Source organism: Erithacus rubecula (genome assembly GCF_903797595.1).
Source record: "Erithacus rubecula genome assembly, chromosome: 28".
In the NCBI taxonomy this organism is placed as follows: domain Eukaryota; kingdom Metazoa; phylum Chordata; class Aves; order Passeriformes; family Muscicapidae; genus Erithacus; species Erithacus rubecula.
The window spans coordinates 4,204,121-4,309,978 of NC_136680.1; the positions used below are offsets into that span (position 1 = coordinate 4,204,121).

At 56.4% G+C, this 105,858-nt stretch overlaps 1 protein-coding gene across 16 annotated transcripts; it reads left to right on the plus strand.

Moving 5' to 3' along the window:
- The first annotated feature begins 21,711 nt into the window (after positions 1-21,711).
- TCF3 (transcription factor 3) lies at positions 21,712-99,434 on the plus strand. Of its 16 annotated transcripts, none has more exons than XM_079328548.1 (20): positions 21,713-22,020; positions 23,990-24,091; positions 31,643-31,715; positions 66,298-66,371; positions 67,294-67,390; positions 76,147-76,214; positions 79,019-79,148; positions 80,727-80,776; positions 86,361-86,463; positions 87,004-87,143; positions 87,245-87,371; positions 88,197-88,255; positions 88,945-89,023; positions 89,962-90,035; positions 90,625-90,828; positions 92,197-92,320; positions 93,012-93,174; positions 94,074-94,312; positions 97,905-98,049; positions 98,920-99,434. In XM_079328548.1, exons 2-19 carry the CDS (start codon positions 24,017-24,019, stop codon positions 98,045-98,047), a joined length of 2,022 nt encoding a protein of 673 aa, XP_079184674.1. In that variant the 5' UTR covers positions 21,713-22,020; positions 23,990-24,016; the 3' UTR covers positions 98,048-98,049; positions 98,920-99,434. The 16 variants fall into 16 exon arrangements, with proteins under 16 accessions (XP_079184678.1, XP_079184679.1, XP_079184674.1 ...); XM_079328558.1 differs by having other exon boundaries at positions 93,012-93,159; XM_079328556.1 differs by having other exon boundaries at positions 67,297-67,390.
- Positions 99,435-105,858: the final 6,424 nt, after the last annotated feature.

Genomic DNA, 105,858 nt, shown 5'->3' on the forward strand with positions numbered 1-105,858 from the left:
CGCCACACTTTCACCCCGGAGATACCTGGCTGTGGGCACAGTCCTGGCCGGGCTGGGATCCCACCCTTGGGCACAGCCTCACGAGCAGAACCTCGCGTCGGGGAGAAGCTCCAGAGCCGCAATGTCCCAGCGGCATCCCCGGGCAGGGCCGGGGTCTCCGGGGACCCTCTCGGCATGGCCAGCTGCCTCCAGCAGCCCCCGAAGGGCAGCGCGGCCCCGGCAGCGCTGTCAGCCAGGCTCTACGTCTTCCATTAATTCACTTCACACTGTCCATATTGATCGGCTCTGCTCTCTCCCCGTGCCCCCCCTCGCAGCCCTCCCCCCCGCCGGCTGCTGCACCGCTGGGCAGCCCAGCCTGCATGCTGCATGATCCATACAAACTCACTTACTCAGGGAAATCAATGGGCTCGAAAGAGCACACGCAGCAAGGCGAGGAGTCTGTCTGGGGATCGACCGCCCAGCAAGGAGACACAGAGAGCAGCAGCCCGTGCCCCGCCGCTGCCCGGCGCCCCCCGAGGCTGCCCGGGCCCGGGGGTCCCGCTGAGACCCCAGAGCCCCCGCGGGGAGCTGGGGACAGGGGGTTCCTGCCGGGGAGGGGAGCCTCACCTCGGGCAGCGCAGGGAGGGTCCCGCCGGGATCGCTGCCTCCTCCCCCCGGTCCGAGAGGAAGCTCAGAAGATCATCAGCCCCCTGTGATACTCCAGCCAGCGCAGGCTCCGACATCCTCGCTTTGGTCCTCCTCAGCTTCAGCCAAGTCGCGCTGCAGCCGTGCCTCAGTTTCCCCGTGTTTATCCAGCAGGGCGAATCCCAGAATACCAAAATTATTTGGGTGCCAAGGGCTGATGGATGGCTCATCTCGTAGCATCCCTTCCACTGCCCCAGGCTGCTCCAAACCCCGATATCGAACCTGGACTTGGACACTCCCAGAGGCAGCCACAGCTGTGCCAGGGCCTCCCCACCCTCCCAGGGAACAATTCCTCTCCAAAATCCCATCTAATTCTGCCTTCCCTCGCCTTAAATCCTCTCCACCTTGTCCTGTCACTGGATACCCAAGGAAGCTGGAAAGAGTTCTCCTCGCAGAGAGTTTAAGGGCTGGGGGAGATGCTCTGCTCTGCCAGGCCTGCCCACAGCAGCAATAACCGGTTCTGGTCCCAGGAGAAGCTAAAATTGAGGATTTTTTTGCCCCATCTCAGAGCACCTCTGGCCCAATTTGCCCTGGGAATCTGTTGCCACTGCACAAGCAGCCCTGGGGTGATTAATAAATCCTGCCAGAAGAGCTGCTGCTGTGCTGAGTTTGCCCATCAAGGAAGGAAATCTTTATTTATATATATTCTATAAACTAATTTTTGCATCATTGCAATAAATCCATCTTCCAGCCGTCAGCTGCAATCCGCCGTCAGGGCCGGCCACGTGCGGCTCCCGGCGGGATGCGGGGGCGGGGGGAGCAGGAACGGGAGCACCGGGATCCTGGGGGGTCCCCGGGTGCCCAAAACGGGAATCTGGGGAGCCGAGGAGCAGCTGGTGTCCCCTCTGCGTGGTTTTGTCGGGACCCCGGGGGCTGGAAACGGGACCCGAGCGGACTCGGAGCCGCTGTCTCCCCGGGGAGGAACTGGGCGAACTGGGAAAGCCCCGAGACGGTGCTGGCGGCCCAGTACCGGTAAATGCGGGCAGGGCCGTGCGGGGCGGGGGGAGCCTCTTCCCAGCAGCCCCCTCCCCTCCCCAGGCTGTGTGGTTGTGCTGGAGACGCCGTGTCTGTCCTCCGCAGGCTGCAGCCCCCGAGCACAGCTGGGGGGGCTCGGGGAGCAGCGGCAGAGTTATGGGGACAGCCACTGTCCCCTCCCCACAGCCATCCCCCGGCTCGGGGTGTCCCTCGGGGGGCTGGTTTGGGGGACAGGAGGTGGCAATGCAGGTCCCGAGCAGCCTCTGCTGGGACCTGGTGGCTTTTTGGGCTGGGACCTTGTCCGACGGTGGCTGCACCCAAGGGGGCTGCACCCCTGAGCCACGGAGTATCCTAGGGTGGGAATTGCACGAGAAGTCGGGGTTCCCACCCCGCCGGCCTCCCGGACAGCCCGAGGGGTGTCCCCCACCCTCTGCCCTGCCAGTCCGGGGTGTCCCCCAAGAGTTTCAGTGTCCCCTCCCATCCCATCCCATCCCATCCCATCCCATCCCATCCCATCCCATCCCATCCCATCCCATCCCATCCCATTCCCCCGCTGCCCGGGGCCGGATCGAACCCGGCCGGTGCCCGGCAGGGCGAGCAGAGCTGCGGGCACGGATCCACCGCAGGGAGATGAGTCTGCTGGGGCTCAGCCAGGCCAGGAGCGCCCCGAGCCGCGGCTCCACCCGGACACACCGCGGGATGGCGGCGGGGAGGAGGGCTCGGAGAAAAGGGGATGGAGGAAGACTCAGAGCTGGGGGGGATGGAGGAAGGTGAGGCAGGCTCAGAGCAGGAGGGTGAGGAAGGCTCAGAGCAATGGGGAGATGGAGTTGCCATCAGCTCCCCTGCTCAGCAATCAGAGCCCCCTGAGCCCTCCCTAGGGGGATTCCCCATTTTTGGGGGGCCACAGGGATGCCTGCCCCCTCCCCTCCATGGCAGGGGGAGCTGCTGGGGTCCAGCAAAGCCCCCTCTCCCCCCACCCCTTCCTGGCATTGTCTGGCAGGATGTGGGGGTTTGATGGGAGTGGTGGTCACCCACATGGGCAGAGGGATTTGGGAATTGGGAATCCCCTCACCCAGCTCTGGGCATCCAGACCCCCACCCTGCCCAAAGATCCCATCCCAGCACCTCCCTCTGTCCTGTGCTCCCTGCAGAGCCCTGGAGGGACCCATCCTGGGGAACACTGGCACAGGCTTTGGGAAAATAAAACCTCTGAGCTGCTTTTCTACCATTTTGCCCCTGTTTTGTCCCTTCCCCCCCCCCCCCCTTTCCTGGGGCTGCCAGGCCTGGCACTCGTTCTGGAGGTAAGGAAGGGCCCTGTGCATAGCAATGAGATTGATTGACCCCGCTGACCCCAGCCAGGCCCAGGGCTCCCTCCAGGGCACCCAGGTCACCGGCTGCTGACCAGCACTGGTTGCCACGGTGACACCAGTGGTCCCCAGGGATGGATGGGGGGCTCTGGGATGCAGGGGGCTGCTGGGGCAGGTCAGAATGTCAGGGCTGCTGCATTAGTGGGATGCTGCTGGTTTGGGGAGGGTGAGGGTTAAATTCCCAGCCAGGTGGAACCCAAGGGGCAGCTCCCTTCCAAGGGGTGCCAGGGGGTACCAGATCACCTGTGAGGGAAACTGAGGCACAGAGGAAGGCCTGGGTAGCACAGCAGGAACCCAGGAGTGATGGGAGCTGGTGAGGAGTGGGAAGAAAAGCTGGGGAGAGGGAAGGGCAGGCATGGGGTGTGGAGAGGGGGAGAAGCAGAGAGAGGTCAAGGGAGGAGATTTGGGTGGGGAATGCAGGATGAAAGGTAGAGGCATACAGGGCAGGATGGAGGGGTGCAGGGATGCAGGGGTGCACTGTGGGGGGCTGAGGGGTGCAGGATGAGTTGTGGGTGAAGGATGAAGGATGCAGGGGGAAATATAGGATGGAGGGGTGAAGTGTGAGAGTTTGTGAGTGGCAGGGCCGGGGACGGTGTGAGGGTTGCAGGGGTGCAGGGTGAGGGGTGCACGATGACTGGCACAAGGTGAGGGGTACAAGGTGAGGGGCGCAGGTTGCGGGTCCTGCCGGAACCCCAATTCCTGGGCTCCGCTGCCCTCTAGCGGGCAGGTCCTGCCCCTCCCGGCTGCGCTGTCCCCTCGCTGTCCCCTCGCTGTCCCCGCGCTGTCCCCTCTCCCGGGGGTCTCGCAGCCGCCTCCGCCCTGTCCCCAGGATCCCGCCTGGGACCACTGCCGTCCCCCGGGGGGGTCATGTTGGGCACAGGTCCCCGGGGAGATAAGGGGATGGGTGAAACTGAGAAAGGGTCTGGGATGAACCCAGACCCAACCCGGCCTCGGGGGATCCCCCGTGCAGGGCCCATGGGTCACATCCAGGGTTCCCCGTGTCCCCCCGACCCCTCCGCGCCCCCAGAGCCCCCCGGACCCGCGGCCCTGCAGTGCCCTCAGTGACCGCCAGGTGACGCCACGAGCCCTCCCGGCCGTGTCCTGTCCGTGTGTCTGTCCCTATGTTCTGTGTCAGTCCTTGTGTCTGTCCATATCCTGTCCCTGTGTCTGTCCCTATGTTCTGTCTGTCTGTCCCTGTGTCTCTCCCTGTCCAGTCCATGTGTCTGTCCCTGTGTCTGTCCCCATGTACTATCCGTGTCTGTCTCTGTGTCAGTCCCTGTGTCTGTCCGTGTCCTGTCCCTGTGTCTGTCCCTATGTTCTGTCTGTGTCTGTCCCTGTGTCTGTCCGTGTCTTAACTCTGTTTCTGTCCCTATGTCCTGTCTGTGTCTGTCCCTGTGTCTGTCCATGTCCTGTCCATGTGTCTGTCCCTATGTTCTGTCTGTGTCTGTCCATGTGTCTGTCCGTGTCCTAACTCTGTTTCTGTCCCTATGTTCTGTCTGTGTCTGTCCCTGTGTCTGTCCCTATGTCCTGTCCGTGTGTCTGTCCCTATGTTCTGTCTGTGTCTGTCCCTGTGTCTCTCCCTGTCCGGTCCATGTGTCTGTTCCCTCTGTCCCCATGTCCTATCTGTGTCTGTGTCTGTGTCTGTCCCTGTGTCTGTCCGTGTCCTATCCCTGTATCCTGGTTCCTGTGTCTGTGTGTCTGTCCCTGTGTCCTGGTCCCGGCCCCGTTCTGTAACCTTCCCTGTCGCAGTCATCGGTCCTGCTGTCACCAGCCCTGCTCTTGTGCACTGCCTTGTCCCCAACCCCTGACCCTGTCTCCGTCCCCAGACACGATTCTGTCCTGTCCTTGTCCCCAGCCCTGTCCCCGAGCCCGGCTCTGTCCCTGTCCCTGTCCCTGTCCCTGTCCCTGTCCCTGTCCCTGTCCCTGTCCCTGTCCCTGTCCCTGTCCCTGTCTTCAGCCCCGACTCGATCCTTGTACCGGTCCCCAGTCCCGTCTCTAGCCCAGTCCCGAGTCCTGCCCCCCTCCCCAGTCCCATTCCCGATCCCAGCTACATCTCCGAGCCTGTTCCAAGCCCTGTCCCTGTCCTGTCCCCGCCCCTGGCCCCAGCTCCGTCCCTTCCCCTGTGCCCGGTCCCGTCTCCATCCTTTGTCCCTGTCCCCAGCCCCGTCCCTGCCCACCCCACCTCCTGTCGCTGGGCTCAGCATTCCCAGGGGGGGTCACACCCCAGCCCCTCTCTGCACCGCCCTTGGTGTCCCCAGCCGGGCTGGGACCCGCTGGGCAGCCCTGCCTTGGTGGCACCGGGGTCACCTGGCGCTCGGGACACGCAGCCACGCCTCGAGCTGCGGCCGAGGACGGGAAACTCCTGGTTCTGCTTCTGCCCCTCTGTCGTGGGTGGGACATGGGAAGGGAGAGGAGACAGAGCCCGGCCAGGGGCTGGGGTCAGGGGCTGGGGCCAGGGCACACCCGGGACTTTGCTGGGGTTCAGCCGGACTCCGGCAGCCGGGATGGGCCCCCCAAACACCAGCCCGGGACAGAGGGAAAGCCGGAACAGGGGCACAGCACCCGGTGGAGAGGCAGGAGAGCGCTCAGCATCCCCTCATGCCCTGGAGCTTTCCTGTTCCCATCAGATATTTCGGGAAGCGACCCGAAATACCATCCCGCCCGGTGCCGGGGATGCTCGGGGCCGGCGAGCGAGAGAGGCCGAGCCCCCCCCGCCCCCCGCCCCCGCCCGGAGCGCTGCGGTTGGAGCCGTGGAGTGGAAGTAACAGGCGGTGACACCGCTGCCCAAAAACCGCCACCAGAACAATGGGCGGGAGCGCGGAGGACGCAGGCGGCCACGCCGCCCCCAACGCTCACCAAGGAGCCGGGGACATCCCGGGGACATCACGGGGACACCCTGCTCGGGCACCTGGCCTGGGCATCCCACACGAGGGACACCCCACCCACGGGGCTGGGTGGTCCAAAGGGGTGGCGGAGGTGCCGGGAGGAAAGGCTGGAAGTCCCGAGGGTGGCACTGGGACAGAGCGGGGCCACCGCAGCGGGCACACGCCCGGGGGCACCCGGCCAGCCCGGCCCCTAGCCCCTCCGGCCCTAGCGGGGACAAAGTGAGGGAACAGAAAATGGCAGGAGAGACAACGAAGGAGCGGGGCTGCTTTGCCTTTAAAATAATGCAGCAAAATTAGCAGCTCTGCAGTCATTAATATGCAAAAATGCAAATGAGGAGGTAATTAAGCTGCAGTCCTCCGGAGGATATTTCCATCATAATGAATTCTATTGTCAGGGAAAGAGCAGCCAGGCAGATTTATGGTGCTTACATGAATAAAAAATATGAGTATCCGAGTGGTGTCCTTGCTGCCGGCTGCTGTCCCCTGCCCCAGCCGAGGAGGGCAGGGGCACTGAGGAGGTCTCCATCCCTTGTGCCATCCCGTCCCCGAGCCACAGCAGCAGCCGGGGACTCGGCCACCTGCAACAGGGCAGGGAAAAACAACTCCTTTCTTCCCTTCCCTCCGTGCCACAGCCCCCAGCGAGACCTGTGCCAGGGCCATGCCCGTTCCCCGGGGCCCACAGAGGGACTGGGGACACCCAGGCGAGGAGGTGACTCTTCCCTGCGGGGTCCCAGTGGGGTGGGGCTCTCCCAGTGACACCCCGGGCTGGCCGGTGACATGGCTCTGCAAGGACCCGGGGTCTCAGCACATCGGGATCCTCCCGTCCTGCTCCGTGAGAGCTGGAGCATCACCTGGTGCGTTCCTCTCTTCCCGCCCCCGCGCTGGGGACAGCACCCCAGGTGAGCACAGGGACACGGGGACACCAGGAAGGTGGGGACTCAGGGTGGGGAGATGACCCACGGGTACCCGCAGGATTTGGGGAGCTGTCAGCCACGCAGGTGATGCCCTAGCCCAAGAGCCACCAGCTCTCGGCCATGGGGTCAGTGTCCGTCTGTGGGGTCACCGCCCTCCCCCGAGCCACCTGTGGGTGCCCCCAAACCTGGCGGCCGAGGGCTGGGGCTCAGCCTTCCCCTTTCCATTCCCGCCAGCGGCGTCCGCCACGGAAAACAAACCGAAACCCACCCAAAACGAAATAGTTGGCGGCGTGCCACCCTGCAGCTGCCGGCTCCGGCTCAGCCTGGCATTTTTCAAATGTCAAGGCAAAAGGCTGCGGGGCCGCCCGGCTCGGGGGGCTCGGCAGCGGCGGGGGGCTGGGGACAGGAGGGGCACGGGAAGGGGTGTGCGAGAGGGGGAAGGGACACCCGCCACCCTTGCAGCTGTCGTTGTCGCCCCTGAGGTGAGGTGTGGGCTGAGGGAGGCGCAGGGAGGGGAGCGGCTCCATCTTAGCGTCGATGCGGTCGAGGCGAGGGAAGACGATTAAAGAAAAAAGGGAATAAAAGCAGGAAAGGAGACAGGCAAACAGAAACAGCTGCTCGTGGGGGTGCAGGGTTCTTTTTTTTTTTTTTTTTTTTTTTTTTTTTGCTTTCAAAGCCATAGAAGTTGTTGCTAGTAGGCTCGGGACCCCCTGCCATGGTCCCCCTGCCCCACGCTGTGGCCCCGAGGGTGGCCAGGCAGCTGTGGCCGGAGCTGGAGCCTCGCTGGCTCTCTGAGGATGCAGGGAGCCAGCGCTGAGCTCATCCCCATCGCGGGCATCCCGCTGGCACTCACAGGGACCGGTCCCCGCTGCCCTGCCCGGCGCGGGGCCCGGGGCTGGCAGGCGACACGGGCCAGGTGGAGCTGTGGCCAACAGGACAGAGCCCCTGGCCAGGGTAGCAGAACCAGCAGACACAACCCCCTGGTCCCCGTGCCCCACCCGCCGTGCTCCCCCTCCCCCAGGCAGCCCCACAGCGCACCTGCGGAGCCGCAAAGCCTCAGCTCCCCGCGGGAGGGGGGCAGCCCCGGTTCCTCCGTCCCGTGCCCCCCTCTCCATGCTGAGCACTGAAATCGCTCCTTTTCCCGCAGGAAGCTCGAAGCCAGGCTCCATCCCTGGGAAGGGGAGCACCTCGTGTGTACTGTGGCTGCTCTGAGGGCACCTGCAGAGGTGGGGACACTTCCACCTGTGGGACCACAGCGGGCACTGCCACCCCCGGCTGTCCCCTCCTTAGCCCCATTAGGGTCAGCGGGTGCCAGCAGGGCTCTGGGGGTGCTTTAGGAATTTAGGGATGACTCCCCAGGGATGGTCCCGTCCTTGCTGATGTGGTCGCAGCTCCCGGGTCCAGCTTTCAGGGCTCCTGTGCCCCAAATGGGCTAGGGAGGGATTTGTGGATTATGGATGAGCTAAAGGGATTTGTGGTGCTGATGGGCAATAAATTGGTCTCAAACCAGCTCTTGAGCCCAGAGACATAGAGGGCTGAGGGCAGAGCTGCTCCATTTATCTCCCTCTCCCCCAGGAGCTTAGGGAGCTGTAGGGTCCCCACCCATTGTCCCAAAGCTGTCAAATCCATCTCCCGGCGGATTCCAGAGATCGCAGTGCTGTGCAGACCCGAGAGATGGGGATACCCTCATGCCACCACTCCAGAAGGACCCTGAGGGCATCAGAGCATTTTCTGCAGTCACACACACCCTGCTGCGGTCGTGTCCCCACCCCGCTGGCCATTCCCTGTCCCCCTGGGGATGTTCAGCACGTCGGGGGCTGTGCAAAGAGCCGGCTGGGAAAGGAGCACCCCTGTTTACATTGAGTGCCTCGAACCCCCCCAGCATCCCGGCCGCCCTCCCCCTCGGCAGCAGCTCCTCTTGAGGTTTGAGGTGACATCCTGCCTTCTGCATCTTGCTGTCACCCTGCCCCGGGGGGCCCTGGAACCGCAGCGGCAGTGGAGGCAGGGCTGGGGGTGCAGGTCCCCCTGCCCAGCTCTGCCTGAACACGGAAAAATGGCAATTATCCACAGCAGTGACCCTCCACCCTCCCTGCACTTATGGGGGGAAGGGCTCACACGTTCCTTTCCTCAGCACCCCGTCCCTGTCTCCTGCCACTGTTCTGGGGAAAACCATGGCAACATTTGGGTTTATGAGCTACCAGGCAAAGAGAACAGCCAGGTCTGAATCCCAGAGAAATCTTGCTGAAAACAGGCTGGAGCAGCTGAAGATTTTTGCATCAGAGCTTTATTCTGGAAGTGTGGGGGGGGCAGAATCAGGGATAAACACCAGGCTCTGCCCCTCAGCCCATCCTGTGGGGCACAGCACCCACAGAGCCCGGGCACCTGCAGAGCTACGGCACAGCCAAAAAAGCAGAGAAATGGGGGGAAAGGAGACAAGGATGGTGCCAGGCAGCTCAGCCTCTCCTCCCTGGGACACTGGGGATGGAGGGGGATATGGGGATGGATATGGGGACGGATATGGGGACGGATATGGGGATGGGTATGGGGATGGATATGGGGATGGATATGGGGATGGATATAGGGATGGGTATGGGGATGGATATGGGGATGGATATGGGGATGGATATAGGGATGGGTATGGGTATGGGTATGGGGATGGATATGGGGATGGATATAGGGATGGGTATGGGGATGGATATGGGGATGGATATGGGGATGGATATGGGGATGGGTATGGGGATCGATTTGGATATGGATATGGGGATGGAGATGGGGATGGGTGCTGCAGGAGGAGTTTGAGTATTGAGAGCAGTCACTGGTCCCCTGCACGGAGCAGATTCTCCCCCTGTGTGTCTCAATTCCTGTGATGAGATCACGGGGCTGTGCCTGAGTGAGGTGGGTGCCCCACAGGTGTAGTGTGGGTGCCCTGACTGGGGGGCTGTGTCTGTCCCCTGGGTGCTGTGGGTGTCCCCTGGGTTCTGTGTGTGTCCCATGGGTGCTGTGGGTGCCCCACGGGTGCTGTGGGTGTCCCACGGGTGCTGTGTCTGTCCCACGGGTGCTGTGTGTATCCCACGGGTGCTGTGTGTGTTCCACAGGTGCTGTGACTGTCCCATGGATGCTGTGTGTGTCCCATGTGTGCTGTGGGTGTCCCATGGGTGCTGTGTATGTCCCATGGGTGCTGTGGGTGTCGCACGGGTGCTGTGGGTGTCCCATGGGTGCTGTGTGTGTCCATGGGTGCTGTGTGTATCCCATGGGTGCTGTGTGTGTCCATGGGTGCTGTGTCTGTCCATGGGTGCTGTGTGTATCCCATGGGTGCTGTGGGTGTCCCACGGGTGCTGTGTCTGTCCCACGGGTGCTGTGGGTGTCCCATGGGTGCTGTGTCTGTCCATGGGTGCTGTGTCTTTCCCACGGTTGCTGTGTGTGTTCACGGGTGCTGTGTGTATCCCATGGGTGCTGTGTGTGTCCCACGGGTGCTGTGTGTGTCCCATGGGTGCTGTGTGTGTCCATGGGTGCTGTGTGTGTCCCACGGGTGCTGTGTGTGTCCCACGGGTGCTGTGTCTGTCCCACGGGTGCTGTGTCTTTCCCACGGGTGCTGTGTGTGTTCACGGGTTCTGTGTGTGTCCATGGGCGCTGTGTGTGTCCCATGGGTGCTGTGGGTGCCCCACGGGTGCTGTGTCTGTCCATGGGTGCTGTGTCTTTCCCACGGGTGCTGTGTGTGTTCACGGGTGCTGTGTGTATCCCATGGGTGCTGTGTGTGTCCCATGGGTGCTGTGTGTGTCCACGGGTGCTGTGTGTGTCCCACGGGTGCTGTGTCTTTCCCACGGGTGCTGTGTGTGTTCACGGGTGCTGTGTGTATCCCATGGGTGCTGTGTGTGTCCCACGGGTGCTGTGTGTGTCCATGGGCGCTGTGTGTGTCCCATGGGTGCTGTGGGTGCCCCACGGGTGCTGTGGGTGTCCCATGGGTGCTGTGGGTGTCCCATGGATGCTGTGTCTGTCCCACGGGTGCTGTGTCTTTCCCACGGGTGCTGTGGGTGTCCCATGGGTGCTGTGTCTGTCCCACGGGTGCTGTGTCTTTCCCACGAGTGCTGTGTGTGTCCATGGGTGCTGTGTGTGTCCCACGGGTGCTGTGTGTGTCCATGGGAGCTGTGAGTGTCCCACGGGTGCTGTGGGTGTTCACGGGTGCTGTATCTGTCCATGGGCGCTGTGTGTGTCCCACGGGTGCTGTGGGTGTCCCATGGGTGCTGTGGGTGTCCCATGGATGCAGTGTGTGTCCCACGGGTGCTGTGTCTGTCCCACGGGTGCTGTGGGTGTCCCATGGGTGCTGTGTCTGTCCCACGGGTGCTGTGTGTGTCCATGGGTGCTGTGTGTGTCCCACGGGTGCTGTGGGTGTCCCATGGGTGCTGTGTGTGTCCCACGGGTGCTGTGTGTGTCCATGGGTGCTGTGTATGTCCCACGGGTGCTGTGGGTGTCCCATGGGTGCTGTGTGTGTCCCATGGGTGCTGTGTCTGTCCCACGGGTGCTGTATCTTTCCCACGGGTGCTGTGGGTGTCCCATGGGTGCTGTGTGTGTCCCACGGGTGCTGTGTGTGTCCATGGGAGCTGTGACTGTCCCACGGGTGCTGTGGGTGTCCCATGGGTGCCCTGGCAGGCAGGGCAGGGGAAGCTGAGGCTCTTGGCACTCGTCTCTCTGCAGCACAGCTCGATGCCGAGATAAGATCAGGTGTCTGAGGCTGCCGAGGTAAAGTGAGGTCAGTGCAAACCCCAGCGGGTGAACACATCCTGCAGCCCCCGGTTCCACACACAGAACCCCAGGCTGGCTCGGGCTGGAAGGGACCTTAAAGCCCATCTTGTCCCACCCCCTGCCGTGGGCAGGGACATATTCCACTATCCCAGATTGCTTCAAGACCTGTCCAACCTCCCCAGTACTTCCAGGGCAGCCTCAGCTGCTCTGGGCACTCTGTGTACCTCTGGGCAACACCCACGTGTCCATTTTCATTTTAGGCAGATTTTTGTCCCTTCACTCATCTCCTGGTGTGAAAAAGTGGCACCTTCTCCTACAGTGCCAAATGTTGAGCAGAGCTGATGGCAGAGCAGGTTGTTCCAAGCTGCTTTTTGCCTGGTTTTGCTCAAAATCTGAGCAAGATGCTCTGTGGGAGAGGGGCAGGTTCTGGGGCAGGCAGGGTTTTTGTATCTCTAGTTTCATCAAGGGCTTGAGGGCTTTCCCTGGGGCTGGTGAGGGGCTGGGCTGCCAGGGCAGCTCCCAGCCTGTCCAGGCTCCTCCGTGCTCCAGCCAGCCCTGGCACCTCCTGGGGCTGGCAGATCTGTCCCCAGCAGCTCCTGGGTGCTCTCCAATCCTGCCAGCCATGGAAAGCCCTGGAAGCAGCTCCAAAGCCAGTCCAGCAATGGCACTGCCGGGTTTGGCCACAGGCGTGGCCAGCCAAAGTCACCTCCACCTCTCCCATCTCCAAATGTACTCCTTTCTTCCTTAAACACCTGATTTTAAATAACCCCCTGACTCCTTGAGCTGCAGCTTTTGCCCAGCTTTTGAGACCTCAGAAGAGGAGAAAACTCTTGTCTGTCAAAATTCTGGGTTGGAGGCGAGCGGGTGCCCTGGCCAGGGGCTCCCCGTGGGAACGAGAGGCACATCAGGGTTTAACAGAGGTAAAAGCCCCTTTGCCAGCCCAAGGCCCCCTCTCTCCCCCTCGGAGGAGCTCCCGCAGCCCCCCCGGATGTGGGTTTACAGGAGCAGGGTGGGGAGGGGCTGCAGGAGGTGGGGGAGGCATCGCAGCCGGATCCGAACGGGAGCGCCTGACAGATGGGGCTGCCCTACATTTCACGAGTGGCTGCCGTTAATCTGCTTCCTGCACCCTCCCCCAGCCCCTCCCGCAGCTCGGGGCTCCCCCTGCCCTGTGAGGCACGGGCTGAAGGGCAATGGGGGCCATGGGGTGTCCCCAGCCTTTGGCAGGGCTGCTGGCACCCCACCAGCCCGTGGCCAGGGTCACAGCCCCTCCTGTATCCTAAATGTCCCCTGTCCCCCAAAGCCCAGCCCCGGGGTGCTCAGTCCCCTCCTGACCCCGCCAGTGACAAACTCCTGGCCAGCTGGGGCAGAGGGGTTGTGCTGCTCTGTCCTTTCACATGCCCAGGGCTGAGCATCACTTCAGCCTCCTCCTCTTTCTCCTTCAGTGTCCCTTAACCCACTTTGGATCTCATCCCACGTCCTTTCTGTGCCCCCCCCCTCTTCCACAAAACCCTGAGTGCAAAATGCCAGGGGGGTACCAACAGCTCCAGCCATGGAACAGGCACCCGCAGCCAGTGCTGCCACTGCCCTGTGCCAGGGCACAGCCCCATTCCCTGCCCTGGGCACAGGGCACAGCTCAGGGAGGCTGCTCTGCTCCCCTGGCCACAGCTCAGCCCTGCAGCAGTTCCTGCTGCTCCTTTCCCTCTGCTCAGTGACCTGAGCTCTCAGGGATGCTGGTCTCTAATTTTACCAGGATTGCTGAGGTTGGTTCCCCCCACACAACATCTCAGCCTGGGGAAGTGAGAGAGAAGCGATGCTGTGGTGGGACGACACAGCAGAGACACATCTGCAGCTGTGGTGAGGATGGACAAGGGCTGGGACATGCACAGCACCCTGTGCCCAGCCCTGCCCAGGAGACAGGGCTGGATTGGGGCTGCTCTGCAGCTGCAGCCTCCAGCACCCTCTAGGATAAGGTGATGTGGGGTTGTATCCCCAGGAAAAGCACAGCCAGCCCTGGGCCCTTTGCTGAGGAGATCAGCCATGAATTTAGGTCCCTCAGGGGTCACACAAGGGGAATATTGATCAGCAAAAGTTCTTCCCCCGAGGGTGCTGGCACTGCCCAGGCTCCCCAGGGAATGGTCCCAAGGCTGCCAGAGCTGCAGGAATGTTTGGACACTCTCAGGGATGCTTAGGGGGGGATTGTTGGGGTTCCTGGACAGGGTTTGGATTTGGACACAATCATCCCTGTGGGCTCCTTCTAACTAAGCATGTTCCAGGATTCCATTCATGCCAGAGTCACACCCAGTGGGACACGGTGCATGTAGAACAGGACAGAGCCAGAGGGGATGTTCTCAATGCCAGCAGGGGGAAGGCAGAAGGGGCAGGCAGTGCCCACACCATCCTGGGCTGAGACCACAAGAAGGGAGGATGGGAAATGGGGCTGAGATGGAAAATTGGGTTCCTCTTTCCTGGCTGAGCCCTCTCCTGCTACAGCAGAGCTGCTACTGGGATCTGGCACCCTCTGCCATGGACTGGGGACAGAGCCTGGAGCACAGACTCACCTCACTCTGGTTTCTATTGCTCCTCAAATGAAGCTGAAACCTGACATCAGATCACAAAACCCACTAAGGGAAGAAATCTGGGGAGGGGAGGGAAATCCCCCACTGGGTCCCAAAGAGGCCCCACAGTGTCCTGTCCTTACCCCTGAGACAAAGGCACAAAGGCCACCATGCTCCTGGTGTCCCAAGCTTGGATCAGCTCCCCTTCAGGGCACATTTGCAGACTGAAACTCCCTCATCCTCTCCCATGGAAATGATGAATTCACTGAGCTGTTTAGCTGGAAGAACCAGGAAAAGTGCCCAAAGAATGGCACACTCACATCCAAATGACATCGAAAACTTTCCATCTCCTCCTGTCCCTTCCTCACTGTGGGGCACCCACCCCTGCTCTGGGATCTGTCCAGCTGGCAGGGAAACACTGGCAGCTCCTGGGTGCTGTCCCCTTCCTTGGGCAATATTTACCCTCAGGTTTGACAGCTGCCCTGCTGTTCTCACCTGTGAAGGTGCTGGATGCCCCATTTGGCATCTTGGGCAGCCTCTGGGCAAGGCTCCTGTCCCTGTCCCTGCTCCGTGTCCAACTCCTATGACATCTGTCTCCTTTGCTCCATCTTCCACCTTCCTTCTCCCTCCTTCCCCCTGTCCCCAACCCCTTTTCCAGAGTCTCCTGCTGTGCCTCTGCCCAGACCAGGCTCCCTCAGCAGGTTCTCCCAGCCCTTTCTAGGCTTCCCCCCACGCCCTGGCGGGGGAACACGGTCCCTCGGGGGCACCCCCGGAGATCCCCCGGCCCCGGGGATGGGGCTGAGATGGTTTCTGGGGGCGAGGGCGCCTTTTCTTTCCATTCAGAGGAGATTCCCCCGCCCTGTGAGCACGCACTGAGGGTTTCCTGCCCGTGGGCGGATTCTATCTTGGGCTGCAGCCGCGCCGGGGGACCCCACCTGGGGCCGGGGATGCCGGGTTTCCTCCTCCTCACCATTCCCAGGTTGCTCTCAGCACCCCAGCTCTTTTATTTTTGCCGATTTTAAAGCTGTTTTCCAAGTCCTCTGAACTCCCCAAGCAATTCCCCAAGGATCCCCAACTCTGCTGTGCCTGTGTGGGATGATGTCCCACTGCTCAGGGAAAACAGCACAAGGACCTGGTCCTCACCTGGGTCAGCCAGGGCGGGATTTCTGTACAACCAGAAATTTGGGGACGACTTTCTTAGAGCCCTGTGAGCACCCTCAGGGCTGGGGTGCATTCCCAGAGGAGCCATCAGCAGCCTGCAGAGCAAGGGACTGGGGGTGGTTCTGGTGGGTGTGAGGAGGGTGAGCAGCACCGAAGTGACCAGGGGAGGTGGCCAGGGAAGGTGACCAGAGGAGGTAACCAGAGGAGGTGGCCAGGGAGGTGACCAGAGGAGGTGACCAGAGGAGGTGGCCAGGGAGGTGACCAGAGGAGGTGACCGCGGGGGTTGTGTCACCGCCGATGGAGTGCTTTTGCATTTTTCAACACTTTGCACAAAACTCTGGGTTTGCACTCAGAATTGCCCCCTGTCCTGCCTGGAGCACTGGTGACAGGGACCCCCGAGGTGGTGGCAGTGCCACTGGTGTCCTGTTCTATGCTGTGCCCAAAGGAGGAGAGGAAGAAGAGGGTCCCTGGTGCCTCCAGGCAGGGAGGACAGTGAGGATGACAATGCTCTCAGCATCACTTCTGTCCCCACGGCTGGACGGAGTGAAATAGGCTGGAGAAAGGGATCCACCAGTGTCCCTCAGATGCCCTGTGGGGCAGCCCCAGCAGGCAGGGATGAACTGGGGTCTGTCCTGTGTCTCCAGAGTGCCCGTGGGGGACAGTGAGTGTCACAGCTCAGCTGGCAGGGTTGGACAATGGCAGGGGCTGCTGGTGACAAATGGCACCTGAAGGGAGGATGGCAAGGGAAGCCAAGGATGCTCCTGTGGCACAGGCTCACCCTTTGGTGCAGCAAGTGTCCCCTGGGTGCCAGGAGGCAGAGGGTGTCCCAGCTCTGCGGGGATGGCAGGAAGGAGGGGACACCCTAGGGGAAAAAAGGGGACAGTGTGGCCAAAGCAGCCAAGCCAAGGCCAAAATCACCCTGCTGGGAGCCCATCCCGGGGGCTGCTCCCCACCACAGGGGCTGGGACAGAGCTGGGACAAAGTCGCTGTAATGTGAGACATGGGCGGGCTTTAAAAAGAGGGAAAAAAAGTAGTTTTGAGGCCTTTCTTCTCTCTGGCTGTTGTTGTTGTTCTCCATAAATAATAATTAAACCACCATTTCCAGCCCAGGCCACTTGTTTTAAATTTCCTGGCTAAAGTGATGTAACAGCTGTGAGTGATGCAACGCCATGTGGAATGCATCATCCAGGAAACCAAAAACAAAATCGCCTTTCTGGCCAAGCACTCAGCCCAGCTCCTGCCCCCAGCCCCTGCTGTGGGGGTCCCACAGCCCCCACGTCTGGGCTGACACCTTGATGTCCCTGTGGGACCCAGCTCGGGTGCAGGGGGACAGAAAGGGGGGGACACATGGGGGAGGCAGCTCCACTCCGAGCCTGCTGAGCTCCAGGTCAGTTTTAATTAAAAACTTTACAAATCAAGAACTGGCTTTTTGCTGAGGACAAACAAACCTGCACAAGCCTGACACGTTCCCCGAAGCAGAGGGGAGGGTCTGCTGGGCTTGTTCTGGCAGTTTGTCCCATTTCCTCCCACTCCTCCCCCCCAGTTTTGCCCTGCCCTGGGACCTCTCTGCAATGGCCAGGAGAGCCAAAAGCTGCTGGTGGCTTCCCCTGTGCCCCCCCAGCACTGTGGAGGGATGTGGGGGCTCCCTGGCTCAACCCCCTCCACCTGGCAGGGTTTAATTCTCCCTTGGCTTCCCAGGGCTACAGGGAAGGATAAACTGCAGGATGCCCCTGCCCCATCCACCTGTGCCCAGTGCCAATGGGCTGCCCTTGAAATGGGGCTGGCCACAAAGGACAGGGAAAGGAAGAAAAAAAGAGAAAGGAAAAGGGAAAGAGAAAAGGGGAGGGAAAAAAAAAACCAAACAAAAAGAAAATAAAAAACCAACCCAAGGTTGCAGTGGGAAATCAGAAGTCAGAGCTGAGGCATTTCGGCAGCCGGGGCTGGAATGTCTGACTCACACTGTGACTAAATGCAAATATGAACTCAAACCTGCTCCTTAAAGTCCCCAGGACCCCGCGGGGAGCCCCGAGCTCCCGGCCAGTGGCCCTTGCAGTGTCCCAGCAGGGTGGGACACCCTCCCCACGGCCGGGGGAGCTCCTCGTGTTTGGGGCAGGGGCTCAGTGCAGCCCTCCCTGGGTGCTCCTGGCCCATCCACCAGACCCAGGCATCAGTCACTGACAGAGGGAAAAAGGGTCTGGGTCGCTGGAGGGGGCAGCATCCTGCCCAGGGAATCACAGGGTAGGAACCCAGCCCAGCTCGAAGGAAATTCCAGGGAAATGGGCACTTTTCTCCAGTATATATATTATTTTTTCTAAAGCTTATTTTGTTGCCCAGCACCGACTTGTACTTCATTAATTCCAGTTTTGTAAAAGGGGGTGGGAGGCTCTGAGGGCAGAGGCTGGTGTCACACAGCTCCCCCACCCATTTCCACTGTGCAGAGGCTGGACCAGCCCAGCATTCCCAAGCTCTCCTGGCCAAGGATTGCAGGGAGCCTTCTCCAGACCCCCATGAACCAGGAATGTGCCCTGGAGACACTGACAGGCCAAGGTAGGGGGCAGAGACAGAACAACCTTCCCCAAAGCTGCCTTTGAACAATCCATCCATCCATCCATCCATCCATCCATCCATCCATCCATCCATCCATCCATCCATCCATCCATCCATCCATCCTCCACCTTCAGCTCAGCCTTTCCTTCTGCACCAGCAGCTCTGAAGACACAAATGAGACCTGCAACTCCTTGGTGATCTCAGTGACCTGGACTGGTTTTTGGCTCTGGGAATGGGGCCAGGACACCTCATTCAGCCCCCCTGGGTCAGGCAGGTTCTGCCAGGGGCTCCTTCAGGGCTGCCCTGCCCAGGCATGGGGGGCTCACCCCCAACTGCACAGACAATGAACTTCAAGGATTCCACACGAGCAGAGCATGGCCCTGATGTCATCACACAGGGGGAAACTGAGGCACAGAGACCAGAGAGAAAAGCCCAGCCAGAGGAACTGCTCCTCTTCCAGGGGAGATCACAGAGTCACGGGATGGTTTGGGTTGGGAGGAACATTAAAACCCATCCAGTTGCACCCCTTGACGTGGGCAGGGACCCCTCCACTATCCCAAGGTGCTCCAAGCCCCACCCAGGCTGGTCAAAACACTTCCAGGGATCCAGGGGCAGCCACAGCTGCCCAGTGCAGCAGAGCTGAGGATGACATTGTGGAGGATGACCTGCCTGTGGGGAAAGCTCCTCCTTTGGACAATGCTGCCTTTGGAGCCTCCACCACACTTTTCTCCCCTGGCACCACCAGCTCTGAGCATTGCAGGAGTCACTGTGGAACTGCTTCATTTCAGCCACAGCTTCCAGCACATGGACACAACCTCAGCATTATTTTCTTATTTATCAGCTGTGTGTTATCAGAACAACCAATTGTGAAGATGGTGAAAACTCCATCCCAAAGGCCCAGGGGATGCAAACCACGAGAACTCGAGATGTTCTTGGGGTTCTTGGGAGAATCTTGATGATTCTTGGGGCTGCCCTGTGCAGGGCCAGGAGCTGGGCTCTGATGATCCCTGTGGGTCCTTTCCCACTCAGGAGGTCCCGGGATTCTGTGTTTCTGTGCTGTCCATGCTTGTTTTATGGCCCTACCCCACCTCAGGAGATGCCATGGGCATGCTGAGGTTGTCCCTGAGCCTTAGGCTCCAGCACATCTCCAGGTGGGGAATGTCACCAGAGCCCCTCTGGTGTCACCTCTGGGTGGACATGTCTGCACAGCATCCCCATGGTGCCCCTTTGTGCATCCCCTCATCCCCCCTGCTTCCTCCTGCCCTACCAAAATAGCCTGAAATGGGAAACTGAGGGGCCATGCTGTGAACTGAAGGGGGAACTTCTCAACTTCAAGAAAAAACCCCACAATGTCAGAGGAGTTTTAAGCCTTCTTAGTTCCCCAAGAGCAGGCCTGGGGACACACTTTTTGCCATGATGCTGCCACCCACCAGCCCAGGAAGGAGGCATTATTAATAACAGGCTAATTAATTACTGGCTGAAGAGGTGGGTGGACAGAAACCTAAGAAGGTTCAGCTGGGGCAAGGGCAGGGTCAGGTACCCAGGGAGGAGCAATCCCAGCACAGGCTGGGAGTGACCCTGAGAGCAGCTCTGCAGAGAAGGACAGGTGGATGACAAACTGTCCCTGAGCAGCAGAGTGTCCTGGGGCTGGGGGGACAATGGGACCCTGGGGGCATTGGGCAGTGTGGCCAGCAGGGCAGGGAGGATCCTGCCTCTCACTCAGCCACAGTGAGGCACAGCTGGGGTGCTGTGTCCAGGTCTGGGACAAGGACAAGGAGCCACTGGAGAGGGTCCAGCAGAGTCCAAAAGATGATTTGGGGTCTGGAGCATCTCCCGGATGAGGAGACCACGGGAGCTGGGCTTGGTTAATCCAGAGAAGACTGCAAGGGGATCTCACCAATCCATACAGGGATCTCCAAGAGAATGGTGCCAGATTCTGTTCAGGTGCCCAGCAACAGGACAAGGAGCAGTGGCCATAAATTAAACCACCAGAAGTCCCTCCTCACCATGAGGAATAACTCCATGAGGGTGGCAGAGCTCTGGAACAGGCTGCCCAAAGAGGCTGTGGAGTCTCTGTCCAAGAAAGGGAGACTCCAAAACCCACCTGGATGTGTTTGTGTGTCACCTGCTTTGGGTGACCCTGCAGGAAGTTGAACTGGATGATTTCCAGAGGTCTCCTCCAACCCCAACCATTCTGTGAAATGCAAATTTGATATTCAACATAGAAACAAGTGACCAAAACAGCTCAGAGCAGGAAAATCTCCTCACTGCTTTCATCCCACACTGTCCTGGCCACAGATGTCTGTGGAAAACCAGCGAGGCACATCCCATCCCATCCCATCCCATCCCATCCCATCCCATCCCATCCCATCCCATCCCATCCCATCCCATCCCATCCCATCCCATCCCATCCCATCCCATCCCATCAACACTTGGCTTTGCCCAGCCACTGGCAGCAGGAGAGTGAAGCTCAAAGGTTTAATTACAATTGTTGACAGGGAAATTATGGCCACACATGCAAAATTAGAATATAATTATATTAGGGAAATGTTTCATCTTCTCCCTGTCATCCCTGGGAGCACAAGGCAGGGGGGGAGCAGCAGGAGAGGGATGATGTGGCAGGAGGACTCACAGTGGGGGGAGTGGCTGGGCTCGGGGTGCTGGGGGATGGCACCAGTCCCAAGGGCCACTGGGCACAGAGAAAATGCAGCAGGAGGTGCTGAATGGCTCCTTTTAACAGAGCAGCAGTGATGAGACAATGTTCATCTTCCTTTTCCTGGACCTGGAGAGGGACTGGGGACAAGGGCTGGAGGGACAGGACACAGGGAATGGCTGCCAGTGGCAGAGGGCAGGGCTGGATGGGATATTGGGCAGGAATTGTTCCCTGGGAGGGTGGGGAGCCCTGGCACAGGGTGCCCAGAGCAGCTGTGGCTGCCCCTGGATCCCTGGCAGTGTCCCAGGCCAGGCTGGACATTGGGGCTGGAGCAGCCTGGGACAGTGGGGGTGTCCCTGCCCAGGGCAGGGGTGGAACGAGACGATATTTGAGGCCTCTCCCCATTCAACCCACCCCGAGACACCCCAGGGTGTCACACACGGACTCTCCATCCGAACCCCGCTGCACTGCAGGGCCCCTCCGGGACCGGGTGGCAGCCGCGCAACCCCGGCACCACGGAACGGGCCCCGGGGCTCCCCGAGGGGGCGGCGCGGCCGGGCCACGGCAGCCACGCAGGTCCCGCCGGGCCCCTCCCGCCCCTCGGCGATGGTCCCGGGGGGCGGCGCTGCGAGGCAGCAGCTGCCGGGCGGGGGCTCCGCAGCGGCACCCCCGAGACCCCGGCCCGGCCGGCCCCGCCGGGGGCCCCGCCGGCGGCGCGACAGGAGCTGCGGGCGGCGACGGCAACCAGCGGCCGCCCCCGGGCCCCGCCCCCGCGCTCGGTGGGCGGGGACCGCCACAATCCGCGCCCTGGGTGGCCGAATCACCTGCCAATCCCCACGACAGAGCCTTCTGATTGGCCGAGATCCCTCTGCCTTATCATTCCATCTCGCGGAGCTCCCGTTTCGTCACCGCCTCCGCTACTGCGAGCACCTGTCCCCATCCGCTAGGAAATATAGTCCCCGTCCCGGCGGTGCCCCAGCGGCGCCGCCGCCGCCCCGTTCCACCGCCCCCGGCGCGGCCACGCGTGTGCCGGTGCCGCGGGGCGCGCGCGGGGCTCTATCACTCCCCCGCCCCTCGCTGCTCGTACGGGCGGCGGAGGGATACGGCGGGGGCGGGGCGTGCGGCCGCGAGTCGTGAGGGCGTGCGGGGGGAGGCGGCAGAGGCGGGCGCCGGGGGGGCTGCGCGGGGAGACGCCGCCGCTGCCGCCGCGGCGGGGGGAACTATGCGGGGAGCGCGGGGCGGGCGGACAGCACAGCGGCGGGAGGCGGAGCGGCGGCGGCAGCAGCGGCCCCGGCGGCGGCAGCAGCGGCGTTAGGGCCCGGCGCGGCGCGGGGCGGGGCCGCGGGGCGGGCCGGGGCGCACGCGCCGCCCGGTGCGGGGCGATCGCGCCGCTTCGCTACATTGTATCCGCCGGCGGCGGAGAACAATAGGCGCCGCCGCCGCCCCCGGGCCTGGGCGCCGCGGCCGCCCCCGCCCCCGCCGCGACCCCCGACACCCTTCATGCGCTTCCCCTGCCCCGGGCGCGCCGGGCCTGGAACAGGTAAAAAATAAAAATAAAATGTTAGAAATAATAAAATAATAACCAAGGCAAGCCGGCCGCGCCGCCCTGGGGCTGCGCCGAGCGGGGGTCCCGGGGGTGCCGGTGTGGCGGGGCTCGGAGCGCTCGGAGTGCGGGCGCGGAGCGGGACGGGCTCGGCGCTATTGTCCCCTCGGCAAAGTTTGCCGCGGCCGGGGGAAGGGGGGCGTGCGGGCCAGCGGGAGGGGGTGCGCGGGTCCCGGCTGGGGAGGGGGGCCCGGTGCTCGGTCCTGCCGCGAACTTCAGCCGAGCGCAGCCCCCGGCGGTCCCTGAGCCCGTTCCCGTCCCGGGGGCTGCGGGAGCCAGCGCGGGGGCAGCTGCTGTGGCTGCCGCCCCCGGCAGGGAGGGGGCTCGTGGGGCCGCTTCGCCTTCCTGCGCTCCCCACTCTGGGCGGGGGCTGCTCGCCGGGACCCCCTCCCGAACAACTTCACCCGGGCCCGCGCCCGTCCCGGGGCAGCCGAGCCTTTGTGCGGGCCGGGAGAGACCCTGGGGGTGCGGGGACGGATGGGAGGGGGTCCCGGCCCAGCGCCCCGGCCCCGCGAACTGCTTCGGAGTCAGAAAGTGTGCATGGAATAAATAAAAATATTGGCTTTGGGGCGGCCAAGGGTTTTATTCGCGTTGTCCCCGTGGTTTCTCGGGGCTGTCGGGTTTGGGGGGCTGCGATGAGATGTGCCCTTCTACCTCCCTCCTTCCGCGGCTTCTCCGGGGTCTCGTGTCCCCCAGCCCCACTTCAGGCACCGGGGCAGAAGGTTGGGAAAGTGGCTTTAAAAACGCTGACCAGATGCACTGATGACACTTTGAAAAAAGGCTTTTCAAAGAAAATGAAAAAAAAAAAATGAAAAAAAATTCCCGGGCTGTTTTTTTTAGTCGTGAAGGTTTTTTACATGCTGGGCTGATTTCAGCCTTTTTTTATGAAACTTCATTGAATTGTAGAGGCTGAGTCTACAAACACTTTGGATCATGTGGACTTTTTTTTTTTTTTTTTTCTTTTTACTTCTTTTTTTTCTTGACCTTACGATTAATGAGTTAAATTTATTGGCCAGCTGCCCTTTGTAACCATGAATGAGTTCCTAAAAGAAAAAAAAAAAGGCCAAAAAAAAAAAAAAAAGGAATCTTTTATCTCATCCCAGGCCTCTCTTCCTCCCTCCCAAAGAAATATTTTTCTATCATAGCAAGCTGGCCAAAAAGATCAATCTCTCTTTTGAAAAAAAATAATCTGTAAAATTAGGAAGAATAATATTTACCTATCTTGTAAGGTTGCCTGGAGGGCTTTATTTTTGCAAAAACACTCCGAAAACAAGATTTTTTTTGTTACCAGTCCCTTTTGGGAGTGGAGAGGTTCAGTTCTCACTGAGCACGGCCTGGCTGGGCATCCCCAAACACAGCCCCTGAAAAAGCAGCTGCAGGTGCTCGGCGACCCGAAGGAAAGAGCTGTAACATCAGACTTTTTTTTTTTTTCTTTTTCACTTTTTTTTTTTTAAACAAAACTCAGCAAGGACAAGAGAGCCTCCTGCGGGGAGCAAGTGTGGGGGAAGGCGAGGGGGGCGAGCCGAGCCAGACAAGCGCCTGAGTGATAACTTGCCTGAACCCTTTGATAAATGAGTTGACTCTTTTTTTTTCTCTTTTTTTTTTTTTCCTTTTCCCCCCTTCATTCGCCACACGCCAGGAACAGAACTGGCCTGAACTAGTGGAATTGGCAGCAAAAAACTAACATACAAGTGTGTCTGGTCAATAGAAGGCTTGTTCCTGCCGCTGGGTGCTGTGTGAGGACTCCGACTGTGCTCTGGCCCCAGAGCTGGATGCTGCAGACACGCTCGGGGCTTTTCTTTTCTTGCCCCTCTGCTCTTGTCTTTTTAAAAATATTCATCAATGGGGTGGGTAGTTTGCTGTAGTCATTAAAATATCTCTCTCCCCTCCCCCTCGCTTTCTCCAGGACTGCCACTGTTGAGTCTGTGGGAATATGAATCAGCAGCAGCAGAGAATGGCTGCAGTTGGGACAGACAAAGAGCTCAGTGACCTGCTGGACTTCAGTATGGTGAGCGAGCGCGGCCGGGGGGCTGCAGAGCCCCGGGGCTGGGAGCTGCACAGGGGAGGAAATGTGAGCCTGTAAATTGGACATGATGGCTTTCAGATGTGCCGTGTTTGTGTGCGTGCACATGTGCTGCAACTTGTTTATTTTCAAGTTAAAGCAAAGCCTCTGCCCCTCCTCTCCCCTCTTCCCCTCAAATGTGTGTTGTTCCCTCGCAGGAAAGGCTTTCTCGAGGTTTCTTTTCTGGATGGGAAATTTTGGGGGAATTAATAGAATTGTGTGTTCTCTGTTTAAATGCTCACTGGGTGACTGTTTCTGCAGCCGTGCAGAGATGTAACTTCAGTAGCTGATTAATCAAGCTTTTTTCCTCTCCCTAGATCCAGACTATTAAACTTTTGCTCCCACAGATTATTTTGTCACAATTTGAAACGTGTCCAAGCTCTCCAGCGCATTATTTTTGCAGGAGTTGGACACTTGTGCTCCCCATGCTCTGCTCTTCTGTATCCTGGAAACCTCGAGCTGCATTTAGGAGCTGTTTATTTTCAAAGAAACAGGACCTAAGAGTTGCCCCTGAAGGGTGTGCACAGCTCTGAGGGAGTCACAGCAGAGCGGGGTTAGTCCCTGGCACATCCCACGGTGGCACTGCCAGCAGTGCTACCTCTCCTTGGCAGGTGACTGGTGGAGGGCAGAGCTGCTGTTCAAAGGCAAATAACTGTCTGTTGGGTTCCTCTGTTGTGTGCTGCACCCTCATGGCACTCAAAGAGTGTGTCTTGCTGTCGAGATAAGCAAACGTGCTGCAGAGATAGAAACAACAGCTCCAGGAGGGGGAATGGCCATGAGAGTCACCCCAGCCTGGGTCACCCAGCCCACTGCCCTGCTGGGCTGATGTTCCTGCCCCTTGGAGGAGAAGGGACAAAAGGTGGCAGAACTAGGGTCACCTGCTGTCCCAGTGGCTCTGACACCTGTGGATGTGCTGAGGCTCAGCCCTGGGAAATAAACCTTTTTCTACAGCTGGGGGTTGTACCTGTCCTGACAGGGCTCTGTGCTGGAGGGGGGGCAGTGGGAGGTGGGGTCTCTCAGCCCAGTTCCAGCCCCTCCTGCAGGAGAGGCCCAGTTCTCCCAGTTTCATACTTCTACTGAGAGGCTGTTGCTGTTAAATTGCTGGTGATGGGCTTTCCTGGTAGAATGTTTTAAAGTTGAAACAGGGACTGCAGTGATGTCCCTGTAAAACCAGGAATCTGTTCAGGGCTTGATGTGGTTATTTGTCCCTCTCAGAGATGCTGCAGGTTGGCAGGAGCCCTGGGGGTTTCCATCAACTGCCCTTTGGGTCAGTAACCCAGAATCTGCTCCCTGACAGGGGCTGCAGCAGCTCCCACTTCACTTTTTCTCCTCAGGAAAAAAAAAAAAAAAATAAAATCCCATTCACCATTTAGAGCTTTTTACAAAACCCAAGATCTTCTTTTCCAATTTAACCAACCATCCTCATTTACATACCTAGAGCTGTTTTCCCAGGAGGAGTCTTGACCTGGTCCCTCTGTACACAAATGTTTCTGTCCTTGGAGGTGAATCTACACCAAAAATTGGGGTTTGGGTTCAGCACTGTTCCACTGGTGTAATTCTGGGAAGGACCAGCACTCACCCTGTGCTCCTCCAAGGCTGGTGCTGGGGGTGGCTCTCACAGCACCAGGGCCTGCAAATGTCATTTGCCAGCAAATGACTCGAAGCTTTTCCCTGCAGGATCCATTGGCCGATGGGCTCCGGTGCAGCCTGGCCTGCAGCCAGCTCTGTTTCACAAACCCTCATCTCTGCACACCCTGCTCCTCACTTTGCATAAAGGGAATATTAACATCTCTCCTCAAGGATGAGGAGCTGAAATGGAAAAGCTTCCTAGACAGTGGATGGGTCTGTTGCAGAGGTGCTCCATGGTTTGCTCTCTCTGTGTCTTGGGATACAGGATTTTGACCACTAAACTTGCTCTTTCAAGTGTATTTATATTTTTCTTTGTATAAACAGGAGTGGAGCATTGGTTCAGTAATCCTCTCCAGGAGAGTAGAGGGGAGGGAAAAGTAGATACTCAGAGCAGCTGGAAGCATTTGCTTCAGATCAGTATTTTGATTCCTTTTTTTTCTAGGAAAAATGTGTTCAGCCCCAGCAGTCTGTGGTCCAGCCCTGCACTGTGTTTTGTTGTGCAGGGAGGGAATTTTAAGGCCCTAAGGAGGTGGCATGGCCTGCAATGAGTTCCCGGGATCAGTAAATGACAGGGTTGTGTGAGATGCTGCAAACTGGGCTTGCAGTCCTGAAAGAAGACACTCATCCCCTCTCTAATAAATAAATCCATTAGTTAGATAATGAACTCCAAAGCACTCACCAAAAGTTTTGTGCCACTACAATTTGCCAAAAAGGGCAAAAATCAAAGGAATCCGTAAGTGAACAGGAGTCAAAGGAAAGGCCCAGTGATGCTTTGGGGTGTGCATGGCAGCACACTTACCTCTACCCCCAGATAAATTGCCTTTCCTAATTGCCCCAAAGTGCAGGTAATTTGTAAGCCTGCCTTCACCACTGCTTCCTGGCATCAGGCCCAGATGGGCTGGCAAATCTGCAGAGGAGCTTTCGAGAAAGCATCCTGCCTATAGACCCGAGTGAGCAGCTCAGCTCATTGATTAGGCTGGGCTTTGGTGGCTGCAAGGCTTTGCAGCTCAGCTTGATGGGCACAGCCTGTGTATGGAAGGAGCTGTTCAACCACAAGGGCTTGGATATGAGGAAAAGGTTCTTCCCTCTGAGGGTTTGGGCACTGCCCAGGCTCCCCAGGGAATGGTCCCAAGGCTGCCAGAGCTGCAGGAGCCTTTGGACACTCTCAGGGATGCTCAGGGGGGGTTGGTGGGGGTCTGGGCAGGGACAAGGGCTGGACTGGATGATCCCTGTGCAGTGGGAAGGTGGCACACAGGTGTCCTGGCAGTGCTGGGCTGCTCTGAGGGACAGGGACACCCCGGGCAGGGGACAGGGGAGCAGAGCAGCCCTGGCTGTGCTGGTAGCACCGAGCTGGGAGCGGCCGCGTGCCAGTGCCAGCCGGGGGCTCTGGCAGGAGTGAGGTGCTGTTAACAGCCATGATTATTAGCAGAGTATTAACCATATGCTGCAGGAGCTGCCTGGCAGAGGGGGTTTCTGGCTCGGTGCAGGGTGGGCAGGGGCTTGAGCAGTCACACAGGACCTGCTGCTCGTTGCAGAGCTCCCGCTGCACCGCCGCTCGCACACTCCAGCCCCGGATCCGGGGGCAGGAGCCAAACCCTTGGCAGCAAGCAGGGCTGGAGCAACTCCTGCTGCTCCACTGGAGGATGCTGAACCCATGCCCTGCTCTAGCCAAGGCCCAGCACCTGCATTTCCATGATAAAACAGAGTTTTGTTCAGAGCAAAGCAGTTGTGGAGTTTAAAGTTTGAATTCACACACAATGGGCATTTGGGGCTGCAGTCAGGAAGGTGTGTCTTAACTGAACATATATAAAATGTCCTGCTGGCATTGTATTTGGAGTCAAATTCCCTCTTCTCCCCAAATTAACAGCTGGATACTTTCCATGCTGCAAAATAGATTTCAGGTTTGGAGTTCAGGCCTGAGGTTGGTTCAGCCTGGAGTTCATCAGGTGGGAGAGGAGAGAGAGTGAGCACTGATTTAATTTGAAAAGAGATACATTTCTAGATGTGCACAGTAAATGAAATGCTGCTTGATGCTCCTCGTTTCTGGCAAATTCCCTTTCTTCCTTAGGAGTTTGCTGTATGAAGTGTGGGGTCTCTTGGCTGTAACCTCTTCAGGGGAGGGTGCAGGCATTTGGATCTTCCCTTTGGATTTGCCACTTTTACCCAGGGTGAAAATGGAGGGAGAATAAATTCTTTGGGAGGGGTGGAATTTGAGCTAGGAGGGATGCAGAAGTTGTTGTCAGCTCTCAGGGAGGCTGGAGATAGGACTTGAAAACCCAAATACAATGACTTAAGACAGAGGATTTTACATAACCGTTTAAATCTACATTATTCAAATCTAACAAAGGCCAAGTAATGACCCAATTACAACTCTTGAGAGCTCATGCTTGGGTCGTCCTCAGTGCCTGGGTCCCCTGGTAGGTGCCAGCTCTGGTTCATCTCCTCCCTCCCCCGAGTTTATTTTTAAAGCAGCATTTAAAAGCAGAAAGGAAATTTGCAGTGGGTGGATGAACTTTGCCTCTGAGTGACACACGCCAGCGAAGGCACTTCATGTATGACTTGTGCTGGGCTCCTCGGGGCAGCTTCAGCCCACACCACAGTGGAAAAAGAGGCTGGGAGCAAGAAAAAAGCCCAAAACACCTCCTGAGATTGGCAAGTGGTATGTGTGGAGGGGTAACCCGGGGTTCCCTGCTCCCCATCACCCTTCTTTGACAGCATGAGGCTGTGCCAGGCCTTGGCATGGAGCTCAGGGAAAGGTTCTTCCCCCCAAGGGTTTGGACACTCTCAGGGATGCTCATGGGGGGTTGTTGGGGGGGTCTGGGCAGGGCCAGGGGCTGCACTGATGATCCCTGAGGGATCCAGCTCAGGATATTCCAGCATTCTGTGCTTTAGTATCTCCACTTGCCCTGCTGCAGGAAGGGGTCCATGACTCCTAAATCCCCTGGGGAGGGAGAGCAGGAAGGTGTTGCATCAGCCCCAAAATCTCTCTCCAAGCAGTTGGAGCAGGGGAGGGGTTCCCTGGGGTGTGGGGGTGTTTGGGGGGACCCCATATATCACTGACCTGAGGGGACCCTCCTGCTGTTCTGCAGAAGCAGAAGATACTGGGTGCACAATGGAACAAGGCTGTTCCTTTTCTCCACTCGTGTTTGCTGCTCTAACCTTGGGTTTTTCAGCCTCAGCAAGTGCTGAGCAGAAATGCTCATGAAAAGAGCCGACAGTGACGTTATTTTTAATTTATTTTTTTTTTGGTTGGGCGGGGGTTTTTTGTTGTTTTTTTTTTGCTTGGTTTGGGCTTTTTTGTTTTGTATTGTATATGTGAGTGTTCTTTTTGTTGGTCAGCTCATGGTGCATCCCTGCCCCCCTGCTCACATATGCAGACCTGCCCCTTGCACTTGGCAAAAACAAAGTTTGAGCTCAATCTTCTTCCCTACCTTGAGAAGAGAGGGTGAAAACAGCTGGGGTGGGATCAGCCACATAAGTTCCATTTTCAGCACTTTTAGAGATGTTTGCAGAACCCCTGCTGGGGGGAGGGGGGGCCAGGGAAGCCCTGCAGCAGTGCAGAGGAAGGTGAGCTGCAATCTTTGGGGTTTGTTTTTATTTTCTAGCCCAACTTCCTGAGGAAACAAAGCTTATCCGATGATGGGGCTGCTGGGCCACCCCAAACACCTTGGGAGCCCCTGGGGTGAGCAGCAGCCTCGGGGCACATCCCAGGGGGCCAGGGGGCCCTGGGCAGGCAGGTGAGGGCAGGTGTGTGCAGGCAGTCAGGGTGAACACTTAACACTGTTTACACCCTCATTTAAATTGTGTATAAAACACCTACACCCTGCACATGCATATATATGATCCCAAATTTGTGCTCTTTATGAATGGCAGTTGGTTCCTTAACTGCTCTCTTTGCATCTCTACCACATTAACTGTTATTTGTTGGGTTTTTTCTCCTCCCCAGCATTTGTGAAAACAAAGCTGGGCAGACGGTTCTGTACAAAGGAATGTTTCTGACCACAGCCAGACATCAGCTATGTCAGGGCATGAAATGCTGCCTTTCTGTAGGCTCTTGTGCCATGGCATTGTTTAATCTTCAAAGCATTAAACTTTTGAGTTACTCAGACATTACGAAGCTAAAAATAATAAAAATTCAAATGACTTGGTGGTGAAAGTATCTTGAGTAGAAAAAGGATATTAAAATGTTAATTCACTAAGCGTTTTCCCACCAGTTGTTTTATTGGCTGGAGCTCCATTTGTGTGGAGAAGAATTAGTTTTCTTTTCTGCTGCACGCAGGTGCATGTAAATTATTAAATAGCAGCCTCTGAAACTCTCCCAACTTTTATTAAAAATATTTATACAGGTTAGGTGACGAGGTTTGCAGTATTTTTGAGGAAGCTCCTGGCAGGAGTGGCTCAGTTGTGATAATGAAGCTGCAGCGATAGAGCAAACAAGTCCCCAGAGCAAGCAATTCCCTGAAATACATTCATTTTTTAAATCATGAGTAACTATATTTGCCCTTGGAGCAGCTTCCTCACCCCAGGTCCCAGGGCTGTGTCAGGTCCTGGTGCTGCTGGAGCCCCCAAAGCAGCGGGTGGGAGCTGTTCCATGAGGCTGAGAGCTCACCCACAGGCAGCCCTGCTCCTGCCCAGACACTGCACGTGGCTGGAGGTGTGGGATGGGACCAGGGCTCCTGGGAGAGCTGGGACACAGAGGGATAAAACAGCTTTGGTGTCATTATTCTGCTGACATTTTATTAATGGAGTTGGCTTTTCCTCAGGGCTCACCTGTAGCCAGGGTGAGCAATTTTGGGATGAAACTGATGGTTTGGCTCACACCAGGGATTCTCCTTGGCTGGTTTACTGCTGCCCCTGTGGATCCAGGTGCTGTGTGTGCACAGGGATGTGTGTGCACAGGGTTGTGTATGTGTGCACAGGGATGTGTGTGTGAGAGCAGGGCTGTGTGTGCACAGGGCTGTGTGTGTGCACACAGGGATGTGTGTGTGAGATCAGGGCTGTGTGTGCACAGGGCTGTGTGTGTGAGAGCAGGGCTGTGTGTGCACAGGGCTGTGTGTGTGCACACAGGGATGTGTGTGCACAGGGATGTGTGTGCACAGGGCTGTGTGTGTGAGAGCAGGGCTGTGTGTGCACAGGGATGTGTGTGTGAGAGCAGGGCTGTGTGTGCACAGGGATGTGTGTGTGAGAGCAGGGCTGTGTGTGCACAGGGCTGTGTGTGTGAGAGCAGGGCTGTGTGTGCACAGGGATGTGTGTGTGAGATCAGGGCTGTGTGTGCACAGGGCTGTGTGTGTGAGAGCAGGGCTGTGTGTGCACAGGGATGTGTGTGTGAGAGCAGGGCTGTGTGTGCACAGGGCTGTGTGTGCACAGGGCTGTGTGTGTGAGAGCAGGGCTGTGTGTGCACAGGGATGTGTGTGCACAGGGATGTGTGTGCACAGGGATGTGTGTGCACAGGGATGTGTGTGTGAGAGCAGGGCTGTGTGTGCACAGGGCTGTGTGTGTGAGAGCAGGGCTGTGTGTGCACAGGGCTGTGTGTGTGAGAGCAGGGCTGTGTGTGCACAGGGCTGTGTGTGTGTGAGCAGGGCTGTGTGTGCACAGGGATGTGTGTGTGAGAGCAGGGCTGTGTGTGCACAGGGCTGTGTGTGTGAGAGCAGGGCTGTGTGTGCACATGGAGTATGTGTGTAGGAGCAGAGCTGTGCTCCCTCCTGCCCCTCCTGAGCCATGGAGCAGGGACTCCAGGAAAGGTTTTTGCATCAATAACGTGCTGCCCTCCCTCCTCCTGTCCCCCAGTGTGACCCCTTTGCTGTGGCACAGTAAAACCAACATACTGAAATATCTTTTCCCTTCTCTCTCATCTCCTTGTTTTTCTAGATGTTTCCCTTGCCAGTGGCTAATGGAAAAAACAGACCCACGACCCTTGCAAGCACTCAGTTTGGAGGATCAGGTACTGTCATCTTACTTTTTTTTCCCCCTTACACCATAATGTTTCTTGCAATAAATTTGTATTTGCTTCCAGAGACTCCATAGGGGAGGAGGGTTTGTATTTTGGTGATGTGTTTTTCTGGTGGTGCTCTGCTGCTTTTTCTCTGGATGGTTTCCTTGTTGCTCTGTATGTCTCTGGGGGGGCAATGCTGCTCTTGCTGAGCTGTCTCCCACTAAGTCATTGCTGCCTGAGCTGGAGGTTGCTGTCCCACTGCTCCAGGAGCCTGGGAGCAGACAGGGCTGGTCTCTAAGCTGCTTAGATGTGTCTGCACTGTCCTGGAAGACTTTTGCTGTTCTCCCAAGGTGGGGTAGTGGTGGCTGATTCCTGGTGCACTTCGGGGGTCTGCTCCATGCAGCCCCTCCAGCAGCTCCCTGCTGTCAGGTGGGATCTCAGCATTCCCAAAGGGATCTTACAAAGCCCTCCAGGTTACCCAGAGGGGATGCCATGGGCTTGGGGAGCAGGGCAGTGGGGGGGCAGTGGCCTGGACAAGTGACTGAAAGTGGAGGCTGAAAATGTGCTGGTTGGTTTGAGGCTCATTTGGAGGATTCCTGAACTGTGCTGGGCCAGGGTTTTAATGCCCAGGGAAGGTGCTCTGTGCAGGGCTCACTCAGCCCCTGGCATGGGGGAAGTTCAGCTAATTTGCCCTTTTATGTAAACACTTTGAGGATGGATAAAACTCGATCTTCCCTGCCCTGGGCTGGCTCCAGCTGTGCAGGGGAACTCCTGGCTGTGCTGTGACTCTGGGAGGCATCCCAGAGACTGAGCTGGGATTTCTGGAGAGCAGCTTGGGTGCTCCAGTGGGGCTCTGGGGAACCTGCAGCAGTGGGATGGGAGCTCTGCCCTGCCCTCCTGGACCAGGCAAATGTGATGCTCTCAGAATGAGCTGTTTAGCTGCACGTCAGGATGGTTTGGAGCAAACACTTTTGCAGGGAGGGAAACTGTTGAGTGGGCGCTGGAGGAAATTGGAGGGGAGAAAACTCTCGGGTTAACCCAGATGGAAGCTGATCTCTCCAATGAGTGTTCTTGTGCTGTTAAAATAATCCACCAAAGACGTGCTACACACTGTGGGGAGAAGAGCAGTGCAGGAGCTGCCATTAATCAGTTTCCTGCTCGGAGCCTGCCTTGGCTGCCAGCTCCGTGGTGCTGGCCAGGAGCAGAACCCGACCCCCCTCCAGCCCAAACGACACCAAATCTTTGATTCTCCCCCCAGCCCTTCTTTTCTTTCGGGTGAGTGAAAGGTAATGTTGACACCACCCTTCCTCTGGGCTGCTGCTCTGAGCCTGACTGGGAGCAGTTCATGAAAACAGAGCACTGGTGTTATACAACTGCACTGAGGGACATTGCACAATTCCTGCTGTCCCAGCTTGGACACGACAGAGGCTCCCCCATCCCGCCCAGGCATCCTGCCTTGGGAATGCAGCTCAGGGTTGGCTGTGGGGCAAGAGCTTTGCTCCAGCAGCAGTTAGCCCTTGGTCAGCCATCCTTGGCTCACCTGGAGACCAGGGGACAAATTTCATCTAAGTGTCAGCTTTGGGACTTCTCCCTGCTCCTGCATCTTTGGCTTTTTGCTGGTGGGGTGAATAACTGCAGTAAGACATCAGCAAGTTGTGCCATGCTGAAGGCACAGGCTCTGTTAGAAGGATCCAAGGTGTGTAAACAAGGCCCTAGAAAATGGCAAGAGGTTGTTCTGACAGATTGTTGGTTTAGCTTTATTCACTGATGCAGTCAGGTACTAATTAGAATTGCAGAATTATGGAAGGCTTTGGGTTGGAAGGGACCTTAAAGCTCATCTTTTTCCACCCCTGCCATGGGCAGGGACACCTTCCACTAGACCAGGTTGCTCCAAGCCCCTTCCAACCTACCCTGAGGTTGTTCATCCTCCAAGATATAGGCAGTCATCCAGCTCAAAATTTGGTTTGAAGTGGCATCATGCTTAACTTTGATATAGTCAGAGGGTGGAGAGCAGGTGATCCTTGGATTTGGGGATCTGGACTTGTAGGAGGAGCAGAGCACCTCACAGCCACACCACAAACTGGACCTGGAGGTGGTCACCCGAAATCTTGCCATGCAGGAAGGCCTGGGCTTCTTCTTTAATGTGCCACGTGTGTTCTGAGCCCTTCTCAGTCAGGGGCCTGGACCAGCAGCAGCAAAGGCAGTGCAGCATTTCCCCTCTGCCTGCAAAGGAGAAGCAAACACTGATTTGTCTGAGTCTTAGCTCGGTGCTGTGCACCACAGTGCCAGGATCTCTTTATTTGGGCTTATTGTGGTAACCTCAAGATAACAAACTAATGTTGTCTCGTGCCAGAAATATTGGTGTTTTATCTTTCTGCCCACCCAGGATGGGAGCCCATCACTGGGTTGGTGTAATTGGGTTGGACATGGGAATGCATCATCCCCCTCTTCTCATCTCCTTGTGGAAGTGTTGGGGCAGTGTGCAGCTTTTCTGCTTTTCCCCCTCCAGAGGAGCTGTTATCTCCAGGCTCTTTTCTTCCCAGGGAAATAAGGAGAGAAAGGAGCAAAGCATTTACTGATCAGTCCTGGCCTAAGTGAGATTCTTGCTTCCAAAGTCTAACTGATAAATAAAGGAGCAGAAGCATTTGAAACAGGGAATCCCAGTGACAAAATTGTCCCAAATTCAGAATTGCTTTACCAGATGTGTTGCTAACCATTGGCAGTGCTGGAATCACCATCCCTGGAAGTGTTCAGGACAGGTGTTGATGTGGCACTTGAGGACATGCTTTAGTGGTGAACATGGTGCTGGGCTGACAGTTGGACTAGAACATCCTAAAAATCTTTTCCAATCTTAACAATTCCATATTTCTAATAACTTCCCTGGCCAAGCTGCTGGTAGCCCCTTTACCAAGGGAACCCCTTTTTCTCCTTCGGTCATAAAAATTCAAAGTGTTCATGCAAATCCTCCAGCTTTGAGCTCACTTTGCTTTCATATTTGCCTCCTGCTTTTATTTTAAGCCCTGCCACTGTTTCCCTCCTTTCTGTCCTCAAATGCTCCGGGGAGGAGCCGGTTTCACTCCCCCCCACATGGACAATTCAGCAGCTCCTCTTTGCCTTTTCTTGGCAAAGAGAGACCCAACAATTGCCACAAGGATGGGGCTGACGTCACCCAGCAACATTTATAGCACATATAGGTCACCACGGGAAGTTGGTCTTCCTGGGGCTGGAAGCTGCAGCCAGTGCTTTCCAGCATGGGCTGTTTGCTGCTGGGGTTTGTTTCAGCCAGGGTGCTCAGCTCGTGCCTGTTGTCTCACTCCTCAGAGGGGTTCACTGTCCCCTCTCCAAAATGTGTTTGTTACTTGCAGTAGCAAAACATCTCAAAGCGTGTTCCCCATGGTATCATAGTTCATAAATGACTAATCTGAGCAGCAGCAAGCTCCCTCCCAGCGCTTCATTGAGCCCTGCCTCAAGCAGGAAACCACTGGGGCTGAATTTCACATGGAAATGACCATTTTAATTGACATGGAGGCAGTAGGGTTGTGCTGTGGCCTCGTGGCTGCTGAGTTCTCTGCAGGTTTGGTGCGTGCTGGCTGCACCTTTGCTCCAGCAAAGGGGTTTGAGCTCTGCAGAGCAGGGAAATAAACCTAAGGCACGTGGTTGTGTGAGGCAAAACATCTCCTGGAGCAGCTCACAAGCAGCACTTCCACCTGTGGGTAATGTGGAGGGTGTGCAGCCATCTCCCTTCCCATCCCAAATGGTGTGAGGTGCCAGCATTGTGGGGTCCTGATGGAACAGGAGCCATGGGGTCTCCAGCTGACAAATTACTCTGCTCTCAACAAGAAAAACCTCTGCTACTTTTTTTTCTTTTCCTCCTCTTTTAAATAAGTGAATTCAGCATGAAGTGCCTTTTCCTTCATGCTTAGTGCCAGCAAAGTGGGTTGGGCCCTTTGCTTGGGCTCTGGGGTGGGTTTGGGAGGGAGAGTCCCCTCCTGGCCCCTGCTGTGATTCCCACCCCCAAAATTCGTTGGGTGCTTCCTTGCTCCTGAGCTGAGGCTCCTTGGGAGGGAATTGCTTTGATCGGGGGAAGTTCATCAAGTCCATTTGAAGCTGGTGAAGCAGGGAGTTTTTCAAAGGGTTACAAGCTGGTGCTTGTAACAAATTTTAAGTTATAGTGTGGTGAACAAAGCAAATGGATTCTCCCTGGAGGGAGGCGAGCCCGGATCCCCTTTGAAACTCGCTTTAAACAACGCACAAACTTGGATACCTGTGGCAACAGCACTGAGAGTCATAAATTCTCTGAAAGCTGGGGTTGTCTCTTTAATTGGTGCTATGGGGGAGCTGTTTGAAGGTTGAATTATTTGGAGTGTGCAGGCAGCCCTGTGTTGGGAAGCTCTGAGCAGGAGGGCAGGGTCTGGTGCAGCAGGATGCTGCTGGGCTCCCCTCTGCTCCTGGAGCTGGTGGTTTGCAGGGACAGGCTGGGCTGGGAAGAGCCAAGCACAGCATTTCTGTTGCCATGCTGTCAGCAGTTGAGTCCCAGGCTGCAAAAACCCATTTGCAACTGTTTTCCATAGTGAGGAAAGCAGGAGCTTTTATTAGCAAGGCTGTATCACGTTTTCCTACGAACTGCCTCGAGTTCCCACATGTTTTGCTTATGCTGAAGTGGGAGTGCTGGGCTCTGCTTGCTATTTTGATGGATGATGAAAGGCAGACATGAGGTGTGCAATATGGGACTCGATATTTAGAACTGGCACTTCCTGTTCAAGTTTGGGATCCGGGCTGTGTGTTTTAGTGGCGTGCCCGTGCAAACTGTCACCAAACACACCAAACACAAAACCACCACAACTGAAAAAGGCAAAGCAGAAAAATTCACTTGCCAGGCCCTTGGTGTGACCGTTTGTTTCAAAGTAAATGTTACTGTTTAGCCATTATCAAAGGAAATCAAAGAAGAGCTGGGGGTGTTCACCTGGAGAAAAGAATAATCCAGGGAGACCAGAGAGCCTCTTCCAGGGCCTAAAGGGGCTCCAGGAGAGCTGGAGAGGGACTGGGGACAAGGGATGGAGGGACAGGACGCAGGGAATGGCTGCCAGTGGCAGAGGGCAGGGCTGGATGGGATATTGGGCAGGAATTGTTCCCTGGGAGGGTGGGGAGCTCTGGCACAGGGTGCCCAGAGCAGCTGTGGCTGCCCCTGGATCCCTGGCAGTGTCCCAGGCCAGGCTGGACATTGGGGCTGGAGCAGCCTGGGACAGTGGGTGGTGAACCTGCCCCAGCAGGTGTTTTGAAAGAGATGAGCTTTAAGGTCTTTTCCAACCCAAAACCATTCTGGGAATCCATGGAAAAGGCTTGCATGGCCAGGTCCAGCCTGCCAATCTGTGCAGTCTCATTTCCTCCCAGCACAGTCCCTGCACCCCCCTGCTCTCCACAGTGCTGGAGCCTTTCCATTCCTGCTGCTGGCAGAGCCCAGGGGATGCAGGAGGGTGCTCCAGGTATGGCAGGGACACACCCCTGTGCTGCAGTCCCCACCCTGCTGGTAACAAACCTGGACACTCAGTGAGGTTCAGCTCCTCTCTGTGAGTGGGGCTTTCTGCTTTGGTTCTGTCCTAGCTCTTGGCAAGCTCCTGTTCTCCACCCTCCCCCCATTCTGCTCCCTGTTTGTCCCGTGGGGCACATCCCATTTACCAAGATATAGAAAGCAAGGACTGGAAGAAAAGAGTTGGAGAGCCCAAAAGCTGGGGGTAGGGAGTGCAGGAGTGCAGGAAGTGTTTGAGGCAACAAATGGCAAGGGAAGGTCTTCACACCTGTGTACCTTAATGCAGGGTCACAGCCCATCTCTGATCCTGTGCCCTGGGGTGCATGTTCCTCCTCCCAGGGCTTCCCCACCTGTACAGATGTTTCTTTTGTGCTTTTGCAGTGAGGATGAAACAGAATTCCAGAATGACTTGGGGCCCATCTCATTGCATCTTTTACCATGGGCAGGGACACCTTCCACTGTCCCAGATTGCTCCAAGCCCTGTCCAACCTGGCCTTGAAGTATGAAGGGCTCTCTCTTTCTTGCAATTAAATTTTTCCCCTTGAATTTTATTTCACTGCTGGGAGTGAGGTTGTCCTGTCCTGCCAGAGGCACAGCTGGTTTCTGATGGACACATGAGGAGTGAGTCTGGGAAGAGCAGGGACATGGTGACAGTGCTGTGGGGATGCTCTGGCAGCAGCTCAGGGCTCCTCCAGCAGCTGGGGAGAGGCAAATATAACCCAGTCTGTCTCAGTGTATCTTTAGCTTGAGGGGTAAAGGGTGCATGTTTTCAAGGGAAGGTTTTGGGGGGTTCTGTTGGGATTTCTTTGTTCATCTCCCACCTGGAGAAGAATCCTCCTGACAGGATTTAAGATCTTTGACTGGGAAAGGGTACAGAGAATGCTGGGGGGCCAGAGCCAAAGCTGTACTGAGATAAGTGACAGCTTTTGTTTAGAATCTGCCAGTTGTGCCACAGACCTTGTTTAAGCACAGTTTTAACTTTGCCAGAATTGCTGAAGCAGTGCAGAGCTCTCTTCCCAGCACAGCTTTTCCTCCCCTGGATGAAGCAGCTCCATACCAGTGAGGCTGTGCCTGTTCCAAGGTCTCTTGTGGGATCTGTTGTGTCTTGTGCAAAAAATCTGAGGGGCTGAGGGGAAGCTGGGCTTGGTGTGCACCTTCTGAAAGAACAGGTACAGCCTCCAGCACTGCCCTGTCCTTACCAAGAGGAGCTGGTGGGCAGCAATTAGTAAGTAAAGAGAGTAAATTCAGCTTGGATATTGGGAAGAAGTTCTGCCATGTGAGCCCTGGCACAGGGTGCCCAGAGCAGCTGTGGCTGCCCCTGGATCCCTGGCAGTGTCCCAGGCCAGGCTGGACATTGGGGCTGGAGCAGCCTGGGACAGTGGGGGGTGTCCCTGCCATGGCAGGGGTGGCACTGGGTGGGCTGCAAGATCTCTTCTAATCCAAACCATTCTGGGATTCTGTGAATTCCCTCTCACTGCCCTGTTCCTCAGGGCTCTCACCTCCATTCCAAGCTCCTTGATGGTCTCTGGAGGGCAGGACTCTGGGGTTTGGTGCAGCTCTGCCTGAGGTCACCTCTAATCCTGCCCCAACCCAGCACTGCCCAAGCAGCACATGCTGGCTCAGCCTTCCAGCTCCAGGCCTCCACGCTTGTTGTGCCCTTTCCAAAGGGAGAGATGGCTTTGGAAGGAGCCCAGCAGGTCTGGCAAGTGTTGCTGCTGGACCTGGCTGCTGCTAATTTGCAATTCCTCATGCCCTGTGGGGTGCCCTGCTGCAGCACGTGTCCCACGTGTGACCAGCTCCTCAGCCTGGTGCATCTCCATGTTAATGGTTGTGTGCAGTGACACTCAAACTGCAATCATTAGTAGTATTGTTTTTAATTAGAGGCAACAAATGAGTGTCTTAAGGGGGTGGATTTAATGTAAAGTTCTATTTTGTTACTCTGGAGGACCTCATCTCTCACCTGGCACTACATTCCCCAGTGCACACAACTGAAGGACACTATAAATGTGTCACTATACTATAAACACCTGGTTCCTGATTGTTGTCTCTCTTGTCTTGGTGGCCTGCACAGGATCCTCCTCACTTCTGCCCAGCTTGTGCTCCCTGCTGCAGGTTCAGGATGGAGAGATTCACCCAGGGCCATTTCCATCTTGGGAAGGGAGGGAGCCAAGGGTGAGCCAGTGGTGGCTGTAGGGACAATAGGGCTGTCCCAGAGATGTCAGAAAGTTTACTCACTTCAACAACAAGTCCAGAGGAACCAGGGAGGTGCTGCAAGGGCTGGAGCCCCTCTGCTCTGGGGACAGGCTGGCAGAGCTGGGGGTGCCCACCTGGAGAAGAGAAGGCTCCAGGAGAGCTCAGAGCCCCTGGCAGGGCCTAAAGGGGCTCCAGGAGAGCTGGAGAGGGACTGGGGACAAGGGATGGAGGGACAGGACACAGGGAATGGCTGCCAGTGGCAGAGGGCAGGGCTGGATGGGATATTGGGCAGGAATTGTTCCCTGGGAGGGTGGGGAGCCCTGGCACAGGGTGCCCAGAGCAGCTGTGGCTGCCCCTGGATCCCTGGCAGTGTCCCAGGCCAGGCTGGACATTGGGGCTGGAGCAGCCTGGGACAGTGGGGGGTGTCCCTGCCCATTGAAGGGAGTGGGAATGAGCTTTAAGGTCCTTTCCAACTCTGATCATTCTATGGTTCTGTCTGCCTGTTGGATTCCCTGTTGGATATCCTTCTCTCTCCCAGCACCTTCAACAGCTGAGAGTGGGGCACTGAATTGCCCACCAGTCCCTATGGGGCCAGGACAAGGGACCAGAGCAGTGCCAGGACTGGTTGCTGAATTTTCACTGGCACAATCCCACACCCAGCTGGATGTGGCAGCAGCCTCAACCTGAGCAGCTTGGGAAGCCAGGAGGGCAATGATCCCCTTGGTGCCCCTTCTCCCGAGGGGAGGCAGAGGGGCAGGGGCTGAGCTCTGCTCTGGGACAGGAACAGGAGCCCAGCAAGGGCTGGAGCTGTGTCAGGCCTTGGCATGGAGCTCAGGGAAAGGTTCTTCCCCCCGAGGGTGCTGGCACTGCCCAGGCTCCCCAGGGAATGGTCCCAAGGCTGCCAGAGCTGCAGGAGCGTTTGGGACACTCTCAGGGATGCTCAGGGGGGTTGTTGGGGGTCTGGGCAGGGCCAGGGGTTGCACTGATGATCCCTGAAGGATCCAGCTCAGGAAATTCCAGGATTCTGTGGGTGCCAGCTCCCACACCCACAAACCCCTGGCATGATGTGCTGGCCCAACTGCAGGTTCCTGGTGCAGATGGAGGAAGGATTGCATTTTAGGAAATGTGATCTTTTTCAGAGACTGGTGGCAGGGCTGTGCACACTTCAGAGCCCCCTCTGCCAGGAGGTCCCCAAATACCTGGCAAGCTTTGATTAGCACATCAGCTTAAACAAATTGAGTTTTACACCCACGGAGGGAAGAGGTGCTGCACTCCTTCGGTGGTGACTTAGAGTTTAATTAATTTTGTTGCCAAATGAGGCATGAAATACATTTGAATTACATTGTGGTGCTGAATGTGTAATTGTACAGGGGCCTGGGAGCACGGCTGAGGATCAGGGATCACCTGAGGCAAGCCAGGCATTGAGCTCCCATGGCCCCAAAACGGGGCAGTGGGACAACAGAGAGCCCATGTGGGGGGCCAGGCTGGGGACAGAACCCCCCAGGGAGTGGGGACCTGGCCAACCCCCATCACAGCAAAGCAGTGCCCAGAGATGTCATTGTGCCCACAGGTTTGTCACTGTTTGGGGGTTTTCTGCCAGAGGATCCAACTGCTGGGCAAGATTCAAGCTGGTGGCAGGGTCCCCAGGTGTGCCCTCCCCAGGAGCAGCCACTTTGGCCATTCTTTGCCATCCAAACAGGGATTTGCCTCGGGTTTGGGGGGAGGATGGAGAGTGGGAGTTTCTCCAGTTTCTCCAGTTGTTTTTCCACTTGGTTGCAGAGATTCTGGTCTGTGTGTCCCTGTCTTGCAGGGTGAAAGTACATCTGATCAAAAATCAGAAAGGGAAAATCTGAGCCATGACAGGAGATGGCTTGGTTGAGCTCTCAAAGAGTTTCTTCAGTGGCTGTTTGGATGCTCTTCTCCCTGCCCTGATGAATATTTCTGGAGGAAAGTTGCCTCCAGTGCCTCACTCCTGCAGTAAAGAAGGGAAAGAGGCAGTCCAGGGCTGCCCTCATTTTTTAATCCTGAATTTTTCAATTAACTCACCAGGTAACTCAGCTCCAAAGCCAGCAGGGAGAAAAATCTAAAAAACACTGTCCATCTGGCTATGAACCCTGGGAAGCACATCCCCACCTCCAGAGTGACCTCAGGCAACGTCTTCCTCTAAATTTAGCTGGGGATTGCGTCAGGAGTAAGAAGGAGGTGAAGTTAATGTGGCATAAGCTTTTTCTAGCAGGGGAGTTTGCCTGGTTAGGCAGGGACTGAAAATAAATAAATGAGCTTCCTATCAGAGCCTCTGGGGCCAAGGCTGGGAGGGAGGGCAGCCTCCAGCACACAGGGATAGGAGGAGGTGGCTTTTTTCAGAGCAAGCAGGGCAAGGGACAGTAATCTATAAACCTTGGCTTGTCCTAGCTGGGAATAACTTTCCAGGAAAGTGGGTGATGCTTCCTGTGTCCTGGCTGAGGGCACTGGATGTGAGAAGCTCTGGAGTCACCTCTGGTGGTGGCACCTGCCTCTCCTGGGGCAGGTTTTGTGGTGGCTGCTGGGCACTGCTCAAAGCAGGGCTGTTCCTCCCCTTCTCAGGGAGTTCTGAGGCATCTTCTGCCCATCCTTCCTTCATCCCTGGCCCCTGGGGTGAGGAACTGGTAACATTCTCCCCCTCCAAAAGGCTTTCCAAGTGTGTGTGTGGCATCCAGGGGTGCCCCAGGAGACAACCTGACCTGGAAGAAGCCAAAGTCCTTCAGGACACGCTTTGTTGCCAATCCCCCCTCTTTCTGTCTCATCCTTCCCAAGCTGGGGGGACAAATCTCACTTTTGACAAGTGACAAAACCCATCCTGATGGCAGTGAGTGCATGACCTTCCCTGAGAGCAGGGGTGGCCTGGGCCCCTTCTGCTTCCTGGGATGTTTTATTCTGAAGTGATGTGGTCTCCCTTGCAAAGGCTCCTCCTGCCCCGTTAACATTGTTATACAAAGCAGCAGTTTGCCATCTAATTAGGAAAAATAAGCACTAACCTCTACCATATGTTGCTCTTCTCCTTGGATTTGCATTTGAAAGTCCAGCTGAATTTCAATGTGAAACTGGATTTTATCCAAATGATGAATGGCCCCAAAAGCTGTGGGAAGGTGGATGTGCCTTCCCATCACATATGGTTGGTTGGTTGGTTGGGTTGGTTTTTTTTTTTGAAGAAAAAAAATTTAAAGCAGGGTTCCTTCATTTCTTGTCCCGTGGTTCAAAGTGTTCACGCCTTTCTTCCCAAACTGGATTTGTCTGGCTGGGTGGTCATTCCATGGCCTGTGAGGTGCTGGAGCTCCAGCCCCACGAGGGAGAGCGGTTAGATTTACTTTTTACAACTTGGTTTTGGTGGCAGTTCCACTCCTGGCTCTGTGCTGGGCTGAGACCCCAGCATGGGCAGCAGGGCAGGGGGGGATTCTGCCCCTCTGCCTGCTCAGGTGAGACCCCACCTGCAGAGCTGCCCCAGCCCTGGGCAGCAGCAGCAGGAGGACGTGGAGCTGCTGCAGCCAGTGCAGAGGAACCAGGGAGATGCTGCAAGGGCTGGAGCCCCTCTGCTCTGGGGACAGGCTGGCAGAGCTGGGGATGCTCACCTGGAGAAGAGAAGGCTCCAGGGAGAGCTGAGAGCCCCTGGCAGAGCCTAAAGGGGCTCCAGGAGAGCTGGAGAGGGACTGGGGACAAGGGATGGAGGGACAGGACACAGGGAATGGCTGCCAGTGCCAGAGGGCAGGGCTGGATGGGATATTGGGCAGGAATTGTTCCCTGGGAGGGTGGGGAGCCCTGGCACAGGGTGCCCAGAGCAGCTGTGGCTGCCCCTGGATCCCTGGCAGTGTCCCAGGCCAGGCTGGACATTGGGGCTGGAGCAGCCTGGGACAGTGGGAGGTGTCCCTGCCAGGGTACAGGGTGACACTGGATGGGCTTTGAGGTCCCTTTCAGCCCAAACCAGCTGGGATTCAGTACATTTTCTCAGCCCCTCAGGTGGGTTTGTGCAGGATCCCCTCACATTCTCCCAGTGTTCCCTGGCTGCAGCTCCCAGGCTGGGGATTGAGGCTTTTTGGAGTTTCACTCCAGTTGGAGCAGTGGCTGCTGGGCAGTGCTCCCCAGGTACCAGAGAACAGGAGCAGGGGCTTCACTCTGAAGGTTTTGGGAGCTCCAGGATTGCTCAGCTGACACTGCACATCCCCACAGTCCCTCAGAGCTGCCTGCACTTCCCACTTGGCTTGAGGGTGGATTTTTCCCTTTGACTGAGATCTGTTTAAGCTGAGTTAAGCTCTGTGACAAACTCAGTGTTACGTTGCTGAGCTGGGTGTGCTCACATGGCTCTTACTGACCTTTTACCTCACCCACCTGGCAAAAAAAGATCTTAAAAATCACTTCACATCCTGATTATTTCACATCCTCTGTGAATCTGTCATTGGAGAGCATCCTGGGTACTGGGCTGGCCATGGTGCTCACAGGGGGAGCTGCTTGCTCTGGGTTTCTGACTTTTGTTCTCCTTTCTCTTCACTCCTTGGAGATCAATTTAATCTGTAAGACAGTTTTTGTTGAGTTTTTTTGTTGTGTTAATGCAGCTGAACTAATATGATTACATTTCCAGATTTGGGTAATGGAATAACAAGTCAGGAAGCTTTTTTTTTTTTTTTTTTAAATAAAGGAGAACTTATGTCACTTCCAAGTCTCCAGTTGGGAAGCTCTTTCCCATTATCAGTTACTCAGAGAGGTTGGGGGCTCTCCTCCCTATAAGTGTCCAAGGCCAGGTGGATGGGGCTTGGGGCAGCCTGTGATAGTGGAAGGTGTCCCTGCCCATGGCAGGGGGTGGAATGAGGTGGGCTTTGAGACACCTTTCCACCCAAACCATTCCATGATTCCATGTTCTGCTCTTGACACAAGGGCTCCTGGGGGCAATGGCCCTGCAGGGACACCCTGACCCTGGGTGCTGCACTTTGTGCTCCATGTCCTAGTTGGCAACAAACACAGAGAAGTGACAAAGATATTGTGGGTACCCAAAAAGATGCATCTGCCCTTTGCCCTGAGAGCTGCCAGGCCAGAGGGGCCGTGTCCCTCCTGCAGAGCTGTGCTTGGGGCAGAGCTTTGCACACCCACCCTTCCTGGGGCACTTTCACCAGCATCTTGAGGCATGTTGGCTTTGCTCATCTCTGTGCTTGCTCTCAGGTTCAGAGCAGGGATCTGGAAAACAGCTCAGCCAAAGCATCTCACAATGGCAACTTCCTTTATAAAAAGAGAAGGATGTTGTGGAGTTGGTGGTTTCCCATTATTTTCCCCAATTTGAGCTTTCTTGCCACTATCCCGCAGTGCCTGCAGTATCAGAAGGAGCCAAAGCTGTTGGAGAGTGTCCAAAGGAGGGACAGGGAGCTGGGGAAGGGCTGAGGAGCAGCTGAGGGCACTGGGCTGGTTCAGCTGGAGCAGAGGAGACTGAGGGGAGACTCCTCGGGGGCTGCAGCTCCTGCCCAGGGGAGGCAGAGGGGCAGGGGCTGAGCTCTGCTCTGGGACAGGAACAGGAGCCCAGCAAGGGCTGGAGCTGTGTCAGGCCTTGGCATGGAGCTCAGGGAAAGGTTCTTCCCCCCGAGGGTGCTGGCACTGCCCAGGCTCCCCAGGGAATGGTCCCAGGGCTGCCAGAGCTGCAGGAGCGTTTGGACACTCTCAGGGATGCTCAGGGGGGGTTGTTGGGGGTCTGGGCAGGGACAGGGGCTGCACTGATGATCCTGAGGGTCACTTCTGACTCAGGGTATTTGAGGATTCTGTGATGCTGTGGGTGCCAGGCTGTGTGTCCTGCTCTGGGATCAGCCTCACTGCTGGGTGGGAGCTCGCTGTGGCTCAGGGTGTCCATGGTATCTCAGGGTCACATTGTGTCACCGAGCTGCTCCTGCCTCCAGGATGGGGTCCTGCCCAGTGGAGCAGAGCAGGAGTGGGGCCATGGTGTTTTCCCTTTTTGGGAATGCTGTAAGAAGGTAGTGACTCACTTTCCATGGAGCTGATAGTTACCCTACCCCTGTCTTGGATTTGTGTTGTGTAGCCAATGGGATTATTTATAACTTAGCCAGCATCCCGAGTCTATTGTTTTTGCAAAGAGCAGGAATGACTAGATGACTTCCTGAGATATTTTTTTTTTGCCACCCCCTCATTTTTTATTTTTTTTAAAATCTGCTTTTCCTTCCAAGTATTATATTTGCCAGTTGGATGCTTTCCCCCCACATCTTCCCCTCCTGATTGTGCATTTGTGCTGCTGACAATCCCACTACCGGTGTTGCTTTAACTCTAAAATCTCTCCCAGGAAAAGCTGGGGCTGTGCCTCAGGAGGGCTGGGACACCTTCCTGTGGCATGAGGGGCTCTCTGGCCTGGTACAGGCTGTGGACTGAGGCAGGAGGCTCTGGCTGTGCCATCAGTGGGAGGCTCTCACCTCTGCACCCTGTGGATGCTTTGGGATGGGAGCTGCATCCAGGAGAAGGATTAGTTTGGTCTGGGATTGCACTGAGCTCTGGGTCAACGTTGTTTCTGCCTCTGTGAATGGTCATTTGGGACAATCCAAAGGTATCACCAGAGCCCAGGGATGTGCAGAGCAAAAGCCATCTCCATGCTGGCACAGCCAGCCTTGGGGACGTGGCAGTGGTGGGCATGGAAGGAGTGGGTCCTGAGTTCCTGTGCTGCTCTCCCAGTGACTGCTCCCATCTGGGCAGTGTTTGCCCCAAACCCTGGAGCTCTCCTGGCTCTTGTCCCCCTTCTCTTTGCCCACCCACCTGCTGTTGATTCACAGTTGGTGTCATGAAGCCCAGCAGCCACTTTAATTAATTAATTAAACACTTCCATGGAAATCAGTGGGGAGTGGGTGCAGGATAAAGGGCAGGGTGGGTTTGTCCAGCTGAGCCATTGGAGCTGCCAGGGGGGACCTGCATGTTGAGCTTCCTTGGGGAGCATCCCCAGTGCCCTGAGGCTGCTGTCCACAGCTTCTCCTCACCCACACAGCTCCACTTTGCACCTTCTTGCTTAACCTTCATGCCTGAGACTCCTGATTTGGCTTTGGTTGGGTCCAGTTTTGGCCGAGTCTGGAGCCTCAGTGGTGCCTGTCCCAGCTGTGTTCCCTTCATGCTCTGCTGTAACGAGCAGCCCCTGAGGTTGGAACGGCTGCAGAAGCGCCCAGGGTGAAACAGCTGAAGGGGAAGGAGCCTGGGCTGCCTTGTGGGCAGCAGAGACCCTGCTCAGCTCCTCTCAGTTTCCATTAGTTCAGAACTCAAACCTGGTGCTTGTTGATGTTAAGCTGCTGTTTCTGGCCGGGGTGCCTGGAGCCTCTGCCTGGCCTCTCCCCATCAGCCACTGAGAGCTGCCTCATGTCCCTTCCCATGGCTCTGGCTCCTTGCTGAGCTGCAGGGAAGCCATGGGAGAAGCTGGAAGTTGTGGTGCTCCCCCTTCCCAGAGCTGGTGGCACTGAGGTGTTGCTGACTTTCCTGTGCTGACTTTCCAGGAACTGCCTGGCTCCACAGGGAAGCATGAGGCTGATCCAAGTGGAGTTCTGTCACGCTGGAAACACCACTTGGATATGAGCAGCTTGGAGTGGAAACGAGTCCTGAATTCTATCCTACAGGGCTTTTACATGCTTCTTACAGAATTCCAGACTTGTTTGGGCTGAAAGGGACCTCAAAGCTCATCCTCTTCCACCCCTGCCATGGCAGGGACACCCCCCACTGTCCCAGGCTGCTCCAGCCCCAGTGTCCAGCCTGGCCTGGGACACTGCCAGGGATCCAGGGGCAGCCACAGCTGCTCTGGGCACCCTGTGCCAGGGCTCCCCACCCTCCCAGGGAACAATTCCTGCCCAATATCCCATCCAGCCCTGCCCTCTGCCACTGGCAGCCATTCCCTGTGTCCTGTCCCTCCATGCCTTCATGGCCAGTTTTGCTTTTCCAGGTTTCCTGTAGTGCAGAGCACCAGGTGTGGGGCAGAAACTGGAGGAATGTCTGTCACCTGAGATCCTGGGCTTGGGGGAGAGATGATGCTCTGAGAAGGGTCTGGGAATTGAGGCATCTCAGGGAAGTGATGTCTGGAATCCTGAGTTCACAGCAAACTTCTGGGGCTCTGTTTGGCTGCTTGTTTTAGTCACCACTGGAGGTTCCTTAGGCCCAGCAATTCACTTGCTTCTGTGGGAGCTGCTGGTGACACCTTTACAGCCCAAGCAGAGCAGGTTTGTGCATCCCAGAGGATGCCTGTGCTGGGCTGCTCCTGCTGCTGCTTGTCTTCATTCCTGTGAGGTTTTCCAGCTGCCCAGGCACCCTTGTGCTGGCTCCTTCCCATCCCAGACACTCAGTTGTTTGGGGTTTCTCCCTTAGCTCATCAGTGTCATCACAGGCACTGAGTGATGTCTTGAGTGTAGTGCTGCTACAATTCCATCCCATCTGGCTCACTGCAGCATTTCCCTGGAGCATTGGGCAAAGCCATGCTGGGTGGCACTGAATTCCCAATTCCTGCTGGCCCTCGGGTTCCTTTAAATTGAAGAGCATAGGAAATAAAGCTGAGTGAAAAGATGGAGAGCTCCCCATGGCCAGCAGGACCTGAGGGGCTGGCAGGAGCATCTCCCCCAGCTCCCTGCCCTGCCCAGCCCTCCTGGGTCAGCTCAGAAATAGAGAAGAGCCCTTCTCCCCCAGCTTGCTTTGTATTTTTAAAATCATTGTGGTTTTTTTTGTTCTGTTTTCTTTAAATAATTTTCTAAAAAGTTGAAACTGTAGAACTGGGGGTTTTTTTTACCCAAAGAAGAAAACTGAAAGATGGGTGAGACATTGTGGTTTGGAGCACCAGTTGTAAATAAATTTTTGGGTGCTCCAGCATGTCAGTCTTTCCCACCTGGAGAGTGAGTACTTCTCCCAGGAGCTGTGTTTGTCCATGCAGGTCTTCCAGGGATAATCTGTGTCACTGTACTTTGTGCCAATAAAAAGCTGAGCTGGCTCAGCTCTGGGCTCTGCTGCCTCTCTAGCTTTGCCCTCATTTTTGGGCAAGTCTCTCCATCTGTACAATGGCAGAAAGAGTTTTGTTCCCTGGAGAGGCTTAGAGGTTTAACACTTACAAAGTGCTTTGAGATCTGCAGATAAAGGAAAGCCAAACAATAACCAGTGCCCAGGGTTGCCGAAGGAGTCCCCAGGATCACCATGGCAGAGCTGTGCAGGATTGGGTGGAGATGGCTTTTGTGAGAGGGAAAAACTGCTCCAGCTGCAGCACTGGTGCTGACCCGGCCTTCAATGGGCTACTGGCAAGGAGATAACAAGGAGATAATATCATGGAATCACGGAGTGCTTTGGGCTGAAGAGACCTTAGGGATCCTCCATTCCCACCCCAGCCATGGCAGGGACACCTTCACTGTCCCAGGCTGCTCCAGCCCCAATGACACTGCCAGGGATCCAGGGGCAGCCCCAGCTGCTCTGGGCACCCTGTGCCAGGGCTCTCCACCCTCATCTGTAGATCAGAGCATGACTGGAGCACTTGGGTGATTTTTTCCAGGGCTCCCTAGTAACAATCCTGATCTGGAAGAGATGCTGTCCATTTGCTCTTTGCTCTCCAGGCAGCGCTTCATAAACTCCCTGGTAAACCAGATCCACCCATAAACTTCATTGGGTTTCCTTTCACTGCGTGTCCGTGCAGCGAAGTGCCGGCAGTCCGCAGACAAAGGCGGGCAGGGTGGGCAGGACAGGACGGGCGCCGGGAGCAGGGAGCAGGGAACCGGGAGCAGGGACAAGGAGCAGGGAGCAGGGAGCCGGGGGCAGGGAGCCGGGAGCCGGGAGCCGGGACAAGGAACAGGAAGCCGGGGGCAGGGAGCCGGGAGCAGGGGCAGGGAGCCGGGAGGAGGGAGCAGGGAGGAGGGAGCCGGGAGCAGGGAGCCGGGGGCAGGGAGCAGGGAGCCGGGGGCAGGGAGCCGGGACGAGGGAGCAGGGAGCCGGGGGCAGGGAGCAGGGAGCCGGGGGCAGGGAGCGGGAGCAGGGAGGAGGGAGCAGGGAGCCGGGAGCAGGGAGCCGGGGGCAGGGAGCCGGGGGCAGGGAGCCGGGAGCAGGGAGGAGGGAGCAGGGAGCCGGGGGCAGGGAGCAGGGAGCTGGGAGCCGGGGGCAGGGAGCGGGAGCAGGGAGGAGGGAGCAGGGAGCCGGGAGCAGGGAGCCGGGGGCAGGGAGCCGGGAGGAGGGAGCTGGGAGGAGGGAGCCGGGAGCAGGGAGCCGGGGGCAGGGAGCCGGGAGCAGGGGGCAGGGAGGAGGGAGCCGGGGGCAGGGAGCCGGGGGCAGGGAGCAGGGAGCCGGGGGCAGGGAGGAGGGAGCCGGGAGCAGGGAGCCGGGGGCAGGGAGCCGGGAGCCGGGAGCAGGAAGAAGGGAGCCGGGAGCCGAGGCCGGGGGCCGGGGGCCGCTCCTCCCTCGGCGGGCCGGGCCGGAGCGCTGGGAGCGGAGCGGGGCCATGGCAGCGCAGAGCCAGCTGTGCGGGGGTACGTGCTGCTGCCACACATCTGGCACGGGCTGCAGGGGAGGGCAGAGGATGGCGTGTGCAGGGAGCGGGTTTGGAGCGGGTTTGCTCTCCAGGGATCCAGCCGGGATTGTGCCGGCATCTTCCTCCTCAGCTTTTCGGTGCTGTTGGGCAGGAACTGAGAGCTTTAAAGCTGCTTGAGAGCACTCAGCCCTCTTTGGGAGCAGGACAGCTCAGCTTCGTCTGCTGCCTCCCCTCTGTGCGTGCCCAGGTCCCCTGAGCCTGTCAGAGCTGTGAGCAGGGCAGGGCTGCAGGAGGAGAGGGGACACAGCACTAAGTCCAGCTGAGGGTCACCCCTGCTCCCCATGCTGTGAGCCTGGCACTGGCACAATTTATTGCTGTGTTGTTAATTGCTGTGGTGACATGGCCTGGGTGTGGGGTTTGCCTGTCCTACGAGGGGCTTGTAGGATGGTTTTTATTTCAGGTGGTTTTAGATATGAATCAAACAAAGCACAGTCCCTGGAGGTGGTCTGGCTTTGATTGGAGCAACTTGTGATGTGGAATTGTAACTTAAGAGGAACCATTTCATCTGAATCGCTGCACATGGTGCCTGCTTTGAACTGAGATGGGGTACAGGGACGCCTTGGGAAACCTGCACCTCTGAGTTTTAAATAAACATGGCTTGTGTGTAGATGAGGCAGCATCCTGGCTGCAGATGGGGCTCTCTCTGGGATGCCAGGAAGCAGCTGAGCTTTGGCATGCTGCAAGATCAGGGGAATTGCAGGTTGGACAGAGCTGTGCAAGCCCAGGAGCAGGTTCCCATGAGCTCCCTGGAATAGTGGAAGATGTCCCTGCCCTTGCAGGAGGTGGAACAAGATGAGCTTTAAGGTCCCTTCCTACCTGAACAATTGTGGGACTCTGTGAGAGAGATAAAGCTCTGTGCCCAAGGTGAGCAGAGGTCAGTGTGTGCTCCTCTCCCTGACCACAGCAGCGTGAGCAGGAGCTGGATGAACAGCCCCAGAGTGTGGTGGATCCTGGGCACCAGAGAGATTGATAACAGCTTGTTTCCCCTTGATTCTGTCAGGGAATGAGGGGTCTGATGGGAGCAGCCAGGGCAGTTCCTCCCTCCAGCCTGCCCCTGCTCCCTGTGCCATGGTGGGGCTCGGAGAGGCCAAGGTGTGGGGCTGTGGTTTTGCAAACCAGCTGCCAGCAAAGATCTTCCTCTTCCCATCCATCCTGGCCTGCCCCATCTTGGGGGCTTCTGGGGCACGCTGTGCTCCAAATGGGGAACTGATTTTCTTTGGGTTTCCTGCTGCCTTACATGTTCAGCAGCCCCTGAAAAGTCCAGCAAACCCAGAACTCCCTCAAGAGAAATGCAGGGTGAGAAGGGCCCTTTCCTCCCACAGCAGCCAGTGCTGCCATGCCCTGAGCCACTGCTGAACCTGCTGCAGTGAGGATCTGCAGGAAGTTTTGTCAGGGGCCAGCAGAGCTCACGTGCTGGAGGCAGTCCAGGGATTTGGGGATGACTTTGGTCCTTGTTTTCCTTGCAGCACTAGGCTGGGAATGGTGCTTTTTTGGTTGGTTGGTTGTTTTGGAGGGGGTTTTTTTGTTTGGTTTGGGTTTTTTTTTTCCATTCTCATTTTTATACATATAATTTAATTTTCATTTTATTTCAAACTTGCATTTGAAAATACAGCCACTTTCCTTTGAGACAGCAGCTTCTCATCCACAGTGGTGAGCTCAGCTCTCACCATCCCAGCAAACTGCAGCTCCAGGTTTTTAACTGCTGCAGCTCTTTTTGTTCATGTAGGAAAACATTTCTTTGAGCTTCTCATAGTTAAAAGAAAACAGTCTTTGAGTAAAATATCAGAGGAGCTTGTTAATGGTCAGTTTTCCTAGCCAGCTGTATTAAGATTCCTGATAAGGACTGTTAGTGCTTGGCTTGACAAAAGTACCAGAAATGGAAGCCTTGTGTAGAGGAGACCCAGAGAAGATAATGGAATGGGTCTCTCTTTGTCTCAGCTTGTTGTGAGCAGCAGAGAGCTCTGGAAGGGCTGCTCTGGGCTGTGAGGCCAGGCTGAGGCTGCTGTGGGTTTGCCACGCTGCCCATGGGGCAGGGAGGGGAAACTGCCTCCCACCTTCCCTCCACAGCCCAAACAATGGTCAGTGTGTGCCCAGGGCACCAGGAGAGATGGCAATAAAAATAACAAAATCTGCTTTCCTGAGTTCTCCGGGACTTCCAAGGAGTTGAGCAGTGGGGTTTTTTGAGGGCATTTTTTGTTGCCCAGCACAAGGGATGAGACCAAGGAGCACCAGCTCCTGCCAGGTGCTGTTGATGCCAAAGTTACAGCCAGGAAATGGTTTAAAATGTGCAGGCAGGAGAAAGGTGCTGGTTAGTGCTGGGAAAGAGGAGGATCCATGCTACTCATGGAGTGCCATCTGCTGGCACCTCACCCGTGCCACCCTTTGCCCAGGGACAGCGTGGGTGAGGGGGGGGGACACAGTGGGTGCCCAGCCTGGGGGGATGGTGAGGATGGGCTCCCTTTGCACTCCCTGCCCCTCACAGAGCAGGAGGAGCCCAGCAGCACCTGCCCAGGGTGGCACAGCCCAGCCAGAGCTGGTGCCACCACACCCATCACACACAGGCTGCATGCAGCCTGCCCTTGGCTCTGTCCTGTCCTCTTCCTGGAGCTGCCCCAGGCACTTCTCTACATCCCAAACCAGGTACACATTCAGGTTTATAAAACCTCCTCCCCACCAGCCCGGGGCTGAAATCCCTCCACCAGTGTTTAGGCACAGTTGGAGATGTGTGTTGGGAGCTGGATTTAGGGACAAGGGGACGAGGGCACCAGGGGCTGGAGCAACTTCTTGGTGTCTGCTGAGCTGTGTGTGGTGAGCAAAGTCTGGAGGGCTGATGAACAGCCTAAAGCCACAGTGCCATGCACCAGTGACTCCTGCTGAGGGCATGAGGGCTGCTGGCCCTGCCCCATACACTCCAGAAGCCTTGGTGGCCTTAAAGCTGATGGATTGGGATTTGTATTCAGGTAAACTCTTCCTGTGACTTCTACTTTTGGTTTTAGGGCTACCAGGGGAATTTAGGGCATGGGGTATGGTTATATAAAGATGTGGATCCTTTCAGGGCAGGGGACAAGTGACATCTTGAGGTGTTTATGTTTAAAGAGGGGGGAAAAGAGTTGTGGTTCATGGAAATGGTGCTTTGTAGGAGCAAGTGGATTGAATTCAGTCTTTTTTAATGCAATTTAAATAATCAATGGCCTATTCAATTACAGAACTATTTGGCAGAGCTCTAAATAGGTCACATCTGTCTTTAAATTGTTCTTCAGGTAAATACCTCACTGTGTGGTGTCACATGGACCAAAATTCTGTAAGAGATGCTGTCTGGGAGGGAGAACTCTTTGGCTGTACACACAGTTATCCCCAAAACTCTGCATCTGGTGTGCTCTGACCCATGGATTTGCTTTGGGGATTCCTTTTGAAGCCTGGCTTATATATTTTGGGTATATCCAGCTCCTGAAGTTTGCAGCCCTGAGGTTGCTGGCTGTGACTGGACATGGCTGGGGGCTTTGTTGGCAGCTTCTGTGTTGCTCTCGGGGGCCAGGATGGAATCCTGAGCCCGCTGGGCCCCAGGAATGCTCAGCCTGGGAAAGGGGAAAACAAAAACAGCGACTTTTGTTGTGGTGACCAGAGCCTGGAGGTTACTCTCGAGCAGAAGCCGGGGCTGAGGGAGAGAGGCAGGTGGTGCTGAGAACGCTTTGTTTGGGAAAGTTTTCCTCATTGTGTCCAGCAATTCTTCTGAGATGATCCTTCCTGTGGGCTGAATCATCGTCTGGGCCAGAGCTGGCTCCCTGCAGCATCCTGTGCCCCGGGGGCATCCCAGGGCCCAGCACCCCCAGCCCCTGGGCTGGCAGTGACCATCCCTGGCTGCCTGCTCACCCTCTGGGGTCTGCATTTCCCGAGGGAGCTCGCAGCAATTCATGGATTACAGCACAAGTCATTCCCCAGCAACCCTCTCCCTCCTGAGAGAAGGCTCACAAACAAACTGCCAAGGCCACCCTGGTGGGGTGTACGTGTGTTTGGCCATTTCCCCAAGTAATTTCCACATTATTTGGAAGCCACCCTTAATTTGTCTAATTTTTAACAGCCCCTGGCCTCCCTACCTGTAGGGCTGCAGCAGTGCAGGGCTGGGAGGGCTCACGTACACACAGCTGGCACTGCCTGCCTGTTTGATATCAAATGCCTCTCTGGCAAACTTCTGGGGGTTTTTTTTGGTCACTTGTAGGAAAACAAGCTTCTGTCCCCATTTGTCTTCTCAGTGAGTAATGGAAACCAAGTGGGAGATGATTTCTGTTCCCCAGTGTTCCGGTTGCATCTCTGTGGCTATAATTTGATTTTACATTGCAAATTAAACAATACTTGGAAAGATGCAAATCAGAGCGGAAATAGAGGTGGGTGCTGCTGAGTGGAGTGAGTGGGGTTGTTGCAGCTCCTCTGAGCATGTATGGGGGTGTGCAAAACACCCCATGGGCCGAGGAGCATGAGAGGTCACTGGGGGTGTCCCAGGGGACCCAGCGTGTTTCAGCCTTCAGGCTGCTGAGTTCCCTTTCCTGCTCTGCACGATGAGTTCTCTCCCTTTGGAGACTAATCCATGTGTGAGTGTGGAGTGTCTGTGCCTGTCAGGAATGTGCAACTCTGTGGTACAATAAATGACCTGGAAAAACTAGGATGTGGATTTAGACTCAGTCTTCTCCCTGATGCTTTCTGTTTAGTGAAATATAACCCCTGGTCTTGGGAATAGCCCTGCATCTACTGAATTTCTATGTTTGTTGTAGCAGATGTGTTGATGTTGATTGCATGTGAGTCAGAAACAGGGAAGGTTCTCCACAGGGCTATCTGTGCATTTATGGGAGAATGGATGGAGAGCAGCCCTGGGGAGAAGGATTTGGGGTGTTGGTGGGTGAGAGGCTCAAGCTGCCCCAGCCATGGGCACTGACCCAGAAACCCCCCTGTGCTGGGCTGAGCCCCCAGCGTGGGCAGCAGGGCAGGGGGGGATTCTGCCCCTCTGCCTGCTCAGGTGAGACCCCACCTGCAGAGCTGCCCCAGCCCTGGGCAGCAGCAGCAGGAGGACGTGGAGCTGCTGCAGCCAGTGCAGAGGAACCAGGGAGATGCTGCAAGGGCTGGAGCCCCTCTGCTCTGGGGACAGGCTGGCAGAGCTGGGGGTGCTCACCTGGAGAAGAGAAGGCTCCAGGGAGAGCTGAGAGCCCCTGGCAGGGCCTAAAGGGGCTCCAGGAGAGCTGGAGAGGGACTGGGGACAAGGGGTGGAGGGACAGGACACAGGGAATGGCTGCCAGTGGCAGAGGGCAGGGCTGGATGGGATATTGGGCAGGAATTGTTCCCTGGGAGGGTGGGGAGCCCTGGCACAGGGTGCCCAGAGCAGCTGTGGCTGCCCCTGGATCCCTGGCAGTGCCCCAGGCCAGGCTGGACATTGGGGCTGGAGCAGCCAGGGACAGTGGGGGTGTCCCTGCCATGGCAGGGGTGGCACTGAGGGGCTTTTATGTCCCTTCCAACCCAAATCTCTCCATGATTCTGTGATGACAGACACTGTGCTGTGTGACACTGCAAGGGGGGTACCACTGGGTCGGGTCTGGGCCACCTCTTGTTTTTCTGCAGGGTTGGGTTTATCTCAAGCTGCTTCCATAGTTTTGGGACATTCCCCTTGTGCTCTCCCAGCCACCACGGTCCCTGTCACCCACCCTGTCACACTGCATGGCACTGCAGGGCTGTGGTGTCCCCCACACCTCACACTGGGTGTGTTTCCAGATACACAGAGGGAGCAGAGCTGCCCCTCCAAAGCACGACTGACATGAGGGACAATGAAGAAAAGCAGCTCCTCTGACACCTGTTGTGGGTCTGACTCAGCCCAGTGTTATTCTTGGTCCATTTCCCTGCACTTTAGTCTCTTGGACCCTCTTTGACATCCTGCTTCTTGCAGGGCTGTCAGGCTGGGATGGAGGCTGCTGAGGGCCATGGGGAGGTTTGTCCTGGAGAGGCTGGGGACAGGGGACACGGTGGGTTCATCCCGCGGGCTCGTGACCTTTAGGAAGCCCTGGCTGTGTTATCCTCCATCCCCTTCTCCTGCTGCTCCTTTGTGCTCGTGTTTGGTCACTGCTGGCCTTTGTTTTTACAGCTGGGGGAAGTGTTTTGAGCTTTAAAGTTTATTTTCTTCCCTCTGGTTGTCGTCACAGGTTTGTTTTCTTTCTCCGTGTGGCATCTTGCTGGCTCTCCCAGGGGCTGGGAGAGGGACTGGCTGCTGCTCTTGGGGCTCATGCTGGAGGGAGCAGGATCTTCCCTGCATTTGGGAGGCCCAAAAGCCTCTCTGCCTTCACCTCTCTCACTGGATTTTTATCACAGAATCCCAGAATGGCTTGGGCTGAAAGGGACCTCAAAGCCCCTCAGTGCTACCCCTGCCACAGCAGGGACACCCCCCACTGTCCCAGGCTGCTCCAGCCCCAATGTCCAGCCTGGCCTGGGGCACTGCCAGGGATCCAGGGGCAGCCACAGCTGCTCTGGGCACCCTGTGCCAGGGCTCCCCACCCTCCCTGGGAGCAATTCCTGCCCAATATCCCATCCAGCCCTGCCCTCTGCCACTGGCAGCCATTCCCTGTGTCCTGTCCCTCCATCCCTTGTCCCCAGTCCCTCTCCAGCTCTCCTGGAGCCCATTTAGGCCCTGCCAGGGGCTCTGAGCTCTCCCTGGAGCCTTCTCTTCTCCAGGTGAGCACCCCCAGCTCTGCCAGCCTGTCCCCAGAGCAGAGGGGCTCCAGCCCTTGCAGCATCTCCCTGGTTCCTCTGCACTGGCTGCAGCAGCTCCACGTCCTCCTGCTGCTGCTGCCCAGGGCTGGGGCAGCTCTGCAGGTGGGGTCTCACCTGAGCAGGCAGAGGGGCAGAATCCCCCCCTGCCCTGCTGCCCACGCTGGGGGCTCAGCCCAGCACAGGGGGGTTTCTGGGTCAGTGCCCATGGCTGGGGCAGCTTGAGCCTCTCACCCACCAACACCCCAAATCCTTCTCCCCAGGGCTGCTCCCATCCATCCATCCATCCATCCATCCATCCATCCATCCATCCATCCATCCATCCATCCATTCATCCATCCATCCCCATTTTTTTAGTTTAATACATCCTGTCCAGTCTGACCTATCCTTCAGGAGGAGCACGACCCAACAGTTCAGTACTGGTGTGAATCTTGGCACCCTGGGTCAGATCCTTGGCCATGTTCTAGAACAGGGGATGGTGGCTGTGCCCCAGTGCCACCATGGGCACCCTGTGCAGTCTGTACAAGGCCATGATGATACCTGGGCTGGCCCAACTCATTATTTCCTTAATGATGACTTAAAGGCAAGCTTTTATTTTGATTACCATAAAATCACTCCCCAAAATCCAGTGGGGACCTTTCTTTAGACCTGCAAATATGACTTGTGTCTAAAGTGAATGATGACTGAATTTGCTGGTTGGGTTTTGTTGGTTCTTTCCAAAACTTCCTCACCCCTGTGCTGGTTTGTACATTTATTATAGCATATAATTGTTACTGTTTATGCACATAGTGGGGCTGTTAGTGTGTCATGAGCAGGGCCAGGAGTTGGACTCAGTGATCCTTGTGGATCCCTTCCAGCTCAGGACAGTCCAGGATTCTGTTTCTGGGATGTCACACCAGCACCCCCAAAACTGACCTGGCTGCTGCCTTGAGGCCTGTCTTGTCCTTTGGAGCAGTTTCAGTGATACCAGAGCATCTTCCAAAAGACCAGGAGGTGCTCAAGTTCTTTTTTGACTCTTCCCCCTCTTTGTGGTTTTGTTTGGTTTTGGTGTAGGTTCAGTTTCTCCCCATAGTTATCCTTCCTGGAAAGCCAATGGGAAATGGTTCATTTTTCCTCCTCTTCTCTGGTTTTCTCCTATTTTTCCCCAACTTCAAACATTTCCTAAGCCCCATCTGTGTGTGTGCAGAAACTGCTGAACTGGAATACAGTGCAGGAGATGGCAAGCAGATGCTGAGCAGAGGAATTAGCAATCACCAAAGTGGTTGCATCAGCTTTTTGAAGTCAAAAATTATCCCTGAGTGCACATTTGGGGATGGGGCAGCAGCAGCAGGTGTTTCTCTGAATCAGGGGGGTGTGTGGGGTGGATGGGTCTGTTGTGGCTGTGGGTTCTGGGTTCATTTATCATCACAGAGGTAAAGGGGCAGAATCTGCCTCAGAAATGGTGCAGGGATCTGTGAGTTTAATGTGGGTGCTGTTGTGTGTCTTCCCTTGGGGTGCCTGCTCTGGGGGATGGTGTCACTGGGCTCCCCTGGTCCAGAGCATCTGTTTATGGAGTCCTGGAATATCCTGAGCTGGAAAGGACCCACAGAGATCATCCCTGAGAGTGTCCAAATGCTCCTGCAGCTCTGGCAGCCTTGGGACCATTCCCTGGGGAGCCTGGGCAGTGCCAGCACCCTTGGGGGGAAGAACCTTTCCCTGAGCTCCCTGCCAAGGCCTGACACAGCTCCAGCCCTTGCTGGGCTCCTGGCCCAGAGGGAAATGCCACCTGGCCCATTCGATGTCCTTGGACAGGTCAGGACATCCCAGCCCCCTTCCATGGGCAGGGACACCCTCCACCATCCCAGGCTGCTCCAAGCCCCATGCAGCCTGGACTTGGACACTTGCAGGGCAGCAGAACAGCTGAGCTGCACTGTCCCAACCAGTCAGTTCTGGTCCTACCTCAAATTTCCAGGCAGGGAAAGGGGCAAAACATCCTCTGACCTACCCCATGAGCAGAGCCCTCCAGGGTGGCATTGCCAGGGACCTCGTGCTGCCCTCCAGGTGTTCAGGGTGGATTTTTTATTCCCCCCTCCCCCTTTATTTTGATTTTAATTGTTTTGTCGTGCAGCGGGAAAAGGAAGTGAACAAATTGTATGGTCCCCTCCACAATCGACGTCCTGTAAACAGCTCCCGGCTGCCTTCCACTCACAGCTGTTTTTTCCTATTTGGGGGTGGATGGGGCTGGTAAATAAACAGGAATTCTGGGAGCTGCTTCCAGCACCCCCTTTTCCTCACAGGGGCTGTGCCAGCCCCTCAGAGCCTTTCCTGGGGGGTGCCTGGGTGACTTGTTCCTCAGCAAGTAGAGCCACCTCTCATCAGGAAAAACAACTTTGCTGGTTTTCCTGGGACTAAAGCTAATTACTAGTCGACTAATTTTATTGATTTCCAATCCCTTTTAGCAGAGATTTTGCTGTGGGGCTGATTGCCAGAGCGATTAGCACACAAAGCCGCTTAATTTGGAAGTGTTTATCAAGCAGCCTTCTGTCACCTCTGCTTCAAATCAAACTGCAGTGGCACCAATGGCCCTGCCTGTGCTGGCCCTGCCTGTGCTGGCCCTGCCTGTCCCTCCCTGCCTGTGCTGGCCCTGCCTGTGCTGTCCCTGCCTGTCCCTCCCTGCCTGTGCTGTCCCTGCCTGTCCCTCCCTGCCTGTGCTGGCCCTGCCTGTGCTGGCCCTGCCTGTGCTGTCCCTGCCTGTCCCTCCCTGCCTGTGCTGTCCCTGCCTGTCCCTCCCTGCCTGTGCTGGCCCTGCCTGTGCTGTCCCTGCCTGTCCCTCCCTGCCTGTGCTGGCTTGTGTGTCCCACCCCGAGGGAGGCAGCTGGGGAGCCAGGGCTGCTCTGGGTTAAATAACCATGATCTTTAAGGCTTCTTCCCAGCCAAACCATTCCATGGATCTAAGTATTCCATGAGCTTGAAAAGCTGATGGCTGTGGGGTTTTACTCCCAGCTGCCATCACATCTTTGTCCTGCTCAAGCCCTTGGGCACTGCTGTGGCTGCAGAGCTGGAATTTCCCTCCTGGCCCTTAAATCCCCACCATGGGCACTGTGTGATCTCTCATGAGGATGGAAGATGCACCTTCATGGCAGCCACAGCTGCTTCCAAAACTCCTCCAGCCACAGGAGGGATTTGGCCTAAATATTTTTAATAGAATTAAAAAAAAAAAAAAAAAAAAAAAAAAAAAAAAAAAAAAAAAAGCCTGGCCCAGTCATTTTGCTGGAAGCAGATTAGGGAGGGCAGATTGTGGAGGCCAGGGGGAGGGAGAGGCTCAGCCTGGCTCAGTCACAGCTCCAGCAGAACAGGAGCCCCAGCAGTGTCACCCCTGGGGCTGCTGTGAGGGACCCTCACTGCCTCCTCCTCCAAGTGAAAACAAGGTGTGTTTGTGAGATTTTCAGTGATAGGAAGAAACCCCAGGAATTCCTCCCTGGGAGGGTGGGGAGCCCTGGCACAGGGTGCCCAGAGCAGCTGTGGCTGCCCCTGGATCCCTGACAGTGTCCCAGGCCAGGCTGGACATTGGGGCTGGAGCAGCCTGGGACAGTGGGGGTGTCCCTGCCAGGGCAGGGTGGCACTGGGTAGACTCTAATGTCCCTCCACCCCAGACTATTCCAGGATTCTATATAAAGGCATTAAAGGGAGCAGGTTTGTGATCCATCCCACATCTCTCCTGCTCAGTTCCCAGCCTGTGCCTTCCAGCTCCCATCCACAGGAGCCAAAAATATTGCACCAAGAGAGGCTGCCCTGATTTGAACAACCAGAGCCCCAAACCCACCTGGGCACAGAGCCCTGAGCTCTGAAGGCTCCAGTCTGAGCACAGCACTTGGGTGTGGTGGTGTGGGAGGGAATGTGGCTCTGGAGCCAGCTCTGACCACCTGGACACAGCCAAGGACCCCAGAACCCATGGCCTTTGTGTGAATGGGGCAGGGCCAGGAGTTGGGTCTTTGTGTGTCCTTTCCAGCTCAGGATATTCCAGGATTCTATGAAAGGACTTTTAAAGCTCAGTCCCTAACATTGCTTTGCTCAAAGCAAAGCTCAGGGGATGTGTAGCCATCTCTCCAGATGCAGAGGACATGCAGGGATGGAGAATGGGGTATTTTGCTCCTGAACCTTCTCAGATACCATTTGTAAAGCAAATACAGAGTTTTTGCTCTTAAATCCTGCACCTAGGGATAGGTACCCTGAGGAGAACATGCACTGCTGGAAAGCTGCAGCACTGCAGGCTCAAATCATGGAATGGTTTGGGTTTGAGGGACCTTAATGCTCATCCAGTGCCACCCCTGCCATGGCAGGGACACCCCCACTGCCCCAGGCTGCTCCAGCCCCAATGTCCAGCCTGGCCTGGGACACTGCCAGGGATCCAGGGGCAGCCACAGCTGCTCTGGGCACCCTGTGCCAGGGCTCCCCACCCTCCCAGGGGAGAATTTCGCCCCAATATCTGAAGTAAATCTGTCCTCCTTTAGGTAAAACTGTTCCCCTTTCCCATCACTCTCCTGTGTTTTCTTTGTTGTGTGTCCAAAGCTGTTCCTGGATGGGAGCAGCTCTCATTGCTCTGTCACTGGACACTTGTCCACAGCCTTTACTGGGGTTCATTGCTGCACTTAGGATGTTTTTTCTGAGCCTAAATGTGGTTAAATTATTTTTATCCCTGCTGAAGCTTAGGACAGCTCTTGTCTATCAGCTCTTCTTGGCTGTGGCAGGAAAACTGTGAGGAAAAAAAATGACTGTCTGACAGCTACATCTTATTCTATTAGTATGTTTTAATTAGAACATGAGCAAGAAATGTGTTATGAATATTCATGGTCAGGGTTATTAAAATGCACAATTAATCTGTACTCAGTTTAATAACTGCATTAATGGCGAGAGGAGGTAGCTCCTATTTTTGTCATTTCTCAATTGGAAAGTGTTCCTTAACTTGGGTAGTTGGGAAATGGGGTTATTTTAAAATCAAGCTGGCTCCTGCCAGCAGCATGGGCATGTGGGCATCTTCAAAACTTGCACACCTCACAGTGGGAGAGCACTGGAAGGGTGGCAAAGCCTGCCAGGATGGAGCTCAGACAGAATCCAGCTCTGTGCCACGGGAGCTTTCACTCACAGAATCACAAAATCCCAGAATGATTTGAAATTGGAGAAACCTTAAGGCTCATCCAGTGCCACCCCCACATCCAGTGCCACCCCTGCCCTGCAGGGACACCTTCACTGTCCCCAATGTCCAGCCTGGTCTGGGGCACTGCCAAGGGATCCAGGGGCAGCCACAGCTGCTCTGGGCACCCTGTGCCAGGGCTCCCCACCCTCCCAGGGAACAATTCCTGCCCAATATCCCATCCAGCCCTGCCCTCTGGCACTGGCAGCCATTCCCTGTGTCCTGTCCCTCCATCCCTTGTCCCCAGTCCCTCTCCAGCTCTCCTGGAGCCCCTTTAGGCCCTGCCAGGGGCTCTGAGCTCTCCCTGGAGCCTTCTCTTCTCCAGGTGAGCACCCCCAGCTCTGCCAGCCTGTCCCCAGAGCAGAGGGGCTCCAGCCTTTGCAGCATCTCTGTACCCCTTTGGACATGATCTCTCTTTGGTGACTTGGATTTAATATTTTTTTTTTGCCAGCACTGTGGGTGTTTTAATTATGGGGCAGTTGGGGTCCAGAACATTCTCCTGGCATCTCCATCTCACCTGTGGCAGCTCCTGGGCAATGCCCAGAGTCAGGAAACACCTTCCCAGGTGCCCCAAGGTGCCTCTGGCTCTTCCCTGTGCCCCTGGCTCCTCTCTGCAGCTGCTGGGGTACCCTTGGATGAGCCCTGGGGCTGCACAGCCATGTCCTTCCCACCCCAGCTTCCCTCTCTTCTTGTCCTTCCCCTTCCTGTCCCTGCCCTGGTGCCCAGCCTGGCTGTCCCTGCTCCCAGAGCCAGCATGTGTCACCCTGGTTGGTGACACCGTGTCTGGAGGCTTTTTGTGTGTGAGTGGAGCAAATCCTGCTGCTGGGAGCTTTTCCACACACACCTGCCCATGGCCAAACTCTGGGATTTTGCAGGGCTGACTGGGGACATTTGCTGCCAAACTGTAGATCCTTAGGAATATGAAGGGAGGGAAGAGTGGGCTGGCAGGGAATGTAGGACAGATGCCAGCCATTGAAAGAGGGCAGTCTGCTTTTTCCTGGCTTCAGCCCAGAAATCCCTGAATTCCTAAAACACCTGCAGGTGTTGAAAATAGGGAGATGTTTGCTAGCACCTTTCAAGCCATTGGCTGCTGCCTGGGGAAGGTGCAAGACTTTATTTTCCAGGAGACATCAGACAGAGCTGGCATGGGCCCTTCAGAGATGCTTCCAGAACCTTGGGATGCTTTTTGCTGCTTTGGTGGGAGAGTGGAACCTCACCTCACCTTGGCAACCACAGGAACTACCTGAGGGTACAAGAGACCTTTTGGGTTTCCCCCGGGGTTATAGAATCACAAAATCTCAGACTGGTTTGAGTTGGGAAGGACCTTGAAGCCCATCCAGTGCCACCCTGCCATGGCAGGGACACCTTCACTGTCCCAGCTGCTCCAAGCCCCAATGTCCAGCCTGGCCTGGGACACTGCCAGGGATCCAGGGCACCCTGTGCCAGGGCTCCCCACCCTCCCAGGGAGGAATTTCTTCCTGAAAAAAACAAGGGCTGGTTTGCTGTGGTCCCATTTGGGGTCACAAAGAGGCTGAGGAGAGGTTGGGGATCTGGCTGTGCTCTGGATGAGTGGCTCATCCCCTGCAGGCACTGAGAGCCCTCAGGGCTTTGGCCCCTCTCCAGGGTCTGTGCCATGGGGTGGTACCACAGGCTACAGCAACTTGTGCCAGGGGTTTGTCCTTCTCTAGGGCATGTGTGACCCTCAGCCTTTGCCCCCTGTGCCACTCACTGTCCCCTCTCCCTCCTTCCTTGGGGAGATTGGGCAAGGATTTGCTTTTATTTTGCAGATCTTTTGGCATAGAATGCCAGAATGGGTGAGGTTGGAAGGACCTCATGTGGTCCCATCTCCCTGCTCAGAGCACAGGGCACAGGATTGTGTCCAGACTGTTTTGGCACAACTCAAGAGTTCTTGAATATCTGAAGGGACACTCAAGGGAGGAAGACTCAACAACCTGGGGAAAATTTCCCTGGACTTCAGGCACCCTGTCTCCCTCCAGAGCTCCCTGAGCATCCTCTCCAGGCACACTGTGGCCTGGGGATGCTGCTGTGCTGTCAGTGGGTTGGTGGCAGGAGCAGGGGCTCTGTGGGAGGTCAGGGTGCCCCAGGACCGCCAGGACCCCCAGGACCCCCATCCTGTGTGGGGCAGGGCTGGGTGTGAGGGTCTGCACCCCCATGCTTTGGCTTCCCCTCTGCCTCTGAGGTTCGTCCTGGAGACTGTGGTGCTGCAGTCCTCATCTTTCCAGCCTGAAGGAACCACTTTTCCAAGGATGTCCAAGGCTGCTGATCCTGCACGTGTCTTCTCCCCAATCCTTGGGGAGCTGTAAAACCACCCGTGACAGCAAAATTACTCAAAGGAGCATTTCTGCCTCCTGCCTTGCCAGGGTTTGCAGGGATTGCAGATGAATTGCTTTGGAAAAACACATTAGCAAAGCAAAAGTTTATTCTAGGAAGTAGGAGGTGGGAGAATTGGCAGTAATTCTCCCTAGTATCCAAGGTATTATTAGAGGCTTATCCCTGCTCTGCACAGTAATCACATTGGAAATTTTTGATTAGAAAACAAAATCTAAATGAGAATTATGAATATTCATTAGGTGTGGAGATTAATATGCATAATTATGCAAATTAGACAGCAATTAAACACCAATTCTCTGGGGAAATGATTAACACAAAGGCACAGAAATAGAAGGATGTAATTTGAAAGAAGTTTCTGGTTAAATGAACAGTGAGGGGAGCGGAGGAGACAAATCTGAGGCATGTTTGCCATAATAATCAGCTTTGCCAAGCAAAATGGGAGTGAGCCCTGCCCCCCCTGCCCCCATGTCCTTGCTGCCATTCAGCTCCCTGCTCCCAAAAGGGTGTCCTGGGGCACCTGGAGGTGCCATCCCCCTTGGCAGAACCAGCACAGGAGGGGTCCCCAGAGAGGCACAGGGCAGTGCTGCTGGCACAGCCTGGAGCCATCCATGGTAGAGTGGCCAGGACCCCCGTGGGGGACAGGGGTGACCATGGGCTGGGAATTGCCCATGGCTGGTGCCATCCTCACTCTCAACCTTGTGCAGGTCTGGAGTTCTCCCTGCCCAGCCCAGCAAGGTTCAAGTGTTTGTGCAGCCCCCCCAAAGGTGAGGGATGCCCCCACCCTGCCCAGCCCCTCTCAAATCCCTGGATTTACCTGCTTTGAACACCAGCTGCTGTTCCCAGCCCCTGGTCACCCACTGGAGCAGGAGATGCAGCAGCACAGTTGGAGATCCTGCAGTCAGGTCAAGGCTGTTTTCCAGGGAAGGTTCCTTCCCTGTGGCTGGGTATCAGCTGGAACTGTGGGAGCTGTGCTGATGCAACATCCCAGAGTTTTTGTGTCATGATGGACATTCCCAGCTCACTGAAGGGGCTCCAGGAGAGCTGGAGAGGGACTGGGGACAAGGGATGGAGGGACTGGACACAGGGAATGGCTGCCAGTGCCAGAGGGCAGGGCTGGATGGGATATTGGGCAGGAATTGTTCCCTGGGAGGGTGGGGAGCCCTGGCACAGGGTGCCCAGAGCAGCTGTGGCTGCCCCTGGATCCCTGGCAGTGTCCCAGGCCAGGCTGGACATTGGGGACAGTGGGAGGTGTCCCTGCCATGGCAGGGGTGTGATGGGATGAGTGAGGTCCCTTCCAGCCCAAACCTCTCCATGATTCTCTGAGTCCCTGGTGCAGCCCAGGAGGTGCTGTCTGCACTTGGCAGGGGATGAAAGGAGCTGATTTCCCACCACAGCCTTTGCAGGAACATTGCAAAACCTTCTGCCTGCTCCTCTGCTGCTCTGGGCTGGATCCTGTTTTGCTGAGGAAATTCTTGGGAGGGCTAAAGCTGAGAGGGCTGGGGGTGTGCTCTGATGGCCCCATTCCTCAGGGGAGCCCTGGGGGGCTGAAGGAACACCCCTGGACAGGTGACTGTAATCTGCACCCCCAGCAATTCCCACCTGAGGATTTGCCTCTGGGAACTCTTCCACTCTGCTCAGGCTGAACAGAGTTTTGCCCATGATCTTGCAGCACCACTGGCAAAATTCAAGTCCTGCTGGAGCATCCTAATGGATACAATGTGGTTTTGGTTTAGACTTCAGTCCCTCTCACCTTGGCTCTCTGGGGGAAGGAGGTTCGTGGGTGCTCTCTGGAATAAAGGAGTTAAAATACTTGTTTCTCCTCTTCCCACTGTCCCATGTTTTGAACCATTTCCAAGCTGTGGTGGGATTTGCTTTGAAGTGTGTGGAATAACTCCCAGCAGCAGTGGGAAGGTGAGGAGGCAGAGGGGAGGCTCAGTCACGCCAAGTGGAAGTGGTTTATTAATGAAAATATTGTTTTGTTTGTAGAAGGAAGAGTTAATTTTACGAGAACACCTTTGAGGCTTTGCTGATAAAGCAAAGAGTAACCTTTGTTCTTCCTGTTTTTCGGCAGGCTTGGATGAAAGAGCAGGATCAGGTTCCTGGGGAACGGCAGATCAAAACAGCTCCACGTTTGACCAGGGAAGGGTAAGGACAAAGCACAGGCACCAAGCTCAGCCAGAATAAATGGCTCCTTTCTGACCTGCCTCTGACCACCCTGGACATGGGTTCCCCCATCCCCTTCTCCCCAGGCTTTGCTGCCTTGAGGTCCCTTGGAGGTTTCTCCTCCAAAAGCCTCTCCCAGACCTGCACTGTGTTGGCTCCTGTGCTGCTCAGGCATCTCCTCCCTGCACCCAGTGTTGGTGTGGGGTGGGACAGGTCCCCAAGGACACACAGATGGGTGGGTCAAGGGATCTGAGTGGGTTGAGGGATCTCATCTCAAGGCAAAGCTTCCTGAGCACCCACCCCACAAGACTTTGGGAGGGAATCCCTGCAATCCACCACATTCTCTGGCCATGGCAGCCTTGGGGGGGATGCAGAACTTGGGAAGGGTTTTGCAGGGAAGGAGTTGAGGCTGCAACACCTCATGGCTGGGGCCTGAGTAGGGAAGAGAGAAATGACACAAACTTCATGGAAATTATGTCCCTTTTGTTTTGATGGGTTTGTGTGATTTGTTTTTGCAATGACACCTTTCCCTCCCCTCTGGTCAGTGACAGAGCTGGGGCTGTGGTGTCAGCTCTCATTTGTAATTTAGAATTTATATAAATATATCTAAAAATATACATTTACATTTATCCAGCCTTTTTCTTACTCCTCCACTCCCTTGGTTCAGGGGGTGTCTGGCTCTTACCTGGTGGGTGCCAACTGCCCAAGAGCTGCCAGCATGGGTTCCATGTCCCCTCTTGCCATGTCCCCTCCCAACGCCCTCTGCACGCCCTTGGCACGAGGATAAAATCCTTCCCATGCCCTTTTCACAAGGAGCCTTTGGCTTTGCCCTTTCCTGGGGAGGCTGGGCAGGGCTGTGCTCAGCACCCCCACAGCCAGGTGTGACTGTCCCCTGTTGTCCCAGCAGAGCTATGGTGAAGGGCCCCACTACAGTGAGCACCGGGAGCTGCCATCCCACAACAGCATCTCCTCGGCTCCATTCCTGGCAGCTGGACTCGTGGGTGAGTGCCTGCCCCTGCTGGGGGAGTGTTGGGGCAGCACCTGCTCCAGGTGTTGTCCAAGCTGTGCTCCAGGAGCTGGTACCCAGAGGGTTCCAGCTGTGCCAGCTGTTTCATGTGTGTGGTATTTTTCCCTGCTTTATGGGAGCACCCTGAGGCAGTAGCAGGGGTCAATGCCCACCAGAATGGGCTCAGTGTGCTCCTGGAAGCTGGGAATGAGAGGTGGGAGAGATACTCATTGTGAAGGGTTTATTAAGGACTTGGGGGGACCCTGCTTGAGTGGGGAGGTGGCACCAGGTGATCCCTCCATGGTCACTGGGTGCTGAGACTTGCAAGGGGCTGGTGTCAATTCCCAGAGGGCTGGGGCTGCTCCCTTTGCTGCAGTGGGGTTTGGGGGGCCTCCTCCCATATCCTGCCAGGCTCTAGCAGCCTTGTCTGGGCCCTGCATCCCCAGCTCCAGGCAGGCAGTGTGGGGAGCTCCCAGGGATGGTGAGTGCTGGGAACAGTGATCCTGAGTGACTGGTGTGTGTGACCATCCACCCAGTCACCTCCCCCAGCCTGGGGGTGGGAGGAGAGATTAAGAGCAGAAAATATCCCTCCTGGAGGGCTTAGAGACCTCTAATGGCATTAGGTCAGGAATTGGGGTTAGTCCCTCCCATCTTTGCCAGGCAGGGGTGGTTAAAATGCTCCAGCACATGTGGAAGGAGCAGGGCTGGGGCAGGGCTTGCTCGTGGGTGGGAGGGAGGGGTGAGAATAGGGAATTGTGTTTGAAACACCAAATCCCCCAACACAAAATCCCCCTGTGGATGTGGTGGCCAAGGGCAAGAGCAGAGCAGGGTGGCTGTGGGGCAGGAGCAGCCACACATTGGCCCTTCCTGGCCTGGGTCAGGGCTGGGGCTCACTGTGAGCTCTGCCCCCCCCTTGTGCTGCTGGGGATGAGTTTTGGGTGTCCTGGGGATCCTGTGCAGGAGGGGAGCCTTTCTGAGCAGCTGTCCCTCTGCAAGGAGGATCTTCCTTCTCCCTGTGGCCCAGGACAGTGTGAGTGGGGCACAGAGAAGCTCCTGGGCAGGACAGGGAGCCTTGCTGCAGCTCTGGGGGGCGTGCGTGGGGAGACCCAGCCCATCCCACACCTGGGGCCAAGGCAGCTTTGGGAGCTTCCAGCTGAGAAGGAGCTGCCTGGGGAGGAGCACTGAGCTTTTCCCTTTGATGTGTGGGGGAGGACACCTTTGGCTCCCTCTCAAAGCCAGGGCTCCAGCCCTTGGCAGCCAGCACGGCTCTCCCTGCAGCCCAGCCACTCCTGCACGTGAGGTGACTCCAGGGCAGCTCTGGCCCTGTGGCCACTCTCTGGCACAGGGGCATCAGGAGCAGCACCACTGAAACAGGAAACAGGCAGGGGGAAAGAGTTCCTCATATTTCCAAGTCCCTTTTGTTTCTAAAAGTGAACGTGGTTAAAGTAAAAAGCATTGATTCTGGGAGCAGGTTCCAAAATACATAAATCAGTTTTCATTGTAGAATCAAAGAATCATGGAGGGCTTTGGGTGGGAAAGGACCTCAAAGCACACCCAGTGCCACCCCTGCCATGGCAGGAACACCCCCTACTGTCCCAGGCTGCTCCAGCCCCAATGTCCAGCCTGGCCTGGGACACTGCCAGGGATCCAGGGGCAGCCACAGCTGCTCTGGGCACCCTGTGCCAGGGCTCCCCACCCTCCCAGGGAACAATTCCTGCCCAATATCCAATCTAAACCTACCTCTTTATGTTCTGGGAAGGAAGGACATGGGGAAGAGCAGGAGTGGGATTTTCTTTTCCTCTTTTCCAAGCTGCTTCTGAAAACTTTTAGGGTGGCAAAATGCAAAGGGATAAGGAAGAAAAAAGGCAGGAAAATGAAATAATGCTTGTGTAAAAGCAGAGGAAAAGTGGGAGGGAAAGGGGAGTTTTGGAAATGTATGCCTTGTGTGCCCTGGTTTCCAGCAAGGTGCCCCTCAGGGGGGAAGTTCATGTTAATGGGGTGTTGAGTGGAGCCAGGGAATTTTAAAATCTGAGGAGGTGGAGGGAGCAGATGGGGATGAACATGTTGTGGTAGATTATGGATGAAAACTGTGTGAAACATCTAAGCCCTTCTTCAAGATCAGAATTTTTATCTCTTTCCCACTCGACCTCTATTTCTTCAGAGAGGATCAGGAACTGTGGGAAGAACCATTTTGGGAGCAGCCTGGATGCTCTGTGCTGGCAGTGCTGGGTCAGGCCAGTAGAGAGGGAGGCTGAGCTGAAAGTGCCCCCAGAGTCAATACTGGGGCACTGAGCAGGCAGGGTGGTGATGGCTCCTCCTGGGACCCCCATCCTTTGGATTTTGTGTCCCTGAAGTCCATGCATGCCCCAGGGCCAGGCTGCAGCCTCCCTTCCTCTGAGGATGGGCTTCAGGGACAAGGAGCACCTTTCCACAGAAAAGGACACTACAGCAGGTAGCACTCGTTGGAGAAATTTTTTTTTTGCCTCAATTTTCCATGTGGAAAAAGAGGCTGTGCTCTGACAGTGTTTGGTGGGCTAAGGAGCTCCTGCCTGCCTGAGCTTTGGGGCAGTGATCACATCCCTGTCCCTGCAGGCTGGTGGCATTTTGGGGCCCTGGTGCAGCCAGTGCTCCCCCTCCTGCATGTCAGCACTCAGACTGATCTGGCAGGGAGCAGGGCCAGGGGTGGGAAGCTGCAGGGTGGAGGGGCTCTTGGGGAGGGAGCAGTGCAATGTGTCCATGCAGATTTGTGCCCAGAGTGTCTCTGTGCTGGGAACTGGGGTCACAAGCCCTCCTCCCCTGCCCAGGGTCCCCCTCCCCAGCCTCAGTCCCCTCCCAGGGTGCTGAGGAAGGGGCTGCTCAGCCCCTGGGGTGGAGCTGGGGGAGTACAAAGCTCTGATTGAATCCCTGGTGTTCCCTGCAGTGGTCCCAGAGCAGGAGCAGCAGTGGGTGGCAGCCAGAGGAATGGTCCCTGCTCCTCACCCCAGTCCAGCTCAGTGTCAGAGTACTGACCTGGTGGGTCACAAGGGTGCACACCTGATCCAAAAGCAGTTTGAAAGGAAAAGCATTTGATTTTTGTTCAGCTGTTGAGTTTGAGCTCATGGATGTTCTTTGGATGAACATGGGACGTGATGGGAGCTTGACTTTGGGAGGCACCCGAGAGGAGCTGCCCTGGCACAGCACTGTGGGAGATGCTCCCCCCGTCCAGGGCTCCCACAGGGCTGTGGTTATGCCCCTCCTGCTCTCATTAAGGCACATGTGAGGGGAATCTTCAGTCACAGCTTCAGCTCCACAGGTGATGAGGAAAATCAGAGCTGTTTGTGGGAGGGATGGATGGGCAGGGAGCTCTGGGCTGTGTTACACTGGATTGAATAACAAAAATTTGTCAAAAGAGTAAGAAAATTAATTAGAAATCATTTAAATTAGGGACAGGGAGCTGGGGAAGGGCTGAGGAGCAGCTGAGGGCACTGGGCTGGTTCAGCTGGAGCAGAGGAGACTGAGGGGAGACTCCTCGGGGGCTGCAGCTCCTGCCCAGGGGAGGCAGAGGGGCAGGGGCTGAGCTCTGCTCTGGGACAGGAACAGGAGCCCAGCAAGGGCTGGAGCTGTGTCAGGCCTTGGCATGGAGCTCAGGGAAAGGTTCTTCCCCCCGAGGGTGCTGGCACTGCCCAGGCTCCCCAGGGAATGGTCCCAAGGCTGCCAGAGCTGCAGGAGCGTTTGGACACTCTCAGGGATGCTCAGGGGGGGTTGTTGGGGGTCTGGGCAGGGCCAGGGGCTGCACTGAAGATCCCTGAGGGTCCCCTCCAGCTCAGGATATTCCAGGGTTCTGTGATTCTAAATCCCAGAATGGAAACACCATCAGTGCTCTGAATGAGGAGCATCCCAGGCTGCTGGGTGGGGGCTTTGAACCAGGTGAGCAGAACCAGTGTCTGAGCCCCCCATTGTTCACTCCTCCAAGTTTTCCAACTTTGAGCCTTTGGTTCCCTGGAGGACAGGGAACCTCCTGGGCAGTTCTGAGCTTCCCAGCCTGGGGTGGGAGAGGTGGCAGGAGCATCTCTGGCTGTCCTGGGGTGGTTCCAGGACACAGCACAGTGACAAACCAGCTGCTCTCAGAGGATGAGGAGGGTGAGATGGGTTTTTTGTCTGTTTGAAGTCCCCAGTTTCACAATTTACCATTCATCTTCAGCAGGGACAGGCAGGGAGTGGGGTGGTTAAACACTGAGGAAACTGATAAGCCATAACAGATTTCTTTCTAGTAATTATTTCTAGTAATTAGCTGCCTTTCAGAGCAGTGTTCTAATCGGGTGGGTATTGTCAGTGCCTGTAGATTGGGGTCTTCCTGGACAATGGGTTTAATCAGGGTGTTGTTGCTGCTCCTGGTTTTTTAACTTCTTTTTTTCCTCCCCCTTTTTAATCCCTGGCTGTGTTTTTCCTCCCCTTTTCCCCCAGGCTGGAATTCTAATGGCATTAGCAGTGTGGGGCTGGGGGAGGTGTGTGGTGGGTGGTGGCTGTGCTGGGGCTGGGGTGATGTGGGGCACTGGTTCTGCCAGTGCTGGAAAAACTTGTAGGCAGCATTTAAATATTTTTTCTTTGGCTGTCAAGTGTAGGGCCAGGAGTTGGACTTTGGTGATCCTTGTGGATCCCTTCCAGCTCAGGCTGTTCCATGATTTTGTGGTCTGTGTGAAAAATGGCAAACCCATGATTTATGTAAAAGCAGTTAGCTCTGGTGGAGGTGAGATGCTGCCATGATCCAGGGTGCCAAAACCAATCCCTGACACTGCCAGAGCGAGTGGGAACCTCTGAGGAGAGCAGTTTTTATTTTTCCACTTCATCTCCAAGCTCAGGAGCAGATGTGCCTTTGGGAGGAGTGGCACAAACAGCATGGGGGGTTCCTCTGGAAAAGCCCTGGCTGAAGGCAGGGCTGGGGGAGGCTGCCCAGAGCCCCACACAGCCAGATCCTGCAAGAGGGAACATGCTGGGAGAGGAGAGAGGCTGGGAAATGGCTCCTGAGGCAGCACAGGTAGATGAGGGGCAGGAGAATGAGCTGGAAGGGGAAAAGGAAGGAGGGGGGTGCCAGAAAGATCTGGAAATGCTGAATGCTTATCCAGTCTCAGGGTGCACTGGCTCAAGGTGCCTCCTTTGTGCTTCACATCCCTTCCCAAGGAAACCCTTTCCTCTTCAAGGGATTTGCTCCCACTCTCTTCTCCTCCCACAAGATCCCACGTGCAGGATTTCAGTAATTCTGTTGGGAGCAAGATGGAGCTTCCTGGTGGGTTTTTCCCAAGTTACTGGGACTTGTCTCCATCCTGGTCCTTGTCTCCTTCCTGGGGTTTTGCCACCTTTCCTGTTTGGTGCCCTGGGCTGTGGCTGCCGAGGTGGGGTCTGGGTGGGTCTGGGTTTGCCACCTGTGCCATCTCCCTGCCCACAGAAACAGCTCCTTCTGCTGGCAAGTTCAGCCTTTCCTTGCTCAGCTTGTGCAGCTTTTGAATTTCAGCAGGCTTAGGTGCATTCCAATCCAGAAGAGTTTGCCATTCTTTCTTCTGCCTTGTTTTCATAGACACTTAAATGTAATATTTCTTCTACTGAGTTTATTACTGCTTTTTTCCCTTGTTATGTGGTGATGGAGGGTTCAGTAGCAGGGGCTGGCCTGGGCTGCCCTGTCTTTCCCAATGACCCCCATCCCATGGAGCACCCACAGACCCAAGGGTGCAGCAGGTGCTGAGTGAGGAGTGAGAGACGTCCAGAGAAGGCTGTGGGTTTGGGTTTGGAGCAGTGCAGAGCTGGGTTCATAGAATCCTGGAATATCCTGAGCTGGAGGGACCCTCAGGGATCTTCAGTGCAGCCCCTGGCCCTGCCCAGACCCCCAACAACCCCCCCTGAGCATCCCTGAGAGTGTCCAAACGCTCCTGCAGCTCTGGCAGCCTTGGGACCATTCCCTGGGGAGCCTGGGCAGTGCCAGCACCCTCGGGGGGGAAGAACCTTTCCCTGAGCTCCATGCCAAGGCCTGACACAGCTCCAGCCCTTGCTGGGCTCCTGTTCCTGTCCCAGAGCAGAGCTCAGCCCCTGCCCCTCTGCCTCCCCTGGGCAGGAGCTGCAGCCCCCGAGGAGTCTCCCCTCAGTCTCCTCTGCTCCAGCTGAACCAGCCCAGTGCCCTCAGCTGCTCCTCAGCCCTTCCCCAGCTCCCTGTCCCTCCTTTGGACACTCTCCAACAGCTTTGGCTCCTTGTGACCTTGTGGTGCCCAAGGTGCCCCAGCACTGGAGGTGGGGCTGCCCCAGTGCAGAGCAGGTGGGACAATCCCTCCCTGGCCTGGTGCCCCAGGACACGGTGGCCCTTTGGGGTGCCAGTGGTGACTCAGATCCAGCCTGGCACCCACCAGGACCCCCAGGTCCCTTCCCAGGGCGCTGCTCTCCAGCCTCTCATTGCCAGCCTGTCCCTGCATCCAGGGCTGCCCCACCCCAGGGCAGGGTCTGACACTTGCCCTTGTTAAACTGCACATGGCTGGGGATTGCCCAGTGTCCCTTCACCTTCTCACACACATCCAGCAGCTCCATGGTTCAGCCCAAGTTCTCTGGTGATGGCAGAGGCTGCTGGATGGGGATTGGAGCTGTCTGGGACAGTGGAAGGTGTCCCTGCCATGGCAGGGGGTGGGACTCGATGGGCTTTAGGGTCCCTTCCAACCCAAACCATTCCATGATTCCCCACTGCAGTCACACATGGAAGCAGCACTGTGTTATCAGATGGGAGACCTGGCTGCTGCTGTCCAGCCAACCCCCCCTGGCATTACCCTGCTTTTCCTCTGCTTTGGGAGTAATCAGGACCTGCCTGATGCCACAACCTGCTGAGTCCTTTGTGCCTGTGGCTGGTGCTGTGGCGGATCGAGCTCTTAAGCCCTTTTAGAAATTAGGTCATTTAGGAGATCCATCCTCTGACATTTTGACCTTTGTTTACTTAATGTTTAAGCCTCTGAAAGGAAATGGCAGCAGCACCCAGAGCCTCCTGCTATCACTGGACAGAGGGAGGGGGAGGCTGCACCCCAGGACCTTCCATCAGGAATGGGGGTCTGGGGCTTTGAGATTGTAGTGGAGGAATCCGCTCTAAAATTTTTGGGTTGAGTTCAAGAACCAAGTTCTCCATGGTAATGTTGCAAAATGAGCAGCCTCCTGTCTTTTCCCTGGTACTGTGGCTGCCCCTGGATCCCTGGCAGTGTCCAAGGCTGGGTTGGATAGAGCTTGGAGCAGCCTGGGACAGTGGGAGGTGTCCGTGACAGGGGCTGCAATGAGATGACCTTCCAAATCCCTTCCAACACAAACCACTCTGGCATTCTCTGGTCTCTGGGCCCTGTACTTCAGGGACTGATTTGAGGCATTTTGCTTCCCCTCCCCTCTTCATCTGCTCCCCAAAAACCTCTTAGTGGGGTGGGGAGAGTCCTGCCAGGCTCAGCGTCGCCCCAGTGCATTAACCTGCATCTTAGTGGCCTCAGGGCTGGCTTTAGGCTAAGCAGATTGGCAAAATCCTGCCCCTCCCAATTTTGCTGCCTAAGCCAGACTGGCTGCAGGATGTGATCTGTGATCCCCTTTTGGGGAAGGGTTTGGGGCTGGGGGCTGCTGAAGTGCCTGTTCCCCACTAGAAGAGTGTCTGGTTTTGCCTTAGGGGTGGAGGGGATCCCAAGGGACACTGTTGTGCCTCCAGCTGCTCCAGGCACAGCACAGTTCCTTCCTCCCTTCTTCGTGTCCTTTGCTGTCCTGGCACCCCTGGCTGGGGCCGTGCTGTGCCCAGGGCAGTGACCATGAGGCAGGACAGGTTCATAGAGGCCATGATGTTTCATTGAGAGAACATCCTACCAGGGGTCTGGGCTCCTTTTTAATTTTTTGGCCCTTCAAAACGTTCTTTTCAGCTGCATGTGTACAGGGTGAGATGGTTGTGAGAGAAGCCCTCATTGATGCTGAGTGCCAGGACAAGGGGCAATGGTTTCCCACTGCCAGAGGGCAGGGCTGGATGGGATATTGGGCAGGAATTGCTCCCTGGGAGGGTGGGGAGCCCTGGCACAGGGTGCCCAGAGCAGCTGTGGCTGCCCCTGGATCCCTGGCAGTGTCCCAGGCCAGGCTGGACATTGGGGCTGGAGCAGCCTGGGACAGTGGGGGGTGTCCCTGCCATGGCAGGGGTGGCACTGAGGGGCTTTGAGGTCCTTTCCAGCCCAAACCAGTCTGGGATTCTGTGAAGCTCCCAGGGGCACACAGTCCCTGCTGGCAGCAATGCTCTGGCTGTGAGAACTGCAGGTTTTGGGAAGTTGAGCCTCCCCCAGGAGAGGGTCAAAAGGTGCCCAGAGCCCTGTGTGGAGCAGGAGCTGAGCTCTCATGTGCTGGGACTGCATTTCCTGCTCTCTGGAAGCACACCAGGCTCTGGTCACTGCTCCTGGCCCTTGGGCTGCTCCAGCCTGGCCCTGCCAAGTCCAGCTGGCAGCTCTCTGGTGTCTGCAGGGAGTTTTGGCTCGGGGCTCACCCTGCCAGTTTCCATGGCCACAAGCACTTCCCTGTGCTCTGCAGCTCCAGGCTTTTGGTGTTTATGGCCCTGCTCTCTGTGAGCTTAAAGCAGCTCCTGCTTTAGCTTTTCAGGCTGTCCCTTCCTGGGAGGTTTCAGGGCCAGCTGCCTCATGGGAACAGGATTTGTCCCTTAGCAGGATCCAGATGCCAGGGGGGAAAATAAAGCAACCCTCCACTTCTCTCTTATCCCAAACCTTGTCTTTTCTCCTTCTGCAGGGAAGAGCAGTGAAAGAGCCTCATACTCCACATTTGGAAGAGACACAGGGATGCCAGGACTAAACCAGGTAATGATAAAATGAGCTGAGATTTTCTGCTTCATTTCCTGGCTCGCGAGAGTGAGAGTCTGGTAATGAAAACCAGCCTGGATTTGCATCTCATCTCTGTGCATGAGATCCTGGAAAGCCTCTGCTCTGCTCCAAAACCTCTGTAGAGTGTTGGTGGTTCATACTGGTGTGTGCTGCTGGCTTACAAGAGTTGTCAGAGCTTAGAAAATGTTGGTTATAGCATCCTCTCGATTCTTTGCCAATCTTCTTCAGCCTCACTGGTTTTGTTGTTGTTACTCCTGGTTTGTAGTTGATCAGCCCTGAGCCAGCCACGCTGCCTTGCTGGGGGCAGGGGAGCATTCCAGGAGGCTCCTTCCCCCTCCATTGCCTGCCCTGGCCTTCCCCTCTCCCTCTTCAGCAGCATCTCCCACTTCCCTGGCTGGTGTCCTGTGTCCCAGTTCTGGGGAGGGAGGATCTCTGGTGTTGTTTCTGTGCTGCTGCAGCATCTTTTGTGTGACTGTTGGGTGGAGCTGTGGTTTATGGTGGGGCTGTTGATGCAGGACCTGCAGCAGGAGTTCTCTGTCCAGCCTGGGGAGCAGCAGCAGGAGGACGTGGAGCTGCTGCAGCCAGTGCAGAGGAACCAGGGAGATGCTGCAAGGGCTGGAGCCCCTCTGCTCTGGGGACAGGCTGGCAGAGCTGGGGGTGCTCACCTGGAGAAGAGAAGGCTCCAGGGAGAGCTCAGAGCCCCTGGCAGGGCCTAAAGGGGCTCCAGGAGAGCTGGAGAGGGACTGGGGACAAGGGATGGAGGGACAGGACACAGGGAATGGCTGCCAGTGGCAGAGGGCAGGGCTGGATGGGATATTGGGCAGGAATTGTTCCTCTGAGGGTCCCAACCCAAATCCTTCTGGGACTCCATGATCTCCATGATCCTGGAAGGGACCCAGCACACCAGAGCCACCTCTTGCAGACACAGCCCAGCCCCATTGGGTCACCCCATGTGAACCCCAGGGCTCTGCTGGGGGAACAACTTTGGTTCCTGTGGGGAATACCACAGGTGTCAATCCAAGCCTGGAAAGCCCTGAGATAACCTCCCCTGCTGCCACCAGCATCCAGAAATAGTTTGTCAGGAAGGAGTGAACACCTCCCTTTGATGTGTGGCTCCAAGTGCCCCCTCAGTGCCCAGAGTGGCCCAGGGGAAAGAGTCCCAGCACTGCAGCCAAGGGAGGAGCTTTTGGCTGGACAGCTTTTATTTTATCCATGTACACACACACATATTACATGTTTTAATTTTACACAAATTTGTCATAATTTCCTCCTCTCTGAAGTGAGGATGTTTCCTTTGCTGGAGCAGCTGTGCTGGCTGTGCCAGAGTGGATTTCATTTACCACTGAAGCTGCTCAAAGAAAACTGGGCCTGGTGCCAAGTGTTGCTTTTGGATGTGATGGTTTTGCTGGGCTTTTGTGGAGGAGGGGGAATATAAGGTAACAGAAATGGGGGGGCAAATGGCCGGGAGAGGCCTCGGGAGAGGCGGGCACTGGGCTTGGGATCGGGTGGCAAATCCCACTTGATGTGCAGAGGAGACAAAACCCCCTTGTGGGGGTGGGGGGAGGCCAGTGGAGCCTCTGTGGCCCCCAGAGCAGTTGTTGCTTCTGGCTCCAGCTTGGGGGAGTGAGGGGAGTGGTTGACCTTTTTTTTTTTTATTATTATTTTTGAAAAGATAAAAAATCGTCTGTTGGAGATGCCCTGGATGGGGATCAGGTTCTTCCCCAAAAATGCCCTGCTCTGGGGCACAGCTGGCAGGGCCTTTCCTCCTTGTTTAACCCTGAACCATCTCCTGGGACATCCCCAAGGAGAGGAAATAGGAAGAAAACCCCTTTCTCTGGGAATGGCCTCAAAACCCCAGTGGGTTCCTGCCTGCAGGAGGAGCAGGGCAGCAGCTCCCGGGATCCCTCCGGGTGCTTTCCTTGGCTGTGCACAGAGCAGAGGAAACCTGAGCACTGGAACAGATTGCAGGAATGTCACCAGCTGTGAACACACGAGCTCCTCTTTCCCTCCCTGACCCCTTTCTGGAGGAGATGGAGTTTGAAAGCAAAGGTTTTTCTTTCCATTTTCTCAAAAGCCTGAAATCCTCCTTTATTTCCATGTGTTGCCCTCGGAAGATGGGTCAAAGCTGAGCTTTTGGGACTTGAGGGCCCTTTGCCAGCCCAGTGCACTCCATGTAAATGCACTGAGCTTCCTCCTGAGCTGAGAGGGGCAGTGCTGCAGGAGAGGCTCCTGCCCAGGAGGAGCACCCTGGGCTCCAGCTCCCCCAGCTCTCTCCTGCTTCCCAGCCTGCCCAAGGTCAGCTGGGATAAACACCAGGGAGGAGTTTCCTGCCTTTTGAAAGAGGGATTTGGCTTTTCCCTGATAAACTCAGGACAAAACCACCCTGAGCAGTGGCAGTGCCATTCCAGGGTGGCTGGTGGCATGGAGCCCATCATGTCCTCCTGGACATCAAGGTGAGCATGGCACTGTGATGGTGCCTGTGGCACCACAATGTCCCCCACCATGGCACCTGCCAGTTTGCATCCCTGGTTTGCAGAGGCTCCTTGCTGGGGTCCAGCAGGAAAGCACAAGCTGAAAGCCCCTTTTGTTCCTGCACACCTATTCCCCCACCTCCACCCCCATATTTACGCATTTGCTTTCCCTCCTGGCCCCTTGGCTGGTGTTTATTTTTCCCCTCAGCTGCATTGGTGTGGAGGTGCTCAAAGCAGCTCTGTTCTCTGCCAGCCAGTGGTTGTGCAGTGCAGTTCCATGGCAGGGCTTTTCTCTCTGCTTGTTTGCAGCCCGGTTTCCTGCCCGGCGAGATGGGAATCGCCAGCCCCAGCACACTTTCCCCCACCGGGGGCAAAGCGGGGTCTCAGTATTTTTCTTACCCCAACAATCCTCGCAGGAGAGGTGCAGAGAGCAGCATAGGTGAGTGACTGCCTGTCCCCCAGGTGCCACCTGGGCACGTGCCCTCGCCACATCTGCCTTTGGGAACGAGGGACTGATGTTGGGAATGAGGGACTGATGTTGGGAATGAGGGACTGATGTTGCCACACGTGCCCCTGGCATGAATTTGCTCTTTTCTGGGGAGGGAATGCATAGAAATATGTCATATATATATATATATACAGAGAGAGATCCAGCCTCAAAAAAGAGGTGCTCAGAATCAGGTACAATTTCCCTCTTTCTGGAAAATGCCAGATTAGCTGAAAGCAGCAAATGGCTTGAGGCTCTTGTAAAAACACCTCCAGCCACACTGCACATCACTTGTCTGCTGGCAAGCCCTGGGCTGCCATGGAGGCTGTGCCTGTGGCTGGTGGCCCTCCAGGAGCTGCAGCAGGCAGGGCTGGCAGGGGCAGGGAGGCAGCAGGAGGTCTGGGTGCTGTGCCTGGGACACAGGGAATGTGCTCCAGGAACTCTCCCTGCCTGCTCTGCTGTTCCCAAGCAGGGCTTGTCCATGTCTGGGTCCACCTGGAAATAAGCTTTACCAAAGGCTGGGGTCAAGTCTGAGTTTAACTTCGGAGGGAAGACAAGCTTCAGTTCCCCAGAACTCGTGTTTCTCGTCACAGTTCCCCCTGCACCCTCCAGAGCCACTTTCCTGCTGCTATTTCGGGCTTTCCCCAACACATGAAACCAGAAGTGACCCAATGATGGGTGCATATTTCAGTGCTTTTCAGAAAAAGGCACCTACTCTGATTTCAGCCTACGAAATGATTCTCTAGCATTCTGTGGGATGAATTTCTGCTCTGGAGGTACATCCCAGCAGAGTCCCTGGCTTGGCAGGTTGCTGTGTTAGCACCCTGCACCTCCCAGCCAGAGTTTTCCTTAATTATGAAAAATCATAAAAAATAATGATGAAAAATAATAAAACATAATTATGGGAAAATAATTATAAAAATAATAATTATGAAAAATAGATTTTTTTAAATTATTATTCTTTAGCCTGTGCTTCCCCTTGAGCTGCTTCTGGATGTTTCCCCACCACCTCCCTGAACTGTCCCCTTCCTCCAGGACACTGTGTCCCCTTCCAGAGCTGGAACTGGAGGGATGGGCTGGGGTCTGTCCCTGGGAAGCACATTCCTGCCTCCTGCAGCAGTGAAGCTTTCTCAAGTCTATCCCTGTGTAGGAAGCAAATGAAAATACATCCCAGCCCTGCATGTGTTCCCTTTCTGCATCCTCTCTCCACAAACCCACTTCAAGTTAAAAGCATTTCCAAAAAAAAAACCCACTGAGGGGTTATAACATTACATGTTATTATATTTATGGGCTTGGTGTCTCCCAACAAGCCCTTGCTGTCCTGGGATCTCCGTGTGGATGTTAAACCTGCCCCCAAAGGGTGCAGACAGGATTTGGACATTTTCACTGTTGATGCTTCCTTGGCCACGGGACATTTGGGATCTCAGCCCTGTCTGTGCCTGCAGTTTCCAACCCCAGAGACTTTAGCTGCAGCTCGTTTCCTCTCCCCTTAACCCCTTGAAAACTCAGATTCTCTCGTCTCTTGCCCAGATGGACAGCCCAAGAAGGTTCGGAAGGTGCCTCCTGGACTCCCCTCCTCGGTAAGTGGCAGCAGCGCGTTCCCGTGTCCTGCAGCGCGGCCGGTCTGGGCTGGGATCGCGGGGCTGGGGAGGGAATTCCCGTGTGCGGGGATGGGCCCTGGGCTCTGCCGCGGTGTGGCGAGTGACCGGCGACACCGGGACCGGCTCTGCCGCGGTGTGGCGAGTGACAGGCGACACCGGGGCTCGGCTTTGACCCGTTGTGGCGAGTGACAGGCGACACCGGGACCGGCTCTGCCGCGGTGTGGCGAGTGACAGGCGACACCGGGACCGGCTTTGCCCCGTTGTGGCGAGTGACAGGCGACACCGGGGCACGGCTCTGCTGCGATGTGGCGAGTGACAGGCGACACCGGGGCTCGGCTTTCCGTGCCCTTGCGCCGGGGGAGGCGCTGAGCCTGTCCAGGTGTGCGCTGCTCTACGGGAAAGCTGAGCAGCCCGCAGCAATACGCGATCCTGCTCCCGCGGCTGCTCCGGGGGGATAAACTCAACAATGGCTTTGTGGCTGCACGTAATGGGATCTGCAGGAAAGCTAATTGGAGCGGGCTGCGGGGTTCCTGCAGGAGCACGGGAGCTGTCTGGCGGCTGGGGCTGCATTCCTGCCTGGAATGTTTGTGTGCTTGGAGGGGGACGGCTCTGTCCCCAGCCCAGTGCTGTGCTAGAGATGGGCCCTCACTCTCTGCCAGAGCTGGTGTGATGACCCCCCATTTCCCAGGGAACACCCCCATCCACGGGGAAATCCTCCCCCATTCCCCAGGGAACACCCCCATCCATGGGGAAATCCTCCCCCATTCCCCAGGGAACTCCCATCCATGGGGAAATCCTCCCCCATTCCCCAGGGAACTCCCATCCATGGGGAAATCCTCCCCCATTCCCCAGGGAACTCCCATCCATGGGGAAATCCTCCCCCATTCCCCCAGGGAACTTCCATCCATGGGGAAATCCTCCCCCATTCCCCAGGGAACTCCCCCATCCATGGGGAAATCCCTGCTGTGGCATTCCCTGACTACTGGTGCAGAGCTGGAGCCTCCACCACAGGCTGTGCCTTTGGGATAGGAGCCGAGGTGCTGGGTTTGGAAGGCAGAGGCTTTGCCAGGTTGGACTCACAGACCTGGGGGTGTTGGAGGATCTGTGTGGATTCACATGAGGCAGAGAGTCTGTGTTTTTACAGAGAAAACCTGCTCGAGTCACAATCCCTGTTGCTGCCTCGAGTTTCTGTGTGAAATTTGGAGCTTTACCCCCAGTCGACATGTGGGGAAAACATCGCCCCAACAAATGGCCTTTATTGGCCTCAAATTTCAAAGTGCTGAGGCTTGGCCCATCCTGCTGGCAGAGCTCTGGAGGGCCCTGATTCCCACAGGGAGAGCTGCTTGGCATTTGCCACAGCTCAGCCCCTTCTCTGTGTCTGAGTGACGCCTGCACTGCAGCTTTCATAGGATCATGGAATGGTTTGGGTTGGAAGGAACATTAAAGTTCATCCAGTGCCTCCACTGCCATGGCAGGGACACCTTCCACTGCCCCAGGCTGCTCCAAGCCCTGTCCAGCCATCCCTGGACAGTGCCAGGGATCCAGGGGCAGCCACAGCTGCTCTGGGCACCCTGTGCAATCTCCCTCTCTGCCCTGGCTCTTGCCTCAACTGCCCCTTGATGCCAAAGCTCCAATATTCAGACCATGGGCTGGTTCTGTGTCTTTTCCCTCACCCTCCCTGTGCTGGGATCTCTGGCTTCCTGGTTTGTTTTTGAACTTCCACACCTGGAGAGGCAGATCTAGGCAGCAGGAGAAGTGTGAAGCAGGAGTGGCCTCAAAGGCCATGGATCAAAGGCTCTTTCTTGTCTGACTCGCCCATGCAGGGCCCGCCCCATGTTATCGCTGGACCCCGTGCAAAATAAATAGGTTAATCAGCATCTCATTAAAATGAAGTGCTTTAATCTGTAATTCCCGAGCTGCTTTGAAAACTCGCTGAGGTCAGTGGCTGCAGGAGTTGAGGGTGGGTGGGTGGACAGGGAGTGATGCCAAAGGCTCCGAGAGGCACTGGAAGCATGAGGGGCTTCTGGGGGTGTGAGCAGCAGTGCCAGGCAGGGATGGGCACAGAGGTACCTGTGCTGGGAACCCAGGGAACACAGGGAACTCAGGGAACTCAGGGAACACAGGGCCTTTGGGCTCAGGGCTTTTATCCTCAGGAGACACGGACTGGCTGGGGCCCCTCTGTTCTGGAGCCAGGCTGGGAAAGTGAAGGTGTTCACATGGAGAAGGCTCCAGGGAAACTCAGAGCCCCTTGCAGGGCCTAAAGGGGCTCCAGGAGCCAGAGGGCAGGACTGGATGGGATATTGGGCAGGAATTGTTCTCTGGGAGGGTGTGGAGCCCTGGCACAGGGTGCCCAGAGCAGCTGTGGCTGCCCCTGGATCCCTGGAGTGTCCCAGGCCAGGTTAGACAGGGCTTGGAGCAGCCTGGGACAGTGGCAGGGTCTGGAATGAGATGAGCTTTGAGGTCCCTCTGAGCTCAAACCATCTGATGGTTCTATGCAGTAGGTGCTGGGTTAGAGCTGTCCTCAGGGCATGGAGCCCCTTGGAGCCTCCCTGGAGCTCCTGGCCATGGGCTGCTTGTCTGGGCACAGGATCCAGGGCTGGATGTGGCCCCACCTTGGCTGCAGTGCCAGAGGAACCCGGGCAGGGGTTTTGTGCAGGTGGGTTCCTGCAGGGTTTTGCTGGCACAGGGAGTTCAGTGCCTGGGAGCTGTTTCAGGCTGTGCATTCCCAGTCTGGTCACTGCTCTGTTTAGCCTCAGTCTGCCCAAAGTCCCACCCCAGCTCCTGCTTTTAAGTAAGAAAAACAGGGAGGGAAAAACAACCCAAGACCACAAAGCGCTGCGAATCCCAGCGCTGGGGCTTTTCGAGCTGCTCTGGCCGTGCTGGCAAATTTTAACCAGAGGAAATGACCTCACCTGGAGGTCCCTGAGGCTGCTGGGGCCAGGGGCTGGGGCCAGGGGCTGGGGAACGGGGCTGGGGAACGGGGCTGGCCCTGATTTACAGGAGTGCACAGAAGGATGGAATTGGCTCTCACAGCCTCCCCTGTGCTGGGCAGCAAAAGGAGAATTCAGCGGCGGTCGGGGCCAGGCTCGTGGTGGAACTTGCCCCCCAGGATCCAGCAGGGATGTTGGGGGTGGATGCTCAGCGAGGGGAGCCTCCCCCCGCTGTCCCTCGCTGCTGCCATTTTGTGCCGTTGCAGTCTGGCTCTGGCTGGCTGCTGGTGCAGCTGCCGGGCGCCTGGCCCCGGGCCAGCCCTGCCAGATGGCGCGGGGCTCGCGGCTGCTGCGCTCCCGCTACTGCAGCAAATTACAGCAAAAGTCAATTTGCTGCATTCCCGCTCTGCCCCATCCCCCAGCCCACGCCGGCTCCCTCTGCCCACAGCACCCGGCAGCATCCTGGGGACCAGGGCCTGGAATTCTCTTTTTTGAGAGAGGGACAAAGGGCAGCTGCCAGTGTCTGTCAGGATTTGCCCTTCCCCCTCTCTCATTTTTTTGTCTTTATTTTACGAGTTCCCTGTAGAATCACAGAGTCATTAAGGTTGGAAAAGCCCTCTAAAGGTCACTGAGTCCAACTGTTCCCCAGCACTGCCAAGGCCACTGCTGACCCATGTCCCCAAGTGCCTCATTCACACGTTGTTTGAACTCTTCCAGGATGGTGACTCCACTCCTGCCCTGGGCAGTCTGTTCCAGTGCCTGAGCACACTTTCAGTGAAGAAATGTTCCCAACATCCAACCCAAACCTCCCCTGGCCCAGCCTGGGGCCGTTCCCTCTCCTCCTGTCCCTGTTCCCTGGAGCAGATCCCAAATCCCCCCTGGCTGTCCCCTCCTGTCAGGGAGTTATGCAGAGCCACAAGGGCCCCCTGAGCCTCCTTTTCTCCAGGCTGAGCCGCTTCCCCAGCTCCATTGACCCTTGTTGATTTCTGGGGGGCTTTGGGGTTGCTTTTTAAACAAAAAGAAGCCTGGCACAGGCTGTCCAGGGCCATGGTGGAGTCACCATCTTGGAACTGTTCTGAAAACGTGGCTGTGGCCCTTGAGGGAGGACATGGGTTAGTGGTGAGCATGTTGGTGCTGCTGCTTTTATAGTTGGACTTAAAGATCTCTTCCAACCTTAAGGATTCTCTGATTGTATCTTTCATTCTCCACCATCAGTTTTGTTTCTTTTTGCTTGATGACAAGGGCTAGAAGGGAGCAGCTGGCTGTGAGGAAAAAGAAACTCGGGCAAGTTTCCTTCCCAAAGAGAACCGTGTGTGCCAGGCAGAGCCCGGCCCCTGCCCCACCTCTGCTTTCAGCTGGATTAAAAAAAAAAAAGATTATCGGTTTCAGAATGAATCAAAGGGGATGAAAATAAGCTGTGACAAAAGTTCTCACATCATCTGAGTGCTATTTCAGTTTCTTTGAATGCCATTTCAGTTCCTTTGCATGTTGAATTTCTGCTTTAAAAAAAGAAAAGTCTGTTTTTGTCCTGGCAGAAGCTGATTTTCGGTCAGGGCTTTCTAGGATGGGTTTGGTTAATTTAGAAGGGAAGGAAAAGCTTTTTCTTGTGCTTAATGTGCTGTTGAATCACAGAGCTGAGCAGTGCTGCAGAAATCTGACCCAGGAGCTGTGTGATGACTGTCTGAGGACTGTCCCCTCCCCTGTGACAGTGACTGTGAGGGGCTGCTCAGCCCCCCCTGCCTCAGTTCCCCTCAGCCCCATTTCCCTGTGGGCTCTGAGCAGGGGCTGTGCTCAGGAGCCTGGCACAGGGTTGGCACAGGGCAGTGCCCACTGCCACCACCCAGCCCGTTCCCCCAGTGGGGTCACTGCAGCAGTGGTGGCTTTTGTGGTTACCCAGAAAAAGTTATAACCATGGAAAAGGGAACTGGAGCAGAGTCGAAACTTCTGCTGGAGCTGGGCAGGTTCTGGGGACCAAGGAGGGTGACAGGAACAAAGCCCTGTGTCCTCTTCCCTGTCATCTGTGCCCTCTCCTCTGCTCCCTGCCCCCTGTGCCCTCTGCTCTGTGCTCTGTCATCTGTGCCCTCTGTGCCCTGTCCCCTGCCCTGCTCCATGTAGGGCTGTGCCCTTTGAGGACGTTGGCTGAGCTGCTCCAGTTCCCCCCCCAGATCTGCTGTAGGATGCCTGGGCTCATCAGATGGTTTGGGTTGGAAGGGACCTCAAAGCCCATCCAGTTCCACCCCTGCCCTGGCAGGGACACCCCCACTGTCCCAGGCTGCTCCAGCCCCAATGTCCAGCCTGGCCTGGGACACTGCCAGGGATCCAGGGGCAGCCACAGCTGCTCTGGGCACCCTGTGCCAGGGCTCCCCACCCTCCCAGGGAACAATTCCTGCCCAATATCCCATCCAGCCCTGCCCTCTGCCACTGGCAGCCATTCCCTGTGTCCTGCCCCTCCATCCCCTGAAAGATGGGTTTAGTGAAGCACTTGCTGCTCTGTTGCCATGGGAGAGGTGGTCAAATGCTGCTGAAGTTTGAGGTTTGAAGTTTAAGCTGTGCAGGATTGGGGACAGCCATGGTGAGGATGTGAGGCCATGGACTGACCAAGCCCTTCTCTTCAACCCCTTCCTGCCCCACAGGTGTATCCATCCAACTCAGGTGATGACTACAGCAGGGATCCAGCTGGATATACTCCCTCGAAACCTCCCAGCACTGTGTACCCTGGAGCCTTTTATATGACAGGTGAGGTATTCCCAGACCTGTGATCCCACAAGGCAGGCAGAGCAGAGGCAGCCTTGCCTGTTATGGACCATGGGAGGGATTGCACATCTGGAGGGAGCTCAGGGTAGGAGTGCATGAGACACAATGCAGCCCCAAAATGATTGAATATCCTGGGTGGGAGGGGATCCTCAGGGATCATCAGTGCAGCCCCTGTCCCTGCCCAGACCCCCCAAAATTCCCCCCTGAGCATCCCTGAGAGTGTCCAAACGCTCCTGCAGCTCTGGCAGCCTTGGGACCATTCCCTGGGGAGCCTGGGCAGTGCCAGCACCCTCGGGAGGAAGAACCTTTCCCTGAGCTCCATGCCAAGGCCTGACACAGCTCCAGCCCTTGCTGGGCTCCTGTTCCTGTCCCAGAGGGTTTCTCCTGGTTTGCTCAGCAGGTGATGCTGAGCACAGGCAGGACATGGTGGGGACAGTCACAGCCCCTCAGCCAGGGCTGGCTTGTTCCCCCGGGGGCTGGGGCCTGCTGTCCCTGCCCCACTCAGCTGTGGGTTCCTTGCAGATGGACTCCATAACTCAGCAGACCTGTGGAGTTCCCCAGGTGCCATGAGCCAGTCGAGTTACGGTGCCATGCTGGGCAGCTCCTCCTCCCCGCTCCCACAGTCCAGCAGCTTCAACAGTTTACATCAGCACGAACGCATGGTAACGTCCCATGGCCTTGTCACCTCCCTGGCCCCTTCTCCCCTGGCTGCTGAGCCCCACAGCTTTCCCAGGGCCCCTCTCACTCTGTCCCTCCCTGCCAGAACTACCAGCTGCATCCCGGCGAGGTGAACGGCGGGCTCCCCTCCGTGTCCGGCTTCTCCTCCGCCTCCGCCGCCTTCGGCGTGTCCAGCCACACCCCCCCGATCAGCGGCGCCGACACCATCATGGGTACGGCCAGCAGCGACCCTTGCCCAGCCACAGCCACCTGAGAGCCAGCCTGGGCATCCAGCACACCCAGACACCTTTGGTCCTGCTGTGCCACCTGTGCCTGCAGCCCTGCCTGGGGAGCAGGCACAGTGAGCTTCTTGCTGCTGGAGCACCTGGGTGTTTACACCTGGTGGGGTGGGTCTGGGAGGAGCACAGGAGCTCTGGCATTATCTCCTGGAGGTGATGTGGCTTAGATGAGTTGTGGGATGGATTTGCACCTGTGTGAAGCTGCTCCCCTAGATCCAGAACAGGAATGCTCATGCTGGGTTTGGATACCATGTTAACCTCTGAGTGCTGCAGTCTTTCACCCTGCTGAACCTGTTACAAAACCTGTTACTGAAATGAGCTCGTGCTCCCCAGGAAATGAGAATCTTGACACAGATTTGTAGAAAAAAAACCTTGTTTTTCTGTGGAGCAGCAAGTTTGGAATTCATAGAATAGAAGTATCATTAAGGTTGGAAGAGACCTCTGGGATCATCCAGTGGTTGTTTGGGGTTTGAGATGCCCCATGGCAATGGCTGTGCTGCAGCAGAGATGTGTGGTTGCTGTTGGTGGCACTACACCTCAGCCCAGAGCTTGGAGAGATGTCCCTGCAGCCCCTTGATGGCTTCTAGGGAAAGGTGCTCCATGTCCAAGCTGCGCTGAGCTGGACAAACATTTAATTTTCAAACAAAGCACTAAAAGCAGAAAATTCCCAGGCCAGAGGAGGTCACCCCAAAGAAGGTCTTGTAGGGTACTGCTGGGGTCTGGAGCCTTGGCAGTGACATCTGTGTCCTCTCTTGGCAGGTAACAGAGGAACCACAGCTGGGAGTTCTGGAGATGCACTTGGGAAGGCTCTGGCCTCGGTAAGAGTTTAGGATAGTCCTGACCCCCTCCCAGTCCTGCTGCTGCAGGGACCCTCTACCCAGCAGGGAACATGGCCACATTTGGTGAATGCACCCCAAATCCACAGCAGCCTCTGAGGGAGGCTTTTCCCCTCTCCATGTGCTGTCATCTCAGTACTGGCACCATTTGGTGGATGGGGAAACTGAGGCACTGCAGGTTGTGGTGGGTCTGCAGCCCATTTCCTGCTCTATGCCCTCCCAGCCTGGTGCTGTTCTGCCAAGACTGCCCTACACAGACCTTGTGGCAGGTCTTGCAGGTCCCAGTAGTCCTTGCCCTGTGTGTGCTGGTTCAAACTGGAGGGCACTGGTCTCACTGGGTTTCCAGAGAGTTGCCTCTGTCCCGTTCAGTGATCTTTGCACAGTGGCAGAGGGGTGTCTGTGACACCCCAGGCTGCAGGTGACAGTGCACCCTGCAGCAATTCCTGAGAGCTCCTGCTTCCTCCTGAGAGGGGCCCTGGAGAGCAGAGGCTGCACTCAGGGGTGGTGACAGTAGGGACAGAGAGAGACCCCAGGATTAATGGGGGAACTGGGCTCTGTCTTTGTGCTGGCAGTGGGTTTGGAAAGGGAGGTCCCAGCAGGTGGTGGGTGCCACTGGGGGGGACAGCTAGCTCAGGGTGGCACTGCTGACCATCCCCCTTCTGTCCCTGCAGATTTACTCCCCCGACCACTCTAGCAATAACTTCTCCTCCAACCCCTCCACCCCAGTCGGGTCCCCGCAGGGCCTCGCAGGTGAGTGACAATGTGAAGGGTAAGGGGGGTCGGGTTTGCTTTGGGGACTTCCCAGCTCAGCCCCAAACCCTCAGCCCAGGGCTGGCAGCAACTCCAGGACCTTCTCCTGCCATTCCTGATCCTGTCCCTGAGTGTCCCATCTCAGAGAGGCTGTGGCTGGATTTGCCTCTCGTTGGAGAAGCACAGTGGGAAGCAGCCAAGTGGTAAAACCCACATTCAGCACCTGCTGAGAGCCCATTCCTGCTCCCCTTGGGCAGGACAGGTCCTGTTGTGGCCAGCAGAGCTGCTGCCAGGCTCCCTGTGCCTGGGGTGCAGCATAACCTGGCCCAAGGTCACAGCGAGTCACAGACCAGGGACATTGGGGCACCTCTCGGGGTCTGAGCCAGAGCAGAGCTCGTGGTGCCTCACGGTGCCATAGTGTCTGTGTGGTGCCACAGTGTCCATGAGGTGCCACAGTGTCCATGTGATGCCACAGTGTCCACGGGGTGCCACAGTGTCCATGTAGTGCTGTTCAGTGCCAGGTGCCCCATGCAGTGCAGGTGCCCCATTCCGTGCCCGGGTGCTGCTGTGCCCCATGCAGTGCCAGGTGCCCCATGCAGTGCCCGGGTGCTGCTGTGCCCCATGCAATGCCCGGGTGCCGCTGTGCCCCATGCAGTGCCAGGTGCCCCATGCAATGCCCGGGTGCTGCTGTGCCCCATGCAGTGCCAGGTGCCCCATGCAGTGCCCAGGTGCCGCTGTGCCCCATGCAGTGCCAGGTGCCTTATGCAGTGCCCGGGTGCTGCTGTGCCCCATGCAATGCCCGGGTGCCGCTGTGCCCCATGCAGTGCCAGGTGCCCCATGCCGTGCCCGGGCCCTGCTGTCTGGCTCGGTGGCCGTGTCCCAGCTTGCAGCCCCATCTAGTGGCCATGGCCGGTCCCCACGTGTGCGTTTGTCCCCAGGCTCATCACAGTGGCCGCGGGCAGGTGCAGCGGGTGCCTTATCTCCCAGCTACGAAGGGAGCCTCCACACCTTGGTGAGTGGCACCAAAAATTCGTTTTCTCTCTCATCCCTCAGGGCTTGGTGGTGAAGGGTTTTTGGGGGATGCCTCTCTGAGTGCCTGCAATCAGCTGGTTGGTCAGGGATGGATATTTGGGTGGCAGCAGCTAAGCAGAGCCGAGTGCTGCATCCCTGGCCTGGAGTCCCCCAGCAGCCTGGCATCTCCCCTGCCCCCAGCCCAGGGCTGTGGCCCAGCCCAAGGGATTCCTGGCAGTCCCTGCCTCCCTGCCCTGAGCACTTCCACTCCTGTGACCCATTGTGCATTTGGGGAATGGCACTGCCTGGGTGGGCTTGTTTCTCCCCATCCCTGCCCTGTGACACCTGAGTCCAGGATGGCCACCAGCCATTCCAAAATGCAGAGAAGCAGGGGGCTGCTGGCTTTATGGGATTGCAGTCATGGAATTGGATTGGAATCGTGGAAAGGTTTGGGTTGGAAGGGATCTTAAAGCTCACACAGTTCCACCTCCTGCCATGAACAGACCAGGGTGCTCTAAGCCCTGTCCAACCTTGAACACATCCAGGGATGGGGCACTTAACACAGACCTGTCTCTGTCCTGCCCTTCCAGCAAAACAAAATGGAAGACAGGTTGGATGAAGCCATCCACGTGCTGAGGAACCATGCTGTGGGCCAGACCTCTGCCATGCCCAGCAGCCACGGGGACATGCACGGGCTGCTGGGCTCAGCACCTGCACACAGTGCTGCTGTGGGCAGCCTGGGCCAGGCCTTCCCCGCCTCAGTCATGGCCCTGGGCAGCAGGCACCCCAGTCTGGTGAGTGTGAGAGCTGGCAGGGACACACTGGGGACACGTGTGGCATGCCCTGGCATTGCCTTTGGGACCAGCTTGGGTCAGGTGTTGGCAGCGTTGGGTGACATGCACAGAAGTCACTTCCCATGTTCCTGCAAGGGAGGGTTGAGTCATAGAATCCCAAAGTGGTTTGGTTTGGAGGGACCTCAAAGTTCATCTTGTTCTACCTCCTGCCATGGGCAGGGACACCTTCCACTGCCTTAGGGTGCTCCAAGCCCCAGCCTGGCCTGAGACACTGCCAGGGATCCAGGAGCAGCCACAGCTGCTGTGGGGACATTGAGTCCACCCTTGACACCAGCTCTGTGTTGCCCTTCCCCTGTGCCCCTTCTTGGGGCAGGCAGAAGTGATGAGAGAGCTGCTCTTCTTTCCCTGCATCATGATTGGAAATCCCTCAAAATAACTTCAGGGCATCTCTGGAATATGCAGGGAGGAGAAGAGGGATCCAGTGGGTACAGGAGTTCCAGGTGTCACCAGGAATTCCCTGCCCTGAATGGTCTGGGCAGGCACCATGTCCCTCTGTGCAGAGTGCTGGTGTGTGAGGGTTTATTCCAGCTCCAGGGAATGTGATGGATCCAGGGCACCCTGGGCATGTGGATACTGGGCTCCCATGCAGGGTCACCTGGGTCTCCCCTTGTGTAGAGGCTGGTGACCACACCAGCACATTTTTGGCAGAGCTGCTTGCCTGCATAAGCAAACAGTGACACATCTCCAGTCTCCAGAAAACCAGTTGTGCTCCCCTTCCAGGCTCCCTGGATTCTGTTCCTGAGCAGGGAATGGGATGTGTCCCCTGCAGGCTGCTGCCAGCTGGGGAGCCAGCAGGGCTGGCTCTGTCCTGTCAGTGCCCCCAGCCTGTGTGGCACAGCCTCGGGGCCCTGGGCTCAGGAGGGGCCCTCACTCTTTGCCTCCAGCCCCTTTGGAGCCAAGCCCATGTTGCTGGGATGTCCTTTGCTCTGGCGGCACTGGGGAGGTGGCAGAAAGGGTGGTGCTCAAGGGACACATGTCCTCTCTGGTGTGCTGGCCTTGCAGCAGGCACAGAGGGGCTTTTCCTCAGGGTGGGGGCAGCAGTGCCAGGGGCTGTGGGCTGGGTGCAGCTCCTGCTCAGAGCAGGGAGCTGCAGTGTCCCCACCACAGTCCCAGAGAGCTGGTGCTGTGGCTCTTCCTCCTGCATTCCAGAGCTTCAGGTGAGGGAGGCTGAGGGGAGCACAGGGCTGTGCCTCACCTGATCCCTGGAGCCCCCAGGGTGTCCTGGGGTGACTGCTCAGGTGAATGTCCCACTGCCTGCTGGCTGCAACACTTCCCCCTCTGAGGCTCACTCTGCTCCTTGTGCTGCAGGTGGGAGGAGGCCACCCTGAAGATGGGTTGTCCAGCAACCCCAGCTTGCTCCACAACCATGTCACACTTCCATCCCAGCCCAGCTCACTCCCAGACCTCAGCAGGCAGCAGGACACGTACAGTGGTAAGGCAGCTCTGCTCAGGTGCAGGGTGGGACTCACCTGTGCTAAGGGTCACCTGCTGGGGGTGTGGGGAGTCACCTGGGGGGCTTGGGTCCAGGCCTGTGCAGCAGCCTGGGAGGAGATGGATGTCTCTGCAAGGTTGGTGCTTCCTTGCAACAATCACAGGGCAGTTTCTACTTGGAGCCTGTTCCAGAGGTTTCACAGAGTCCCAGAATGGTCTGGCTTGCATGGGACCTTAAAGCTCATCCTCTTCCACCCTCTCCCATGGGGAGGGACACGTTCCAAGTGTAACATCTAGCCTGGCCTGGGACACTGCCAGGGATCCAGGGGCAGCCACAGCTGCTGTGGGCACCCTGTACCAGGGTCTCATCACCCTCCTAAGGAAGAATTCCTTCCCAATATCCATCTAACCCTACATGTTTGACCTGTATTTTCCCATCTCCCTGACAGGTGTGGGTACACAGTTCACAGTGCTCTGCTGTTGGGTTCCCAAACCAGGAGGGTCTGGGAGTTCAGAGGGAGAACAGGGAGTGTCAGCAGGGCAAAGCCAGCATCCCCTCCATCTTCCTGAGTGTGGAGCAGCAATGCATGATGAGTTTGGGATGGCACTGCAGGAGCAGGGCTGGGCACCCCAGCCTGCTGTGTGGTCAGGCCTCTGAGCTGTGTCTCTGACCTGTGGCTGTGTCTCTGCAGGCTTGGCCGGGGGGCTGGGGCGGAGCAGCGTCTCCTCAGGAACCAGTGAAATAAAGAGGGAAGAGAAGGAGGATGAAGAGAACACGTCAGTGGCAGATAACTCAGAGGAGGAGAAGAAGGAGCTGAAACCCTCCCGGAACAGAACAAGGTGCTCTTTGAACAGGTCTCTCCCTTCACTTTCTCTGTTCCCAGGCCAGGGGTGTTTGGGCTGGGGTCCAGCTTCCAGGACCCACCAGGCACTGAGCTTTGGCCTGGGGTCATCCTGCAGCACAGCCCCCCAGCCCTTGCCCACCCTGGAGCCTGGGGTGGTCTCCCACAGTCTGGGCTCCTGCTGCTGCCCCAGGGAGAAGGGTCCCTGCCACCCTCCAGCTGGGGCCTGTCCCTGTGGCCTCAGGGTGTGCTCATGATCCTAAAGCAGAGGGATGCACCTGATCCCCCACCTGCTGGTGTGATCACTTGGGGCTGTGCAGGGCAGGAGCAAGTGCTCAGCCCCAGTCAGACACGTTTGAGCCCTTCCCTGCCTTGAGGTTCCTCTGCTCTCTGCCTTGGGCTCTTGTGTCCTCTGTCACATGCAGCCAGGGGAGTGGCAGTGGCTCAGGTGGAGTCCTCCAGCATGTTGGCTGCTCTGTGGCCTTGCCACCAGCTCAGAGAGCTCAGCAGGGTGCTGGTGCCCAGAGAGGCAGCACCAGCCCCACTCCTTCCCTGGAGGCAGAGGGCTGCATCTTCCCAAATTCCAGCTGGGGATTCCAGTGTTGGCCTTCACCTTGTCTGGGCCACCCTGCACTTTCTTGGCAACAAGCTTAGGCCTTAATCACATTGTGGTTTCTTTCTTTGCTGTTTAAAAACAAAACAAAACAAAAGAGAGGCAGAAGAAGAGCCTTAACTGCTTCTCTGGGAAGCCCCTGTGTGTCCCTGCAGGTGGCACAGGCCGGCAGGGCCCGCAGGGCACACGGGGGGCTCGGCGTCTCCGTGGGTCACCGTGTGTTTCTTGTCTGTGAGTTGACCAGTGCTGAGAGTGCACACGAGGAATGTCCCTGTCTCGTTCTTATTTTAAACCATTAGTCAAGATGAGGATGAGGAGGACGATCTTCTTCCCCCAGAGCAAAAAGCCGAGAGAGAGAGAGAAAGGAGGGTCGCCAATAATGCCCGTGAGCGCCTGCGGGTCCGTGACATCAACGAGGCCTTTAAGGAGCTCGGACGCATGTGCCAGCTGCACCTAAACAGCGAAAAACCGCAGACCAAACTGCTAATCCTACACCAGGCCGTATCAGTCATACTGAACCTGGAGCAACAAGTTAGAGGTCAGTGAGGGTCCCGGAGTGGTGATATTTACGTACCTGATCGGCACGGGGCTGTCTGTCTGTCTGTCTCCTGTGACGTGCTGTGGTGCCTCGCACTGTCTCTCTCCCCTGTGGCCTTGGGGAACAACCCAAGGCTGTCGATGTCCTTTTTATTTTTTTTTTTTTTTTGCCTTTTTTGCATCCATTCCTGCTGTTCCCTCCTTTGTCCCCCGCTGCCATCGTGCGTGCTGCATGCTGGTCCCTGTGGGGACACCTGTGCCATCCTGCTTCCCCCAGCCAGGAGTGCTCAGTGCTTGGCCAGCAAAATGACAGAAACCCCACTAGAAAATCTCCCAGAGGGGTCCAGCTCTGCCATCTCCGAGGGCTGCTCTGGGCACAGAGCCCATTCCTGTCCCCTCTGTGTGCCTGATGGGGCTCTGTGCTCCTGTCCCCGCAGTGCAGCACCTGGCAAAGCCCTGGGAGCTGTGTGAGGGCAGCAGCATCCCTGAGCTGTCCAACCCAGGCTGGGAGCACTGTGCATGCTGAGCCTGGAGCTGCCAGCAGGCACTGCAGGCTCTGCCCCTCACCAGGACACCTCAGGGCACCTCTGTCCCTTCCCCACGTGTGCACCGTGCTGTGTGTGCACCATCCCAGGGAGGGAAGGAGGGCTGGCTGTCCTGCTGCCAGGACTGGCTGCTTTGTCCCCACCCCGCAGTGCATGCTCTGCTCTCCTGCTCCTGCAGTGGGTGCTGGGGCAGGATAACCCTTTCTCTCTGCAGAGCTGTCGTAACACGCGTCGGGGGCTGTGCCTGCCTGTGCTCCTCTCTGCTGGCCTTGCTGTGCCTTGATGTTGGAGTCCTTTGTGCCTCTCTTCAGTTTGTAATTTTTTGCCTTTCATAACATGTATATTTTTTCCTGTCTTCTTTTTTAATTTCCCCTTCCTTTTGATTTTTTTCTTTTTTTTTAATTTCGAGTTTTTATTTTTTGGTTCTGTTCTTTCCAATCTCCTACAGACATGCCCCAGCCGTGACCTCTCGGTGGTCCCACTCTACCTTGTACTTGCTGCTCGTGGATTCCAGGCAGGACCAAGGGTGGGGCAGGGCTTAGGCAGAGTTGGCACCATGTTCACTTTGGTCTCCCAAACTTGTCCCTTTTTAAACCCTTCCTGGAGGCAGCCAGGGAGGTGGCAGTACCTGCAGGCTCCCTCAGCAGTTAGTGCAGACAGGCAGTGTCCCCTCTGTGGGTTTGTGCTGCTTTCCAGGAGAGAATGGCACCTCACACCCCCTCTGGCAGCACTGCCATGGGCACAGGGCCATCGGGTCCCTGTGTGCCCAGGGGGGCTGCCAGGATCCTCCCGCTGCCACTGCAGCTACAGGGAAAGGAGGAGCCTGAGGAGTTTCAGGCTGGTGACCCCCAGGGGCACAAGGCAGCCAAAGCATCCCATCCTCACACAATGAAAGCTGCCAGTGGTGGGGACACAGCTCTGTCCTGCCCTGGTGTGACATCCAAGCCTGGCCTCTGCTGGGAGAGCCACCAGCCAGGACTGGCCACCAGCAAGGACCTGCAGCCACCAATCTGTGCTGGAGGAAGGATCTGGAATCCTGCGTGGGGGCACAGGTGCCAGGATGGCCCCATCCCCCAGCCTGTCCTGTGGAGAGAAGGTGGCAGTGCCAGCTGGGGCAGCAGGAGGGGTCACAGACAGGGCCAAGGCAGCCAGGAGAGGGTGCAGCAGGGACAGGGGGCAGCCCTCTGTCCCACACAGGCAGTGCCTGCCCGGGAGCCCCTGCTCCCCTTCACGTGGCCGTGCACTGTCAGAGGCTCTCCAGGAAGGCTCTGGCTCTGCAGCCCCTCTTTGCTAAAGGCTTATCCCCACACTGCTCCCCAGGAGCCCAAGGCCACAGGCTGTCCTCAGTGTCAAGGACCCTCCTCAAACAGGTGTCTTCCTGCAAGAAGTTTTGCTCTGGGGGAGAAGGTCGTCTGGGCTTAAATTGGGGCTTTTGAGAGGTTGGGCAAGGCCACGGTTCAAGGTGCTGCCAGCACAACTTTGCTTCCCCCATCCCTGCCTGTGTCAGGCATTCCTGGGGTGCTGTCAGCAGTGGGGGCTCTCCCAGAGCTTCTGACTGTGCCTGGAAGAGAAAATCACCCCTTCTGGTGGGCTTTTGGCTGTGTGGGAAGATCAGGATTCAGTGTCTGCATCAGAGTCTGATGCTCAGAGCAGCCCTGGCTCCTGCTCCCAATGCTGCCCTGGCTCCTAAGAGGGTGCCAGGCCAGGCTGCTCCTGCTGCTGCAGCACCACTGCTCCAAACACCAGCACTGGGAGCTGCAGATGCAATTTGGGAAGGAAATCTTACAAAGAAAGATTTGCTTCCTGCCAAAATCTTTCCTTGGGGGACAAACCTGATAGTTTTGGCAGATACCCTCCCCAAGTCTTGGAGTTTTCAGTTGAAAACAAACAAAATTTTGCAGAGGGTAGAAGGTGTTGGTGGGTGATGCTGCATCAATGCCCACCCTTGTCCCCAGTGTCCCCTCCAGCCCCCTGGCTCTGTGCTGGCAGCACCTTCCCTGGGCTCACAGAGGTGACTGGGAAGCACCCAGAGCAACGTGCTTTGCAAAGTGAGGCTGTTTGGGCCATTTCCAGTGGACACCCGGAGCACTTCCAGCACGGCAACATAGAGCCCCCCTCGCTGCACCCCCTGACTAACCCCTGTGGTGCTGTGAACCCAGCAGTACAGACGAGGCCTTGTCACTGGAGGACAAAGACCTGAGGGACCGGGAGAGGAGAATGGCCAATAACGCCAGGGAGAGGGTGCGTGTGCGGGACATTAACGAGGCCTTTAAAGAGCTGGGACGCATGTGCCAGATGCACTTAAAAACCGACAAAGCACAGACCAAACTGATCATCCTGCAGCAGGCGGTGCAGGTCATTCTGGGCCTGGAGCAGCAAGTACGAGGTATGGTACCACTGGCAGGTGCATTTTGGGGCCTGTCTCTTCCCCTTCTCTGCATGCTCGTGCTTCTCAGTCCTGACTCCTGCTCTGCTGTGAGCTGTGTGTTTGCAGTGCCAGCAGCACCTCTGGCTGCTGAGCTCTCCTCAGCCCCAGCCTGGGCTGGATTTGAGGCTCCTTTCTCTCTTCGCTCATGCTTAGTATGATTTGGCACCTGGATCCCATTAAGCAGCTTTGGAAAATTCAGTTCTCAGCTCTGAGGGCTGCCTGAGGCGCTTGGGCGTTCCTGTAACAAGCACATGGAGATGGCCTGGCACAGGGTGCCCAGAGCAGCTGTGGCTGCCCCTGGATCCCTGGCAGTGCCCAAGGCCAGGTTGGACATTGGGGCTGGAGCAGCCTGGGATGGTGGAAGGTGTCCCTGCCGTGGCAGGGGGCTGGAACAAGATGGGCTGTAACATTCCTTCCAACCCAAACCATTCCATGATTCCATGTTTGAGTGGGGGTGCAGCTGGGCCTGGGGTTCTGCTTGAGCAGGGGCCTGGCAGGGACTGGCTGCACAGAGCTCATCTCCTCCCACGGGCCTGCCTGGCACTGTCCCTGCTGTCCCTCTGGGCTGCTGCTGCTGCCCAGACTGAGGCTGCTCCCCTCCCTTGCTGTTTTGGGCACAGAGCGCAATCTGAACCCCAAAGCCGCCTGCTTGAAGCGCCGGGAAGAGGAGAAAGTGTCTGGAGTGGTGGGAGACCCCCAGATGACACTGTCAGCTTCACATCCTGGTCTAGGAGATGGTCACAACCCTGTTGGACACATGTAAAGGTACTGTTCACCTTGATCCCAGTGTGGGTGCAGCCCTGTGCCCGTGCCCTGCTGTGCTCTGTCTGGTCAGCCCCCCTCCCTCTGCAGCAGCCATGGTCCTGATTCACTCCCTGAAATCAGTGAGCTGCAAGGCCTGGCACAGAGTGCCCAGGGCACCTGTGGCTGCCCTATTCCTGAAGTGTCCAAGGCCAGGCTGGAGGGGCTTGGAGCAGTCTGAGATAGTGAGAGATGTCCCTGCCCATAGCAGGAGGTGGAATAAGATGAACTTTAATGTTCCTTCCAACCCAAGCCATTCCATGATTCTGTCTGTGTGTCACACACCCCATGGACATGCAAAGCCTCTGCCCCAGAGCACAGTTCAGCCCCATAGCTGGGATGGGGGCGTTTGGAGCTCTCTGAGTGGGCTCAGCACTGTCTGCACCTCCCAGTCCTGCCCTCAGTTAGCTACTGGGAATGAGCAATTCCTTTTCCTTGTGAGAGGGAGTGGGCAGGTCCCAGAAATTGCAAGCGAGTCAGAGAAGGTGAAAATCCCCTGGTAATTCTCTGATGGGCTGTTCCCATCTTTAAGGGAACCTAGCAGCAATCTGAACAGTGCAGAGATGATGGGGGCATTGAGCAGATCCAGGAGTGGATCAGGGTCAGGAGCTGATCCCATAGAGTGCCTGGAGAGTCCCTTGGTGTCCCCTGGCCCATTGGGTGCCTGGGGGTGGCCTGACCAAAACAAAGGCAAAGTTCAGCTGCAGCCCTGCCCAGCCTGCCAGGACAAGCTGCAGCAGGAGCCTTGGGGCCTGTGCAAGGAGCACAGTTCTATTCTCATTTGAGTTCCTATCACTTCAGACTTTTTTTTTTTTTTATTTTTTTTATTTGTAGATCTTTTTGTTCCTCTGGATATGGAGATCTGTAGGAAGAAAACCCTTGGTGTGACCTGCAACCCTGTTGAACCACAAACTGTAGTACTGCTCATACTGACACATGCAGACGGATCCTGGCGTGACGTAAGGGGTGGAAAAAACACTTTGTCAGAAACAAAACGGAAACAAAAAATTGCCTTAAGTATAAAGTGCAGAACAGTCAATACATATCACTCAGTTAGGAGGGGGTGGCGTGTTCTCTTGGCTTGTTCACAAGCAGCCAGCAGCAAAATTGTGCCTAAGCTTGATATTTCTTTTTTAAAAAAAAAGAACATTAGTTATGAGATTTTTTATGTAGAACAAATAGCAATGCCTTTTGGTTTTTTTTAGCTTCTTTTGCATATGTTTTGTAAGCGACAAAAAATTTTTTTTTTGTATAAAAACATGTCTTGTACCCTCCGCTTTTCTGCTGCTGTTTCTATAGTTAACGTTGCATCTTTAGGATCAACCAGAATATTAAAATTGTATTAAGAGAGACTGGATATAAAGAGAGGAATTCTCAGATTCGGCTCAGAAAGCCACTAAAAGCGAATGTAGCCACAGTGAGGGAATGTTCTTCCTTGCCTGGCTTGTACCTTCCATGACAAAAAAAAACAAACAAACTCACGTGCTGAATTCACCATCTCTTTGCTTCGGCCACTTCTGGTTTGGGAAAAGGAAGCTGAACAGCAAAGCGAGTGGCAGCAGAGCTCCCGCTGCCCCCGGCGGCGGCCGAGGTGACTCACCAGGTTTGCTTTGTTCCCGCAATGCCGAGGGCAGGACGAGCTGCCCCGGCCCGAGGAGAGCCGAGGGACTGAGGCGCTTCCAGGTGAGGGAGCAGCGAGGGAAGCGCGGGGGAAGCGCCTCCTGCCAGAGCTGCACTGAACAAAGACCGAGTGAACAAAACGGGCAAGAGGCACAGGCAGCAGAGCACGGCAGCAGCAGCAGGATCCAGGGCCAGGAGGCCAAGCAGCAGCAGCCTGAGGGTGCTGGAGCAGGAGAGGAGCCTGGCTCATCCTGGCTCGCTCAGCCTCAGCAGAGCCGTGCCCAGCACAGATCCCTCCGTGCAGCGCCACCATCGGAAATCAGAGCACTGCCTGGGGACAGGGGGCTGCACAGCCTGCTGGCACTGCTGCCACATCTCCCAGGCATCCTGGAGGCAAACTGAGCTCAGCCCTGTGCCAAGGGCTTTGAGTGGGCACCATCAGCTGCACCTGGGCTCCTCTCAGCACTGGAAGGAGGAAAGCAGGAGCGCCTGTCCTGCACCACGTGCTCCAGCAGCCAGCCTGGGCCAGCCATCCCTTCACTCCAGAGCACCCTGGAGTACTCAGGAGGATCTCTGGCAGCCCCTCTGGGTGCCCTGGAGGTGTGTAGAGCAAAGAGGTGCTGGACAGTGCTGAGCTGCAGCAGCTGGACTGGATATGACCATGGAGAAACATCCACCAGGAATTTACTCGTTTCTTTCCTCTCCTTCCTCTTCTGAAACATTTTGTGCCTGGTTCTTCCCAGCTCTGCAGAGCCCAGTCAGGCAGGATGGTGCATGGGATGTGGGGCTCTATCCCCTTTTCCCTGCAGGGTCCATCTCTGCCCTGTGCTGCTCCAGCCTGGGCTCCTGGGGGAGCTCTGTTGCTTTGGCACAGGGAAAGGAAGGGACTGGCAAACAGGATTAGGTCCTGTGGCACTTCCCAGCACCCCCAGGCTGTGGCATAGCCTGGTGCTCCCCCTTGCTCCTGGCTGTGCTCTGTGCTTTGGCAAACCCTGCTGGAAGTGCTCAGGGCAGTTTATCTCCCACCCACACCTGGGCACTGTGGCCTCAGCCCGTGGCAGCTCCAAGCTGAGCCACCCCAAGTGCCAGGGCAGGGTGGGACTGTCCCTGCTGCCCCTGGCTGTGCTCTGGGGCTCCCCAACACCCAGCCATTGCTCTGAAGCTTCTGGCTGCTCCTGGCTTTCCCCAGCTTGCTGCTCCCACCATTCCTTCTGCATGCTGAGGCCTCAGCAGCCCCAGCTCTGTCCCTGGGAAGGCCAGGAAAGCTCAGTGGTTCCAGGAACCCGGGTTCTGCTTGCTTGTGTCAACAGACACATTTTAGCCTGGTCAGCTGGTCAGGTTCCAACCCTGGCTATTCCCTCCCTTTGTTCTGGCTGCTGAAGCAGTGGGCAGGGAAAGGGATGAGGTTTTCCTCCATGTGTGACCGACTTGACTCATTCATGCTCCAGAATGCAAGTTGGAGGGCTCAGCAGCTGCTTTTTGTTTCATCCATGAAAGTTCCTGCTCCAGTGGTGGGACAGTGCTGGGGCTGCAAAGTACCCACTGCTCAGGGGTTTTGGCTGGCTCAGTGCCCCTGTCCCAGGGCCAGCAGGGAAGGAGCAGTGTCCCAGCCCTGGAAAGCTTGAAACCCTACAAAAACGATTTTGAAGTGGTTCACAAACCCTTTGATTTTGCCCCAAGAATTGGAGGTGGCAGTCATGGACAAGTGGACTTAAATGGACTAGTCAAGAAAATTCCATAAATTGAACAAAACTGGAAATCTGAGAAGATTTATGAATTGTTCACAAATTTGCTGAACTTCTTCATCCCCTCTGCATCCTGCAGCCAGGGAGGAATCCTGATGAGCCAGAGCCTTTCTCACTGTGCCTGAATCCCCAGGCATTGCAACAAAAATGGGGCTTTTCAGCTGCATTTGGGTGGTTTAAGGTGTTACTTTGACAGCAAATCCAGCCAACTTCCTTCCATGGCAAGGCTTGGGTGAAGATCCTTGAGCACAAGCCCTCAGAGCCAGGGTTTGGAAAGATCATTTCAAAGCACAATGCAGGGGGTGGCAGTGTGATGGCACAGGGTGACACAGCCTTGTGTGCCAGCCCAGTGTGGCATCTCTGCTTTCCAGGTGCTCAGGGAACAATTGGGAAGAACAGCAAGAAAAAATTCCTGTGTCTTGCTCAGTGTAACCAGCCAGGGGAAGTGGCTTTTCTAAAAACAACCACTGCCAGGTGCTGTCCCCTAAATACCACCAGCCCAGGGCTGAAATGTCACCCTGTAGCAATGAAACTCTTGTCTTTAGGTGTTGTGAGTGAGGGCCAGGTCTGCTCCCTCCCCATCCCACAGCTCTGCTCCATTCCACTGGGATCTTACAGATCCCCAGAGCTGCTCCTCTGCCTGTCTGTGTGTCCCCACAGCCATGGTGCTGCCAGGACAGGTGTCACAGGTGGGTGACATGCTGTACAGTGCCATTTATTGCATTTTCTCCTTTCTCTCTCAGCCTTTGCTTGCATGGCTGCTCCTGGGGACACATGCCCTCCTCTTTGGGGGCACTGAGCCCCCCAAAGCTTCCTTCATCAGACAGGGGGGCTGCCTTCCCTTCTGTGCAGTTTCTAGTTCCTCTTTCCCCAGGCTGCATCCCAGTGAAGCAGCAGAACTGGGACACTGCCATGGGACATTTCTTGTGTCCCCAGCCCAGGGGCCTCTCTTGCCCCACTCAGCCAGCCCCTGCCCCCCTGCACACAAGCTGTGCATGCCCCAGTACTGGGGAGTGTCTGGAATCCAGTCTGTGAACAGTAAAATTGCAGATTTTTGTTTTCTCCCTTTTCAAAGCAGCTGCAGCCTCCCATGGGTTGGTGCTCAGGCAGTAGTGGCAGCTCCTGCTCAGTGCCCCAGGGAACAGAATTCCAGCTGTTTGGCATTCACCCCTGCTGTGACCCCCATCAGATCTACTCACAGCCCCAGCCAGCATCGTGGGCTCTCTGCTCCCCTGCTGTCTCAGCTGTCCCACAGTGTGTTGGCAGGAAAGATGGAATCAAGCTGTGGTTTCCTCAGGAGGCTGCAATTCCAGAGTCAGTGCAGAAACTGCTCTCCAAGGTCCTTTGTGTCTCAGCAGTGCCCCCACTGAAGCCAGCAGAGCCTTTGGGCCTTTGCTGGGTGGTTCCAGTTGTGGGGCCTGGAGAAACAGGAGGCTTTGGAAACCCTCAATCCCCTGCACCCCCTGAGCTTTGCTGCCAACTTTGGGGCCTGTGGAACCCAAGTTTCTCTTGCAGGCCCTGCTGTGCTATAGTGGGGAGCCTGGGCCAGCTCCAGTTCTGTCCCTGGGTTTTGGGAGGTGGAGCAAAGCTGGGGATGGAGCTGGGCCAAACAAGCCTTCAGCCCCCCCCCCTGCAGTGCTGGCTGACCCAGAGCAAGCCCTGGCACTGGACTCCCCCACTCCTGCCCAACACCAGCAATAGCAAGGCCTATTTCCTGTACCCTGAGCTTGCACAAGGTCTTTGCCCTGTTAAAAATCCTATGCAAATCTTATCCCTCTCCCCTGTCCCAGGGCTCTGCAGATCCCAGCCCAGCCCATTCTCTCTGCTCCTGTCCATGATTGCTCCTGAGTTCCTGCTCCCTGCTGCCCTCAGGGTCCAGCTTCGTTCCTGGCAGCTCCAAAAGCATTTTGAGACTTGTGCCCTGGAGCTGGGAGGGGGCAGATGAGTCTGTAGGAACATGCAGCTCACACTGAGCACTGAAGTGGAGGGGGCATGGCCTGGTCCTGGGGCTCCTCCACACACCCCTCACCCTCCTGTGCCTTTGGCTCGGTGCTGGTGGGGCACTGCCAGCATCCTTCACCCCCAGCCCCTGAAAGGAGAAGCTCTGTTCCACCTGTTGCTGCCCAGACTGCCCTGTTCTAGCAGCTGAGCCTCGGGCTGGGCTGGGGCTGCTCTCCTTTCAGCCACTCCAAGCCTGAGGGGGTGTTTCCCTTGCTCCCATGCCAGTGTCCCTGAGCTGTTCCCAGTGCAGAGGGGCAGCCCGTGCCAGCAGTGCCCCTCGGCTGGGCTCAGGCAGGAGGGTTTGGGGGTGCTGCTGCCAGTGCCACGGCACAGCTGCCTCTCCCTGCCCTGGAGCAGGTGCCAGGGGAGCTGCTGCTCTGTGCTTTGATTTCCAGGACAATTCAGCCCTTGTGGGAGCCAGCACTGCTGTGCCTTGGCCTGCAGGGCTCCACGGGGAGGTGGGCTCTGGTTGGGAGGGTGGTGCAGGCTCCCCATGACCTTCTGCCAAACCCTGTGTGTGTGTGTGTGTCCATCTTGAGCCCAGCTCAGGGCCAAGGGCAGTCCTGTCCTGGCTCTCCACACTGGTGTCTCTGTTGCCCTGGGTTTGTACCCTGCTGCTCCTCGGGGCTCTCCACTCCCACCCAGCCCAGCCCTGCCGTGGTGTAGGGTGAGGCTGTGGCACAGCCCAGCACAGCTCAGCTGGGTGTGCCTGCAGCACCAGCCCGGGACAGCAGAGGGGTTCCTGCTTCAGCCCGGGTGCCCTGGGCTGTGCCTGGGGCCATGGAGCTCCGGGACACACAGCTCCCCCTCCCCAGGGCCACGTCTTCCCAAATCACTCCATCCCAGCAGCTTTTGAGCAAACCTTGTACATGCAGCCCCTGGGGAGGGAGGGAGCCACACACCAGGCACTGCTCGTGTGCCAGGAGGGGGGAAGAGGCAGCTGGTGAGGCAGCACGGGGAGAATCCACACATGGGAATGACCCCCTGGGGAAACAGAGCATCCTTGGGATGTTCTTCCTCTATATTTTTGTAGGAATGGGGGTGGGAGAGCAGATGGAAGATGCCTGCGGAAGTTGTTTATTTTTAACCCTGTAGAAAGTTTTGGGTTGTTTTTGGTTTTTGGCCTTTAAAATAAAATATGGTCCTTGCTTTTGATGTTTATGCTGCCTACCTGTAAATCCAGATGTACTTAAGTGGCTGAAATCCTTGTTCTTAAATCAGATACACATTATAGTTTTGAACTATATATATAGTAAATATATATATATATATGCCTAACCCAGCAAAAAAAAAAAGAAAAAAAATAAAGTATTTGGGGGTGGGAAATGCGTTGCTCTTTGAAATGAATCACAATTGGGGGATGAAATTGTGTTTCTGAGTGCCTCAAGATATGAATTGTTTTCATTTTTTTAAATAATTTTATACAAGTGTCAAAACAGCTGGCTGGATTATTTGGAGTTTTTAAATAATCCTAACTTTTTTAAAGTAGATTTTGAGAACTGTCCTGTATATAACAGTAATGTAGCAATAAATGTGACATTTTATAACAATATTACTTTTTTTATCCCCATGTGTGTCCTTCAGATGTTGTATCCCTAGGAATGAGAAGTTGGAATAAAGGCTTTGCCTTGTACTAAAAAACAAAAGAAAACACCAGACAGGTTTTCAGACACTTGTTCTGGACGTGGATCCTGCCCCTGCATCACTCTTGTTTTTTCCTTGCCTCTGCCCCTGGGGAGCACCTACAAGTGGGAAATCCAGTTAAATGCCCCCAGCCCATCCCAGGAGCCCAGCACAGACTGGTGATGGGAGAAATCCATCAAATCAGAGTCGTTTAAAAGACCCTTAAGATCATCAGGTCCAACTGTTAGCTCACAACTGACCCATGCCCCAAGCACCACATCCATTGTCTGAACACTTCCAGGGATGGTGCCCTGGGCAGCCTGACAACCCTCTTTGTGCAGAAATCTGTCCTAATATCCAACCTAAACCTTTCCTGGCACAACTTGGGGCCATTTCCTCTCGTCCTGTCCCTTGTTCCCTGGGAACAGAGCCCGACCCCCACCTGCCTGCACCCTCCTGCCCTTTGGGCTCCAGTCCCCCAGGACTTTCACAGAATTACAGATTGATTTGGGTTGGAAAGGATCATAAAGCCCATCTCATTCCACTCCTTGCCACCAGCCCCATCCAGCCTGGCCTTGGGCACTCCCAGAGACAAGGATTCTGCCTGTGAGCAGTGAGCAGCCCTCCTTCCCAGGTGTGCTGCCTGTGTTTCCACTGTGCTGCTCCGGCTCGAGGCTCCTACAGAGCAGGACAAACAGTCCCAGCTGTTTCTGGCACAGTTGGTTACATCTCCCTTACCTTTGGGTGCCTTCTCTCAGCAATGAGGCAGCTCTGCCCTCCCCAA

Coding starts and splice junctions, on each gene's coding strand:
- TCF3 (XM_079328548.1), top strand. CDS start 24,017: ATGAATCAGCAGCAGCAGAGAATGGCTGCAGTTGGGACAGACAAAGAG. Junction 87,144..87,244: donor TACATCAGCACGAACGCATG/GTAACGTCCCAT, acceptor CCTCCCTGCCAG/AACTACCAGCTGCATCCCGG. Junction 93,175..94,073: donor ACAAGGTGCTCTTTGAACAG/GTCTCTCCCTTC, acceptor TTAAACCATTAG/TCAAGATGAGGATGAGGAGG.